The sequence below is a fragment of the Schistocerca gregaria genome, chromosome 3, assembly GCF_023897955.1.
Source record: "Schistocerca gregaria isolate iqSchGreg1 chromosome 3, iqSchGreg1.2, whole genome shotgun sequence".
Taxonomy (NCBI): domain Eukaryota; kingdom Metazoa; phylum Arthropoda; class Insecta; order Orthoptera; family Acrididae; genus Schistocerca; species Schistocerca gregaria.
In genome coordinates, this window is record NC_064922.1 from 838,943,381 (window position 1) to 839,087,559 (window position 144,179).

At 41.7% G+C, this 144,179-nt stretch overlaps 1 protein-coding gene across 1 annotated transcript; it reads left to right on the forward strand.

Annotated features, from left to right (window-relative positions):
- The first annotated feature begins 8,435 nt into the window (after positions 1–8,435).
- Positions 8,436–79,016, forward strand: LOC126354700 (putative sodium-coupled neutral amino acid transporter 7). Its single transcript, XM_050004517.1, has 8 exons — positions 8,436–8,622; positions 44,158–44,282; positions 45,151–45,349; positions 45,491–45,626; positions 51,504–51,654; positions 71,418–71,680; positions 71,785–71,984; positions 72,072–79,016. Exons 1-8 carry the CDS (start codon positions 8,514–8,516, stop codon positions 72,254–72,256), a joined length of 1,368 nt encoding a protein of 455 aa, XP_049860474.1. The 5' UTR covers positions 8,436–8,513; the 3' UTR covers positions 72,257–79,016.
- Positions 79,017–144,179: the final 65,163 nt, after the last annotated feature.

Below are 144,179 nucleotides of genomic sequence, written 5' to 3' on the forward strand. Positions count from 1 at the left end.
CAAGTGATATTTTGTTTTAAATTTAGATACAGTAAAAATGGCATTACTCAAGAGAGAGATCATGTAAAACTTTTTTATCCACGATATTTTTGTGTTTTCTTTTTTTAATTATAACACCCATTTGTATTTTACATTGTAAAATAAACTCACTATCATGTAAAGCTCTTACATTTTCCTTTTAAATGATGCAAGAACCACATTCCTATCATTTTCTTGTTCTTTGCAATCTAACTTCAAACATTCATTAAATATGCCAGTTCACAGCCAAGTGCCGGGTGTAAAGAGGGCAGTGTTGAAAGTGTTAAGAACTGGATCGGTTGAGGTGTGGAGGTGACACCAGTGATGTGACAGATTACTATCATCCAGCTTGAGCTTGTACAGGATTTCTTGAAATTGCTGTTCTAGCATGTGGGATTATGTCTGTAACAGCGCCATCTTGGCTGCCTCGTATCTGTTCTCCACCATAGGTCACTTGAGGATATCATAAATTAGTTGTGAGTGGCCAGACAGTTGGTTGATCAGATGTATATACTTCGACTGGTCATCAAAAATGTCAGTTGTCTGAAAAATGCATTCGATGATCATGAACCACAAGTTCGAATTCTTGGCATCGAAAAGTGATGGTTTGAGTTGAGCACCACCTGAACATGTCAAAATACTGCTGGTTGCACTATGTTAGCGAAGTGTGTGAGGCAAATGGCTGCTGACTGTTCATGTGTAACTGATTGTTGCATGGTGAACTGCGAATGTTGAAATACATTACGTGGTGTGGAAGACACAAACGTGATTACAATTGACAAGGCAGTTGAAATAGTCTGTGGAATTCACTGGATCTAAGTCAGTTAAGGGATTCATTCCATGCTACCACAGTTGACGAGGTACCAGTAACGAAAATGGATTATTTGCACACCCAGTTTTGACAGTCGATTTGACACGCTGGTCACACTGATCCTGCAGTGCATTCCTGTGAGATGTGTCTGTTGATGTGGGTATGGTGCCACATTGTCACTACATAGTAAGCACGATACGGTTTTTATGCGTGTTCATGGTTGGCATGGAGTGAACAATGTAGGAAGTGAAATGCAACTGCAGAAGTAAGAACCCAATGGAGATGACACACCCAGATATAGAGAATTCACTTTATTAAACAGAGCACTAGTACAGAGCATCTAGTCAGCCCCATTTTCCAGCCCACATTGAAGTCGTGTTGTGCTGTCGCAGAGAGCTTCCATAGTGCTTGTGCCAAGGATGTTATGGCGCTCTAGGATGAATGTGCACACAGATTAATTTACACCGTGCACATTTTCGTAATTATCTGTAGTTATAGTTTAAAATATATAACTACCTGATATTGACACAAACTTTGGAACATTACTATCCTTCCATAAAAGCATACCAGAGTTACTTCACAGAGTAATTTGACTTTATGCTTTACAGGTAAAGGATTCCTGTTATAGTTTGGGGTTATAATATAAAACAAGTAGCTACATATCTGTTCACAGGAAAACACCATATGTCTCAAATCCATACTGTCTATGGCGAAAGAATACTTCATTTAATGTTTCCAGAAAGCAACAATTACAATTATTGGAGCAATACCTATCGCAACTGTCAAAAACTGAATAATACAAATAGACATAATCCACACGACTTTCCATTAAGTAACTAAATTTTCAGTCGCAAAACAAAGCTTACAATATTCTGCTCCTGACGTTTCGGAAACGTTACAAAGTGTGTTGCAAGCCTTTGTTAAGCTTCTACACCTCTACAAAATTCTCGGAATATCATAGAGCTTAATGTATTTGGTGTGGAAAACTTGGATGGAAAAAAAAGTTTCAAATGATTCTGAGCACTATGGGACTTAACATCTGAGGTCATCAGTCCCCGTAGAACTTAGAACTACTTTAACCTAACTAACCTAAGGACATCACACACATCCATGCCCGAGGCAGGATTCAAACCTGCGACTGTAGCAGTCATGCGGTTCCGGACTGAAGCTCCACCATAGCCGGCAACTTGGATGAAGTGAGCTTTATTACACAGAGGTTAACAAGTATGCCACCTTACACAGAATAGACCACAGTTACAGAATATGTGTAAAAATACTTACACCAATGTTCAGTCTGTTTTCCAGATATATGAGTGCATTTATATTCTGAGCACACGGCATGTTCAATCCTGAAAAGACGCTCATTTACTGTGTTGCTTACGAAACTATACTCAGACTCTCTCATTTTCAAAATTACCACAGAAGAACCTTCTGAAACATGACACATCAATTCTGCTTGCCACAACAGAGCCTGAAGTTAGAAAGACAGCACAACAGTTAAAAAATAGGAAGTCAGCAGGTGTAGATGAGGTTCACATCTCTGTTCTGAATTTGTACATAAATAGCATACAAACCCCATCAGCAAACGTAATAAACGAATCCTTTAGTTTAAGAGTTTTTCTAGAGCACTTAAAGCATGCAGCAGTGGTGCCCTTACTAAAGACAGACAATGTGGAAAATATTGAAAACTACATACCAGTTTCGGCGCCGCATTCATTCTCAAAAAACTGAAGCAATCATGAAAGAGAGACTAATAGATTACATGAGTAATTACAACCTATCTAACGAAGCGCAGTTTGATTTCAGAAGTGGAAGAAAAGTAATAACAGCCATTGCAGAGTTCGCAAAATTGATACTTGAAGCTCTTGATGGGAATGATTGTGTTACAGGCATTTTTAGACTAGTACAAGGCTCTTGGCGCCGTTGACCATATAATACTATTGAGAAAGCTAGAAGTGCTAGGTATAATAGGAAGAGAAAGTGAGTGGTTTCAGTTCTAGTGCGAAAACAAAGTGCAAAATATAGAGATTGTTTGTACATCTGCTGATGATAAATTTATAGTGAAAACAAACATAAAATGTGAAATATTTAAACACAGGTGTCCTTCAGGGTAGTGTATTGGGTCCAGTTCTGTTCTTAATATCTATCAGTGAGTTTTCAGCCTATGTAAGACATGGAGAAAAACTTCTCTTTGCTTATGACAGCAACATCATATGTAGTCGTCAACATCATATGTAGTCACTGATAAAACTTTAGCACTCTTATTGGAGAAAGCAAGTACTCTCATGTGTGAGTATTAGTCTAATACATGTGGAAACACATAAATGATTAATTCTCAATAAATAACCACATGTTCATCTTCTTTATGTTCAACATTAATTCATTATATGCTGCCCAGTTGTGAGCACCCCTGCTTACGAGTCAGTGGCTCATAGTTCTTGTATATGGTGAAGTATCAGCTGTCTAACAAGTGTTGGAACTTCTTAACTGCAGCATACACTTCTCAGTCTTAAGCTGTCGAGGGTTGCTGTGACAGTGACAGCTTGCAACTGAAGAAAGCAAGTGGCTGCCAATAGCGGTAGCTGATTCATCTAATGTGAGCACAAGTGGGGCTTGTGATACTAGATGAGATAATTGTGTTGCCTTTGCTGTTGCTGTTTTTACAGCTTGCGAAGCTGTATCTGTTTTGTTTAGTCAATGGACTTTATTATTTGGCTTCGGTGCACCCTCAGAAGTTTCATTCACAGAGGCTGTTATTAGTGCATGATTGCATACAAATCGATGATAGAAATTACTGATGCCTAGCAAATGACGTATCTCTCTAATTGTACCATGATGGGAATACTTGACTGTGGCTTCCACCTTATCTTTAGGAAGTTGGATGCCATGGGCATTAATTGCATATCCAGAAAACTGGACCTCTGGTTCCCCAAAGATACACTTTTCAGGATTAATAACACGGCCTCGCATATGCAAAATATCAAATGTCTTGGCTAAATGTTGTAAATGTTTCGCCTTTGCGCAGACACAACTAAAATGCCGCCTGTGTAGACATAACAAAAATCCATATTCCTTGTGGTTTCTTCCATACAGCTATGAAAGACCCTCGCCACATTACACAGCCTGAAAGGCACTCTCACAAGCTCAGTTAAGACCGAGGATGTTGTTACGGCCATCTTGTTATATCTTCTGGTGCGACAGCAAACTGATAGTATCCTCTCACTAGGCCAGAAGTATAGAATATTTTCTTACTGTGTATGCTGAAAGCAAAGTCTTCTGTGTGTCACACTAGATACTGGTCACAAATGGTCCTTGCATTGAGTTGGTGGCAGTTGCCACATGGGTGCCATCCATTATTCTTTTTCAGCACCACGTGTAATGGGTCTGCCCTACTGCTACTGGAGGCTCACCTGATACTTTGTGTCAGCAGGCCACAGAATTCATGATTCAGGACTTTTAATTTTTCCATAATTAGAGATGTCTAGGAAATACAAAGACCGGTGGTCCTGGTGTGGTACAGATATTATGTAATGTCGTGAGCTACTCTGGTGCCAGGATGTGCGATTGTTTTGTGACCTTGGAGATCTTACATAACTGGTAGATATAAGCAGTATCCCCAAAATCGTGTGCACCGTCATTGGGGTGACACAACATACATTTTCTTGGCTATCCAGGTTAGTGGTAGAATCAGTCAGTCACTGATGTAGATTGGGGACTAGGTTGTACAAAGATACAGAATCTGCTACAAGAATAGGCTCCCTACAAGCTCAGCCTCTGAGGATGAAGTAGAGATTCTGGCGTCCGCTGAGGACCTCGATCTCGCCGGACCCTCGGACGCAATGGATATCACTCGCGCGGGTACACAATCAGTGGGAGCAGGTGACCCAGTGGCATAATCTGCCCCCCAGTCCCTTCACGCATTTCTCAGCCATGGACAATGTCATATTCCAGTGGAACTGCAGCGGTTTCTTCCACCATCTTGCTGAGCTCCGACAACTTCTCAGCCTTCACCCTTTCCTCTGCATTGCTCTTCAAGAAACGTGGTTTCCAGCAATTCAAACCTCCGCCTTCCGTGGCTATTGGGGTTATTATAGGAACCGGGCAGCTTATGGAAGTGTATCTGGTGGCATCTGCACCTGCGTCCTTCACTCCCTTCACAGCAAGTCTGTCCCTCTACAAACGCCTTTAGAGGCTGTTGCTGTTCGGGGTGGACACCTCAGGCTGTTACTGTCTGCAGTTTGTATCTTCCACCATATGGTGATGTCCCACAGCCTGTCCTGGCTGCGCTGATAGCCCAATTGCCACCCCCTTTTCTGTTACTGGGCGACTTCAGCGCCCATAACCCTCTGTGGGGTGGATCAGTGGCAACAGGCCGAGGTGCCACCATTGAACATGTATTGGCACAGATCGACCTTTCATTTTTGAATGATGGTGCCTTCACACATTTCAGTGTGGCCCATGGCACGTACTCAGCCATCAACCTTTCGATCTGCAGTCCTAGCCTCCTACCATCTGTCCAATGGCGTGTGCACGACGACTTGTGCAGTAGTTATTACTTTCTGATCTTTCTGTCAAAGCCACAGTGTCCCTCTTCTGGGCTCACTTGCAGATGGGCTATGAATAAGGCTGACTGGGACTTGTTCTCCTCCATTGCCACTATTGAGCCTCTTTCCAATGACTCCATTGATGCGGTGGTTCACTCCACCACCAGCATCATTACTGCCGCAGAATCTGCCACTCTCTGTTCTTCTCGTTCCCCTCGGTGTAGGACTGTGCCTTGGTGGTCGCCTGAGATCACTGAGGCGATTAAAGATTGCTGGCGGGCGCTCCAGCGTCACAAGCGACATCCCTCAATAGAACACCTCATTGCCTTCAAACGGCTGTGTGCGCAGGCCTGCCACATCATTCGCCAACACAAGCAGGAGTGCTGGTAACGGTATGTCTTCACCATTGGCCTCCATATCTCTCCGTCGCAGGTTTGGGCCAAGATTAGGGGCCTCTATGGCTATCAGACCCCTGTCAGTGTCCCTGCATTCTCAGTGAATAGAGCAGTTTGTACTGACTCTGACATAATTGCAAACCGCTTAGCAGAGCATTTTTCACTGAGTTCCGCTTCTGCAAATTAGCCAATGGCATTCTGCTCCCTGAAAACGCGGTTGGAATGTTGGAGCCTTTCATTTCACCCGCGCCATCCTGAATCCTACAATGTTCCATTCAGTGAGTGGGAATTCCGAAGTGCCCTACCCACTTTCCCTGATACAGCTCCCGGGCTCGATCACATCCACTGTCAGATGCTCAAACACCTCTCAGTGGACTGCCAGCGACGCCTCCTTGACCTTTACAACCATATCTGGGTCGAGGGTGAGTTTCCGTCGCAATGGCGGGAAAGCATCGTTATCCCCATTTTGAAACCTGGCAATAACCCTTTGGAGGTGGACAGCTACCTCCCCATTAGCCTCACCAACGTTCTTTGCAAGTTGCTCGAATGCATGGTGAGCCGGATGTTGAGTTGGGTCCTCGAGTCTCGTGGCCTTCTGGCTCCGTCTCAGGGTGGGTTCCGTAAAGGCCGCTCTGCCGCCGACAATCTGCTGAGCCTGGAAGCAGCCGTCCATAAGGCCTTTGCCCACCGACAGCACCTCGTCGCTGGTGACATCACATCCTCTCTACGTTTCATGATTGGGGTCTTCGGGGTCCACTGCCAATTTTCATACGAAATTTTCTGTCGCGTCGTACCTTCCACGTGCAAGTTGCGGCCTCCCATAGTTCCCCTCAAGTTCAGGAGAACGGGGTACCGCAGGGATCTGTCCTAAGTGTCTGCCTGTTTTTAATTGCAATTAATGGGCTCGCCGCGGCGGTGGGAACGTCTGTCTCAGCTTTTTTGTGTGCTGACGACTTCTGCCTCTACTATAGCTCCATTGGCATTGCAGCTGATGAACGTCAGCTGTAGGGCGCTATCCGCAAGGTGTAGTCTTGGGCTCAGGCGCATGGCTTCCAGTTTTCGGCTACCAAGACCTGCGTTATGCATTTCTGCCGGCGACGCACAGTTCAGCCTGAGCCAAGGCATTATCTTGCCAGCGAACTTCTTGCTGTGGTGGAGACACATCGGTTTTTGGGTGTGGTTTTTGATGCCCAATTGACTTGGCTCCCTCATATTCGGTAGCTTAAACAGATGTGTTGGCGGCATCTTAATGCTCTGTGATGCTTGAGCCACACCAGCTGGGGCGCCGACAGATCTACCCTCTTACGGCTCCACCAGGAGTTAATACAGTCCTGTCCGGATTATGGGAGCCTGGCTTATGGTTCAGCATCCCCTTCTGCGTTGCATGTGCTGGACCCCATCCTTCACAATGGGATCCAACTTGCCACTGGAGCTTTCCGAACCAGCCCTGTGAACGGCATACTTGTGGAAGCATGGAAGCAGGTGTTCCTCCACTGCAGTTACAGTGCCAACATTTACTGTCCGTTTATGCTACACACGTTTCTAGCTTGCCCAGGCATCCTAATTATCATCTCCTGTTCCCTCAGTCAGTTGACCATCTCCCAGAATGTTGGCCCCGGTCCGGTTGTACGATCGCGGTCTGCGTCAGAGAGCTTCTCTCCAGGCTTGGAGTTTTCCCTCTTCCACCTCCTTTCTAGGCCCCTCTGCGTACACCCCCGTGGTGTGTGCCCCGCCCTTGCCTTTGGCTCGAATTGGCACAGGGCCCGAAGGACTCAGTCCCTCCGGAGGCCTTCCGCTGCTGCTTTCTTTTCGTCATTGCCACTTCTCAGGGCTCTTGTGTTGTTTACACTGACAGTTCGATGGTTGATGGTCGTGTCGGTTATGCTCTCACTCTAGGGGACCATTAAGAACAACACTCATTGCCAGCTGGCTCCACCGTTTTCACTGCACAGGTTATCTGTAGTGACTCCCTGAGCGGTTTACGAGCTGTCGACCAGTCTTTCCCTTGCTCTCGTCTGGTAATGGCTATCTAGGAGTCCCTGCATACTCTTGCCCGTTGCGGCCGCTCTGTGGTCTTTTGTGGACCCAGGCCATGTTGAGATACCTGGCAATGAACATGTTGACCGCCTGGCCAAACAGGCCACCAGCATGCAGTCTCTGGACATTGGCCTCCTGGAGACTGATTTGCGAGCAGTCTTACGCCACAAAATTTTGAACTTTGGGACACTGAATGGTGCAACATGACCACACCAAACAAACTCTGTCCTATCAAGGAGATGACGAATGTATGGCAGTCATCCATGTGAGCCATTCGCAGGGACTCAGTTGTCGTTTGTCGGCTCCGCATTGACCACACCCACTTGACACACAGCCATTTACTGCTCCATGAGGAACTTCCTCTATGTCGCTGCGGGTCGGCCTTGACAGTGGTCCACATTTTCTTGGCCTGTTCCCTTTTAACTGCGCTCAGGCAGACGTTTGCGCTGCGTGATACGCTCCCTGCACTTTTAACGGATGACACTGCCATGGCAGGGTTAGTTTTGCGTTTTATTTGTGCAGGGGGCTTTTATCACTTGATCTAAGTGTTTGTCTTTATTTTGTGTTGAGTCTTTGACCAAACGTACTTCCATGATTCAATATACTTCAACCTGTACGCGGAGTTGCCTCTCTATGGTGTTCTATCTCTTTGGCTGAGTGTGTTGACATATTTTGACAGGTGAAACTCATGTTGGGAAAGTGTTTGTGATGTACAGCGGTGATGTTGATAATATGGACGATTCTGACGTTAACAGCGCAAATGAACTCGTTCTTTCTACGTTTTCAGCAAATGTTCCTGCTACAGATGTCAGTAACGGTAAGTTGTGCTTGATTAAAATTAGTGGTATTTCAGACAGGATGAAAAATCACTTATGCCTTTGAGTCCACCGTGTGGGAGGTAAGCATTGTCGTCTGATCGATAAAGCCATATAGACTGTATTAGTTTCTGGCATTTACACTGTGATCGAAAGTGGAAGGTAATTGAGAGGAAAAAAAAATCTTCCTCCGGATAGCCGAAGTTACGAACCAACATATCCATAAGGCACATTTTTTACCATCTTGTATTTCCTCTTATTTTTAAAGCCGTAGATGTTGTCCAGTGATATCACTTTTAAATTAATCTGATAGTTTCGTGAACATTTGCAAGTCATTCATATGTATGGTGATGCTTTCTCAGTTCTGCTCAGCTACAAATCGTATGCGTATAAATTTTGAAGAAGATAATCATTACGTACTTCGTCTGTAAATTTAATGATGAGTTTAATTAAAATGTTGTAAGTCTGCGTTGCAAGAATGCCTCTTAGATGGACGATATGTATACTCTTTACGCGTAGTTATGGTATAATGTCAACTACACGCATATGCTTCCAACCACTAATAAGTGGGTGAATGAGTAATATTTCTTGTGTATTGTTTGATATGATTAATCGGTACGTAGCTTTGTTATATTTCAGTCGTTTTACGTCATTGGCCCACGTTAAATTTACCGAAGAGATACAATTATTTTTTTAGATTTAGTACTGCAGTTACGGGCATTATTACTCCTTTTTTTGAACTGTAATGGATTATTCACTGCTCCATTTGTAGACATATCTGAACGCATGAATTTGAAGAGATCTATCAAGGTATATGAACAGTAGGACTATATGCAATGAGTAAGACTTCAGATAAAGGATGTATCCAAAATAGGGGAGGGGAGTGGAGTGCAATTGCCACCACCCCACACTAGGGGAAAAAAAAACAACTTCACAAACTAAAATCGCATCCAGCCCCACAAGGCTGACAGGTCTATTACTTCACAGTGAAGAAATCCAGAACGTGTAGTGTCTATTGGATATTAACTAGTAGCAAGTGGAGCCAGAGCCATTTGTTGTGAAATCCAAACTGTTGACTCATTGTCTATGAAACTAACATCAAAAGTGCCTTAATCCAATTGCAGGTCCTAGGTATATTCTTGCTCCAAATACAGCTTTGAATGTTGGAGTCAGTTCTCGCTGTAAAAGAGCAACAATTGACACAAATTGGTACAGTGCTGTATATTAAGATCTCCCTTATCCTCTTTGAAAAGATGTCTTCAAAATAGATTTTCACGGGAGATGAAACAGTGTTCACCAAGTTACAATAACATAGTGGTGAGAGTGACTGCCGGTATCATCTGCTGCCAACATGGCTTATATGTTATTTAGATCTGGCTCAAGGACACTTTCAATGCATTGCTTGACTGGAAATCCCTGTAGGTGTTCGGTTTCTTCACATATTGTAGGGTTTCCGTCAACTCTTTAACACCGTTCCAGTAAGTAATAACTTAGATAAACAACTCTGACTTTAGCACATCTGTAATTAGTTTTTGGAATGTAGTGTGTAGTGACAGTTTGGTAGTTAGGTACAAAACCAGTGAATGTGAATACAAAAACTTAGATGGGGTGACATACAGATCTGTAGCATAGCCCGAAGTTTAGGTTTGGTTGAAAGCAGCACAATGGCCACACATGGGTCTTACAGCTTTACACAAGGTCACGGTAATGGAACATGGAGAATACAATGGACTATGATCACATGAAATAGTTTCCCAGACTAAAACCTGCTGAGAAAATGCAAACGCCTGTGGGAATTTACATTACAGATAGTTCAATAAATAAGGGTAAGCAGCAGGCCTACTAACTTGTGCTGACTGAATCGGTCACCAGCATATAGTGAGCTGGTGTAGTCATGTGCAGTTCATGTACATTGATTGTATATGAATCACTACAAAGTGTGTGACTGTAATTCTTACTGTACCGTACAGCCTATAAGGTTTGTTGGTTACATTTTGGGATTGAGTGTGAGCAGATGATTGTTTATATGCCTGTGCGAGAATTATTTGTATGATTTTGCCTTCACTAACTCTGTAAAACTAATTTCCTGAACAGGTTCATGTTTTTACTATAAAACCTAAAACATTGAGGTAAATTCATAAAAATTGTCACAAGCAATAGATGAATTTCCATGGAGATTTTCTTGTGCATAATATGTACATCCATAAAACATGAAACATAAAAGTGGGAGGAAGGGCGGGGTAGGGAACACTACAAAATTTGTGTTCAACCTCGTACCAGTCAAAGAAGCCTGTGGTAATTCCCATCTCCGTTCTTTTTATACTCTTGGGATGTCAGACGGTAAATATTCCATTTATTTGTCCAGTATTCCTGGAGGAGTCTTATTGCAAGAAAAATTACACATTTTCACCATCCTACCAGTGAATTAAAACCTGCCATTTGCTTTTATTCCCCTTCACTTATTGTGAGTGAACTGAACAGAAAGCATGTGCAGTTGTACATATAATCTATAGAAATGTATTACTAATTGCTTTAAATTCATGTCTACAGAGTAGCTTACGATACAGATTTAAATATTTATTAAGTACAAAATGAAAGCTTTGATGTTGGATGTTATAAATGACTGCTTGGTTCATGCTTCATATCAGTCATATTTATTGGGCTACATAAACAGAATTTAAACAACATGAAAATCTGTAGAAACGTGACCTACATCAAAACAGAAAATACACATTCAGAGGAAATTAACATTAGTGTTACAAGTAGTGCTTAATGTGATAAACTGTAGCCTAGTGATACGGGCAAGTAATGAGTGTGTGCATCAGTACAGTAAAATTAGGAAGAAAAGTGTAATATATATATTGTGGAAGAAGAGTCCTGTATTACTGGAAAGTCTTGAGTGGAATGTTGTGCAAACATATTAAGTCTGATCAGCAGAATTTCATTTAAGAATGACTTATTTGCAGGATAAAGAGTATTTAGTAGGCTAGCAAAACATATTACAAAGAGTTTGTATAGAAGTCAAGAAATTTCAAAATACCGTGGGATAAACATTTTCACTTTATTACAATACTTCCTCCAAAAGGAAAAGTCAGTGATAAAAAAAATAAAAATATAAAATGAAGAATTAGGCCTACTGTTTGACTTCCTGCTTGTCAGTCTCTGCCTGTAACGAATTAAACTGAACTCATACAAGTGACTTTGTCAGATCAGCCAACTGGTTCTTTCCATCTGTATCTTCAAACATAATTTCCCCATTCAGAAATCTTTTATGGGCATGGAAGTGTTGGACCTCTGTGTGTTTTGATAGTTGATGATATTCAGATTTTTTTCTTCACTTACATACTCACTCCGTCTTCAGATTGCTTTATTTTTATTCCAAGGAAACTACCAAGGTTACCTGTTATATCAAATTCACTGTGTAATGTATTCAACGAAGCTTTAGTGTCTTCCTCATCACTGGCAACAATTAGGCCATTGACATAAATTGCTATAGGAAGTATATTTTCATTTTGTTCCTGATTAAACAAATAAGGATTTTCTGCATTGTTCCGAAAACACATGTTCTCCTTGACAACTATAAAACTGTTGTTCCTGCTGTGTGATGTTTGCTTGAGTCCACAAAATCTGTTGTTCAAGAGAGACACTCAGTCTGTGTTATCTTTGAAAGCTCTGGTTGTTCTATATATACTTGATGTTCAAGTATTCGGTTTAAAAAACCTGTCTTGACATCAAAATATTTTACAGCGTCTTCTGTGAAGCAGGCTTTGCTAGTAACATTCAGATGGTGTCATAATGTGAAACAGAAATAAATGCATTTTCACAATCAATTCTAGCATCCTGAGTATACCCTTTACCACCAGCCAGGATTTGGAGCAATTACTTCAATGAGCCGCAATTTTTCAATGTAAACCCCAGCAATTCTGCAACGCATTTGCAGAATGCTCAACTAACACCCCTTGTTTCTCGTAAGTGATCAGATCTCTTCATTAATAGCTTAAATCTCTTTTTCCATCCAATTCAACCGTAATACTTCAGAAAAACAGTGTTGATCTTTATCAGCATCAACTTTTGTTATGATAAACAATTCACCATTTTTCTTCCATGGTGGTTTTCTTCATTATCTTCTTTTATTCACTATATCATCTTTAGAAAATTGACAATCTTCTGCTTTAAAGAATTCAGTTGATTCCTTTTTACTGACTTAATACTTGACTTCCTTTGCTTCCGCCAAAACCAGACTGCCTTTGACTTTTGCCCTGTTCTACTTCAGGTACCACGTCTGTCCATTTTAGATCTGGGAATTGTTGCTGAGAAATTTAAAATTCAGTGTGATCACTGTGAAAACTGTGAACTAATTCTGACCTAAAGTTTATGTCGTAACTTATGAATACATCCTTTTTAGAAGGAATCCAGACTGTAAATCCATCTTTGTGATTAAAATACCCAGTAGGTTGTCAAAACATCTTGTCATCATAGTTGGAATGGGGATGTTAGATTATATGAATATAGCAACGTGTGCCAAATATTCAGAGGTGATAGTTTTCCTACTGCTGTTATTTGATATAGTCAAATTGGGAATAAAGTGATCTGTTTGTTAAAAGTTGTGGATTTTTTTTTTTAAAAAAAGCCGTTTATTATTCAAGATCACAAGTATAATTTTTTAAGTGATAACTAGTCTCAGCTGCATTAATTAGCCGTCTTCAGATCACACTTTTGTTTTGTTTAGTGTACACCACCTATTGGCAAGACATGTCATAATTTTGTTTAAGCTGCATTGCTTATTATATAACCAAAGTTTAGGAGATTATTGAGTGCCATGCATAACAAAGAAAAAAAATTCTCAACACATACATAGTGAGAACATAACTGACAGGCATGCTATTCTGAAGACACAGCATCAGAAGAAAAGTATAATGTGGAATCCATTATTAGAGACTTTTGTATTCACTGTGTAAGTTTGTTACTAAGTACATTTCTCAAGCGGATGTAAGCAGCATTGGTTGCTCGTGATACAGTTATTTGTAAACAAGAAAGTGCCAAGCAGGCAGAAGACTGTTAGTTTCCATGCTGTGGGAACTTCTTGTTCGCAAATAACTGTATCATGAGCAACCATTGTTGTGTATGTTTACATGTGTAGCGTACTTAACAGGCTTGCACAATAAATGTGAAAGTCTCAGATAATGGAGTCAATGTTATACATTTATCCTGGTGGTGCATCTTCAGAGTAAAATATCCATGTGATATGTTCTCATTATGCACATGTGGAGATTGTTTGACTTTTATTTTTGTTATACATGGCACTCAGTGATGTCATAAACTTGGGTTGCATAATAATCAGTGCAGCATAAACAAAAATAGGATGATGTGTCTTGCCAATTGGTGATGTACGAAGAAAAACTTGTGATCTGTAGATGGATAATTATTATATTCAAAAACAGTTGACAATAAAAAAAATTAGACTTGCAATCTTGACTGATAAAGCATTTTTCTGAGTACACCACATTTCTACTGGTTGATTGTATTGTAGTTGGCAAGGGGATTTGTCTGGAACTGAGGAACATGGAGTAAAATTTATGATATACATTGCCTGACAGAAGTAGTGAAGTACCCAGATAAAATGGTTGGATGTGTAAAAAGTTTTGTACACATGCCAATCACTGGCGGGTATGTGAATGCTTAAAGATGCAATTCTCTGTGACAGGTAGAATGGCCACCAGAGTGCGTTAGTGTGGTTAGGGTTTAGTATTGTTACCGGGCCTGGCAGGTTGTATAACAGGTGAGGGGTGTAAATGGTATCAGATACTGAGTGACATGGAGACATGCCAGAGTTAGAAATAGACCTTATTGTGTGTCTCCATTTGCCCTGCATGTCAAATCTTGCAATAGCCAGATTTGTGGGGCATTCGGATGTGACAGTGGCCCATTGTTGGACTGCATGAAAATAAGAGAGTGGTCATATTTGTTGTCAATGATCTGGTCGAACACCTCTGACTACCAGAACAGAGGTTCAGAGTATTAGGCACGAAGTGCACTGTATGATCCTCGAAATCTGCAGCTGTCCCCAAAAAAATAAGTAATGGATTCCCTGCAACATTGTGTCATCCTGCACCAATGATCAGACTAGCGGCAGCCCAACTGGGGATTTACGATCCCATGCTGCTGTTAACGTTGCAACACAAACAGCTATGTTTGCTGTGGTGCTGTGAACAAGCAGCATGGACTGCTTGTCAGTGGTGTTGCATTGTATTCAGTGATGAATCATGGTTCTCAAACACCTTGCATGACTTATTGGCTAGTATGGTGGTGATTTTGGTCGAAGTCCCAGTCTTCTAATGTTCCGGAGGGCACAGCAGTTTTACTTATGTTATGGATTGGGGAGCCATCAGGTTACGAATGGTAGTGTTTGTGAAAAATCTGATAACACATTGGTATGTCTTGAATATCCTGCATCCTTATGTGTTACCTTTCATGTGACAGTGTCATAGTGCCATTTTTCGACAGGACAGTGCTGGTCCACATGGCACAATTATCTATGAATTGTCTGCATGATGTTGAGGTGCTCTCATGGTTAGCAGGATCCCCAGACCTGTCCCCGATAGAGCATTTGTGGGATCAGATTGGATGTCAATTCTGTCTGTGGCAGTATCCAGGATATAAACATTTGTGTGCCAACTTGCTTCAGGAGAGGATACAATGGCTTTATATGACACCTTTACTGAGTGCATCAAAGGGGATGTAACATCATACTGGTACATAGGTTCAGGCTACCAAATGCTTTATAAATGTGACTCAGTGTTATCAATGCAATGAAATTACATTCTCTCTCAATTCATGAAGATTCTTTTGCTTTTTTCTCCCCTTCTGGGTGCTTCATTTTTTGGTCAGGAAGTGTAGACTGTCATGTTCTAAGTTTGTGTTCAGTCCTTTTGGTATTTTACTTGGGATTCACTATCGAACATGCAGCTTCCGTAATTTGGCAACACCATTTTGTTCAGATATTTAGTGTGGAATAATCAGTAATTCTGTTCCGTAATCTTTGAGGGAGGATCAGAAAGTAATGCACAATAACTTTTTTCTCTCCTGATATTTCAACTGGAATGTTGAAATTTCATGGCAGCATAGTTTGAAGTCTGTACTGTAGAGGTTATGTCATTTTCATGTGCAGGTGTAGTTAGAGAGGCCTGAGCTATGAAATGAACAAGGCTTAGGTATTACTGTTGTAAACTTGTGAAGAGCAGCAAAGTGTAATTTTATATTTGTTGACCAAACAGCATGAACTGAGTGAAACTTATAGGGTTGACAGTATGGACTGTAGCAATGTTCTTCAGGTGGTGTTCATTCTTTCAGGAGGTCCATGTGGACCTTAGTGATTCACCATGCTCCAGGCAACCGGTAACAGTGGCAACCATGCAGAATGCTGGAGCCATTGAGGAGATAGCAATTTTGAACAACTGGCATATGCGACTACAAACCTTACCACAGCAGTTCGTCATTTCCTATTGTGTGGTGTATGATGCGTTGAACTTTTGTAATGTTAGTGCTTGCTGAGTGCCTAAGAACCTGACAGACAAACACAACAGCCAGCGAATAATGACAAGCTTCGATCACTTAACGCGTTATGGCACAGAAGGGCATGAGTTGCTGAAAGAATTTATTTATTTATTTATTTAGATCCAACATCAACTGGTTACAAAAAAGGTTTTTTTTATTCCAATCTTCTGGATAAGTCAGAGCCTTACTTACCATGGTTACATATTGGCTGGCACCTTTATCTACACAACTTTTTCTAAATTTAGTTGAGAGAACAGAGTTACATACACGGACTCTACATAAAAAAAAATTATTGCCATACTTAGATTAACGAATCTACAGTTATTAACACAGTATTCATATCTGACATTCAAATAGTTACAGTTTATGACACAGTCTAAGATCTGCGATTACATATATTTTTAGATAGATGGTCTTCCATCATACGAGTGTACTAAATCTAGAAACTCATCTATTGAATATACAGGATTGTTTAGGAGCCATAATTTTAATTTAATTTTTAAGTTTTGTAAAGGTCAATTTGGAGATATTAGGATGGAAGCAATTCAGTAGTTTTATGCCTGCATAGTGAGGGCTTTTATCATAAAGTATTGTTCTGTGAGAGATGATGTGGGGTCTCTCTCTACCTCTAGTGTTGTGATTGTGTATTTCTTTATTAAGTGTTTGGTTACAGTTTACTGCCATAATGATTATCTTCAGCACATACAGGTTATGAACAGTTAGTATTTTAAATTCTGTAAACAAATTTCTGCAGGACTCCCTGGCACGTTTCTTTCCCATAATTCTAAGTGCCTTCTTTTGTAAAGTAAGTACACTTTTCATATTACCTTTACTGCTGGATCTCCATACCTCTATCCCATAACTTAGATGGGATTCAAATAGTGCAAAATATATTTGCCTCAGAGTGGTGATGTTACAAAAAGATGTCAGTTTTCGTAGGACATATATGGTAGTACATAGCTTTCTGCAAATATCATTCACATGATCAGACCAGTTTTATTCTGCATCCAGTGTCAGGCCAAGAAATTTGGTCGAGTATTGTTTTTTAATGTATGCGTCACCCATTAAGATTTGGTTTTCATGAGTTTTTTGCCTCCCAAGATCAAATTCAATACAGACAGATTTATTTGTGTTTAATTTTAGTTTGTTTTCTTTAAAATACTGCAGAATTAAGCCTGCTGCAGTATTGGATTCCACTTCAAGCTGTGAATAGCTTGGATTGCTGCATATTAACGTGGTATCATCTGCATTTAAGATAGCTGTTGCATGGTTTGTTATGGACTCAATATCATTTTCATAGATAATAAAAAGAAGTGGTCCTAATATTGACCCCTGTGGAATACCAAAATTTATGTCAGTGGTGTTTGATTTGTATGCTCCCTCTGTAGTGCTAATAGACACAAACTGCTTCCTATTTGTCAAGTAGGACCTCATCAGATTATGGGCTGTGCCTCGAATGCCATAGTTCCACAGTTTGCCCAGCAGTATGGTTGTATCAACACAGTCAAATGCTTTTTGTAAGTCTAGAAAGATGCCACATACATGTTCTTTATTATCTATTGCTTGAGTGACACCTTCGATTAAGTTGGATGCCGCTGTAATGGTGGATGACCCCTTGACAAACCCATACTGCCCCTTAGAAACTACTTTTTTGCATACCAGGAAGTTCCAGATTCTTATGTATATTACTTTCTCAAAGATTTTGGATATTATTGGAAGAACAGAAATAGGTCAAAAGTTTTCTACTAAATTCCTGTTTCCTTTCTTAAAAATAGGCACAACTTCGGCAATTTTCAACTCACCTGGAAATAGACCATCTTCCATATGAGAATTGATAACTGTTGATAAAGGTGATGCAATTTTATGTATACATTTCTTAAGTGTGTCCAGACTAAGACCATCATATCCTGCTGCATGGGAATTTTTTAAGCTACTCACTATTTTCATTATTTCTTCTTTACTTGTTGGCATCAAGAATATACTTCCTGACACTGGTGTTCCTCTGAATTTGTATTTATGATTTTTAAGCTGATTGTTTATGCTGGAACCAACAGAAGCAAAGTAATTGATAAATAGATCTGCTATCTTATTCTGACCAGTTTCTATTGTGCCGTTCATCAGCAAGTGATTTTCAGTTGTATGGTTCCCAGATTTACCTATTTCTCTATTTACTAGTGACCATGATGTTTTGGAGATATTATTTTAGTTCTGAATGACACTTTCAAAATGTTTCTCTTTTTCTGAAATTAGGTCTACATAATATTTCAGATACTTTTTGAACTCTTCTTTTAATTTTTTATTGCTCAAATCATTTAACATAGCATACTCATACCATCTTAGTTTTTCTCTAGCCTCAGTGACTGAACTTGATATCCAGTTCCGGGTTACAGCATGTGACTGAATTATTTTTTTTTTTATTAATGGGCAGGCTTGGTTAAGAATGTAGAATAGTTCACTTGAGAATTTGCCATAACTATGAAGTGTCGTTAGAACACTGTTACAATGCACATTCCTTAGCGTATTATTCAACTGAGTTACATTTCGGTCTGTATTTATCCTAATATATCTATAGCCCCCCCATGAACCATGGACCTTGTCGTTGGTGGGGAGGCTTGTGTGCCTCAGCGATACAGATGGCCGTACCGTAGGTGCAACCACAACGAAGAGGTATCTGTTGAGAGGCCAGACAAACATGAGGTTCCTGAAGACGGGCAGCAGCCTTTTCAGTAGTTGCAGGGGCAACAATCTGGATGATTGACTGATCTGACCTTGCAACATTAACCAAAACGGCCTTGCTGTGCTGGTACTGCGAACGGCTGAAAGCAAGGGGAAACTACAGCCGTAATCTTTCCCGAGGGCATGCAGGTTTACTGTATGATTAAATGATGATGGCGTCCTCTTGGGTATAATATTCTGGAGGTAAAACAGTCGCCCATTCAGATCTCCGGGCGGGGACTACTCAAGAGGATGTCGTTATCAGGAGAAAGAAAACTGGCATTCTACGGATCGGAGCGTGGAATGTCAGATCCCTTAATAGGGCAGGTAGGTTAGAAAATTTAAAAAGGGAAATGGATAGGTTAAAGTTAGATATAGTGGGAATTAGTGAAGTTCGGTGGCAGGAGGAACAAGACTTCTGGTCAGGTGAATACAGGGTTATAAATACAAAATCAAATAGGGGTAATGCAGGAGTAGGTTTAATAATGAATAAAAAACTAGGAGTGCGGGTAAGATACTACAAACAGCATTGTGAACGCATTATTGTGGCCAAGAAAGACACAAAGCCCACGCCTACTACAGTAGTACAAGTTTATATGCCAACTAGCTCTGCAGATGATGAAGAAATTGATGAAATGTATGATGAGATAAAAGAAATTATTCAGGTAGTGAAGAGAGACGAAAATTTAATAGTAATGGGTGACTGGAATTTGTCAGTAGGAAAAGGGAGAGAAGGAAATATAGTAGGTGATTATGGATTGGGGCTAAGAAATGAAAGAGGAAGGCGTCTGGTAGAATTTTGCACAGAGCATAACTTAATCATAGCCAACACTTGCTTCAAGAATCATAAAAGAAGGTTGTACACATGGAAGAATCCTGGAGATACTAAAAGGTATCAGATAGATTATATAATGGTAAGACAGAGATGTACGAACCAGGTTTTGAATTGTAAGACATTTCCAGGGGCAGATGTGGACTCTGACCACAATCTATTGGTTATGACCTGTAGGTTAAAACTGAAGAAACTGCAAAAAGGTGGGAATTTAAGGACATGGGATCTGGATAAGCTGAAAGAACCAGAGGTTGTACAGAGTTTCAAGGAGAGCATAAGGGAACAATTGATAGGAGTGGGGGAAAGAAACACAGTAGAAGAAGAATGGGTAGCTCTGAGGGATGAAGTAGTGAAGGCAGCAGAGGATAAAGTAGGTAAAAAGACGAGGGCTGCTATAAATCCTTGGGTAACAGAAGAAATATTGAATTTAATTGATGAAAGGAGAAAATATAAAAATGCAGTAAATGAAGCAGGCAAAAAGGAATACAAACGTCTCAAAAATGAGATCGACAGGAAGAGCAAAATGGCTAAACAGGGATGGCTAGAGGACAAATGTAAGGATGTAGAAGCTTATCTCACTAGGGGCAAGATAGATACTGCCTACAGGAAAATTAAAGAGACCTTTGGAGAGAAGAGAACCACGTGTATGAATATCAAGAGCTCAGATGGCAACCCAGTTCTAAGCAAAGAAGGGAAGGCAGAAAGGTGGAAGGAGTATATAGAAGGTTTATACAAGGGCGATGTACTTGAGGACAATATTATGGAAATGGAAGAGGATGTAGATGAAGACGAAATGGGAGATACGATACTGCGTGAAGAGTTTGACAGAGCACTGAAAGACCCGAGTAGAAACAAGGCCCCCGGAGTAGACAACATTCCATTGGAACTACTGACGGCCTTGGGAGAGCCAGTCATGACAAAACTCTACCAGCTGGTGAGCAAGATGTATGAGACAGGCGAAATACCCTCAGACTTCAAGAAGAATATAATAATTCCAATCCCAAAGAAAGCAGGTGCTGACAGATGTGAAAATTACCGAACTATCAGTTTAATAAGTCACAGCTGCAAAATACTAATGCGAATTCTTTACAGACGAATGGAAAAACTGGTAGATGCGGACCTCGGGGAGGATCAGTTTGGATTCCGTCAAAATGTTGGAACACGTGAGGCAATACTGACCTTACGACTTATCTTAGAAGAAAGATTAAGAAAAGGCAAACCTACGTTTCTAGCATTTGTAGACTTAGAGAAAGCTTTTGACAATGTTGACTGGAATACTCTCTTTCAAATTCTGAAGGTGGCAGCTGTAAAATACAGGGAGCGAAAGGCTATTTACAATTTGTACAGAAACCAGATGGCAGTTATAAGAGTCGAGGGGCATGAAAGGGAAGCAGTGGTTGGGAAAGGAGTGAGACAGGGTTGTAGCCTCTCCCCGATGTTATTCAATCTGTATATTGAGCAAGCAGTAAGGGAAACAAAAGAAAAATTTGGAGTAGGTATTAAAATTCATGGAGAAGAAGTAAAAAGTTTGAGGTTCGCCGATGACATTGTAATGCTGTCAGAGACGGCAAAGGACTTGGAAGAGCAGTTGAACGGAATGGACAGTGTCTTGAAAGGAGGATATAAGATGAACATCAACAAAAGCTAAACGAAGATAATGGAATGTAGTCGAATTAAGTCGGGCGATGCTGAGGGAATTAGATTAGGAAATGAGACACTTATAGTAGTAAAGGGGTTTTGCTATTTGGGGAGCAAAATAACTGATGATGGTCGAAGTAGAGAAGATATAAAATGTAGACTGGCAATGGCAAGGAAAGCGTTTCTGAAGAAGAGAAATTTGTTAACATCGAATATAGATTTATGTATCAGGAAGTCGTTTCTGAAAGTATTTGTTTGGAGTGTAGCCATGTATGGAAGTGAAACATGGACGATAACTAGTTTGGACAAGAAGAGATTAGAAGCTTTCAAAATGTGGTGCTATAGAAGAATGCTGAAGATAAGGTGGATAGATCACGTAACTAATGAGGAGGTATTGAATAGGATTGGGGAGAAGAGAAGTTTGTGGCACAACTTGACTAGAAGAAGGGATCGGTTGGTAGGACATGTTTTGAGGCATCAAGGGATCACAAATTTAGCATTGGAGGGCAGCATGGAGGGTAAAAATCGTAGAGGGAGACCAAGAGATGAATACACTAAGCAGATTCAGAAGGATGTAGGTTGCAGTAGGTACTGGGAGATGAAGAAGCTTGCACAGGATAGGGTAGCATGGAGAGCTGCATCAAACCAGTCTCAGGACTGAAGACAACAACAACAATATCTATAGCAAATGTGTGTAGGAACCTTTTTTATGTGCACACTTAGTTCTACTGCATGGTGGTCTGTCAAAGCACTTATAATAACAGAAGATGTAAGATCGTAAAGACGAATACCTGTGATTACGTTATCTATTGCAGACTGGCATGTTTCAGTCTCCCTAGTTGCAGTGTTTATCAGGTATCTTACATTATATTCAAGCAGAGTATTCTTGAATAGTCTAGTGTGTAACTTATCTGCTAGTATATTTATAGTTGAAATCTCCTATAATTACTAACTTGTGCAGGTGTGATATAAAAACATTCTCTATCATGTCACAAAACTTTGTTAAGAAAACTTCGATGTTTCCACCTGGCGGTCTATATAAACATATAACAAAATTCATCATTTGGTATCCTTATACGTGCTACATATAATTCAATTGTTCCTTCTAATGAATATTTACTTGCATTTACAGAATTAAAATCAAATGTGCTCTTTGCATACTTTGATACACCCCCACCTCGATAGTAGATCTGCAAAACTTATTAGCTAGTACCATGTTTAGGGGTTTAAAAAGTTCTAATTTGGCATCAGATAGCCAGTGTTCACTAATACCAAGCACATCAGGCATAGTTTAATTTACAAACAAGTCTAATTGTTCATATTTCTTGCTCAAACCCTGTACATTCTGGTGGATTATTTTAAAGTTGTAAATACCTTGTTGTAGATTTCTCTGCTTTACCGACTTAAATAAGATCAAATCTCTGTTTCTCTTGTGGGCTTCCTCCTCTTTCTGGTTTCCATTAAAAACTCATTTAGATGGGATGGAAGCACTGGCTTCCGTCTGCTGTCTGAAGTTTTTTTAGTTGACAGTACTGGCTCTGCTAATGTTGGAGTTGATTCTGCTGCTATTGTGGATGGTTCTGCTGTTGCTAATGATGGTTCTGTTGCTTTTGCTGTTGATTTTCCTGCTGGTATAAGGGCTGGCTCTGCAGTTGATGGAGTTGTTACTGCATTTGCTGTTGTTAGTGTAACCGTTCTTGATGCTTTTACTACTTTTGGCGGAGTTGGTCCAGCTACCATTGATTCTGTTGCCGTTGCTGGTAGCAGAGGTGGCTCTGCTGTTGGTGTAGCTGCTGTTGTTGTTATTGTCGCTGTGATTGTTTCTGATGCTTTTAGCATTTTTTGTGGACGTACTTGTGCTGGTGCTTGCTTTAAAACTGTTGGAGCTAATGGTAATGACATGCTGTCACTATGTTTGTTCAGTCTCTCTAACATTTCACTGATTTTCCCACACAAAAGTTTCTTGCCCTTTTTGTTCAGATGCATCCCATGTTTCATAAAGCAGTCTCTCTTAAGAAAATCTGTACAAAGAAAGTTTGTATTTGGATACATTTTGCATATTTCCTGAAATAGTGAGTTGGCTTCCCTAATTTCAGCCTGTACACACGAAGTGGGGATAAGGTCATGTCTACAAGGAATGCTAGTGGCAATCACGTCACTGGGGATGATTCACGGGTGTACACATCCAAAACCAAGCAGGCCTCTATAGAGTGGAAACATGCTGGTTTGCTAGTACAAAAAAAAGTGACTTAGTCTGCTAGGAAAGTGCTTGTGACAGTGTTCTGGGATATGCATGGTGTGTTGTTGGTAGACTTTGCTGAACATGTGACCACTGTGAATGCTGCAGCCTACATTAAAACTTTGGTTAAGTTGTGTCATGCCCTTTGTGACAAATATCACAGCATAATTGCTGATGGTGCCAAACCTCAGGACAATGCTCACTCCCATGTTGCTACTCCTGTTCATGAAAAAATGCCAAATTTGTGTCAAAGGTTTTCCAGCGTCCACCGTACTGACCGAACTTTGCACTGACGGTCTTTCGTCTGTTTGCCCCTGTCAAGGAAGTCCTGGCTGACCAATATTTTGTGACAGATGTTGTTGTTGTTGTTGTTGTTGTTGTTGTGGCCTTCAGTCCTGAGACTGGTTTGATGCAGCTCTCCGTGCTACCCTATCCTGTGCAGGTTCCTTCATCTCCCAGTACCTACTGCAACCTACATCCTTCTGAATCTGCTTAGTGTATTCATCTCTTGGTCTCCCTCTACAATTTTTACCCTCCACGCTGCCCTCCAATACTAAATTGGTGATGCCTTGATGCCTCAGAACATGTCCTACCTACCGATCCCTTCTTCTGGTCAAGCTGTGCCACAAACTTCTCTTCTCCCCAATCCTATTCAATACGTCCTCATTAGTTATGTGATCTACCCATCTAATCTTCAGCATTCTTCTATAGCACCACATTTCGAAAGCTTCCATTCTCATCTTGTCTAAACTGTTTATCGTCCATATTTCACTTCCATACATGGCTACACTCCATACAAATACTTTCAGAAACGACTTCCTGACACTTAAATCTATACTCGATGTTAACAAATTTCTCTTCTTCAGAACCGCTTTCCTTCCCATTTCCAGTCTACATTTTATATCCTCTCTACTTCGACCATCATCAGTTATTTTGCTCCCCAAATAGCAAAACTCTTTTAGTACTTTAAGTGTCTCATTTCCTAATCTAATTACCTCAGCATCACTCGACTTAATTCGACTACATTCCATGATCCTCATTTTGCTTTTGTTGATGTTCGTCTTATATCCTCTTTTCAAGACACTGTCCATTCCGTTCAACTGCTCCTCCAAGCCCTTTGCTGTCTCTGACAGAATTACAATGTCGTCAGCGAACCTCAAAGTTTTTATTTCTTCTCCATGGATTTTAATACCTACTACGAATTTTTCTTTTGTTTCCTTTACTGCTTGCTCAATATACAGATTGAATAACATTGGGGGAAGGCTACAACCCTGTCTCACTCCCTTCCCAACCACTGCTTCCCTTTCATGTCTCTCAACTCTTATAACTGCCATCTGGTTTTGGGTACTTGCATTGTTTAATTCTTATATTTCGGGCGTATTATAGTATTTGAGAGTTGTAGCATCGCGTTTTAGTGTTTACTTGGTATATTCTTACTTTAATTGCGTGAGAGTTTCGTATAGGAGGTGTAATTTCGAGTTTTAGTTACTGTAATCGTAAATTCAGGCAGATTGTAGCGCAGTTGTTAGGCATTTGTACAGGTTAGTTGATACATTCTTCGCGTGTTTCACTTGCGTTATCTAGGCATGGACTCGTGTTTCAGTAACTGTTATTCAACATCGATTAGAATGGACAGGGACTGCGATTGCTGTGTTCGGATAAGGGCTGAGTTCGCATCACAGCTGCAAGCGGCGCTGAATTCGGTTGCGCAGCTTGAGGCTGTTGCCAATGGGCACCACTGTGGGGGGCTGGACTTGGGTATCACAGGGATGTCAACCTTGTCCCGTCTGTCCCCAGATCGGTCTGCCGCTGTGGTTGCCCCGGTTGCTGCCCGCAGTGAAGCTGAGCCCTCGCCTGTAGTTGATTGGGAGGTAGTTCCAAGGCGTGGCAGGCAGCGAAAGACATCCACGGAGGCTGATCAGAAAGCCTCCCCAGTGCATCTGACAAACAGGTTTCAGGCACTGTCTCTAGCTGAGCCAGATGCAGCTGCCTGCCCTGTCTTAGAGGATCATGCTCAGCCTTCAAGGTCTGGGCAATCGCAGAGGGTGGGCTTATTGATAGTTGGGAGCTCCAATGTTAGGTGCGTAATGGGGCCCCTTAGGGATATGGTGGCTAAGGAGGGGAAGAAATCCAGTGTGCACTCCGTGTGTATTCCGGGAGGAGTCATTCCTGATGTGGAAAGGGTCCTTCCGGATGCCATGAAGAGCGCAGGGTGCAGCCTGCTGCAGGTGGTGGCACATGTCGGCACTAATGACGTGTGTCGCTTTGGATCTGAGGAAATTCTCTCCGGATTCCAGCGGCTATCTGATTTGGTGAAGGCTGCCGGTCTCGCTTACGAGATGAAGGCAGAGCTCACCATCTGCAGCATCATCGACAGAACAGACTGCGGACCTTTGGTGCAGAGCTGGGTGGAGGGTCTGAATCAGAGGCTCATATGGTTTTGCGACCATGTTGGCTGCAGATTTCTTGACTTGCGCCATAGGGTGGTGGTGTTTCGGGTTCCGCTGAATAGGTCAGTAGTTCACTACACTCAGCTGGCGGCTACACAGGTAGCGGAGGCTGTGTGGCGTGGACTGGGCGGTTTTTTAGGTTAGAAGGACTCGGGAAAGTACGGGGTGGTCTTCAATGTCAAAGGGTGCATGCCAAATACAGGACCGTGCTTGGATCAAGGAACAGTCGGAATTATAGTTGTAAATTGTTGTAGTTGTGCTGGAAAAGTCCCTGAGCTTCAAGCGCTAATAGCAAGCACAGAAGCTGATATTGTTATAGGTACGAAAGCTGGCTAAAGCCTGAAATAAGTGCTGCAGAAATTTTTACGAAGTCTCAGACGGTGTTCAGGAAAGACAGATTAGGCAGAATTGGTGGTGGAGTGTTTGTGTCTGTCAGTAGTGGTTTATCTTGTAGTGAAGGCGAAGTAGATACTCCGTGCGAATTGGTATGGGTGGAGGTTATACTTAACAGCCGAATTAAGTTAATAATTGGCTCCTTCTACCGACCCCCAGACTCCGATGATACAGTTGCGGAACAGTTCAGAGAAAGTTTGAGTCTCGTAGCAAATAAATACCCCACTCATACGGTTATAGTTGTTGGGTACTTCAATCTTCTCTCGATATGTTGGCAATAATACTTGTTAAAAACCGGTGGTACGCAGAAAACATCTTCAGAGATTGTCCTAAATGCTTTCTCCGAAAATTATTTCGAGCAGTTAGTCCACGAACCCACGCGAATTGTAAATGGTTTCGAAAACACACTTGACGTCTTAGCCACAAACAATCCAGAGCTGATAGAGAGCATTATGACTGATACAGGGATTAGTGATCACAAGGTCGTTGTAGCTAGGTTCAATACCGTTTCTTCCAAATCCATCAGAAACAAACGCAAAATAATTGTATTTAAAAAAGCGGATAAAGTGTCACTAGGAGCCTTCCTAAAAGACAATCTCCATTCCTTCCGAACTGACTATGCAAATGTAGACGAGATGTGGCTCAAATTCAAAGATCTAGTAGCAACAGCAATTGAGAGATTCATACCTCATAAATTGGCAAGAGATGGAACGGATCCCCCATGGTACACAAAACAGGTCCGAACGCTGTTGCAGAGGCAACGAAAAAAGCATGCGAAGTTCAGAAGAACGTGAAATCCCGAAGATTGGCTAAAATTTTCAGACACGCGAAATTTGGCACGGACTTCGATGCGAGATACCTTTAATAGGTTCCACAATGAAACATTGTCTCGAGATTTGGTAGAAAATCCGAAGAAATTCTGGTCGTATGTAAAGTACACAAGTGGCAAGACGCAGTCAATACCTTCGCTGCACAGTGCCGATGTACTGTGACCGACAACTGTGCCGCTAAAATGGAGTTATTGAACACAGTTTTCTGATATTCCTTCACCAGGGAAGATGAATGGAATATTCCAGAATTTGAAACACGAACATCTGCTAGCATGAGTTTCTTAGTAGATACCTTAGGGGTTGCGAAGCAACTTAAATCGCTTGATACGGGCAAGTCTTCAGGTCCAGACTGTATACCGATTAGGTTCCTTTCAGATTACGCTGATACAATAGCTCCCTACTTAGCACTCATATACAACCGCTCGCTCACCGATAGATCTGTACCTACAGATTGGAAAATTGTGCAGGTCGCACCAGTGTTTATGAAGGGTAGTAGGAGTAATCCATCTAACTACAGACCTATATCATTGACGTCGGTTTGCAGTAGGGTTTTGGAGCATATACTGTATTCAAACATTATGAATCACCTCGAAGGGAACGATCTACTGATACGTAATCAGCGTGGATTCAGAAAACATTGCTCTTGTGCAACGCAGCTAGCTCTTTATTCGCACGAAGTAATCGCCGCTATCGACAGGGGATCTCAAGTTGATTCCGTATTTCTAGATTTCCGGAAAGCTTTTGACACCGTTCCTCACAAGCAACTCCTAATCAAGCTGCGGGCCTATGGGTTATCGTCTCAGTTGTGCAACTGGATTTATGATTTCCTGTCAGGAATGTCGCAGTTCGTAGTAATAGATGGCAAATCATCGAGTAAAACTGAAGTGATATCAGGTGTTCCCCAGGGAAGCGTCCTGGGACCTCTACTGTTCCTGATCTATATAAATGACCTGGGTGACAATCTGAGTAGTTCTCTTAGGTTGTTCGCAGATGATGCTGTAATTTACCGTCTAGTAAGGTCATCCGAAGACCAGTATCAGTTGCAAAGCAATTTAGAAAAGATTGCTGTATGGTGTAGCAGGTGGCAGTTGACGCTAAATAACGAAAAGTGTGAGGTGATCCACATGAGTTCCAAAAGAAATCCGTTGGAATTCGATTACTCGATAAATAGTACAATTATCAAGACTGTCAATTCAACTAAGTGCCTGAGTGCTAAATTACGAACAACTTCAGTTGGAAAGACCACATAGATAATATTGTGGGGAAGGCGAGCCAAAGGTTGCGTTTCATTGGCAGGACACTTAGAAGATGCAACAAGTCCACTAAAGAGACAGCTTACACTACACTCGTTCGTCATCTGTTAGAATTGCTGCGTGGTGTGGGATCCTTACCAGGTGGGAGTGACGGAGGACATCGAAAGGGTGCAAAAAAGGGCAGCTCGTTTTGTATTATCACATAATAGGGGAGAGAGTGTGGCAGATATGATACGCGAATTGGGATGGAAGTCATTACAGCAAAGACGTTTTACGTCGCGGCGAGATCTTTTTACGAAAATTCAGTCTCCAACTTTCTCTTCCGAATGCGAAAATATTTTGTTGAGCCCAACCTACATAGGTAGGAATGATCATCAAAATTAAATAAGAGAAATCAGAGCTTGAACAGAAAGGTTTAGGTGTTTGTTTTTCCCGCGCGCTGTTAGGGAGTGGAATAGTAGAGAGATAGTATGATTGTGGTTCGATGAATTCTCTGCCAAGCACTTAAATGCGAATTGCAGAGTAGTCATGTAGATGTAGATGGTTTCTGTACAAATTCTAAATAGCCTTTCACTCCCTATATTTTACCCTTGCCACCTTTAGAATTTGAAAGAGAGTATTCCAGTCAACATTGTCAAAAGCTTTCTCTAAGTCTACAAATGCTAGAAATGTAGGTTTGCCTTTTCTTAATCTTTCTTCTAAGATAAGTCGTAAGGTCAGTATTGCCTCACGTGTTCCAACATTTTGACGGAATCCAAACTGATCCTCCCCGAGGTCCGCATCTACCAGTTTTTCCATTTGTCTGTAAAGAATTCGCGTTAGTATTTTGCAGCTGTGACTTATTAAACTGATAGTTTGGTAATTTTCACATCTGTCAACACCTGCTTTCTTTGGGATAGGAATTATTACATTCTTCTTGAAGTCTGAGGGTATTTCGCCTGTCTCATACATCTTGCTCACCAAATGGTAGAGTGTTAGGACTGGCTCTCCCAAGGCTGTCTGTAGTTCTAATGGAATGTTGTCTACTCACGGGGCCTTGTTTCAACTTTGGTCTTTTAGTGCTCTGTCAAACTCTTCACGCAGTATCGTATCTCCCATTTCATTTTCATCTACATTCTCTTCCATTTCCATAGTATTGTCCTCAAGTACATCGCCCTTGTATAGACCCTCTATATACTCCTTCCACCTTTCTGACAGATGCGGAAGTGAGATCAGCAGTCCACAGGTGGCTATAATCCAACCAAACAGACTTCTATGAACAGGGCATATTTAAACTGGCAGTGTGATGGGAGGAATGCATTGAGAAGACAAATGACTGTGTAGAGAAGTAGATAAAAGATATAAGTCCATTTCTGATATTTTGTTCTTTGTTTTGTTATCTATTAAATTTTCTGTTAGTAAAATTATTGTGCGTTACTTTACGATCTTTCCGCTCATTAGCAATTTCTTAACTTTCTAATTAAATTCTTTGCCTCCATCTCATTTAAATTGTTTAACAGTATGATAATTGATTTGAGTTTTTTTTTATATTTGTGTTTCAGAAAGGAAATTTGACAAAATTTACTGTGACAGTCTTTCAAAATTGCAAAATAATGAGCACTTGCAAATGGATGTCCATTGACATCTGCATGAGTTAATTGACCAGTAATTGTGGAACAGTTTGCTTGTTGTTTGAGTCACATGCTGTACATCTTTCCTAACACACAACCACAACAAAATTCATCCTTGCAACATTTAGCTTTGATCTAAACCTTCTTTCAAGGTATTGTTGATGTGTTGTTTATTTTTATGGTGGAACCTTTTGTTGTACACTTGCAGAGTCTCTGAGGAGGTCACTAAATTCACTTGATTGCTCTTTTGTGGTCTGACAGCACACATATTCAACATATAAAGCCCATTTCCACATAGTTTGTCATGATACTGTAGCTGTTGTTTTCTCCCAAATCTGGACATTTTTATAGTTAACTATTACATGCTGCTGCTCTGCCTGAGAAAAAAGGAGTACTTGCATCAGACACACACAAAACATTGTGCATTCTAGCACTGTACCATTCATTGCATTGTCTGATTTTGATACCAGGTGTTCCTTGACCAAACCAACACACATTATTACCTTGTTTTCCCAATGAAACCACAAAAGGAAGAACAAAGTCACTTATGAAACAAACTACTGTGATGTCAAATTCATGTTCTAAATTATTCAGAAAAGCTGTAGTTTCTTTCTTGTCACTGCCTACAATAAGGCCATCAACAACATACGAGGGTGATTTGAAAAGTTCTCAGAATCATCAGGAGAGGTCAGTGCTAGCGCAACAGGTTGTTCACCTGATATTAATTTGACTGTTGCCCGAAAACATATGCCACGTCAGTGCCCTTGGAAGAGAGCTATGTGTTGATGTGGCTCTGTTGTTGTTCCTGCGTAGTGATTTGTGAAGATGGAAAAAGTATAGATTCGAGCAGTGATTGAGTACTTCATAAAGAAAGGTGTGAAAGCAAAGGACATTCATGCCGATTTCCAGAATACACTGGGGGACTCTGCTCCTTCATATTCAACTGTTGCCAGTTGAACAAATGAATTTAAATTTGGTCAGGAGAGCTTAGATGATTATCCTTTAAGTGGTAAGCCAAGATGTGTCACTACTCCAGAAATCATTGCCAAAGTTCACAAAATGGTCATGGAGGATAACCAATTGAAAGGGCATAAAATTGCCCATGCTTGTCAGATGTCATCTGAAAGGGTATATGACATTTTAACTGAAGAATTAGAAATGAAAAAATTATCTGCAAGAAGGGTGCTGTGACTCTTGATGCATGCCTGCATGCGTCCTGTCGCCATGGCAAAATAACACAAACTAAGGTATGAATTGTTGCCAACCTGCCTTATTCACCTAGTACAGCTCTGTCAGATATCCATCTCTTCCAAAAATTGAAAAAATGGATAATTGATAGCTGGAATTGACAACTATATTGCAGGCCTGGAGGAAACGTATTTTCAAGATTGGTTCAAGGCACTGGAACATCGTTGGACCAAGTGCTTTAATCTACAAGGAGACTACATTGAAAAATAAAAAAAAGTTTCAGCGATGTAAGTACTTTTTTTTTCTATTCTGTTCTGAGAACTTTTCAAACCATCCTCATAAATTGCTACAACCACAAATAATGGAAGGACTAAAAGCAACCACTCTCAGTAGAGTTGAAACTTTGAACAGCTGTCAAGTACAAGATTCAAATACTGCTAAGTTTAGGAGTGTGTCCTCCTTTGGAACAAACAGACCAACAAAACGCACATACATGCATATGTTCCAATATTCATAATCGAAATTGGAAGAGTTCTGTCCTCTGTACTCAAATAGGAATTACTTTAAAAATGGAAAATTGTTGCTGCTGCTGCATCAGTTCATATTATTGTACTGGGAAACTACATTATTTCTTTTTGTTGGTGAATATTTTTTTGTTCATTAATTCAAATTTTCTAATTTGTGTGTTTGTGACGGATCCACCTGTAGCCATTAAGCTGCATCTAAAGGTTTGGCATATGATATCAAGCAGATAGAAGAGAGAAGATAGAGACAAGATGGTTTCAATAAAAAGATATATTGCTATTTACTGTAAAGATAACACATTGGGTTGCAAACTGGTACATGGAAAGGCTGTTACACATTGAGCTTTTGATCGAAGCATTTTTCAGAAAAACACACACCCAACCACCCACACACCTCATGTTGCGTTGGATGAAAGCAACAATCTAAAGTGGGGGAGGAGGGGAGGGGCAGGCGTATGGGTGGGAGTGAGAAGAGGACTGTCTGGCAGAGCATGCAGGACAAGGCTGCCACATAGAGTGTAAGAGGTAGCGCGGAAGGGAGGTGGGCAGGGAGGGGCAGAGAAGGGGAAAAGACCAGAGAATGCGTTGGCTGAGAGCACTGCACGATAAGGGTGAGCGGTGTGTGAATTGAGAATAGGTGATAATAAACAGAGGGTGGAAACTGTTGGGTGGAGTGTGTGGGGCAGTGCATTACTTTATGATGGTGACAGGATAATTTTGGGAAGTGGAGAATGTGTTACAAGGATAATGCCAATCTGCACAATTCAGAAAAGCTTGTGGTGGAGGGGAGGATCCAGATACCTTGGGTTGAGAAGCAGCTGTTGATATCAATCATGTTATGTTCATCTGCACGTTGTGTATATGGTCCACTTAGCTGTTGGCCAAAGTTTTGCAGTCGCCATTCATCCTGGGGCCTGGTGGTTGGTAATCAGAAACAATATAAAAAGCTGTGCGAGGAGTGCAGCAGAGCTAGTATATGACATGGCTGCTTTCACAGGTGACTGGGCCTCTGACGGAGTAAGATAAGTCTGTGACAAGACTGGAAGTACTTAGTGCATGGATTGGTCAAGTTTTGCACCTGGGTCTTCCACAGTGATTGTATCATTGTGGCGAGGGGTTGCGAGTGTCATGGTGATGGACTATTGTGTTGTGGTGGTTGGACGGCCAATGGAGGACAACTTCAGGACAGGTGGGGAAGATCTTAGGTAGAATGTCTCCCATAATCAGGGCATGATCATAGATAGTCAAAGCCCTGATGAAGGATGTGATTCAGTTGTTCCAGTCCAGGGTTGTACTGCACGACAGAGGGTACATTCTTTGTAGCTGGTTCTTGGGATTAGTTGGAGAATTGGTGGTTAGTGAGGAAATGATACAGAAAGTCTGTATATGGTCTAGGTCTGGTAGGATAGTGCCTGTCTGTGAAGGCCTTTGTGATACTCTCGGTACACTGGACAAGTGACTTGTCGTCACTGCAGATAAGCCGTCAGCAAGTGGCCAGGCTGTATCGGAGGGATTTTTTTTGGTATGGAAGGGATGGCAACTGTCAAAATGCAGGTACTGTTGGTGCATTTAATGTGGACTGAGGTGCGGTTGGAGTCATCAAAGAGGAGGTGGTCAGTGTCCAGGAAGTCATAGAGCTTGTGAAGGAATGAGGATAGGGTGTCTTGGCCCTGAGTCCATATCATGAAGATTCCATAAATGAGTCTGGACCAGACCAGGGGTTTTTTGTTTACCTACCATAGCCTACTTTCCCTGTGCCCTCCACCTAACTGTTTCCAACCCACCCCCCCCCACCCCCCAACCCACCCCCCCTTCCCGTCCGGTCACCTACTCCTAGTTCACGTCCCGTTACCCTAATTGTACGCTGCTCTCCACCAATAAAGGCACTAATCTTCCCCCCCCCCCCCCCCTCACTTCTCCGCCTCTTTCCATTCTGATTCTGCATGCTGCTGCCCCCCCCCCCCCCCCCTGCACCTTCCCTCATCTGACAGCCCTGTCCTGTTGCTGTCTAGTTCCTGCATGCTCTGTGGGACAGTGGTCTTCTCTCCCCCCCCCCCCCCCCCCACACAATACCCTGCTATTCTTCCCCCTGTCCCTTCTCCCTGCTCCACCCCAGATTACTGCTTTCATTCAACGTGCCCCTGCATTTTGGCCTCAGCACCTAGACATGGTGGTCATGTGTGCATATGTGCAGGTTCGCTCTACCACTGATAATCTTGTGTCACTCGAGTCTGCCATCCGAACAGCCTTTTCTAGATGCCAACACCTGGTTGCCGCCTTTTTTGATTTACGAAAGCCCTATGACACGATCTGGCGACATCATATCCTTGTCACATTATACGAGTGGGGTCTCAGAGGGCCGCTCTGGATTGTTATCCAGAATTTCCTGTCGCTTCGTACTTTCCGTGTCCAAGTTGGTGCCTCCCATAGTTCCCCCCATATCCAGGAGAATGGGGTCCTGCAGGGCTCCATATTGAGTATATCTCTATTTTTAGTAGCCATTAATGTTCTAGCAGCAGCTGTAGGGCCATCCATCTCACCTTCTCTGTATGCAGACGACTTGTGCATTTCGTACTGCTCCACCAGTACTGATGTTGCTTAGCGGCGCCTAGAGGGAGCCATCCACAAGGCGCGGTCATGGGCTGTAGCCCACGGCCGCAAAGTCATGTGTAATCAGCTGATGACCCACCTCAGTGTCGGTGGAGTGCTTGGCTGCTGACAGTGGCCCATATTTTGGTGAGCTGTCCTTCTTGCGTGCCCTGCAACAGACTCTTCAGTTACTGGACTCATTGCCATTAATTTTACCTGACAATACCTCATCGGCTAGTTTACTTTTACATTTTATATGTGGTGGTGGGTTGTATCATTCTATATAAGTTTTAGTGCATGTCCTTTGTGTTCTTCACTCTAATGCTTTTAGGGTGGATGTTTTAGTGTGCTGCAGAGTGGCTGGCTTTTTATTCTCATGATCAGCCAGCCACAGTCATCGGCTCTCTTGTTTTTACCTCTTATACCTGTTTCTTGCTTTTCTCTGTGGTTTTCTTTTCCTGTTTTGTCGGTAGTTGTGTTGGCTGTCCTTCTGTCATTCATCTGGTTCTTCCTTTCTCCTGTTATTGCGCTGTGCATATCCTTTATTTTAGTCTTTCCGTTGTGTAATTATTTTACCGGGAACAAGGGACCAATGACCTCGCAGTTTGGTCCTTCCCACCCCCCACCCCCTCTCCCGTTTTCCTCTTTTAAACCAACCAATCAACCAATAAGGATTATAATAAGACAATTGTGCAAAGCAGCCACCACTAGGTTAACGTTAGGAAAGCAGTCCTCCCAAACTGTGTGGGCGACATGCTCGTTGATTAACGTGGAACTGGAGAGATACATAGTACATAGATCTTTAGTGAAGGACGTGGTAGATTTCTAGTCTGCAGTGAGGTAATGTAGCAGCGGTGAGAAGTGTAGTGGTACACAGCAGTCTGTGCCACTGGGCACAACACAGCAACTGACCTGGCTCATTTGAACAGCCCAGTAGAGGATCTGCTTAGCAGAACAGTGTTGTTTAGAGGTGAGCATATAGCATGTTTACATTCTTCAAACACCTCACCACTGGTTAAAAAGAGAAACACAAAGGAGATGAGAGTGTAAGGTGTTGTGTTATGTCACGTCTGTGATTAAACGTAGGAAGCTAGCGTTTCTCCTATAGAGGAATAAAGAAGTACCTTAGTGGTAAATGAACTGTTTAGCTAAATGCTTGAAAATAAGTTGACCAAACAATTCATGAAGCAGTAATGTGGCTGATAATGGTCATTCTGAGGCTTGTAATATCTGTGTTTAATGTCACATGCTTCTTTCAGTCAATGGTGACTTTTGTCTGCAGTCTGCAGTCCACCATACGCTGCATGTCAGAGGATAACCCATACCAGTACCAGACATTTCCTTTCCTGTTCCACTCACAAATAGGACAATGGGAAAACTACTATCTCTATGCCTCCATACAAGCCCTTATCTTTGTGGTTCTTACTTGCAGTGTTTGTTGGACATAATTGTTCTGCAGTCAGCTTCAAATGAAGGTTCTCTAAATTTTTTCAATCGTGTTCTTCGAAAAAGAATGTCCCCTTCCCTCCAAGGATTCCCATTTGCGTTTGCGAAGCATCTTTGTAACACTTATGTGTTGTTCAAACCTACTGGTAACAAATCTAGCAGCTTGCTCCAAATTGCTTCAGTGTCTTCCTTTGATCCGACCTGGTACTGTTCCCAAACACTCAAACAGTATTCAAGAATAGGTTGCACCAGCATCCTATACGCAGTCTCCTTACAGGTGAACCACTCTTTCCTAAAATTCTCCCAGTAAACTGAAGTTGACTATTCACCTTTCCTACCCCTACCCTCACATGTTCATTCCATTTCATATCGCTTTGCAACATTACTGCCAGACATTTAAACTACATGACAGTGTCAAGCTAATGCTGTATCTGAACAGTACAGGTTTGTTTTTCGTGCCCATCTGCATTAACGTGCATTTTTCTACATTTAGAGCAAACTGTCATCACACCAACTCGAAATTTTGTCTAAGTCACCTTGTATCCTCCTACAGTCACTCAGCTTCGACAACTCTCCATACACCACAGCATCATCAGCAATCAATTACAGATTGCTGCCCACCTATCCACCAAATAATTTATGTACATCACACTTCCCTCAGGCACGCCTGACGATACCCCTTGTCTCTGATAAACACTCGCCTTGGAGGACAACATACAGAGTTCTATTGCACAAGAAGTCTTCGAGCCACTAACATATCTGGGAACCTGTTCTATGTGCTTCTTCAACAGCCTGAAATGGGGCACCATGTCAAATGCTTTCTGGAAATCTAGAAATAAGGAATTTGCCTGTTGCCCTTTATCCGTAGTTCGCAATATATCATGTGAGAAAAAGGCAAGCCGAGTTTTGCACAAGTGATGCTTCCTAAAATTGTGCTGGTTCATGGACATAAGCTTCTCAGTGTCAAGAAAACTTGTTATATTTGAACTGAGAATATCTTCAAGGATTTTGCAGCAAGTTGATGTTAGTGATGTTGGTGTGTAATTTTGTGTGTTCGTTCTTTAGGCCTTCTTATACACAGGAGTCACCTTCACTTTTTTGCAATTATTGGGACTTTGTGCTGTGTAAGAGTTTCATAATAAATGTAAGATAGGTAAAGGACCAATGCTGTGGACTACTTTGTAAAACCGAATTGGGATTCAATCTGGGCCTGGTGACTTATTTGTTCTCAACTACTACAGTTGTTTATCTGTTAGTGATACTTATTACTATGTCTTCGATACGGGAGTCTAATTGTCAAACAATGGTATGTTTGTTCAATTCTCCTGTGTGAACAATTTCTTGAATTATGAAATGTAAAATTTTGGCTTTCATTTTGCTATCTTCAGCTGCCTCACCAGACTGGCCAACAAGTGACTGGATGGAAGTATTAGACCCATGTAGCAACTTTACGTAGGACAAGAGTTATTTTGGGATCTCTGCCAGAACTTTTGCTAAGGTATGATGGTGGTAGTTGTTGTATGCTTTGTGTCCATGGACACACAAATCTTTGCTAACCTTTGCTTGTCATCCTTTGTGTGTTCTCTTTTGAACTGAGAGTACAACAGCTGCTGCTGCTTCCTTAGCAGTTTCCAGATCTCATCATTAAACCATGGTGGGTCTTTTTCCATCCTTAATCAAGTTACTAGGCATGTAATACCCCAGAGCAGTATTTGCAGTCTGCTTAAACTTTGCCCTTAACTCCTCTACATCCATCTTACTGGAACCAAATGATGTCAATTCACTGTCTAAGTGAGATGCTAACAACTGCTTATGTGCTCTTTCTAGCAGAAACTCACCCCTAGCCTTCTTAACTGATTTAAAACTTCTGTAGCCATAGTTTGCTATAATGACATTATGATTGCTAATCCCCATTTCTATACTGACCTTACTGGTAAGGTTCAGCCCATTTGCAGCTACAACATAAAAGATATTTCCATTGATGTGAACTGCTGAACTAGTTGCTTAAGACAGTTTCCAGAAAATGTGTTCAAAATTATTTTGCATGACTGCCTGTCTGTTCCCCTTGCAATGAGTCCATAGACATCCCAGACTACACTCAGTAGGTTAAAGTTGCCTCCAACTAGTAATGCATTTTTTGCGCTACTGACCATAGACATTTTTTTGAATGAATCTATAACTGTTGGAGCAGAATTGGGTGGCCGGTAAAAACATCCAACAATTAGTGTGGTTTCACTTGGACCTGACATACCCGACCAGATAACTTCACTGTCACACTTAGCTTCGACCTCAGTAGAGAGAAAATCTTTGTCAACTGCAGGGAACACTTTCCCTCATGTGGCCTCTAATCTGAGTTTCCGATATGCATTCCATGGCTTGCTAAATATCTCAGAGGCTTCCACTTCACATTTCAGCCAGCCCACAGTATTCTTTATTGATGTGTCCGTATTGAGTGTGAGGGTGATTGATTTGATTGTTGTGGGAATATAGACTAGATGCATAGCCTTGCAGCCCATATGACCTTCAGACTTAACTGTAATGGTAACATTCTGAAACAGGCAGCCAGATGTAACATTCATTGGTTATCCCACTCATGAATAAGAAATAGAAAACTAATAACTACACAGAAGCAGAAATGAATAAAGTGACACTGAGCAGCTGGCTATAACTGGCCATCAGGATAGGCCACTTGTAAGAGTGAAGTTTTTTAGAGGAGGAGGAGGAAAAAGGAAGGAAGAAAGAAAAAAACAACCTCTTGCCCAAAGATCAGCAGGACTACTATATGCTTTTTCTGCCTACTTGCTTCATCTGGTGTAATTTCATCTAAAACCTAACTCATCAGATCCTATTTGTACATGCTGGCTGTGTTATATGTAAATGTACATGTGTAATGGTAACCCAAAGTGAAGTTTTTGTGGAAGAAGCAAAAGCTGAGGGTAGTGATAGATGAGCTGTGTGTCAGTTCAAGACAACTTGCAAATTTTTCTATGATTAAGGCAAAATCGCAGTATGAAGTGATCAGTGGATCTACTCCATGGCAGTATATGTTATTATGATGTGGCATTTCGTGGCAAGACTAGTTCAGGAGGAGGTTGAGCAGATGCTACAAGACACATACAACTTATTATCTAGTAATTTATTAAAACTTGAACATCGTAAATACTCCAGTTTGGAAACTGTGTCCACACAGATGACATGAGACTGATAGTGGCGCTAACACTTACAATATTTAGCACTTCATCACGGAATGAATGTTCACATCAGAATACAGAAGTCTTTAACTGACAATAAGTTCAGAATAACTCTTCTGTTCACATGCAGCCTGATATTTCCTGTGATGATTACAAATGATTGCTGATTATGTATAGAATGGGCTCTACGGCACTGCTCTTGAACACAAAAATTACTGGCTGCGGCAAAATAAGAAAACACTGGGTGGGTGGGGGGGTCTACAGCAACATCTTGGATTCATTGATGCATCTTACAATGACTATCTTTACTTGTGGTGTCATCTTGAGGTAGCAAATTTTGCACGAGACCTGATTCTATGGATGACGCCATGTGCGCCCCCCCCCCCCCCCCCCCCAAACTCCATGCTCCACTCTGCCATCATGTAGTGTTGCCAAATGGCTACTCTAGGTGAAAAGAGGGCGGGGGGAGGGGGGGCATAGGACATACATAAGGAGACAGGGAGTGCAACGATGACCGATGACCATTCCCTGATGCAGACACTGCAGTTGGATTGCAAGTGGGACTCCAGGGGTGTTGTGCTGCTGTTTGGGAGTGGCAGATCCAGGGACATTGTCTCTGGCAGGTGGACCGGAGGTCGCGCGACATTGATATCCATCAGCACCATGCTGCCTAGTGCCATCCATGCCTAGCAGAGAGACAGAGATGAGTGCTGCTGTGGATGCCAGTGGTGTACTGGGCGTGTGTGCAAAAATTCTGCAGCAGAATCAGACAGAAGAGTGCTACAGCTGGTCGTTGTGATGCCGATGCAGCCTAGAAGAACCTTGCACGGTGTAAGGTAAATGACGTAACACACATGATGGCATCATGCTCCCAATGCTTGGTCCCATGTGTGGGAGGAACAGTTTCTGTACATAACTATTGGACATTTGAATGAAACGTTCAGCTTCACTGTTAACGTGAAGATAAGGTGCAGTAGTTACACGGTATATGCCATTGTTGGTACAAGACTGTTGAAATTTGGCTGATGTAACTTGTGGCCCACAGTCAGAAAAAGGACCTCAGGAAGACCTTGGAGACAAAAAATAGAAGATTAAGCTTATACCTTACTAGCAGTAGTGGCTGATGTTGTAGGGACTTCAAAAGGAAATTTTCTGTGGTCGTCTCCCACTAGTCACACTCGCATATTCCAGAATATACCCACAAAATCAATGTGTATGTGTTGCCATGGTTCAGATGGATGTGACCGCTCGAAGCATTGTGGCAGAGTGGATTAATGCTATCCACACACATTAGACTGGTGGTTTGCTCAATCTGGGTGTCCATGCCCTGCCAAGTACAATGATTTGAGTTTCTGTGTGCTACCTATGTGCCAGTAACATTGGTGCAATAAAGGCACATCTTCCTGGTGAGGAATCACAACCCATGCATCATCATTGTACACAACAGCAAAACACATGATAATACGAATAGCATGTGGCAATGCGAAAAGTAGTTACGCGCCACTGAGTGGGGAATTTTTTCAAATACATGGCCACCTGTAGTGCATGTATTGCAAAACGACCTGAAAAGGTATGTCTGAAGTAGTTGCTCCAGCAATACACCGAAAACCAAGAGGAAAATTTTGAAGCATTTTAAAATCCCGAGTATCTATTTGATAATATTATTCCTCAAATGAATAAAAACTCTGTCAACATTAATAGTAATTGAGAGGAGTCAACACTTGAATGTTGTGGAGTGGGCTTGTACAAAAATTCCTGGTGATAATTTTACGACAACAGAGCCCATAGTTGCAATTTTTGCACTGACTGCGGGAAGGATTGAACAAAGCTGTTAAAGGCTGGTGATCTGTAATCACAAGATTTGGTCTGTAGAATATCCATAGCTGAGGGGCATGATTAATTAATTTAAAGACATCCATTTTAGTTGACCTAATGATCTATTCAAACCACAGTCAGTTTCAGGATGTTAAAATCCCATCTTCAGGAGTATAAAAGTATTGTATTTGGTAATGCAAAATGTGTGGTTTGGCCTGTAAGTGCAAAGGCCCCAAATCATTCCTTCTCAGGTGGAAACTGCCCACTATCAGGCGGCTGCACAGTATGAATGCCAACCACGTGGCTGGCATTGATACCGTGTGGCAGCCTTACAGCAAACAGTTTCTGTGCAAGATGCAATGATTTGGGGCCCTTGCATTAACTCACTTGGCCGCCTATTATGAATGGGATTTTAACATTCCAAAACTGGTCGTGGTTTGAATAAATTGTAAGTACAACTGAAGTGGCTCTCTTAAAAATTAATCAACCTGTAATCAAATGGAATTTATAACCATAGAAAAATTGGTGGAACTTGGTAACAGCATATATAAGTTGACTGTGTTTGTACTGTGCCTTGTTAAGTTTTCAAGACTAAAGCAATAGGGCTGTCATAAGGACCAATTTTATGGGAGAGCACAGTTCCAGCTCCTAAGAAGATGCATTCACAGCCAAGACAACAGGCTTAGCTGGATCAAAATGAATGAGATGGTGGCACCTTACCAATGTCTCCTTTAACTGCTGGAATGCATCCTGGCATTCAAGGGACCACACAAAGGAAATACCTTTCCAGCTGAAACATGCCTGGTTAATATGACGTTAATTGTTATTTATTAAAAAGGCAGCCTAACTTTAAATTTGATATGGCTATGACCTAGTAGATAAATGGTAAATCAGATTTAGCTGCTTTGAAAGTTGTTTCTAATCAGGGTTTGGCTGCTTGACAATGTTCACACTGTGATGAAGTGTTTGCAGATTCCAGTGCAAAGATGTTTCACACTGTTTGACTTCTATATTCTGTTTAGACACAGTATGAGGCAGACACTACTTTCATCTCACACTTTAATTATGGTTAATCTCATGACAGGTCAAAATTCTGATTATGATGTCACATGTTGTAACAATGGTCACACACACAGTCCTCACTGCAATCCAAGATATTGCTGACACAGTTGACCTGAACATGAAAATGCATCACGCCGCAAACCTTTGTAAAACTCTTGTCGGGAATATCATATTTCTTGAATTGCTAATGTTTTGCTGAGGGTCAACCCACAGCAGTGGGGACTCACTCATATGGTACAACACATCACGTAGCTCATGGCTCTGTATGGACACAATGGGCTCCCAAACTTGAGCTCAACTGACACTTTACTCACTTTGTGCCAGTGACACCTGACACCACTGTACACATGGAAGCCCACTTCACAGCTTAAAACATTAAAGGTATGGCGCGCTGTCCATTGTCAGAGGCAGTGTGTGTAGACTGTCTTAAGTTGTATCCAGAATTACACTTCCCTTTTCATAATATTGTTAAATTCCATTCTGGACTTTCATTGTTCGGTTTACACCTTATGTTGTAAGTTATGAAGTGGGCATCCAGATGCACAAGATGTTTGGGCTAATTTTCCTCTGTACAGTGAAACTTGGAGCAGTCACTGGTTGCTGTTTGTTGAGACAATGATGGGGTCATCTGTTGCACACTAAGCTGCAGTAGTTCAGTCTCATGGGGATAAAGACATGGTTAAATACTCTGTTATACAGAAAGAGACAAAGGTGCAAAGGAATGGTGTCTTGGTTCACATTGAACCACAAGGAAGAATGGGAAGACTATTCACTAAAACTTGCATCTTTCAGTGTCGCCATTAGCTGGCTGACAAAGAACTCAAAAGGATCATCTTCGTTTACAATGTGGCATATTGTAGCAAGTTCAGGAGGAGATCTAGCAGATGCTGCAATACACACAAATTATTACCTAGTAATTTATTAAAACTTGGCTGTGGTAAATACATAATTTTGGAAACGACTAGTGCTTGCATAGATGACATGAATTTGATGTTGCTGCTGCTACTTATCATTCAGTTCTTTATTACAGAATGAAAGTTCGCATCAGAGTACAATAGTCTTCAACTGATAATAAGTTCATGATAACTGTTCTACTTGTACACAGCCAGATCAGTACTGCGATGATATTGTCGTTGCAATTATCAAAATTGATTACTGATTACACAGAGAATGGGCTGAATTGTGCTGTTTCCAGACATAAATAACTTTCTTGCTGAGGTGGTATAAGAAAACACTGGCGGCATGTCTATGCAGATATCTCAGCTTTGTTGCTGTGTCTTGCAGTGATTATCTTTACTTTTGGTGCTGTCTTGAGGTAGCAATTTTTGCATGATACCTCATTCTGTGGATGACGCCAAGGAATGATACTCTTGGGTGTGGTTCTGTTGAATATCCCTCTTGGCAGAGGCATTTGTTGTGCATGTTTGAAATTGTCATAGCACCATCTTGCTATGGGCACGTTCTAATGCTGCACTGTCTCTAGCATATTGATCTTGAGGGCTGCCAAGTCATGTCTCTGAAAGAGACACCACCACTTATCCAATAGATGAAACATTGATTCACCCAAAAAGATGAGTCGTTTAGAAAAGTTTCCTCTGCTACAACCTGGAGTACTGAGATGCAAAGTTCATACCTTCTGTTATGGTTGCTGGGATGCAGTTGCTGCATAATTGCAGCTTTTAGGGCTTCATATGCAGACATTGTTCCAGGACATTCCCTACCATTTTTTGATGAAGTTGAAGTTCCTGACCTGCCTGTCTTGTAGTCTTCAGAGTGCTCAGTGTGAGTTTGTCTTGTATAAGCTTGACATTTTAATGAGACGTGTGGTCGACCAGTGCTCTCCCTTTCCATATGCAGCCAATTTCCATGAATTTAGATGCTAATCATAAATCTGCATGCATAGAAGTGGATTCTTGCTGAATTGAGGGCAGAATGCACATTGCACTTGAACAATAGATTGACTCCATGCAAATTCCAACACGCAAAATGATTTCTCTTGTAGTGTAGTCGCCATGTTGCTACAAATAGGCCGCAGTTTGGCAGTATCAAAACTCTGAACCTTCCTTTATCCAGTGACTTGTGCAGTGTTTTTCTGTCTTTTATAGTTTTTTGTAGTGAACAATTGAAGTTGTTTTTTCCTTTCTGAATTACCTTGTATAAAGAAATTTGTAAGTTTGAGAAGTGCACTGTAATGATGATAAATTTCAGGTGGCTCCAATCGAGTATCAGCTATATTCCTGATAGTGAATGCTGCTCTGGGAGCTGGTCTTTTGAATTTCCCTCAAGCTTTTGACCAGGCTGGTGGAATAGCAACTGCTGTGGTTGTGCAGGTGGTAAGTCATTTGGAACATAAATAGAATAACATTAAACAAAGCTGTAGTATGTTAAAATTGCCAAGTAATTAAGAGGTGGTTATATCCTGTTTCATAAGAGGCAGCCATCTTGTGCCTATGAAGGAGAGGGGTTGGGAGTGGAGGTGGAGGTGGAGGTGGAGGTGGTCGTGGTCGTGGTGGTGGTAATTTCTCACATTACCACTTGTGCTTACCATGTACAAAAGGAAAGAGTTGTCATCACATGAGTGGTAGTTATTGAGATAAGCACTGCATAATGAAAATCAACTAATATCATTCAGCGAAGGGAAACGGGCAGGACCTGGTGAAATACCTGTATAATTCTATACTGAGTATGTGGAAGAGCTAGCTCACCATTCTGGCTTCAGCTTACCATAGGTTGCTGGATCAATGAAGTTTTCAACCAGTTAAAAAAGATGGTCATATAAGGAGGATCATCAGACAGATGAACATAATTATAGTCTTATATTACTCATGTCTGTCTTTTGGATCAGCATGTAGTTGTTGCAGGTGACAAGTTCATATACAGTGTCACTCTCGTAAGGGTTGTCAGGCTGAAAGCCTCTGATGTTTTGGTAGATACTTGCAATTTTTTTTGTCGTGTGGTTGTAGTCAGGTCAAACAAGCACTGCTTATCACATCTTTCAGTATCAATGGAAAGAGTTGGTTTTTTCATATTAGAAACAGAATGATTTTTATAGTGGAATTTTATGTGCCCCTTCAGTAGAGCACGTCCATTTATAATTTACCATAATTTTAATATGCTACTGTTTTCCATGCTAAAGTGTCAGGTATTTGCTTGCGTATGATGATGCAGCACTGCAATGATGTGTGCTGTATGTCTGTATAGGTACTGTTAGTATGGATACTGGGAGCACTGGTGACGCTGGCACACTGTTCAGACGAGACAGGGGCGCGCACACTGCAGGATATACTGGAGGGTCTGTGTGGAACTCCGGGTCTTATCGCGTGTTGCCTCTGTGTCGCTTTGTACTGCTTTGGCACCTGCCTCACCTTCCTCGTCATCATAGGTGATCAGTTTGACAGAGGTACCCAACAAACTCTCTCTTGCTCATTAGCTAGTTGCATGATTCTTTAGGCAAGGATCTGTTATGTTTAGTAGTATTTTGTTTTATATTTCTGTTTTGTTTTGTTTCATTGAAATTAATATTTTTCTTATTTATTTGAAGTATTTTCGTCACTTCACGGATCTGACTTCTGCCATTACTGGTATATGAATCGCATCTTTACAATAGTGGCAAGCTCCACAGTGTGTATTCTTCCATTTTGTTATTCCAGGAGGATTGATTTTCTCAAATATGTCAGGTAAGGTGAACATAACGCCTCTCTGATCTGTAATATAACTACAAATGTTACAGTCATGTGCTTGTGATTTAATTTTTGTAGCTTTTTATGGAGTTGGATATCTCTGAAATCGGGTAGATTTTGTAACTGTGACTTTTAACATTTTTACCAGTCTTATTGCTGCATGAATGAAGTTCTTCACTACTGAAAATACTTACCTACTAGCATTTCTTTCATCAAGTCAAAGCAAAACAAAAGAGGGACAAGTTTAATAAGAGATGTTGTTGTAGTAAGAGATTAATTAGTTAGTGCTAGTCATGAACTGAATTTTTATCAGAGAACTTGTGCACTGGCAGTTCCAAATAATAAATTTATCCCCTGACAAAGAAAGAGAGAGCTCTTCCTGGAGGTGAGCTATATCATTTGAATTACCCATTGTGGTGTGGCACCTACTATATTAAAATGCATGCTTATACCAAAGTCAGCACCAGAGAATTGACTTTAGTAATATTTTTTAATTATTTATGCTACTGTGTTACTTGGTATGTGGGGTCATGCTTGCATCACATGGGTTTCTGAATGAAATGTGGACACATAATTTCAGTCGGAATGCTCTACCTCACTGAATATGAGTTCCACTTTGTATATCATAATTGAAAGTGTGTGAAACTGGTGTTATGCCTTAATGCTGAATACAGATAAATAGATATTGTATGTCAACATGGTTGTGTTATACTTTTGGGAGTTACGTGATCATATCTTTGAAGACACTTCATGTCAGCCACTATCTTAGTAGTAGTAGTATACATCTTTAACATCTTTATTTTCAAATTCCATCAGTCTGTTGTCTATCAGGTGCCACTTTAGTGTGATGAAATAGTAGCTAATCAGGATGAATATTTAACAACAGTGAAACATTTATGCAAGTGTGATGCATACAGTAGTGCCATAAAATGCTGACAATACAATGGTAATTTGTTTCTTGATAAGTGTTCTTTTGTTATTGAATGAAAAAGTTCACATGTCCTGTCATAATTCTCACAATATACTTGGTATTCTGATTATATCTCTGTGTTCTTCATCTTCCCATTGCTTTACATAATCACATAATCTTCCCCCCCCCCCCCCCCCCCCCCTGCCCCACCCCACCTACCCTTTCCATCTCACTATGATGTAGTTTTTCTTTTTGTGTTTAAGGGAAGTTTCAGGTTGTTTTTGCTTTTCAGCACTATATTGTCTTGTGAATTATAATTTCAATTGACAATTTCTTATATGTTACTACATGAAACACTTCTCTTTGAGCTAAAAACCCCACACCTTTTTGAAGGAAATTTGTTTTCACATGCTTATGAAACAAGGCATAAACAAGATCATGTTACCTTGCCACAGACTAGCATTATTTGAAATATTCCATATTGCATGACAAAAAGTAAATGTTACTACAGTGTGGATAATTTTATAAACAAGGAGGATCAGTAGGAGATATTAAATTTGGTTTGTTTGTGTGCTTTTTCTACATTGTGTGTATGCATAGGTTCTCTTTTTATGAAGGTATATGTTCTTTTTATGTGTGTCCATATTTATGAATTATGTATGTATATAAACTATGTATCTAAGTATCTAGGTATATCAACATGTTCCTTATTTATGGAGGTATGTATTATTTTTATGTATGTCCATATCTATAAACAACAAAAGCTAGCATGTAAAATCCTTAAAAAGAAAAAAGTTAAACCATTGTGGAAATTTTTAAAAAACAAGGAGAAATGTAATGGGTATTTATCTTTTCATGTTGTAATGTGCTTCTGGGTGCATGCATGTACTTTCTTTTAATGTATCATTTTTTTTTTTGCATGACGAGTCTCCAATGTTTCAATCAAATGATTGGATATAATGTGTCATGTGACAATAAAGATCCTATTGTATTTTATTCTAGTCTAATGTTTTCTTCTTTCAACTAGCTGCTTCTCTAATGGTTACAGTACTCAAGTTGATTTTCCAACTGTTTGCAGTATCTTTCATTCATTTTATCTGCCAAAAATGAAACACTGATCGTAACTGATTGTCTTTGCCATATCTGTGTGTCTGTGCTTTTCTTTCCTCTTTAGCAATGTGTAGCACCTGTTCTTATCAATGTAAATGTGGTTTGTCTTATCATTACACTTATTGCTTCCCAACAACATGCTCCAGCATTATTTTCATTAGACTAGTTTATGTCAAATGTAAATTCAATTATTTGTGGGTAGCATGCAATAATTTTGAATGTTATGGCTGCTATCTCACAATTAATTCTTAAGTTGATACACAAGATGTTATGGAATGACATTTTAAAAATTTGGGATTTTTGAAGGACGACATGTGGAACACTTTGCAGTAAGGAACCTATAGCCAGAAATGTAGTAAAATTATAGCCAGAAATGTAGTAAAATTTCTACAGCATTAAGATTTGTTTGATGTATTTTTTGGGTATGTCAATGCAAATAATCATTTTTTGAAAATATAATGTAAGTGGATAGCTAAAAGATCTACTCACTAAGTGGCAGCAGGAGAACACACACATAAAGGTACTGAAGTTTGCAAGCTTTTGGAATCAGTGGCTGTTTCTCCTGGCATAATGGTTGAAGGGGAAGGAACAGGGGAAAAGGACTGACAAGGTTTAGGAGAGTTCAAAAAATTGTCTAGAACCCCTTGTCAGGGGAGGCTTTCCAGCCAGGGTGCAAAGAGAAGACTGATTGTTGGGGACTGCAACATACGAATTTGAAAACCTAAAAGCTTAAAGCTTAAAGATGGGAGATAGGGTAATATGCAATGTGGAGCAGAGATTGCTGACCAAATACAGTGCATGAGTTAGAGCAGAAAAGTGACAAAATACGTACTTTCGAAGGCAGAGCTATCTGTGAAATGACACACTACATATACCATCTGTTATGTAAACATTGTTCTGCTGTGTACATTGGCATGATGACCACCAAGTTATCAGTTATGATGAATGGGCATAGGCAGAGGGTGTGTACTGGCAACACACAATTACTGGCAACACACAATATCTTGTTGCAGAGCATGCTCTGCAACGTGATAGTCATGATCTCAGTGCCAGTTTCACCATCTGTGCTATCTGGATTCTTCCCCCCAGACACCAGTTCCTCATAATTCCACAGTTGGGGGGGACTAGTGTTACAACATGCTCTCAGTTCTCACCACCCAGCACGCCTTAATTTATGCTAAATCTTCCGGTCTCAGCATTTGTTCTCAGTAACTATTCTTATGTACATTACCTTTCCGTTTTCTATAATCTTTCATTTCCCGACCTGTCTTATTTTTCACGACATCATGCATCCACCACATACAATTCACAATTCACGCGGCTTTCTGCTCTTATTAATTTGTGTGTGGTGTTTTGTCAATATCCTCTCTTGTGCATATTACTCTATCTTTCACCTTTAAGCTACAGTCTTTTGTACCTTCTCATCACGTCTAGTAAGTCTCCCCTGACCTAGAGTTCTAGGTGCATTTCCTGAACACTCTACTAAACCTCACCAGTCCTTTTCCTTCACACCTCTTCCTTCCCCTTCAACCCTTCTGCCTGAAAGAGCTAGTGGCTCTGAAAACTTCCAGATAGCAATACCTTTACATGTGTGTTCTCCTGCCATTGCTTGGTGAGTAAATTTTGTTTTATCTATCTAATTACATTACACTGTTATTTGGGTAGCTACGCTTCCATCCATTCATGTTTTCTAACTCCAGGAGACAGAAGACTAAACACACAATTATGGTGTGTACAGGAAGTTGGTTATTTAATGCTTGTCATCCACCAGTTCTCCCCCTTCCATCCACCAGCAATATGCTGTAATCACACAGCTAGTTAACATGAGTCAGTGTACATATTATAGCTATGTTCTATTGTGTTATTTTACACATTTGCAGAGCTTGCTGATACGCATTTGTGTTATGGTGAAGCCCATGAGAATGTCTGTGCTGCTCGTTGGTTGTGAACAGGACCATATTCAAACAGCTGACTTTCAAGCATCAATTTATTCACCAAAGTTGATCATAGTATGGTGGAGAGAAATCATGTCATCTGATACACATCAGACAGGTGCAAGGAGGAGGACACAAACCCTTGAATTTGAAGGCAATGTTGTTAGATCACTGTCTGTCTGGGCAGCTTTGCATAGTGTTTACGTGCAGCCATTCCGTGATAAACCAATTCAGACTCTAGGACAGCCTGATTTTGAACCATGGTACAGTTTATGCAGTAGTTCCTTAATCAGTGTGCTGCTGTCCCCAATTTCCCAGACCAGACCATATGCTGTTTACTGATAAGTCAACTTGCGTGAGGGAGTGTGTTTGTAACTCCTGAAATATCCACCAATGGACTGTTAAAAATCCACACACCACCTGAACAAGAAGTTACCATGTGAGATTCACAGCTTAAATATTTGGGCTGAAATTCTTAGAGATTACCTTATTGAACCACACATCGTACCAGATCATTTGAATGGTGCATGGTTTTGAACCTTGAGGTGCATTGTCTGAACTTCTGGTGGACATTTCATTGCAGTGTGCACTAGTTTGTGGTTTCAGCATGATGGTGCTCCAGCACACCTTGATTGTTGAGTGAGGGTTATATCTCACGAACAACTTCAGAGTAATCGAAAGGGAGCACCTGTCCCTTGGCATGTGTGCTCCTCTGACCTCACTCCTCTTGACTCTTTCCTCTGTGGTTATGTAAAGTCACTTGTGTACCCAACACCAGTAGAAACAGTTCTGAGTACAGTGTATTGTGTGCATCTTTGCAGCATTTGATACCTTCAGAAGGGAGTGTGAAATTTTACCATCAGACAAAACATGGTTTGTCATTGCACATTATATAATGAAGTTGGTGGTCATTACATCGAACATTTATGCCAGTTTACAATATTTGATTGTGCTCTACTGTTTTAGCAATAAAAGTTTTCCAAACTACAGTATTGTGGTGTTTCATTTCACTTACCAAATGCATCGAAAGTGCATAGTGCTGTAGAAACTGTTTCACATTTCTGTCAACAGGTTCCTTTTCCAAAATTTTGTGAATGTCATCATTCTGTAACACTCTGTATATACGCTGTCTTCACAGTGCATGTCTGTTTTTAATAATTGTCATAACAAGAAGGTATAAGCTCCTTTCAACAATTGCAACAATATTATCCTCTATAATGAATGTAGTTTTGTAGATCAAGTAAATCAGTAAACATATCTCAAAACTGTTACCTGTATGGGCGTGTATTGCACTCTTTCACTGAGCTGAGCTGCAGCCAAACACGCTTCATGCTTTTATAAATGAGTCTGACTAATGTTTGTCATTTAAAATTATTTTATACAGCAAGTTTTGTTTACCATGTAAATAGTGTGTGCTTCCATCACACAATTTCCTTCTGAATTGTGTAGTTACCCCTGTTCACGGTATGATAAGATAGCATCTTACATGGCTGATTCTTTTTGTTTAGAACTACAGAGGTAGTATAGAGATATAAATATTAATGGAAGATGTAAAGCATATTTAATCATAATTCTGCCAAAGACTCAATGAAATTTGTAAATTAAATGGATGCTGTCATCCAAAATTAAAATTCTAATTCTTTGGGGATAAATATAAATGTTCAGGGGGAGGTGAGGGGAGGGGGGGGGGGGGGGGAGTAGACACACGACATTATTATCCAGTTGTGGACGTTCTAAGTATCAGTCATGGATGAGGTTACATATGTTCCAGAGCTTTTATTTATGACAGAGAAACTGATGAATCATGTATAACTTATTTTCAGACCTATTGTAGGTTTTAATGTATGCTTTTGATGCATTATTTCAAATGTGCAATTTTAGAAATGAGACCATCCTTCATGCTTGCTTGATTTTTTGCAGCTATTTGGGTGTGGGTGCTGTCTTTTATGTTGTGGTGCTCATAGTGTACCAAAAATTCGCAGGAGAATTTACTCCTGGTCCAGTTAAAACTAGTCCAACAGAATGGACTGATGTGTTTCTGGTGGTCCCCGTTATTTGTTTTGGATACCAGGTTTGTATTTACAATATAACTTGCTTTATACTAAACACAATCCTACCTCTTGACCCATCATCATCAGTGGTGGTGGTTGTGGTGGTGGTGGTGGTGGTGGTGGTGGTGGTGGTGGTGGTGGTGGTTTCAGTTTACTGTTACTTTCATGAGACAAATATATACAGCACTCACTCACTTCAGACCTTCTAGGTATGCTGAAATTGATCACTCTGGATGTGTGAGGCTGTTTAGGTATAAAATATGAAAGTAGAGAATTGTGTCTGGCCACATTGCTATATTTCTTACTGCTTAATATCCATACAAATTGAGGTTAATAACCATTGGCTATAAAGTATGAGGTCAATAATGTCCCTGCAATGTCTTGAAATTTTCCATGCCATGCTGTCTGACTAACCTGTTTGCTACGCTAGACCTTGTTAGCTGGTCTTCTAGTTTTTGGTGTCTCGGCGAAATGAGGATCAATGACAAATTTGAAATGATGAATGCAGTGCTACAGCAATTATCTTGATACTTTCACATATTTGTTAACACAATCATTATTATATTGATCAGCCGGTATATGATAATTTATACAGTACATTCAAAGAGATAGAGGGGCTGGCCAGTACTTACCTCAGCTCAGTACAGCCGATAGAAACACAAAAAACAACCGAAAATTTAAGTTCCTAGCTTTCGGAATAAATCTTCCTTCATGAGGAAAGAGAGAGGGGAAAGAAAGGGAAGAAGGGAAAGTGGATTTAGTTACTCACAACCCAGGTTATGAAGCAACAGGGAAAGGAAAACAGGGAGGGTAGCAAGGATGGAGGCATGGTTGTCAGAGGGAAGCCAAAGATATTCTACTGTAGGTACTGTGCCAGCTTCAAACCAAAGAGGATGCATACAGAAGTAAAGAGGTGTATAGTATAAAGATGTAGGATGAAAAGATGCATGAATGGCTAAAGAGGAAAGGAAAAGAGGAGAAGACTGAAAAGTAAATGGTAGTGAGGTTGTTTAACGTAGGTTCAGTCCAGGGGGATGGCGGGATGAAAGGATGTGCTGGAGTGCGAGTTCCCATCTCCGCAGTTCAGAGGGAATGTACTCTTGCAGGATTCAATACTCCTGCCAAAATCGGTTAAAATATGAAATTTTCTAGATTGAATACTTAATATACTAACATGTTTTCTTAATGGAAGTGCACAGTTTTCCAGTCAGAAAAATTAGAGCTTCAAAACTAGGTAACTGAATTTTGGAAATGGAAATAATGGCTATTTAAAAATGAAACACTCTGGAAGAAGAAAACTTCAATTACGAATAACTTTTGAAATGTGACATTTTTGTAAAAAGCAAAATGTTTGCTAAGAAGAGAGACATGAGGGCTTTAATCAGAGCTATAACACTTCAGTTGTAAATACTTATTAGGTCATTCCAAATTCTGTAGCCTCATGCTTGTGGAACATCTTAAATTATGGATATATTTTTATTGAAATCATTTTAAAGCAAATTAATTGGCCTGTTGTCATCAGCAGTCTGGAAATTCTGTTTTGAATAATAAATCTTAAAGATTCTCAGTCAGTGGAATAGCTGTATGCAGATCATTCATAAAACAAGACCAAAGAAAGAAAAAAATATTGTAATTAATGTCAGACCGAGTGGATGGTCGCAACTTGCACTGCTACAGTGTGTGTGGAAATGTCTTACCCACATCTTTGAACAATGATTGACTTCTTGCCTGTTGAGCTACTAAGTCACTAATGATTGAAATAGTATTATTCTGAGGAATAATAGCAGATAATCTGAGGTGTTACGAAATAGTTTTGTGATGGTCAAAGATGTTGCAGGAAAGATATTTTTATGAGCCGTGGTAGTGTGTAAAGGAAAAGCTGTCTTGGACAGTAAATATGGAATATCCACTTCAATCTTTCCATGCATCTTCTCATATTACTTTTATTGTTCCATAGTTGTGGAAGAGATGGGGAAGTCAGTTGCTATATTTTTTTATATGGAGAATGAAAACTACTCATTCCCATTTATTAATATTTTTGATGCCAACTAGATGTATTTGTTTTTTCCGCTGAGGGAATTAGATTAGGAAATGAGACACTTAAAGTAGTAAAGGAGTTTTGCCATTTGGGGAAAAAAATAACTGATGATCGTTGAAGTAGAGTGGATATAAAATGTAGACTGGCAATGGTAAGGAAAGCGTTTCTGAAGAAGAAAAATTTGTTAACATCGAGTATAGATTTAGATGTCAGGAAGTCGTTTCTGAAAGTATTTGTATGGAATGTAGCCATGTATGGAAGTGAAACGTGGACGATAAATAGTTTAGACAAGAAGAGAATAGAAGCTTTCGAAATGTGGTGCTACAGAAGAATGCTGAAGATTAGATAGGTAGATCACATAACTAATGAGGAGGTATTGAATAGAATTGGGGAGAAGAGGAGCTTGTGGCACAACTAGAAGAAGGGATCGGTTGGTAGGACATGTTCTGAGGCATCGAGGGATCACCAATTTAGTATTGGAGGGCAGCGTGGAGGGTAAAAATCGTAGAGGGAGACAAAGAGATGAATACACTAAGCAGATTCAGAAGGATGTAGGTTGCAGTAGGTACTGGGAGATGAAGGAGCTTGCACAGGATAGAGTAGCATGGAGAGCTGCATCAAACCAGTCTCGGGACTGAAGACCACAACAACAACAACAACAACAATTGTAGTTGGATGAACATAAAACACTGCAATACAAGGGAATATAAATCCTCCCACCATTCCATTAACAAGGATTATCACTTGGTCCTACCACAGCTCCTTGAACTAGTGTGTGTGTGTGTGTGTGTGTGTGTAAATCCAAGATGGAGGCATGGGTGTCTGAGGGAAGCCAAAGATATTCTACTGTAAGACTGTGCCAGCTTCAAACCAAAGAGGATGCATACAGAAGTAAAGAGATACATAGTATAAAGATAAACACAACTATGTAGGCTGAAAAGATGTGTGAATGGCTAAAGAGGAAAGGGAAAGAGCAGAAGACTGAAGAGTAAATGGGGGTGAAGTTGGTTAACATAGGTTCAGTCCAGGGGGATGGCAGGATGAAAGGATGTGTTGGAGTGCAAGTTCCTATCTGCGCAGTTCCGAGGGCTGGTGTTGGGTGGGAGAAGCCAAATGGCACATACGGTGTAGCAGGTTCCTAGGTCCCTAGAATTATGCTGGAGGGTATGCTCTGCTACTGGGTATTGGACATCTCCTAGGCGGACAGTTCGTCTGTGCCTGTTCATGTACTCAGCCAGTTTAGTTGTTGTCATACCAACGAACCATGGACCTTGCCGTTGGTGGGGAGGCTTGCTTGCCTCAGCGATACAGATGGCCGTACCGTAGGTGCAACCACAACAGAGGGGTATCTGTTGAGAGGCCAGACAAACATGTGGTTCCTGAAGAGGGGCAGCAGCATTTTCAGTAGTTGCAGGGGCAACAGTCTGGATGATTGACTGATCTGGCCTTGTAACATTAACCAAAACGGCCTTGCTGTGCTGGTACTGCGAACGGCTGAAAGCAAGGGGAAACTACAGCCGTAATCTTTCCCGAGGGCATGCAGGTTTACTGTATGATTAAATGATGTCGTCCTCTTGGGTAAAATATTCCGGAGGTAAAATAGTCCCCCATTCTGATCTCCGGGCGGGGACTACCCAAGAGGACGTCGTTATCAGGAAAAAGAAAACTGGCGTTCTACAGATCGGAGCGTGGAATGTCAGATCCCTTAATCGGGCAGGTAGGTTAGAAAATTTAAAAAGGGAAATGGATAGGTTAAAGTTAGATATAGTGGGAATTAGTAAGTTCGGTGGCAGGAGGAATAAGACTTTTGGTCAGGAGAATACAGTGTTATAAAAACAAAATCAAATAGGGGTAATGCAGGAGTAGGTTTAATAATAAATAAAAAAATAGGAGTGCGGGTAAGCTACTACAAACAGCATAGTGAATGCATTATTGTGGCCAAGATAGACACAAAGCCCATGCCTACTACAGTAGTACAAGTTTATATGCCAACTAGATCTGCAGATGATGAAGAAATTGAGGAAATCTATGATGAGATAAAAGAAATTATTCAGGTAGTGAAGGGAGACGAAAATTTAATAGTCGTGGGTGACTGGAATTCGAGAGTAGGAAAAGGGAGAGAAGGAAACATAGTAGGTGAATATGGATTGGGGGGAAGAAATGAAAGAGGAAGCCGTCTGGTAGAATTTTGCACAGAGCATAACTTAATCATAGCTAATACTTGGTTCAAGAATCATAAAAGAAGGTTGTGTAGATTAAAACTGAAGAAACTACAAAAAGGTGCTAATTTAAGGAGATGGGACCTGGATAAACTGAAAGAACCAGAGGTTGTAGAGTTTCAGGGAGAGCATAAGGGAACAATTGACAGGAATGGAGGAAAGAAATACAGTAGAAGAAGAATGGGTAGCTCTGAGGGATGAAGTAGTGAAGGCAGCAGAGGATAAAGTAGGTAAAATGACGAGGGCTGCTAGAAATCCTTGGGTAACAGAAGAAATATTGAATTTAATTGATGAAAGGGGAAAATAGAAAAATGCAGTAAATGAAGCAGGCAAAAAGGAATACAAACGTCTCAAAAATGAGATTGACAGGAAGTGCAAAATGGCTAAGCAGGGATGGTTAGAGGACAAATGTAAGGATATAGAGGCTTATCTCACTAGGGGTAAGATAGATACTGCCTACAGGAAAATTAAAGAGACCTTTGGAGAAAAGAGAGCTACTTGCATGAATATCAACAGCTCAGATGGAAACCCAGTTCTAAGCAAAGAAGGGAAGGCGGAACGGTGGAAGGAGTATATAGAAGGTTTATACAAGGGCGATGTACTGGAAATGGAAGAGGATGCAGATGAAGATGAAATGGGAGATACAATACTGCGGGAAGAGTTTGACAGAGCACTGAAAGATGTGAGTCGAAACAAGGCCCCGGGAGTAGACAACATTCCATTAGAACTACTGACGGCCTTGGGAGAGCCAGTCATGACAAAACTCAACCATCTGGTGAGCAAGATTTATGAGACAGGCAAAATACCCTCAGACTTCAAGAAGAATATAATAATTCCAATCCCAAAGAAAGCAGGTGTTGACAGATGTGAAAATTACCGAACTATCAGTTTAATAAGTCACAGCTGCAAAATACTAACACGAATTCTTTACAGACGAATGGAAAAACTGGTAGAAGCGGACCTTGTGGAAGATCAGTTTGGATTCCGCAGAAATGTTGGAACACGTGAGGCAATACTAACCTTACGACTTATCTTAGAAGAAAGATTAAGAAAAGGCAAACCTACGTTTCTAGCATTTGTAGACTTAGAGAAAGCTTTTAACAATGTTGACTGGAATACTCTCTTTCAAATTTTAAAGGTGGCAGGGGTAAAATACAGGGAGCGAAAGGCTATTTACAATTTGTACAGAAACCAGATGGCAGTTATTAGAGTCGAGGGACATGAAAGGGAAGCTGTGGTTGGGAAGAGAGTGAGACAGGGTTGTAGCCTCTCCTCGATGTAATTCAATCTGTATGTTGTGCAAGCAGTGAAGGATTCAAAAGATAAATTTGGAGTAGGTATTAAAATTCATGGAGAAGAAATAAAAACTTTTTGGTTTGCCGATGACATTGTAATTCTGTCAGAGACAGCAAAGGACTTGGAAGAGCAGTTGAACGGAATGGACAGTGTCTTGAAATGACAATGTAAGATCAGCATCAACAAAAGCAAAACGAGGATAATGGAATGTAGTCAAATTAAGTCAGGTGATGCTGAGGGAATTAGATTAGGAAATAAGACACTTAATGTAGTAAAGGAGTTTTGCTATTTAGGGAGTAAAATAACTGATGATGGTCGAAGTAGAGAGGATATAAAATGTAGACTGGCAATGGCAAGGAAAGCGTTTCTGAAGAAGAAAAATTTGTTAACATCGAGTATAGATTTAACGGTCAGGAATTCGTTTCTGAAAGTATTTGTATGGAGTGTAGCCATGTATGGAAGTGAAACATGGACAATAACTAGTTTGGGCAAGAAGAGAATAGAAGCTTTGGAAATGTGGTGCTACAGAAGAATGCTGAAGATTAGATGGGTAGATCACATAACTAATGAGGGGGTATTGAATAGAATTGGGGAGAAGAGGAGTTTGTGGCACAACTTGACTAGAAGAAGGGATCGGTTGGTAGGACATGTTCTGAGGCATCAAGGGATCACAAATTTAGCATTGGAGGGCAGCGTGGAGGGTAAAAATCGTAGAGGGAGACCAAGAGATGAATACACTAAGCAGATTCAGAAGGATGTAGTTTGCAGCAAGTACTGGGAGATGAAGAAGCTTGCACAGGATAGAGTAGCATGGAGAGCTGCATCAAACCAGTCTCATGACGGAAGACCACAACAACAACAACAATACCAATGTAAAAGGTTGTGCAATGCAGGAATGTCAGCTGATAAATGACATGTGTTGTTTCACATGTGGCCCTGCCTTGAATTGTGTATGTTTTACCAGTAGTGGGGCTGGAGTAGGTGCTTGTGGGGGGATGCATGGGGCAGGTTTTGCAGTGGGATCAGTTACAGGGGTAGGAACTACTGGGTAGAGAAGGTGGGCTGGGAATATTGTAGGGTTTGGCAAGGATGTTACAGAGGTTAGGGAGGCGATGAAAGGCAACTCTGGGTGGTGTGGGGAGAATATTGTCAAGGGATGATCTCATTTCAGGGCTTGACATGAGAAAGTCATATCTCTGGCGGAGTAATTTGTTGATGTATTCGAGGCCAGGCTAATCTTGGGTGACAAGGGGGATGCTTCTGTGTGGTCTGGGGGTAGGAACATTGTTGTTGGATGGGGAGGAATGTGTTGGTCAGGAGATGTGTTTGTGGATAAGGCCTGCAGGATAGTTTCGGCAGAGGAAAGCACTGGTCAGATTATTGGTGTAATTGTTGAGGGATTGGCCACTGGAGCAGATACGTTTGCCATGAATACCTAGGCTGTAGGGAAGGGAGTGTTTGATGTGGAATGGATTTCAGCTATCAAAGTGAAGGTACTGTTGTTTGTTTGTGGGTTTGATGTGGACAGAGGTGTGGATGTGAGCTTCAACAAGATGAAGGTCAACATCCAGGAAGGTGGCTTTGGTTTTGGGGAAGGACCAGGTGAAACTCAGATTCGAAATGGAGTTGAGGTTAAGAAGGAAATTAAGGGGTGTTTCTTCACCATGAGTCCAGACTGCAAAGATGCCATCTATAAACCTATACCAGGTCAGGGGAAGCAACTGTTGAGTCTTCATGCTGCCCCTGAAGAGGTTGGCATAGGACGTAGCCATCCTGGTTCCCATGGTAGTTCCCCTGATTTGTTTGTAGGTCTGGCCTTCAAAAGTGAAGTAATTATGGGTGAGGATGAAGTTGGTAAGTGTGATAAGGAACGAGGTTTTTGGAAGATCTTCGGGTGGGCATTGTGAGAGGTAGTGTTCATGGGCAGAAAGGCCATGGGTATGTGGGATGTTTGTGTAAAGGTGACAAGAAAGGTTTCAGGTGGGAGGGGAGTGGAAATGGATTTGACGCGTTCTAGGAAGTGGTTTGCGTCTTTGATGTAGGATGGGAGTCTGGGTGATAGGTTGGAGGTGTTGGTTTACCAGAGCTGAGATACATTCTTTTGGGGCTTAAATCCTGCCACAATGGGATGGCCAGGATGGTTCTCTATGTGGACTTTGGGTAATAGGTAGAAGGTAGGGGTAAGTGGCTCAGGTGGAGTGAGTAGGTCTATGGAAGCCGTTGTGAGGCCTTATGAGGGACCTTGGATTTTTAGGATTTTCTGCAGCTGAGTCTGGATGGAGGGAACGGGTTCCTGGGTAACAGCTTTGTAGGCTGAGGTGTTGGAGAGTTGACTCAGTCCTTCGGCCACATACTCCACACAGTCAAGTTCCACAGTTGTAGAGCCTTTATCCGCTGGGAGGATGGCAGTAGAACGGTCTGTTTTCAGCTCCTTAATGGCACAGGATTCAGCTGGGGTGATGTTGGGGGTTGTCGGGATGTTCTTCCAGAAGGACTGGGAGGCAACACTGGATGTGAGGAATTCCTGAAATGTCTGCAAGGGATGGTTCTGGAGGAAAGGAAGAGGATCCCACTGAGAAGGCAATCGGAACTGTTCTAGACAGGGCTCAACACTGGGTCTAGTAGTTGGGGGCTGTGTTTGGGTGGTGAAGTGATATTTCCAATTGAGGTTCTGGGTGAATGAGAGGAGCTCTTTAACCAGGGCAGTGTGGTTGAATTTAGGCGAGGGGCTAAAGGTGATAGAACATATGTCTCTGGAGAAGAGAGGAATCTGGATGAGAGGTTTAGAACTGAATTGGACTGGTTAAATGTGGCATTTGACTGTGGTTATAGTTGAGATTTGGTCTGTGTGGGGTATGTGCTGGGAGTGGGAGTTTGAGTAGGGTGGCTAGGCTAGGTTTGTTGGCTATGAGGGGGGTTTGTTAAAGGTGCTGTTGTGGTTGGTGTTTGTGAGGGATAGGGAGAGGGGCCCCACTTCTTAGATATTGCACTAGCACTATGGATAGTTTTTTCAGATGGTGTGTGGCATGGAACTCAAGTTTACAGCTGGCTTCTAGGATTATGTTCCTGAGTGTGTTCTCCAAGCAGGGGTTTGAGAGTTGGAGGTCTTTGAAGAGAGATGGGAGCTGTTGGGAGTGGTGGTTACACAAAGTAGTGTAGAGATTCAGGACAAGTTTGGTGAGGGCTAAGGATTGAAGGTTCAAGAAGTCCAAGAGAGACTGATGGAAGGAGGGATTGCACCCAGAGATGGGAACTTTTAAGGTAAGTCCTTTGGGGGTAATTCCAAAGGTTAAGCAGGACCGGAGGAAAAGTATGTGGGAGTGCAGTTTGGCTATGGTGAATGCATGTTTGTAGAATGAATGTAAATAATGTGGTATAGGATGAGGGTACATAGTGGGTAGGGAAATTAAATAAATAAAGTTGTTGTTGTTGTTGTCTTCAGTCCTGAGACTGGTTTGATGCAGCTCTCCATGCTACTCTATCCTGTGCAAGCTGCTTCATCTCCCAGTACCTACTGCAACCTACATCCTTCTGAATCTGCTTAGTGTACTCATCTCTCGGTCTCCCTCTACGATTTTTACCCTCCACGCTGCCCTCCAATGCTAAATTTGTGATCCCTTGATGCCTCAAAACATGTCCTACCAACCGATCCCTTCTTCTAGTCAAGTTGTGCCACAAACTTCTCTTCTCCCCAATCCTATTCAATACCTCCTGATTAGTTACGTGATCTATCCACCTTATCTTCAGTATTCTTCTGTAGCACCACATTTCGAAAGCTTCTATTCTCTTCTTGTCCAAACTAGTTATCGTCCATGTTTCACTTCCATACATGGCTACACTCCAAACAAATACTTTCAGAAACGACTTCCTGATACATAAATCTATATTCGATGTTAACAAATTTCTCTTCTTCAGAAACGCCTTCCTTGCCATTGCCAGTCTACATTTTATATCCTCTCTACTTCGACCATCATCAGTTATTTTACTTCCTAAATAGCAAAACTCCTTTACTACTTTAAGTGTCTCATTTCCTAATCTAATTCCCTCAGCATCACCCGATTTAATTTGACTACATTCCATTATCCTCGTTTTGCTTTTGTTAATGTTCATCTTATATCCTCCTTTCAAGACACTGTCCATTCCGTTCAACTGCTCTTCCAAGTCCTTTGCCGTCTCTGACAGAATTACAATGTCATCGGCGAACCTCAAAGTTTTTACTTCGTCTCCATGAATTTTAATACCTACTCCAAATTTTTCTTTTGTTTCCTTTACTGCTTGCTCAATATACAGATTGAATAACATCGGGGAGAGGCTACAACCCTGTCTCACTCCTTTCCCAATCACTGCTTCCCTTTCATGCCCCTCGACTCTTATTACTGCCATCTGGTTTCTGTACAAATTATAAATAGCCTTTCGCTCCCTGTATTTTACCCCTGCCACCTTTAGAATTTGAAAAAGAGTATTCCAGTCAACATTGTCAAAAGCTTTCTCTAAGTCTACAAATGCTAGAAACGTAGGTTTGCCTTTTCTTAATCTTTCTTCTAAGATAAGTCGTAAGGTCAGTATTGCCTCACGTGTTCCAACATTTCGACGGAATCCAAACTGATCTTCCCCGAGGTCTGCATCTACCAGTTTTTCCATTCGTCTGTAAAGAATTCGCGTTAGTATTTTGCAGCCGTGGCTTATTAAACTGATAGTTCGGTAATTTTCACATCTGTCAACACCTGCTTTCTTTGGGATTGGAATTATTATATTCTTCTTGAAGTCTGAGGGTATTTCACCTGTCTCATACATCTTGCTCACCAGCTGGTAGAGTTTTGTCATGACTGGCTCTCCCAAGGCCGTCAGTAGTTCTAATGGAATGTTGTCTACTCCGGGGGCCTTGTTTCGACTCAGGTCTTTCAGTGCTCTGTCAAACTCTTCACGCAGTATCGTATCTCCCATTTCGTCTTCATCTACATCCTCTTCTATTTCCATAATATTGTCCTCAAGTACATCGCCCTTGTATAAACCTTCTATATACTCCTTCCACCTTTCTGCCTTCCCTTCTTTGCTTAGAACTGGGCTGCCATCTGAGCTCTTGATATTCATACACGTGGTTCTCTTCTCTCCGAAGGTCTCTTTAATTTTCCTGTAGGCAGTATCTACTTTACCCCTAGTGAGATAAGCTTCTACATCCTTACATTTGTCCTCGAGCCATCCCTGTTTATCCATTTTGCACTTCCTGTCGATCTCATTTTTGAGACGTTTGTATTCCTTTTTGCCTGCTTCATTTACTGCATTTTTATATTTTCTCCGTTCATCAATTAAATTCAATATTTCTTCTGTTACCCAAGGATTTCTAGCAGCCCTCGTCTTTGTACCTACTTTATCCTCTGCTGCCTTCACTACTACATCCCTCAGAGCTACCCATTCTTCTTCTACTGTATTTCTTTCCCCTATTCCTGTCAATTGTTCCCTTATGCTCTCCCTGAAACTCTGTACAACCCCTGGTTCTTTCAGTTTATCCAGGTCCCATCTCCTTAATTTCCCACATTTTTGCAGTTTCTTCAGTTTTAATCTACAGGTCATAACCAATAGATTGTGGTCAGAGTCCACATCTGCTCCTGGAAATGTCTTACAACTTAAAACCTGGTTCCTAAATCTCTGTCTTACCATTATATAATCTATTTGATACCTTTTAGTATCTCCAGGGTTCTTCCACGTATACAACCTTCTTTCATGATTCTTAAACCAAGTGTTAGCTATGATTAAGTTGTGCTCTGTGCAAAATTCTACTAGGCGGCTTCCTCTTTCATTTCTTAGCCCCAATCCATATTCACCTACTATGTTTCCTTCTCTCCCTTTTCCTACACTCGAATTCCAGTCACCCATTACTATTAAATTTTCGTCTCCCTTCACTGTCTGTATAATTTCTTTTATTTCATCGTACATTTTTTCAATTTCTTCATCATCTGCAGAGCTAGTTGGCATATAAACTTGTACTACTGTAGTAGGTGTGGGCTTCGTATCTATCTTGGCCACAATAATGCGTTCACTATGCTGTTTGTAGTAGCTTACCCGCATTCCTATTTTCCTATTCATTATTAAACCTACTCCTGCATTACCCCTATTTGATTTTGTGTTTATAACTCTGTAGTCACCTGACCAGAAGTCTTGTTCCTCCTGCCACCGAACTTCACTAATTCCCACTATATCTAACTTTAACCTATCCATTTCCCTTTTTAAATTTTCTAACCTACCTGCCCGATTAAGGGATCTGACATTCCACGCTCCGATCCGTAGAACGCCAGTTTTCTTTCTCCTGATAACGACATCCTCCTGAGTAGTCCCCGCCCGGAGATCCGAATGGGGGACTATTTTACCTCCGGAATATTTTACCCAAGAGGATGCCATCATCATTTAATCATACAGTAAAGCTGCATGTCCTCGGGAAAAATTACGGCTGTAGTTTCCCCTTGCTTTCAGCCGTTCGCAGTACCAGCACAGCAAGGCCGTTTTGGTTAATGTTGCAAGGCCAGATCAGTCAATCATCCAGACTGTTGCCCCTGCAACTACTGAAAAGGCTGCTGCCCCTCTTCAGGAACCACACGTTTGTCTGGCCTCTCAACAGATACCCCTCCGTTGTATCGCTGAGGCACGCAAGCCTCCCCACCAACGGCAAGGTCCATGGTTCATGGGGGGAGGAAATAAAGTTAAAATAGTAATAATAAGAAGAAATATCTCCTCTCATTCACCCGGAACCTGAACTGGAAATGTCACTTCACCACCCGAACACGGCTCACAAATACTAGACACAGTATTGAACCCTGTCTAGAACAGATCCGACTGCCTTCTCAAAGCGATCCTCCTCCCCTCCCCCAGAACCATCCCTTGCAGGCATTTCAGGAATTCCTCACATCCCAGTCCTTCTTGAAGAACATCCTGACAACCCCCAACATCACCCCAGCTGATACCTGTGCCATTAAGGAGCTGAAAACAGACCGTTCTACTGCCATCCTCCCGGCGGATAAAGGCTCTACAACTGTGGCACTTGACTGTGTGGAGTATGTGGCAGAATGACTGTGTCAACTCTCCGACACCTCAACCTACAAAGCTGTTACCCAGGATTCCATACCCTCCATCCAGACTGAGCTGCAGAAAATTCTAAAAATCCAAGGTCCCTCACAAGGTAGACCTGTTCACTCCACCTGAGCCACGTACCCCTACCTATTACCCAGAATCCACAAAGAGAACCATCCTGGCCATCCCATCGTGGCAGGCTTTAGAACCCCAACAGAACGTATCTCAGCTCTGGTAGACCAACACCTCCAACCTATCACCCGCAGACCCCCATCCTACATCAAAGACACAAACCACTTCCTAGAACGCCTCAAATTTATTTCCGCTCCCCTCCCACCTGAAACCTTTCTTGTCACCATAGGTGCTACATCCCTTTACACAAACATCGCACAAATCTACGGTCTCTCTGCCCATGAACACTACCTCTCCCAACGCCCACCCGAAGATCTTCCAAAAACCTCGTTCCTTATCAGACCTCCCAACTTCAACCTCACTCATAATTAATTCACTTTCGAAAGCCAGACCTACAAACAAATCAGGGGAACGGTCATGGGAACCAGGATGGCTCCATCATATCAACCTCTTCATGTGCCGCATGGAAGAGGCTTTCCTGAAGATTCAACAGCTGCTTCCCCTGGCCTGGTATAGGTTTATAGATGGCATCTTTGCGGTCTGGACTCATGGTGAAGAAACACCCCTTAATTTCCTCCATAACCTCAACTCCTTTTCGAATCTGAATTTCACCTGGTCCTTCTCCAAAACCCAAGCCACCTAATTGGGTGTTGACCTTCATCTTGTTAAAGCTCACATCCACACCTCTTTCCATATTAAACCCAAGAACAAACAACAGTACCTTCACTTTGATAGCTGAAAACCAATAACCTGACCAGTGCTTTCCTCTGCCAAAACTATCCTGCAGACCTTGTCCACAAACACATCTCCCAAGCCACACATTCCTCCCCATCCAACAACAATTTTCCTACCCCCAGACCACACAGAAGCATCCCCCTTGTCACCCAAGATTATCCTGGCCTCGAATACATCAACAAATTAATCCGCCAGGGATATGACTTTCTCAGGTCAAGCCCTGAAATGAGATCATCCCTTGACAATATTCTCCCCACACCACCCAGAGTTGCCTTTCGTTGCCTCTCTAAACTCTGTAACATCCTTGCCAAACCCTACAATATTCCCAGACCACCTTCTCTAACCAGCAGTTCCTACCCCTGTAACCGACCCAACTGCAAAACATGCTCCATGCATCCCCCCCACAACCACCTACTCTAGCCCCACTACTGGTAAAACATACACAATTCAAGGCTGGGTTACATGTGAAACAACACATGTCATTTATCAGCTGACATGCCTGCACTGCACAGACTTTTACATTGGTATGACAACAACTAAACTGGCTGATCGCATGAACAGGCACACACAAACTGTCCACCTAGGAGATGTCCAATGCCCAGTAGCAGAGCATGCCCTCCAGCATAATTCTAGGGACCTAGGAACCTGCTACACTGTATGTGCCATTTGGCTTTTCCCACCCAACACCAGTCCCTCGGAACTGTGGAGATGGTAACTTGCACTCCAACACATCCTCTCATCCCGCCATTCCCCTGGACTGAACCTATGTTAACCAACTTCACTCCCATTTACTCTTCAGTCTTCTCCTCTTTCCATTTCCTCTTTAGCCATTCACACATCTTTTGAGCCTACACAGTTGTGTTTATCTTTATACTACTATATACCTCTTTACTTCTGTATGCATCCTCTTTAGTTTGAATCTGGCACAGTAATTACACTAGAATATCTTTGGCTTCCCTCTGATACCCATGCCTGGATCTTTGCTACCTTCCCTGTTTACCTTTCCCTTGTTGCTTCAGAACCTGGGTTGGTAGTAAGTTAATCCACTTTCCCTTCTTCCCCTCTTTCCACCCAGACGAAGGAACAAAGTTCTGAAAGCTAGGATATGTAAATTTTCTGTTCTGTTTTGTATATCTATTGGCTGTACTGAGATGAGGTAAATACTGGCCAGCCCCTCTATTTCTTTGTTAGTATTTGTTTCATATCTTTTATGAGATTTTCCATTAATCATTTATATATAATTTTTGACAGGTTTTTGGGCATTGCATTAGACACATACTGTGTCAACTGTGTTGTTCTAGAGAGAGAGAGAGAGAGAGAGAGAGAGAGAGAGAGAGAGAGAAAGAGAGAACGAACAAACCTGGCCTATAAGCCTCCCCTTTCCATCTTTGCTGCTTCATCACAGATGTTGTCCCACCATCTACTCCTAGTTCTTCTTCCACATGTCTATTACAGTTTTCTAGAGAATGCTATATTAGGTAGTCTATCTTTGGACATTCTTGCTATTTGATCATTATCTGACTATTGTCTGTTTTAGCTTGTGAAGACTTTAAAGTGCTCACACAACTCCAGTAAATGTTCATTTTCCAGTGTCCATTTCCTTGTATCTTACTCACAAATCCAATTCTTTTTAACAATTTTTTCCTTTGGAATATTATTTGTCATTGTCATTCTTACTAATTGTGAAGACTTCACATTCATACAATAATACCTGTATTATAGTACAGTGCTGTGAGCTAATTGTGAAATTGCTGTTGAATATGCTTTCCTTTAGGACTCGGGTATATACTTTTTTATTCACAATCTCTTGATCATATTGTTTGGACTTAAACCGGTTCATCAGTTTTGACTCTTCACCAGAACTGAAAATACAGAAAGACATAATTCAGTGTTACTATTAAATATAAAAAGTACAAGATAAAGAGAGAAATAAAAATATTCCCAGTATCTTGTTATCAAAGTAACATATGAAGTCTCGCTTCAGTCATTTGATGGATCCGCTCATTTCAGCTGTGTCAGGCCAGTGCTGATGGCTAAAGATCTCATCCAAATGTGACATTTCCACTTCTCCATGCAATGGATTGAGAGGAAGTTCTCCGCTTTGCCGGTGGACTGTGTCATTTTATTTTGTTCGTTCCAGTGGCAAGCTAGAGTACTGTGCCATGAAGATTTCAATGTATACCTGAGCTGCAGGCATATATACACAAATGAACATAAAATTAACTACATGAGTTTTTTTAAAGGTGGTGAGTGAAGCTTTGTCTACCACTCATAGTACTTCAGCTGTGGGAATCATGGAGCTTCACACTAGGATAACTGGCATAGGAGTACTACCGGTGCTGTTTTCCTTTTCTTTTTTCAGTTATATTAATTCAGTACAATGTCTTTAAATGTCAATAGTGTATTCTGCTTACCCTACCAATGTGCTGTGTTTAGACTTTTCTATGGAAACTATATTTGACTAAATATTCATTGAAACTAACTTACAAATGGAAATTAACATGTAATTATAAAATATTTTTTAAATTGTCAGTCAGAGCCCACATTGGCCACGAGCATTTATTTATTAGGAAATAGAAAGAAAAATGGACATAAATTGTATGACAAATTTTCAATTAAAGCCACAATCTTTGTCAAAATGCTTTGCACACACATACTGAACACTACCAGCATATGGACCTCATACAGATTGCTTATACTGCACACACAGAGTTTTAGTTTTTTTGAACTTTTGCACCCTGATATCTGGCAGGTCTCTTGTACTGGTACCTTGTGTATTTCAGTGGTCTCAATGAATGTATGACCAGACCTTTTCCTTGACTGTACATATGCATAAGAGTCTTGCAGGGTAACTTTCTCTCCTATTGTATCTCTGTAAAGGGTAAGGGCATTGATTCCACCCACCAAGGTATAGCATGGTGGGGGGGGGGGGAGGAATGTGCATAGGCCCATAGGCCATCTGCAGCAGCCAGACTTGACAGTGTACAGATGAGATATCAGGTCCAGAATATCAGTTTCAAGTTTAGTGATATTGTAGCAGCTCACAGCTCCAGGGAATGTCTTCTGTGTTTCTTGGTCCACTGCAACTGAGAGGCGCATTGTGCTTAGTAGGACAACAATTTTTGTGGTCTTACACTGATAGGATGTAGTTGTTGTCACCAGATTTATAAGAGTGTATGATACATAGATCTAGCATTAGGCATTGCTGCTGGAGGAACTTCTTTTAGGGTTGTATTCAGTGTACCCACTATGGTTGTGTTCCCTTGGTTCATTTACTCAGCAAGATAGAACTGCTCATCTAATATTATAAATGCACCTCATTTACGGTTCTGGATACAGCTGTCCTCTAATGGACTCCTGGGTGGGATAGCTGTTGCAAAGCCATTGGTCTTGAGACTTTCAGCAAAAGTATGATCATCGTCAGATCTTAAAAACTGCACGATTTCCATGAGTTCTTTCGTTCCATAATGTGAGGAAAAATGCAATTCTCACACTTGAGACTATAGAAGTTTGAGAAGGAATTTCTTTCCTCCAAATGCTCCACGTACATATGCAGTGGCTGCGGCAGCTTCTAAGTGGACAACATCAAGTAGCATGTGTCATTCTGGCGAACTACTCAGGCTCTAATTTCTGTAAATGTTTTTATGTTTTGTAGAATATTATACTCTCTCATCACTTGCCAGCATACATGTAACACCCTGTGACAAGATGTTTCAATGCAATGAATTTTTTGAAAAATTTCTTGATGCCTTCAGCTGCCATTTTCTTTATTTCATGTACAATTGTACAATTTCGGCCATTTTCAAGTATCTAAAATTGAAGTATCATACAGTGGATACATTAGTGACACTTGTGATTTTGATGCGTGAATAAGTCATATCTGTAGATGTACTAAGCATATTATAACTTACTTTATGGATGATTTTTTAGTAGTAGATTATGTCACGTACATTGTTGCTCTTAGGACATTATGTTATGCTCATAAAATAAATCAGAGCTGTTCACGCTATTTTAGGAGCACATTACTTTCGAGCAGTTGTGCAAAGCTCTTACATATAAGGCTTGGAAGATTATAATTATTTAACAGAAATTGGCTTCTTAGCATTACACATTGGCCCTGGAGTTTCCGCCAACTTGCCCTAATCTTCCAGGGGCATGGTCCATTGCAATTAGTCCACACTTTTATTGGCTACAGGCTCTTCACTTTCAACTTCCAGATGCTGAGTTGGATGCAGTTCTTTCCCTTTTTTCGTCAGCTGGGAGTAAGAATTTCTGGCACAACTGGAATTGAACCTGTAAGCACTGAATTATTTGTATGTTGGGCACTGATGACCTTGCTGTGTAGCACTGTCACTCATAAGTCATCATCATTATTTTTTGTATGTTGTTCTATAGGTTCTGAATATTCATCTTCCAACTCTCATGATTTGCTTTGTTCTGTTTTGTGAGTCTAATATTGCATGTCATCTTTGTTTCTTTGATCCACTTCATCACATTCAAAAAATCTTCTCCTTCGGAATCTTCTTCTGGTAAACTGTTCAGGTAATTCAGTAATTCTTCGTCAAATAGTAAGACTGATGCGCCATAATAATGAGCATTAAACTTCTATAGAGAGGCTACTATGTTTCCTCTGAATGGAGGGAAATGGAAGGAAAAAGATGGAATGAGATCACCACAATGAAATAAGCTAAGTGGATTTAAAAATCCTTTAGATACATGAAACGTAAAAAAATACTTCACCGATCAAAATAACTGACTGTGCTCCTTTAAGGTAAAAATGTTTAGAATTTATTCCGTTTTTTGTAATAGATGTTTGGTGGTTTAAAGTTTTTGTGAATGACAAAATACATTAAGTCATGTAATATAAACCCTGTAAATTAGAACATATACTATTTATTAAGTGTTAAAAATGCTCACCAGTCAGATTGACAGGTGAAGTCCTTCTATCTTTAAAAGGTAAACTGGTAGGATTTTGTGACACAAAGAAATCAAATTCCTTCAGTTATCACATGCGAGGGGACACTTCTTATTATAAAGGTGAGGGAAAGAGTCACAGTTTTATGAGAGGTGTTGGAAAGAAGAGGTACAAAACAGCACTGTGGATACAGTTGAAATCTTTATTCAAAAGTAATCACCAGCAGCCTGAGAACAATTATTCCACTGTTTCACGAGGGAAGGACTCCCTGTTTTTAGAATTCCTGTAGTTGTGATGTAAGCTAGTTCTCAACTATGTCCTTCACTTCATCCTCCAAGTCAAGCAATTCCCTTTGAGATATTACTTTAATGGACCAAACATATGGAAGTCACAAGGTGACATATCCAGGCTGCGGCCGCTTGAACTTTCACCATTACACTTTCTGTGGCCTCAGAGGTGTGTGGATGCATGTTATCGTGGAACAGAATCACTCCCTCCATGAGCGGCCCAGGCCATTAGCTCCTGATGGACATGGTGTAGGCTGCAGATGGTCTCACAGTCCATGTCACCGTTGAGGAATTGGATGAGACTCAGACCTCGGACATCGAAAAAGATGGTGAGACTCACCTTGCCTCATGAGGGCACAGCTTTGAATTTTTTAGGGGGGGAGACACGTGCGCACAACCAAGCTCGTCACTACATTTGCATCCCTAGATGGCTCCCTATGTTATCTCCAAGCGGCATATGCAAATTTCATCTGGTTTGGCTGTTAAAATGTTTTTGTACCTTTTCATTTGAACACTCCTTATAGACTGGTGTCTGTATCTTGCAGTGTTCTTTTTGAAGTCTGTAGCTCTCATAATAGTTGAGGGTCCTCCATGTTTTAATAGCTAAGCACAAGTCTGATTTTCATCATATTTTTTATGTTCTTTATCATTGCTATTTGTGTGTGTGTGTGTGTGTGTGTGTGTGTGTGTGTGTGTGTGTGTGTGTGTGTGTGTGAGGTGGGGGGACGCTTCAGTATCAGCTGTATCTGGTGTTTTAAATTTAAAAGGAAACTGCAGATGATGACTTTTTGTGAATCCATGTTTTCCTCTGTTCCTTATTAAATATTTTCTAGTGAATTTGCAGGAAGAATTTTTTAATTTTTTAGTATTTCTGTCTCATTCTGTGATGCTCAAAATAATTCTGTTTCACTTATTGTACTGTAGAAGTGGTTTTTTCCCCCACCTAATTCTAAAGCTTATTGTATTTATTGCAGGGTATCTTCTTATCTTTGTAATTACTATTAAATACCAAAATTTACATTTGTAGGTTGGGTGGCAGAACTAAGTTAATATGCAACTGCTGGTGATGTAATTTATTTTTTTTACATATCTTTTTCAGTGTCATGTCAGTGTAATACCAATTTATTCCTGCCTCCATGAACGCACCATATTTAATTTTTCAATATGCTGTGGAGCAGCTGTCTTTATTTGTATGCTGTCATACACTCTTGCTGGAACATTTGGATACCTGACATTTGGTGCCGATGTCACAAGTGATATTCTGGAGTCTTATTCGGGATACCATCCATCTGTCCTGATTGGTATTACAGCTATTGCTATAAAGACATACACAACCTATCCAATACTACTATTCTGTGGAAGGTACTGTTACTGTTTTAGCTGTGGAAAGTACTCCTGGTTAATACGTAATATGAGCATAAAACTGGTAAATGAAAAGGAGTTACGTTTTTCTTTCTTTTTTGCAGGGAGGCAGTAAACAAAATATGGTGTACATTTTTCTACAACAGTCAGGCCGATATTGCAGTTAAAGAACCAATGAGACGAGCTGTAATAGCAACAACGTGGTTTATATTAACATTGCTCTTAGCAGTGCTCATCCCTGATATGGGAATTGTGATAGATTGTCTGGGAAGTCTTGCAGCTATTTTCATATTTGTTTTCCCAGGTAATAACAAATACTGATAGTACAACTGTCTTTGACTTATAAGACCTAATGCCATACTTATTTCTCTCACTTTTTCTTTTTTGGCAGGTATATGCTGGATGCAGTCAACATTACACAAAGATCCACTTATTCTTCTAAATAAAGACAGATTTTATATATTTTTGTCTGTGTTGTATATACTGACTGGGACATTTGTATTTGGAGTAGTTCTAGTGCAGGCAATTGAAAGATTCTCCGAAAAAGACCAATCACCTATCAGACTGTGTGTGTAGCCAGTGCATGTGTGTGCCCTCGAGCACTGGTGCAGGGAACATCTGTTATTTATTTATACATTCCTATTTATCTGGTTAAGACAACATTGTGCTTATTAAAAGTTTCATTAATGATCTCTGAAAACTTTTGACTGCTTGATCATAAAATGTGATTCATATATATTGCTTCCAGATTTTGTTGTTATTTTAAAATACTAAGTTAATTAATTTGACAAATTTACAGAATGTGCACATATAGCTTCAGTAAATTTAGACTGGTCGTGATGCTCAGGGAAACTTTAGAGTGGAGTAGCCACCTAGGGGATTACAATGCATGCATTTGATGATATCAGAAGCGCATGGAGGATAAATGATGAATCATGATTTCAGTCATGCTATTTTAAATTGTATTTTGAGTTTGCTATGTAGATTTCCACTTTTTAAATTTCACGCTGTTCTACAAATTATCTTTTTCACATAGAAAGCTTGATAAGGACAATTTTATTTATTACTTAAAATGTAAATATTATATTTAAATTAATGAGACTGGTAGTAATATTCAGAGAGAAATAGTTATGCTGTATGGCTGACAGAACTGTTTTAGTAGTCTTCAAAGATGATATATGAAAGGGTTGGGGAGATACCACAAGGCATAAGAGAAGATTGAGGAGGAAAGCTTAAAATGGTGTGATCATGGGCATTTGAAGAGAATGGAGGTAGCAAAGATGCCTGAGAAGATGAGTGCGAGAAAGACAAAGGGCAGGAGACCAGTAGGGAGCCTAAACGACAAATGGCTAAAAGGAATGGCAGAAGTCATCCTGAAGAGAGAGGAGTGGGCTGGACTAGTGACAGAGAGGTGACGGGAAGACCGGAGGTGGTGGCAAGGATTGGTCCAGGCAGGCTGTGCCTGTGGCAGATAACTGTGCATGACGACGACGACGACGACGACGACGACGACGATGATGATGATGATGATGATGATGATGATGACAACGATAACTACTCTTTAATTAGTAACTTTGCAGATTAGTTTCTAAACCAGTTTGTTATAAATGAGAACTATGGGGATTACTTCACACTACTCTCTTTCCATCATATGAAATTTAAAGTAAACTGAAAGAAGAGTCCTTGATAAACTTTCATAATTTGTGCTTTTGGGGGACACTGTTAATGTGAACACTAATTTTTATTTTTATCAAGTACACAACCTGAGGGAGCATATTTCAGCTGCAAAAATGTTGCATAAGTGGAAGTCTAAAAACTTTATGAAAAGTTTGTACAATAATAGGCTGATTTTTCTGGGTTTTAAGACTGACACATACACCTTTTACACCTTTGATGGCATGGTGTTTTACTAGCCAGGGATTTTTTTCTTTTTTTATGGATGGTGACCCACTACAGTAATTAGTTTCTGTTAATAGACTGATACTATTGGTGTGGAGAGTAGTTTTTTATTGACTCTCAGGTGCATTGTTAACCTTTCTTGTATGTCTGTTTTGTGTATGTGCCATGGCAGTAGTTTCCCAGAATGATGCCAACTTTTCTTTCTTGCTTCCTTTTTTTCTTTTCTTCCTATTAAAGTTAAAAGGGATGATTCTAGATTTTAGTAACCCCTTTTTGACTAGAAACTTGTCTCACTACATTAGGATGATGTGAACAAGAATGAGATAATTGTGCTATCACACTATGGTCTTCTTGGTGGAGGACATGATGGTGAACATGGAAGTTACCATTTAAAATTTGTATCCCTACTTACCACAGACTTTCTGTGGCTTACAGCATGGTGCAAGTCCATCTTGTTAAAGTCATATTGATGGCTTATGTTTTAGATGTATGAGGTATAACTGTTACTGCAGGCAGCCATGAGATTATTTGTAGAGATTAGCTTTATGTTTTGTGTTTTTGATGCTGATGATAGATGTGGAAGAGTGCGAAACCAGTTATCTGCTCATAATGCACTATTCATGAAGAGTGCTTGTAAGGCTGAAGAGCTTGAAAGTCCCTATTTCTTCAACAGATAACCATCAATGCCATTCCTCTGAGATACTGTCGTGAATATTAGAATACAGAACATGACATGGGAGCAAAATCTGATGTGGAAATTAATTTCGTGTTACTTCTCATCCATCACTAACCAGATATCGGTGTTGGAAATTTATTCAACAAAGATAATTTGATTCTGCTTTCATAATAGAGTGCCAGTGTAAAATTAAGCTCTAGTGACTTTATCTTCAGTGATATTTGGTCTACAACTAAGCAGAGGAAGTATGGCCAAGACAGCTGGCAAATTTAAACTGTCATTCCTGGTTTCAATGATTTTGTATTTTTTTCATTCGTCCTCTTATCTACACAGGCTGCTTGGCCATGTGATACGGGAAAAGTCTGTTTATGTACTTGGTGGATGCACATAGACTTAAGATGAGATAGTCTACAGAACCCATCACTCACACACACATGTACATTTCTGTGTGTTCATACTTACATTAAAATACCAAATTGAGAAAATTCTCACTCACTCACTCACTCACTCTCTCTCTCACTCACTCACTCACTCTCACTCTGCATTAAGGAATCGTATGGCTGCAGCTCTGTTTGTCGTAGGGTTGAATGGTCAGAAAACAAGATTAGCTGAATTTGTGTTCTTCATTTCGTAACTTTTATGTATAAATTCTGTAAGTTTGGTGTAGATAATTTCCTTTACATGTTTGGGAAAGGAACAGGAAATTATAATGGGCTGCAGTTATTTATGTTGTCGGTCATGTTTTATGAAAATTTGAAGTACCCATTTAAGTTTCCACTGCACCAAGAAAAAATGTCATCAAGTGAACAGTCATATAAGCTCTGTCAGTAATTCTATCAGTTTTAATCAATCTTCTGTAATATTACTGTAGTAATATCACCAATACTTACAGATTTTTTGAAATTTCTCTATTGCTTGTACTTCCTCATTATTTGAAACATTGATCTATAACAGGTGCTTATTTTGTGTTCATCATATTGAGTGTTCTTCTTTGTGTTTGATTTCATCATCTTGTAGCATTTTTGTGGTATCGTTTAATGTCTGGATTCTCTTGGACAAAATTTTACTGTCATCACGATGTATACTGTAACTATTCATGCTTTACTTGGCATTAAAATGCTAAATAACAAAGAAACCTCTGCTTAAGAAGTTCTCCTCTTCTGAGGTTAGGCTCACTATGGGAAAAGTTCTGAAAACACTGACTGTGCAGTGGTGCGCCTGTCGCAATGGCTGCCCCATGCAACTTCACTACAGATCATTCACCGTATCTTTGATGGAATGCACAGTGTTTTCACTATCACCCTACCAGCACTGTTAAGTATTAAAAAGATACACTGTAATGTACCACTTGCAGTTCAGTACAGCTTGTAATCATCAGAACAGAAACAACAATTGAACCCAATTAAAATTAATAAAAATATAAGAAAACATTTTCTGTTATGTGACAAGCATTACTATTACTCACTTGTGTGGCAGCTGTAAGTTCACGTTTGGCACGAATGTATTTTGTGATCACAAAATGCAGTCTAAAGCAACAAAATATTTTGGGTCTTGCACACTTTGCTGGTTACGGCTCAGTGATGACATCAAAAGTTTTTCTTTCTGATCTATTCCCAGTGCTGTGCTCAGTGAGTTGATTCCAGGAGATACCCTACCAGCTAACTGCTTATCAGCTAATTACTTTTGAATGATAGTTGGGAAGACAGTAGGATCATTTATATTGGCTTTTGCAGTTTCACATTTTGATGTGCAGAGTTAACTGTAGTAATGAAAAATCTGTTGACAAAAATGTAGCTGTGAATCATAGTTACACAGCTAGAGCTGCTAAATCACCTGCTAATAGTCTGGGGCATTTTTCATTGTGGTCGTGAGGTCCTCCACCTCTGCTGGTAGGAAAAACAACAGCCATCACTCCCCTCAAGGCTGTCAACTTACTGATAATAATTCCCTCATGAGACAAGTGTTAAACAGTCATAATTTTAGCTAGAGCCTTGCTAGTGATGGTAGCTCCATCTGCTAGTGCAGCATTGCTGGTGTCCTGTGGTGTTGACACTCTAACACCAGCTCTGTACCTCACTGTAAAATCACTAGTGACAGACAGTGAATTGTTTTGTAGCATTAGTTCCATAACCATGCACTACTGAGAAGCAGCCCAGTTACTTGTCTCTATACATTGCTCTTCTTCTGCCAGAAATGAATTCCTTTTGTGGTCCATGTTGATACAAAATTTTAATGCTTTACAGAAATATGTTATTACAGTCACATTTAATTTTATTAAGCAGTTGTAGGGGGTCTTGAAAAACAATTATAACATTTTAATTTTGCTTTCCAATAGTTTTTCTAATGACATATTTCTTCTTAGGTCAAGTGAGGATTTTGCATTTTTTGCTGTATGTTGTAGGCAAAAGTTTTAAAACATCAGTCTTGATACATACTAAGCTTTTGAACAAATTTGCATCGATCTAAGACGGAAATGTTAGTCTCATCTGAAGCATCTCCCTGAAGTTGTTAGAAGTGTTTACTATTTCTGAGAGGGTGGGAGTGGAGGGGGGGGGGGGGAGGGTTGTCACATTGTTTTCTTGTATTGGTGTTATATTTTTATGTTCTGTTTTTGCCTTTTCTTCTTCTTCTTCTGTTTTATTTTAATAATGTTGAACATGGCTTTTGTTGGGCTATGTAAGTATTCATCATTATGCATTCGTTTTGCATATCTCATTACATTTTTAATATTTTGGAATATTTTTTACAGGATGTGGAGAATTCAGATGTGGATTTTTTTGTTGCTCACATTTTGTGTATCCCCTGGCACAAAACTCTTACTCTACCTGTGATCCAGCTGTTAAGTATAGAACTGATAGTTATTGTTGTTCAGTCCAAAGGCTAGTTTTGATGCAGCTCTCCATTATACTCTGTCCTGTTCAAACATAAACTCCAAGTAGCTACTGCAACCTTCATCCTTCTGAATCTGCTTGCTTTATTCATCTCTTGGTCACCCTCTACAATTTGTACCCCTCACACTTCCCTACTGTTGAGTGCCCATATCCACCATATCCATCCATCCATCCATCACACTTCCCTCAAAGACTAAATTGTTGATCCATTGATGTCTCAGAATGTGTCCTGTCAACCAATCTCTTTTTGTCATGTTGTGTCAAATTTCTTTTCTCTCCAGTTGTATTCAGTAACTCCTCAGTACTTAAGGTGATCAGCACATCTAATCTTGAGCATTCTTCTGTGGCACCACATTTCAGTTTCATTTCCACACAAATACTTCAGTGGAAAAGCAGTTTGGAATTGGTGGTCACCTTGAGGTGTTCTGCTGTGTTGTTTCCAGGATTTGTACTTATGACACCAGTTTGAGAACCCTAACAAGGATGAAATAAATGAAATCTTTGCTGAATAATAGATGATGTATTTAAGACACTGTAGTACTCCTGTGGGAATAATGTGGCATGTGGCCCTGCTGTAGGCGTTCTTTTTTTTTTTTTTAAAAAAAAAAAAGACATTAGGTGACTTCTGAAGGAGTCCTTCAGCTGGCTGAGGCTGTTTCTTTCTACCAGCATCCTGCAGTTGTTTTATTATTTTGTATCATTTGTTAATCTTTCCATGTGTTATATAATTTTTGGATTGTGTTACTTCAGCTTACCTGTTTTGATAGCTTTCTTTCGTTTTGAGAATTTTTTCCATCCTTTTTGTGGCTACCTGTTGCCAGCTAGCTTCATAATATTTTCCTAAAAGCCATCTTATCACCCTTTATCATTGCAGCTCTGTGACATATCGGTTACCTTTTTTCTGACAGTATTTTATAATCATCGTAGCATTTCAATATTTGTTGTTCACCACCCATTGCTCTTTGTTCCTGTTCATCCTGTAAAATGGGTGGCTTTCACCTAAGATGTAAAATGACTTGTGGTCTAGTTTTTCTGTAATTTTTCCTTTGTAGCTTTTTATTGTGCTTACCAAAATAATTCATTGAATTTTCTTAGTTTTCGTTTTAGCAGTGAATACCAATATTTTGTTATCTTTTGTGTAATTAAGTACTTTATTCTGTACTGCATTGTGTTTTATTTGATGGCCCACTAGATTGTCAAATTAGTAAATGAAATGTCTGTATATGATTTAAGGTAGTTTACGACAATAAGAGGTCACCAACATAACACTACTGTTTCAGAAAGTTAAGTACGTACCTCAATACAGAGACTCAGAAATGCAGTTACACGTAACTGCAAAGTTATCAATTCAAATTTTATGTGATTAGTTGTAAGATGTAGAAAGGTGCAAAGTATCCAGTTATGGATACCTTTTTTACCAGTTATATTTACCTGTACTGTTAAAGAAACTGATACTATTGTTTTATCATATTAGTGTAAAAATATTTTGTTATGTATTAATGGAAACTGAATCTTTATTGCATGTTCAATTGTTTATAGCCACACTACATCTCTCCAGACAGTATGTGCACATTCTGTGATGAATTACTTGTAATGAGAGAAATGTTATAAAAGTTATGAAGTTGATAGTAGGATGTTAAGTTTGTGTTGAAAAAATCCCCACGAGATTCCATTCTGTAAGACTTGTGCTACATTATGCATACACATGAGTCATACTTCATTGTGGTGCTATTCTGTATGCTCAGTACATGTGATATCCAGAGGACAGAAAACTAGATATTTTTGTAAAGTTCCTATTTTTGTACACTAATCTGAAAATTGAAAAATTTGTTAATGTACTTACAATAATAAAATATTTGTCTAATCCTAACCCTTTTTATTTCCTTCATATAATTGAGAAGAAGACAATGAATAAAAAAAAAGTTGAGTTGCACTTTCTCACAAAATTAGGAAGCAGTCTTCAAATTTCCATGTTTGATGGCAACACCTTGAAGTTACAGGATTTATTAAAAAGTGGTTTCTGGAGCTGATTTATGTAGCTAGTATGGTATTCATTGCGATTGCTGTGTGTAGGTTGACAATTTCTTTCGCATCCAATATCTTTGTCAGGGCGACTGGCCTTTTCCAGTTTTGTAGCAGTTGTCCACAACTACTGAAAATCCCTGCCTTGTCATTTATTACTTTCTGCAGTGTTCTTTGGTAATGTTGGTTTTTCACCTTGGTAGTTTTTCTTTCATATCTTTGTGAAAAATTTGGTTGTCAGTATATTCTCCATTCTTATTAAACAACCATGCCAGTGCTGACCACCCACTGCATCTACAACAGGTACTTTAATACCAGGTTCTTGCTTTTGTGTTACTTGGATTTTATAAATACTTTTTATCCAAGAGTAAGAACTGGCAGAGAGTAGTAGTTTTCAGCCCGTGGCAGTTTTGTCATCTTATGATGCAGTTTGGTACTACATTATTAGGCGACAGTATAACCCTTTACTACAATGCACCAACTTAAAATTTGAGATTGATTCCAGCACAGTTCATTTTGGGAGGAATTTTAGTTTTCCTTCTTTACTGAGGGTCATTACTTACTGTTATGAAGTTTGGATATTTCATGATATTTGAAACAATGCTGTAATTGAAATTTCAAGATTTCATTGTTTCTTGTCATACACCATCTAAGCTAAAAACAGAAAAAAAAGCTATTCCTGGTCGGGCCTAGAGACCACATGATGATGACTGACTGCCATGTCATCCTCTGCCATATGGCGACATTTAGATGCATTATGGGGTCAGCACATGGTTCTCCTGGTTGTTATCAGCATCCCTGACCTTTGAACAGTTGCTTATTTGTGAAGTAGCTTCTCAGTTGGCATCGTGAGGCCGAGTGGACTCTGTTCCAGTCCCCTCTCATTAAGGAAAAATACCTGGCAGTACCAGGAGTGTAACCTGGGTCCAGTAGTGTTGCATACGGGACATTCCATTTTGGAAATCATTGGGGAATTTGATGTTCAGAGATCTACAGTGTAAATAGTGTGCTGAGAATACAAAAATTTGGGCGTTACCTCTCACCACGGATAATGCTACGACCTTCAATTACTGACCAAGACTGTGGCATTTGCGTAGAATTGTCAGTGCTAACAGACAAGGAATACTGCATGAAATAACTGCAGAAATAAGTGTAGAATGTATGGTGAACTTATCCGCTAGGACATTGTGGCAATATTTGGTGTTAATGGGGTATATCTGCAGATGGGTGACACAGGTGCCTTAGCTAACTGTGTGACACTGCCTGGAGTACCTCTCTTGGGCTCATGACCATATCAGTTGGACCTTAAATGACTGAAAAACTAGCCTGGTCAGATTAGTCCTGATTTCAGTTGGTAAATGTTCATGGTAGGGTTAGTGTGTGGCACAGACTCTCTGAAGCCATGGACCCAAGTTATCAACAAGGCATGTGCAAGCTGGTGGTGGCTCCATAATGGCGTGGGCTGTGTTTACACGGAATGGACTGTTCCTTTGGTGCAACTGAACTATAACTGACTGGAAATGGTTATGTTTGGCTACTTGGAGCCCATTTGCAGCAATTCAATGACTTCATGTTTAAAAACAATTATGGAATGTATATGGATGACAATGTGCCATGTCACCAGGCCACAATTGTTCATGATTGGTTTTAAGAACTTTCTGGACAATTTGAGTGAATGATTTGACCATCCAGATTGCCCAACGTGAATCCCATTGAACATTTATGGGACAAAATTGAGACCGGTTTATGTACAAAATACTGCACAGGCAAAACTTTCACAATTATGGACAGCTATAGCAGTAGTGTGGCTCAATATTTTTGCAGGTGACTTACACAGACTTGTTGTGCCTGTGCCACATAGAGTTGCTGCACTATGCTGGGAAAAAAGGTCTGACACAATATTAGGAGGTACCCATGACTTGTCACCTCATTGTATTCAAATCAATAATTTTCTGTAGGGACTATTCTATAGGATCTTTAGTTCGTCATCTTTATTTTACCGAGAGAGAATTTTGGCACATGTTCTCCATGTGTTCAGATCTTGTCCAGCTTTGCTACATTATGTTAAGGCATGGTTCTTGCTGAAGTGATATGATATGCAGTACAAAACATTGCAATAAAGGTCGTGCAATATGACCGTTACCTGTATGACACACCTATGTTCCCTCAGGAGCAATGCAGCAGGTGATGATAACCTTGTGTGTGATGCATTGCTGCCAGCTTCCTTGCAGACTACTTCCAAATATGTCACATATTTGCCTGAGGCTGGAATGAGGTATGGTTGTCCTTCCATTGTTAAAGACAATTTCGATATGTTAGCTACATTTGAAATGCAGCATTGTACGACCTAAAATGCACCGAAAATAAACTGACCAGCAACAACATTTTTTTTTTCCTCTGAAAACTTTCAAAGCATGCAATGTGTTTTACTTAATTTAGAAGTATCACAGTAGCTGTGGGCAAGATTGAAAAGAATACCAGTTAATTATCAAGCTGTCACATCAGAATTTATAAGCAAAAAGCTTTTTACAGGAAAGTTCCTTCAAAATTAAATGAGATTGCGTAGTGGAGGGCAAACATGAGTCCCAAAACAGTGAGTATTAGTTTATGTGAAAATTAAGAATTTTACTGAGAAACGAACTACAGAGATGGATGTAGCATTGCTTCATCTACACAAAACAATTTTTTGAGGCACATCAGATGATTTGAAATTTCCGTCATGTATCATGTGATACAGATGCATGGAGCAGTCACACTCCATGTTGCTCCAGGTGAGATGGCAGAAAATCATATTGAAGTTGTATCACTGTCGTCCCTTGTGAACCAGTTATGTTGCTTCCACAAAGTTTCCATGGCCTCAATTAATGCAAACTGCTTTGATTTCAACAAAAATTTGGTTAATATAGTGCTTGCTATATGAGAATCAGCACTGTGAGAATTAGTCTACTAGTTCCTACAGGAGCAGAGATGTGAGCAAAAACAATTTTCGGGCTGTCCTGCATGACAGATGTGTTGTGCAGGTGGTACCAGGATGCCTCTTAGGGCTACACTTGCGGATGAGAATGGCTGAGCAGAAAAGGGGGGGGGGGGGGGATAAGGTGGATAGATAGAGGACGTGTAGGAGTAGATGGACAGGAACAGGTAAGACGAAGAGCTGACTTTAGAGACTGGAGGGAGGAGATGTACAGAGATGGAGGAGGAGGAGGAGGAGAGAGAGAGACATGGTATACGTATTAACCCTGTTGTTTTGTCAATCTCTACTGTACAAATGTACTGTTTAGGTCAGTATTATCTAATATTAAAATACTGAAAAAAATGAACTTCTACCAACACATTTTTAATGCAGCTGCTAATGTTGTATACCAAGATGTTATTGAAAATGTTGATAATATACAAAACTTTATTTAAGAAAATGTCTTATTTTAATATTCACATAGGGTAAATTTGAAACACACAATTCACAATAAGGCAGCCTTCCTAGAAAGCGTTCTGTTGTTTCTTTCTCATATTTCCATTCTTCTTTTGTTACTTTACTGATTGCAGTTTGGACACAAGTAATCACAAAAATATAAAAAAAAGTATAAATACGAAATGAGTTTTCACTGTGGGCAATTATTTGTGAAAGCATTAACATTTATTTTCTAATTTTTATTCTTATTTATTGCAATTTGATTACAAGTACCTGACATGTAATTTTGCAAGCATGATCGTTTTGTTGTCGTCATTTTCTGGACACAGCTTACAGGGTGTATGTTTAGTAGGTTTTCTTGCTGTCACTTATTCTAATATCTGTCACACCTTGAGGTGAGGGACTTGGGTAATTAATTTTTTTATTTTGTGCATCTCGGTTGCATTGACATAAACTTAACTTGTATTGGGTAAATTTTGGCTGACACATCCATTTTCAAACCACACACTTTGCTGTTAGCCATAATTATTGATACAATATGGTGCCAAAAAGCACAGCAGAGTATACAGTGGACAAAAAGTATGGACAAAAAGTACCCTTCAATGATGTTAGCCTATGTGTGTGTTTGCTACAGTATGAGACAGTAGCAACACATAGGCTATGATCAGTGACAGTACTTGTTGCCCACTGTATACGTTGCTGTGCTTTTTGGCACCGTATTGTATCAATAATTATGGCTAATAGCAAGATGTGTGGTCTGAAAATGGGCGTGTCAGCCCAAAATCGGTAACCACTACAGCTGATCAGTGCAACTGAGATGGTCAAAATAAAAAATAAATTATCCAATCATCACTGCTGAACAGTTGCGAACATACCATCCCATCACAACATGCCTCGAAAGAACACCTTCAGGTTTTTGGATGCACCTAATCATTCTCAGAGAATTTCTGTTCTTGGGAAGCATTTCCTTGATGCAATGTGTTCTTCTACCAGTGACTTTCCAACTCTCTCCAAAAATATTTTGTCTCTCAGTATTAGACATCTGTTGTTTAGTTTTGAAGCCCTATACAAAATACTACTTAAAATGAACTTTTTACATCTCTTATTCTGCTGGCTGCATACCTGGTAACTCCTGGTGTACCTTGGATGACACTCGAGGCTAATATGCAGGCATGTCGTGCTGTTGGCTGTAAGTGCCATTGTGTATTCTCATTTTCAGAAAGAAAAGATTGTATGCAACTTTGTACAGGCTGGGGACTATTGTCACTGTCACCAAAACACTTGCTTTCAGCTGCACTACTTCCATGATCTTCAAACTTTGTAAGAATTGCTTCATCTGTTGAGAGATGTACCAATTCTTTCAGGTCAACATCAGTCAACGATCCAATTGCCATTGTTGTAATTTAAACTGAACAGAAAAAAAAGATTCAGATAACTGAGAAGTGCTAAAAAATTTCCTGGCAAAGCAGGGAAATTGTTGTAAATGGAGAGCCTTTGTTAATTCTTCAAAATAAGTTGAGATGATGAACATTATTACCACTACTGAGTGTAACAGAAAACTGAAAAAAAAAAAATTGACATAGTAATAATAATTCTGCCAGGTCGACACGATATGAGCATTAGACATGCAACTACAGATGTTCGTGAGCAAACTACTTAAAATATTTTATACTTGTATTGCTTATTCAGTTTTTCAGTCACCAATTTCATAAAGTTACCTTGGTATTTAAATAATGAGAAATGAAATTTAGAACCATTTTGAGTCATGTAGGTTTAACAAAGTAGCAGGGTTAAATGGACCACGGAGACACATACTGTGGCAACAAGACACTATGTGACATTCGGCTGCTTCATTTCTTCATTGATAGTGGGGGGTAGAAGTTAAATACTGTCTACTGTAAATTCACAACCCCCCCCAGTATTACAAAATTATGTGGCCAGTTCGCTATTGGTAAATGTTGATAAGCCTCATTAATAGGTTGGAGGCAACATCAGCATACTGTTACAATAGATTGCTGTTGAACATCTATGAGCAGTAAATACGTAACCACACAGTTCACAGTTCTTTCAGAATAATATGGTACGCGTGACACTATTTTTCAAATAAATTAAACAGACATTGTCATTAACTGTTCTAGCACACGGCCTATATGTGTTACACTTATTAACTTGCTGCATTGTTAATCAAACAAATATATGTTTTGCATCTGAAAAATTGTCCTTTATATATCCTCATGAGAATAGGCACTGAAACTATACATCGTTCGATGTTTAAGTTACAGAAATTACAATTAAAGCATAACTCATTCAACAAACTGAATAAACTGAAAAATTCTTTCTTTTTAACAATTCCGCCTACCACAAAGGTTAGGCTGAATTTATTTAAGTAATGAAATTAACAGAGATAGTTATACAAACAATGCTTTTGACAAACCGGGCAATTATTTTGGCATTAATTAAGGGCTGGCTTTGCTAATATGCTTTCAAATAGAGCCAAATAAATACTTTAAGAATCCTAATAGTTCCTCTTCCAAATGTCTGTAATTAGTACAGAATTTATATTTGTTTGTCAGTCAACAGTAGTATCTAAGTCATGAAACAATTACTGATTTCACCCTATAATACACTCCTGGAAATGGAAAAAAGAACACATTGACACCAGTGTGTCAGACCCACCATACATGCTCCGGACACTGCGAGAGGGCTGTACAAGCAATGATCACACGCACGGCACAGCGGACACACCACGAACCGCGGTGTTGGCCGTCGAATGGCGCTAGCTGCGCAGCATTTGTGCACCGCCGCCGTCAGTGTCAGCCAGTTTGCCGTGGCATACGGAGCTCCATCGCAGTCTTTAACACTGGTAGCATGCCGCGACAGCGTGGACGTGAACCGTATGTGCAGTTGACGGACTTTGAGCGAGGGCGTATAGTGGGCATGAGGGAAGCCAGGTGGACTTACCGCTGAATTGCTCAACACGTGGGGCCTGAGGTGTCCACAGTACATCGATGTTGTCGCCAGTGGTCAGCGGAAGGTGCACGTGCCCGTCGACCTGGGACCGGACCGTAGCGACGCACGGATGCACGCCAAGACCGTAGGATCCTACGCAGTGCCGTAGGGGACCGCACCGCCACTTCCCAGCAAATTAGGGACACTGTTGCTCCTGGGGTATCGGCGAGGACCATTCGCAACCGTCACCATGAAACTGGGCTACGGTCCCGCACACCGTTAGGCCGTCTTCCGCTCACGCCCCAGCATCGTGCAGCCCGCCTCCAGTGATGTCGCGACAGACGTGAATGGAGGGACAAATGGAGACGTGTTGTCTTCAGCGATGAGAGTCGCTTCTGCCTTGGTGCCAATGATGGTCGTATGCGTGTTTGGCACCGTGCAGGTGAGTGCCACAATCAGGACTGCATACGACCGAGGCACACAGGGCCAACACCCGGCATCACGGTGTGGGGAGCCATCTCCTACACTGGCCGTACACCTCTGGTGATCGTCGAGGGGACACTGAATAGTGCACGGTACATCCAAACCGTCATCGAACCCATCGTTCTACCATTCCTAGACCGGCAAGGGAACTTGCTGTTCCAACAGGACAATGCACGTCCGCATGTATCCCGTGCCACCCAACGTGCTCTAGAAGGTGTAAGTCAACTACCCTGGCCAGCAAGATCTCCGGATCTGTCCCCCATTGAGCATGTTTGGGACTGGATGAAGCGTCGTCTCACGCGGTCTGCACGTCCAGCACGAACGCTGGTCCAACTGAGGCGCCAGGTGGAAATGGCATGGCAAGCCGTTCCACAGGACTACATCCAGCATCTCTACAATCGTCTCCATGGGAGAATAGCAGCCTGCATTGCTGCGAAAGGTGGATATACACTGTACTAGTGCCGACATTGTGCATGCTCTGTTGCCTGTGTCTATGTGCCTGTGGTTCTGTCAGTGTGATCATGTGATGTATCTGACCCCAGGAATGTGCCAATAAAGTTTCCCCTTCCTGGGACAATGAATTCACGGTGTTCTTATTTCAATTTCCAGGAGTGTATATAACAAAAGATATTAACTAGGAAGGGTCAAAATAAATTAGGAAACTAATTATATACACAAAACTAAGCACAAAATTAGACCTGGTGCTTTTTTCCTTAAGACTGGGGGCCAACCTTTCTCTTTATGGAAATGCAGATTATACTGACACATGTTAATGGTAATTAGGAAAAAATGAAAATAAAATGAATTTGAGGAGGCAGATAGCAAAACAAGAAAGGAAGTAAAGATATCCCAGCTTGCTTCATCATAACTCCAATAGGCAATACAGCATAAGAAAAGTCCTCACAGCTGGAAAATACTTTGAACCGTCAACTACAAAGCACTATTGACTACAAAATCAAAACGATGCAATGTGAGAAAATTCCTCATACTTGAGATTATTTCTACAGCTTTCAACTGTGAAGTGCTGTTGGCTACAAAAGCAAAACAATAGCTGTTGTTATAGCACTATTTCCTCAGTGTGGCACTGCATAGACATTTCATTTAAAATTACAGACTGGAAGAAATAAACACTCCACATCTCCTACATGGTGATTTCATGTCAGATCATACAGGTTGAGTGCATGTCACATCACTATTTCAAAGTTTGGTAAAGAAATATATGTTGAAGTTCCACATGGTACCTCTTCAAAATTACAATGTTTTGATTTTCTGATGTGATGCTAATACAGTTACTTCAGGACCAAGATATTTCTGCAATACCTCTGAGAGATTTCCAACAACTATGAAATGTTTTTCCATTTTCTTAAGCACCACGTTATTGAGTCTCTTTTTCATAGTCCACACACCTCACTCTTTAACTACTGCATTTCCTCACTGACACTGTATCTAAAAGAGTGATCAAAATAAACACAAAACTCGTTGCAGAATGGCATATGTGCAAGTTCTCACTCATTTGTTATAAACAAAAGAGCACTGGAAACAGTGATGCCAACATTCATGTTTTACACTAGAAATTCAGGGATGCGAAATATGCAGAAAGTTGAAAAATTTTTAACACCTTACAAAGAAAAATATTGCCCCTGTGTTTGCACTGACTACTAACATATTACCCAAACAACATTTTGTGCAGTTCTTAAAAGTTTTCAAATGGGGGTTATTGAGTAAATATTTCAGAAAAACTCATAAAAATGCATTTTTTTTTACGTATTTAGTAATAAATATGTACATAATACAGATAGCTGGAGCTGAGAAGATACTGTTTATAATTACATCAGTAGTATCTGCTAATACGACAGAAAAGATAGTGTTCTGTGACTTTCCAAATTTGGAAAACAAATAAAATAAATTAATTGGAAAAATTAAATTTTGTATTTTTGTCTTAAACTTGTAAGTTAAAGGAAGTCCTTAAGTGTGCGAAGTCAATTAAATTTCAATACACTAAGAGTGAGCTGTAATGTGAAACACCGGTCAGGTCTCTAGTACTTTTGATATATTTGTTATATATTTTTTGTTTCTACTGTTTTGAGAGTTATTTAAAAAATACACATTTTTCAAAGGGCTGTATCATTTACAAAAATTAAGATAAAACAAAAATACTTTATTTCTAAACACTTATCGTATAGAGGTCTAATATATATTTTTTCCAGAGAAACTCATGACCATGGCAATACAGACACATAAGAAATAAACAGACAAATCACTAATATAACAAACGTTAATAATTGCAAACAAACATCACTAATATAACAAAGTTTGAGGATTACAAACAAACATCAAGTCTATTAATATAATCTATCGTCTCTGGAGTTGCGAGCAGGAAGTCGTTGGGGTATCCATTATAGGCTCTTCTGGAACACTCTTCAATAATCTGGCTGATAGTCTGATTTTCTCTGTAGTCACACTGAGGGGTGGTATTTTGCTCCATTTATACAGGGAGTAAGCACATCTGCCATGACGAGTTCGAATCCTATTTAGAGTCGATTACTTTTTGGGTGGTAGGTTGAAACCATGTGGCTTTTGTGTGATGCAAGGCATGTTATGATTTTGCCATGCATTCCCCTTTTCAGACAACACGTTTGTGATACTGAAACCTTCTTGTACACAGGCCCTTGCTGTTGGCGGGTCCCTAGATCCAAGCCTATTAGTGTTTGCAGCCACAATGTCTTGGTGGGTTGGCACTCTTCGATTTCCCATGATGTTTTTGTATTCATATACAAGAGCGTCAGTACGTCGCAGGTGTGGTGGTGGGATGTGGCTTAATATTGGGAGCCATCGCATTGGAGTGGATTTAATTACTCCAGAAATCATCCTTAGAGTGTTATGCAACTGGACATCCATCTGTTCTGTATGTGGGCTGTTTAGCCAAATCAGATCATGATATTCGGCAGCCGAGAATACAATTGCTAAAGCAGAGGTGTGGAGAGTGGAGGCCATTGCTCCCCAGGTGGTACCACAGAGCTTCTGAATAATGTTGTTTCTTGTCTTTAATTTTTTGGCAGTCTTTGTTAGGTGCTCTTTAAAAGACAGTGTTCTGTCCAGCGTCATACCCAAGTAGTTCGGAGTTTTATTGTGCCTGAGGATGGTGTTTTCAAATCAAATGTTGAGTTCATTTCCACCGAGTTTGTTGTTGAGATGGAAGCAACTAACCTCTGTTTTAGAAGCATTTGGTTGAAGTCTCCACTTACGGAAATATTCGTCCGTTATCTTCAGGTCTTTTGTTAGGATGTACTCAGATGCTTCAATTATGCTACATCTTTAGTATAGATAATACATACTGCTTGCTACATGAAAATTAGCAATTAGGGGGTTAGAACTTCCTGTCTCCCACAGAAGTGGATATATAGGCAATTTTTTGTTTGTTTCTTTTCCAACCCCCTGAGAAGTAGGCTGCCCTTCATGAGAGGTGTGTTCTGCAGGCACTATCCCCATGCCTCCAGGGGCTGCACATGGAGCTTGGCTGATCAGAGAGGGGGATAAGATGGATAATGAGGGAGGGGGAGGATGAGATAGACAGAGTGAGAGGAGGGGGTGGGAGGGGAAAGACAGATGAGTTAGGACGAGATGGTCATAGGGAGGGGGAGGATGAGATGGACAGGGATAGGAGAGGTGGACACAGAAAAGTGGGCAGGAGAACATAGACAGAAATCGTAGAGGAGGAGATGAACAGACATGTGATCCATGTATTAAGTGACAGTCAGTAGACATAAAGTGGTGACAAGCCAGCACAATAGTCAATACATAATAAGGAAAGCCTTCACAGTTGGAATGCTTTGAACAGCTTTCAACTGTGAAGTGCTATCAACTAAAAAATCAAAACAATAGCCTTTAACATAACACAAACGACAGTGAAGTGTTTCCATAGCCACATTCACAAATTTGTTTCATCTGATGTTGTGAGCTTGTCTGCAAGGCAGCAGCACCTTGCATACTGCACCTATATGTATTCACCTTACACCACTGCTACAATAGGATTATATTGTGCTAATAAGTAATAGCAAATGGATAACTTTTGCATATTTGTTCCAACACAAATGTCATTCGTTCCTCATATCTGTGCTCATTGTACACATCACTATTCTGCCAGGCACAAATAACAACATACACAAACTACTGGCCATCGACATATAGTCTCATCACATTTCCCTGGGGCACTCCTGATGTTACCCCCCCCTCCCCCCCCCCCCCCTCCCCATCTCCGATGAACACTTGCCACTTGTCATTGAGGACAACATACTGGGTTCTATTACTTAAGATGTCTTTAAGCCAGTTACATATCTGGGAGTCTATTCTGATGCATGTACCTTTGGTAGCTGTAAGCAATGGGGTCCCAAGCCTAACGCTTTTCAGAAATCTAGAAATATGGAATCTGCCCCCTTCATCTATAGTTAGCAGTATATCATGTAAGAAAAGGGCAGTATGGATTTTGCACGAGCAATGCTTTCTAAAGCTCTGTTGATTTGCGGGCATGATCTGTTCAGTTTCTAGGAAATTTATTATATTTGAACTTAGAATATGCTCAAGAATTCTGCAGTAAATAGATTTTAAGAATATTGGTCTGTAATTTTGCGGATCCATTCTTTTACCCTCCTTATATACAGGAGTCACCTATGCTGTTTTGCAGCACACTTTGCACTGGTTGAGAGATTTACAATTAATACAAACTAACTAAGGGGCCAGTTATATATAGTACTCTTTGTAAAACCGAATGGGATTCTATCTGGATGTGCCAACTTATTTGTTGTTAACTCTTTCAGTTGTTTCTCTATGTCAGAGACACTTATTATTATGTCACCCATACATGACTGTGCAATGGTCAGATGACAGTATGTTTATATGATTCTCGTGTGTGAATGATTTCATAAATTTGGATTTTTAAATTTCAGGCTTTCTTTTGCTATCTTCTACTCCCAAACCAGACTGGTCAATTCAGAGATTTTACATAGGATGATGGTTGCATCCAGATATAACATCATCAAATTGAAAAAGTGCTTGAAACGTGCACTGTGTCATGGATGCTGGTCAGCAGTGTCAGTATTATGCCATGAGGGAAAGTCATTGAAGATACCATGACAGGTGTGGATGTGAACTTTATTGCCGACTATTTTTATCCTTCAAGCTTGAGATCTTTCAGTAGGATAACTGTCCTTGGTACAAGGCCAGAATTGTTCTACCGTGGTTTCAGGAGCGTGATAGTGCAGTTGATATCTTGGCTACCAAATTGGCTTGATCTGAACCTGATGGAACATATCTGGTACACACCGGGTGCCAGCTCAATGCTTCTGATAACATAATTTAATGTTGGCATAGAAATAATCATTTATATACTGTTTATCCATAAATCCTAATACAAAGGGTTGTTCAATAAGTAAATCAACCATTTTTTTCATGAAACCAGGTTAGTTCCATTCAGAATTTCAATGCACCTTATTATTCCTCACTATATGTGTGAAGAAAACCCTATTTTTCAATATAATTTCCATTCAATGGAGGTAAAATAGTCCCCCATTCGGATCTCCGGGCGGGGACTACTCAAGAGGATGTTGTTATCAGGAGGAAGAAAACTGGCGTTCTACAGATCGGAGCGTGGAATGTCAGATCCCTTAATCGGGCAGGAAGGTTAGAAAATTTAAAAAGGGAAATGGATAGATTTAAGTTAGATATAGTGGGAATTAGTGAAGTTCGGTGGCAGGAGGAACAAGACTTCTGGTCAGGTGACTACAAGGTTATAAACACAAAATCAAATAGAGGTAATGCAGGAGAAGGTTTAATAATGAATAGGAAAATAGAAATGCGGGTAAGCTACTACAAACAGCATAGTGAATGCCTTATTGTGGCCAAGATAGATACGAAGCCCACGCCTACTACAGTAGTACAAGTTTATATGCCAAATAGCTCTGCAGATAATGAAGAAATCGAAGAAATGTATGATGAAATAAAAGAAATTATTCAGATAGTGAAGGGGGATGAAAATTTAATAGTCATGGGTGACTGGAATTCGGTAGTAGGAAAAGGGAGAGAAGGAAACGTAGCAGGTGAATATGGACTGGGGCAAAGGAATGAAAGAGGAAGCCGCCTGGTAGAATTTTGCACAGAGCACAACTTAATCATAGCTAACACTTGGTTCAAGAATCATAAAAGAAGGCTGTATACATGGAAGAAGCCTGGAGATACTAAAAGGTATCAGATAGATTATATAATGGTAAGACAGAGATTTAGGAACCAGGTTTTAAATTGTAAGACATTTCCAGGGGCAGATGTGGACTCGAACCACAATCTATTGGTAGATTAAAACTGAAGAAACTGCAAAAAGGTGGGAATTTAAGGAGATGGGACATGGATAAACTAAAAGAACCAGAGGTTGTACAGAGTTTCAGGGAGAGCATAAGGGAGCAATTAACAGAAATGAGGGAAAGAAATACAGTAGAAGAAGAATGGGTAGCTTTGAGGGATGAAGTAGTGAAGGCAGCAGAGGATCAAGTAGGTAAAAAGACAAGGAAGAAGTGTATAGAGGGTCTATACAAGGGCGATGTACTTGAGGACAATATTATGGAAATGGAAGAGGATGTAGATGAAGACAAAATGGGAGATAAGATACTGCGTGAAGAGTTTGACAGAGCACTGAAAGACCCGAGTAGAAACAAGGCCCCCGGAGTAGACAACATTCCATTGGAACTACTGACGGCCTTGGGAGAGCCAGTCCTGACAAAACTCTACCATCTGGTGAGCAAGATGTATGAGACAGGCGAAATGCCCTCAGACTTCAAGAAGAATATAATAATTCCAATCCTAAAGAAAGCAGGTGTTGACAGATGTGAAAATAACTGAACTATCAGTTTAATAAGTCACAGCTGCAAAATACTAATGCGAATTCTTTACAGATGAATGGAAAAACTAGTAGAAGCTGACCTCGGGGAAGATCAGTTTGGATTCCGTAGAAATGTTGAAACACGTGAGGCAATACTGACCTTACCACTTATCTTAGAAGCTAGATAAAGGAAGGGCAAACCTACATTTCTAGCAGTTGTAGACTTAGAGAAAGCTTTTGACAATGTTGACTGGAATACTCTCTTTCAAATTCTGAAGGTGGCAGGGGTAAAATATAGGGAGTGAAAGGCTATTTACAGTTTGTACAGAAACCAGATGGCAGTTACAAGAGTCGAGGGACATGAAAGGGAAGCAGTGGTTGGGAAGGGAGTGACACAGGATTGTAGTCTCTCCCCGATGTTATTCAATCTGTATATTGAGCAAGCAGTAAAGGAAACAAAAGAAAAATTCGGAGTAGGTATTAAAATTCATGGAGAAGAAATAAAAACTTTGAGGTTCGCCGATGACATTGTAATTCTGTCAGAGACAGCAAAGGACTTGGAAGAGCAGTTGAATGGAATGGATAGCGTCTTGAAAGGAGGATATAAGATGAACATCAACAAAATCAAAACGAGGATAATGGACTGTAGTCGAATTAAGTCGGGTGATGCTGAGGGAATTAGATTAGGAAATGAGACACTTAATATAGTAAAGGAATTTTGCTCTTTGGGGAGCAAAATAACTGATGATGGTCGAAGTAGAGAGGATATAAAATGTAGACTTTCAATGGCCAGGAAAGCATTTCTGACGAAGAGAAATCATCGAGTATAGATTTGAGTGTCAGGAAGTCTTTTCTGAAAGTATTTGTATGGAGTGTAGCCATGTATGGAAGTGAAACATGGACCTAAAATAGTTTGGACAAGAAGAGAATAGAAGCTTTCGAAATATGGTGTTACAGAAGAATGCTGAAGATTAGATGGGTAGATTACATAACTAATGAGGAAGTATTGAATAGGATTGGGGAGAAGAGAAGTTTGTGGCACAATTTGACCAGAAGAAGGGATCGGTTGGTAGGACATGTTCTGAGGCATCAAGGGATCACCAATTTAGTATTGGGGGGGGGGGGGGGGGGAGGCGTGGAGGGTAAAAAATCATAGAGGGAAACCAAGAGATGAATACACTAAACAGATTCTGAAGGATGTGGGTTGCAGTGAGTTCTGGGAGAAGAAGAAGGTTTCACAGGATAGAGTAGCATGGAGAGCTGCATCAAACCAGTCTCAGGACTGAAGACCACAACAACAACAACAGCAATGGCTTTACACAACCTTAATGGGAGGGCCTGTATGCCCACAAGATAGCACCCTACTGGTTGACATTGGAGCAAATCTCTTGCTGCATCAATAACCTCTTTGTCTCCACATACTGCTGCCTGTGGAGTATGTCCTTCATTGGGCCAAACAGATGGATATCTGAAGGTGCCAGATCTGAACTGTAGGGCGGAAGAGAAAGAACAGTTCAATGAAATTTTGTGAGCTCCCTTTAGGTGTGCAGACTTGTGCGAGGCTTTGTGTTATAGTGGAGAAGGAGAAGTTCATTTGCATTTTTGTTGCAGCAAACATGCTGATGTCCAGCACTGCATGTGTCTCAGTTGTGTGCAGCCAGTCAGCACATGAGAGGTTGGACACGTTTGCACTACGTTGTTGTGATGGTGAGATGCCTCACTCAGTGACTCTCTGTGCTTTTTTCCACTGTTAGTTTTCTGTAGACATTATGCAAGGCAACTATGAATATCTGTGATGCTCCAGTTTTCCACAAAAAAAGTGACAGCTCTCTTCTTGAAACACACCTACATTATGGACATCATTTTGAAGGCCATGTATACCACCGCCACATACCAGAACTTCTTGAAACTATAGAGGTTGGTTGGTTGATTTATTTATTTATTTGGGGAGGGGATCAAACTGTGAAGTCATCAATCCCATTGGATTAGAGAAGGATGGGGAAGGAAATTGGCCTTTCCCTTTCAAAGGAACCGCCCCGGCATTTACCTGAAGCGATTTAGGGAAGTCAAGGAAAATGTAAATCACAATGGCTGGATGTGGGTCTGAAATGTCTTCCTACTGAATGCGAGTCCAGTATGCTAACCACTGCACCACTTTGCTATGTGAACTATAGAGGTTGAAGTGGAAATATTCCATGACGTCCCACAAAAAGTTCTGCTTTTGTTAAACCAAAACTGGTCAAGAAAAAAACTGTGTTGCATTACTTATTGAATGCCGTTTGTGTGTATATATAAAAAATTGTATGCTCTATGGAGATATTTATGGCAGTGGCTGATCTACCCTACAAGCCACCTTATAGTGTGTGGCAGACGGTACTTGTGGTACCACTATCTGATCTCCTCATCTACATCTACATCTACATCTGTACTCTGAAAACCATTGTGAAACACACAGCAGAGGGTAGTCCCACTGGACCAATTATTACCTTTTTTCCCCATTCCATTAACTTAATGGAGCATAGGAAGAATGATTGCTTAAATGCCTCCATGCAGTTCATTTAATCTCATCCTCACACTTCCTCTGTGGTTGATATGTAGGGGATTGTATATTCCTTGAGTTGTCATTTAAAGCTGGTTCTTGAAACTTTGTAAGCAAGCTTTCTTGGACCATTTATACCTACCTTCAAGAGTTGCCAGTTCAGTTCTTTCAGCATCTCTGTGACACTGTGTGTCAAGAAATGTATGGAGCGTCAGACTTGTTGGAATATGTTTAAAATTTGTAATTGTGTTTTGTTGAAAAGTTGTAAAGAATAGAATAATTAAAAGTTCTGCTTGGGTTGCAAGTGGAGTGTGGAAAGAATTATTGCCCATTAACCTAATTTTTTTTCTTATTGTAGTCACTATGTGAGAAGTGTATGGAGATGGGGGCAAGTAATATGTTGATCAACTCTTCCCAGAACATTCTCTCTTGACATTTTAATCTTTCTGTGATGTGCAATGTGTTTCTTGCAGCACCTTCGACTAGAGTTTGTTGAGGATTTCCTTCATTCTCTCATGCTGACTAAACAATCCTGGAACTGTGCATGCCGGTGCCCCTCTTTGGATCTTGTGTATATATGAGTCAATAAAATTTGAAGATACTCAGCTCACACTTATTGCTTTCCTTTGCTGTCAACGTAAACTGACTGTTTGGCAAACAGTACTCATTTAACATGTTGTATGATTTTGCATGTCAAAACAGACATTTTCAGAGTTCACAACGCACAAAACAAAATTTAGGACTGCAAAGACAGCATAAAATGCCAGCAACAATACCAGTGTACACAGCACTGTATGACTATGGTAGTGACTAGAAACCAGTTAATATTTGGCAAGAGTCATGCACTATCTTGTGACTTATTGACATTATTTCCTTCAGTCCTTGTGCTATGTGTCTTTCTAGTGATCACGATAGAAAATAAAAATTATAAAAAATTACACAGTACATGGAGTACAGCCCAGTGTTTCTTTATGTTTTTGGTAAGTGGAACCCATCTTCATGTTCTTTTGTGCTTCAATGTCCCCTTGCCCCCCCTTCCCTCCCACCGTTTGTCTCTATAGCAAAGTACATTTGAAGACTGGTCGGTTGATTTGGGGCAGGGGACTAAACTGCAAAGTCATTGGTCCCTTCGGGTGAGGGAAGGATGGGGAAGGAAGTTGCTCATGCCCTTTCAAAAGAACCATCCTAGAGTTTCCCTGAAGCGATTTAGGGAAATTGTGGGAAACCTAATTCAGGATGGCTGGACACAAGTTTGAACTGTCATTCTCCTGAGTGTGAGTCCAGTGTGCTAACCACTGCGCAACCTCGCTCAATGTACATTTGTAATGCAGTATACTGTTAATGGATTATTTGCAACAAAAATGACAGCTATTTCAAATAGTATGTATTTACTTCAAAATGTAATTTCACAATTAACCCAAAAGTTCTCAAAGTAACATAAATCGAAGATAACATATTCATCAGGTCTACCAGCTTTTAAGTTTTAGTGATATAAGAAGTACTGCTTCTGATTTTTACAAATATACTTTATGGATGAAAGCTGAATTCTCATGACAGATTTTTGATCAAGTCCACTGTACTATTTTTTTAAATTTTTCTTGATACACACAATCTCAGAACTGTATTTTGCAAATATATGTAGCTGTGATTGGTAAAATAGCCAACATGTCCATTTGCAACAATTGAGGATATTCATCTTTTAAAGTGCACCTGGATTCCACTCAATTTAATTTTTTCCCTTCATAATGAGTCACATATTAGTCCAATAAAACCTGTGTATTCTTCTGCGAAATTGTGCGTTGACAATAAATGGGTTTTTAATCCATAATTAATTTTGATATTTAATCTGTTGTTCATTTGGAAAACACTGATTATAAGCTTCATTCAAACCTTTCAGGTGCTGAATAATATTCAGTAAATTTGTATCCTATTTCAGCTCTTTCCTATTCTAAAAAGCCTCTTATTGCCAGAAAGCAATCAAACTGACTGAAGCACATACAAATTGTCTAAAATGCTATCTTTTACTAAAAAAACAAGGATCTTTCCTTGCACCATAAATACATTTGTTTGTTTTGAATGGTTAAGTTGAAGACCTCAGCTATAACAATGGTATGCAACAAGATGCTTGTTTTGAGAAATTGCACTGTGAAGTTTACAGACAATATATTTCATGTACATGGTCAGATAGTCCTTTTTTCCAGAATATATCTGCAACAACAATTTTTTATAATAGTAAACCCCACCCAAAACTTTATTCTTAAAAATTCATCAGAGGATAGTTAACATTGTTCAGATGCAAGCTGAGTGCACTTTATGTGGATTAACATAAGAATTGTATTAAAATTTTTTTGCAATAGCAAAGTATAACAACGTCAATAATTAATCTATGATTCAGCACAATATAAAATTATTAATTTCAGCAAGAATTTTCCTACAGCACGTAAACAAGTTTAAGGATGGCCATAATCATTTCTATGACCCTTCACGTAAGCCATGGTAAGAGAGACAACATTGTTTACTTGCTTAAATAGATATTCATGGTGACTTGATTAGCAACAGCTTTTCAAGCCTGTTTTTGTTCAGGATCTTTACTTGAATGGTGGTTATTCACAACATCCTCAAATTCATATAAATCCTCCCTGAAAACCGTTTTCCCAAACACTGCACTCGTCACTACAGTACAACTAACAGCCATGTTTTTGGCACTTACCACAGCTTACATATACATACCTGGCAAAGTTGCCATTAGCGAAAAATATGAAATTAGAGACAGAGCTTAAATTTCTGGGTTTATGGTGGAACTATTAGGTAATGTAAAGAAAGCACATAACATACCATGATTTACATGTGATAACTTGGCTTCTCATTGATGGTCCCTTACCACTGTTTACAGCTGAGTTCAGTCATCTAAGTAAAAATGTTGCTTAAATGGACAATTTCATGCAGCTAATTTGTATCAGATGACTGACATTTCAATTCAAAATTGTGTTCTAAAATGAATACAGCAGGAGAAAAATCTTTTGTGCAGTGCACTTCAGTTTTTGACACTCTACACTCAGGTTTTGACACTCTACAATGGAGAAGGCGATATTTTTCTTTCTCAGATAGTCACGGGATATGAAAGTTTGGTATCGTACAACACCCAAAAGTCAATGGAATGGAGGCACACTTCATCCCCAACAAAGGTTAATCCTAAGCAAATCTTGACATCTCATTAAGTTATGTGCACCGTTTTTTGGGACAGAAAAGAAATTTTGCTGATTGATTTCTTAACACGAGGCCAAACAATCAATGCAAATGGTTACAGCGAGACCGTTAAGAAATTGCACCTTGCAATACAGAACAAGTGCCAAGGATTACTGTCAAAAGGCGTTGTTTTTTTCCATGATAATGCCTGGCCTCACACAGCGAATGTGACCGAACAACTCTTATGGAATTTCACTGGGACACATTTGATTATCTCCGTAGAACCCAGACCTCGCTCCTAGCGACTTTCATCTCTTCTTACACCAAAAAGTGGTCAGCACTTCAATGATGATGACGGGCTGAAAGAACGTGTTACAACATGGGTGAATTCACAGGCGGCAACCTTCTATAAAGAAGTCATACAAAAACTTGTGCCATGCTATGACAAGTGCCTACAAAATTTCAGAAGCTATCTAGAAAAGTAGTTTAACAGTTGTAGATTTTTGTACAATAAATAATTTTCTGTATCTGTACAAGTTTGTTTTATATAACCAAATGGAACTTACTTTGTGGACATACCTTGTAGTTTATTTATTTAAAGAATTTTTCAGGAAATTGATCACCACCCGATCCCCACCCCCTCTCCTACCTGGAAACTGGCGGCTCTGTGGTGGAGAGGAAGGATCTCATGAAGGGAAATTCAAGGGCATATTATTTATTTATATTAAAAAATCAGTTTGCAGAGGTTGGATTTCTCTTGTTCATCATTCTATGCTGTTTGGAAAGATTCAGGTCTTATAAGAAGTAATTAAATCAATCACCCTTCTTTTCATTCCGATTGCACAAGGAATACCATCATGCACTGCGCATCACATATAGTTACACAGTTAAAAATTGATCACAAAGAACGCACTGCCCACCGTTCCCTGTCCACTGGACCACACACGCTGCCAGGAGTCAGGGTGCACCGGCGGCCTTGTGAAGTGATGACGAGGCTGGCAGCTGCCAAAGCACGCACGGTTGTCAGTTCAGGTCCCACATGGATGAGGCGGTGGCATCCCTTTCATTCATGACACCTGAGAAATACCTTTCGAAATACGCTCCTGGATATGGAAAAAAGAACACATTGACACCGGTGTGCCAGACCCACCATACTTGCTCCGGACACTGCAAGAGGGCTGTACAAGCAATGATCACACGCACGGCACAGCGGACACACCAGGAACTGCGGTGTTGGCTGTTGAATGGCGCTAGCATTTGTGCACCGCCGCCGTCAGTGTCAGCCAGTTTGGCATACGGAGCTCCATCTCAGTCTTTAACACTGGTAGCATGCCGCGACAGCGTGGACGTGAACCGTATGTGCAGTTGACGGACTTTGAGCGAGGGCGTATTGTGGGCATGCGGGAGGCCGGGTGGACGTACCGCCGAATTGCTCAACACGTGGGGCGTGAGGTCTCCACAGTACATCGATGTTGTCGCCAGTGGTTGGCGGAAGGTGCACGTGCCCGTCGACCTGGGACCGGAGCTCAGCGACGCACGGATGCACGCCAAGACCGTAGGATCCTACGCAGTGCCGTAGGGGACCGCACTGCCACTTCCCAGCAAATTAGGGACACTGTTGTTCCTGGGGTATCGGCGAGGACCATTCGCAACCGTCTCCATGAAGCTGGGCTACGGTCCCGCACACCGTTAGGCCGTCTACCGCTCACGCCCCAACATCGTGCAGCCCGCCTCCAGTGGTGTCGCGACAGGCGTGAATGGAGGGACGAATGGAGACGTGTCGTCTTCAGCGATGAGAGTCGATTATGCCTTGGTGCCAATGATGGTCGTATGCGTGTTTGGCGCCGTGCAGGTGAGCGCCACAATCAGGACTGCATACGACCGAGGCACACAGGGCCAACACCCGGCATCATGGTGTGGGGAGCGATCTTCTACACTGGCCGTACACCTCTGGTGATCGTCGAGGGGACACTGAATAGTGCACGGTACATCCAAACCGTCATCGAACCCATCGTTCTACCATTCCTAGACCGGCAAGGGAACTTCCTGTCCCAACAGGACAATGCACGTCCGCATGTATCCCGTGCCACCCAACGTGCTCTAGAAGGTGTAAGTCAACTACCCTGGCCAGCAAGATTTCCGGATCTGTCCCCCATTGAGCATGTTTGGGACTGGATGAAGCGTCGTCTCACGCGGTCTGCACGTCCAGCACGAACGCTGGTCCAACTGAGGCACCAGGTGGAAATGGCATGGCAAGCCGTTCCACAGGACTACGTCCAGCATCTCTACGATCATCTCCATGGGAGAAAGCAGCCTGCATTGCTGCGAAAGGTGGATATACATTGTACTAGTACCGACATTGTGCATGCTCTGTTGCCTGTGTCTATGTGCCTGTGGTTCTGTCAGTGTGATCTTGTGATATATCTGACCCCAGGAATGTGTCAATAAAGTTTCCCCTTCCTGGGACAATTAATTCACGGTGTTCTTATTTCAATTTCCAGGAGTGTATGTGTCCACCTAGGCACCGTTGCTGGTGCAATGATGCAAAGCTGCGGGTCCAGCAATGAGAGAGATGTAACCGGGACAGCCTGTCCATTACTTATCAGTCCCTTCCTGGAATTTGTAAAGTGCTGCAGAATTAGTTAACCATCTCTTTTGTAGGAGCTTTCGTGATGTCTCAGATTGCCTGCATGGAAATTCTTGTCCTAACAGGATCTGTTGACGAAAATAGCCCGAATAGCACTGAATGTATTTTTTCTGATGATCCTAATGGGACAGCCCGTCTCTTACTGAATTTACCCATCAAACTGCTGCTGCTGCTGCCAGTGTGGGAGCACCTTTTTTTCTGCAGATGAGACTTACAGTGGCAAAAATGTTTTGTACAGATCGCCATATTGCACTGACAGCTAAACCCTGAAAAAGTGACCTACAGATCGTTGAATATGAGAAGACACCTGCTCAATTATGCTGCTCTGCCACTGTGAATGGAAGATTGAGTATTAGAGTGTGAAACCGATCTCCACCCTGGCAATATATCACTGTGTACCGTGTCGATGTAGCAAACATGCAGTTCGTATCATGCGCCGTACAAAATCGCCCTTTTGCATCAAGTATATAGCTATCGACTGTCAGACACCCATACATATACCATGAAGATAGATGGCATAAGCAGATGCACCAGAGGTATACTCCTCACTGCTCTAGATATTTCCCATGAAGTCAGGCAGTCATCCACCCCTGGACGATCCATTACCCCAGGAGGATCTGGGTAGTAGGAGTTCAAATTCTGTCAATATTCCCAGCGCAAACACTCGTCGTATTGAATCTTCTCAAATTTCCTCAGAGTATACATGCGACACATGCGGTCCCGAAGGAAACTCAGCACAAACTGGGTATTAGTTCACTATTTACCCATCCAGGGGGAGCTGTGAGCCAAATCGTCATAAGTCGAAAGCTTCCTCGGACTCTCTGAATCGGTGTACAAAGGAGGGCATGCTTACTTGCTGCTACGCTTTCTATGGCCATCTCCAAACGCACAAGAATATTGGGAACCAGATACATATTTATCAGTTTAACTAGAATTAAATACTAGGATTGGTGCCAGTCTGACACTGAGGAATGTACTGGATATATCTTCTCTTTATGACCATGGTTCTGGAACGAATCTCAGGTTCTATAGCGTGCACAATTTTTCACGAAAAAAATTGTTTTCATTCCCCTTACATCTACCGATGTGCTGAATCTATACCTCCATCACGATAGGTCATGTAGTAACGACCACCAGACACTTGCACATATATCACGAAGATTGCTGTACAAAGGCTGGGTTTTTCCCCTCGGCACAAAGGTGTCACTGTTTCTGGCCCCGATCTATTTGCTTGCTTGCTTTCTACACAAATCTCCAGACTCTGGGAGTATAAGCACATATGTATTTTCATGTGTTTTGCCAGAATATTATACCATCAAGCATACCGATATCAAGCACACAGTAGCATGCTACCAATCACTCGTGCAACATAATTCCGAAGATATAGACTGGAAATTATTTTTCTAGAAACCCAAAAATTAGCAAGGTGGAGCAGGCTGTAAACCACTGAGTCACTAGAAACTTATCCTGTCTGTGAAGACCTTTACCTGAAAACTCGAAAAAAGGAGGAAAAAATAGAGGAAATCCATTCGCGAATACTGATGCCTCCGATGTAACAGATTCGAAATCATTCTTATAATTTATAAAGTCAATTAAGGTGTTTCTCATGTCTAGAGAACCTGCAATAGTGTCTTCCGCCTGCTAGATGTACACACCACAATCAATGTTCTCTCAACTAAACAAAGGTACAAAATGTGTAGAAGCAGTCAACCAGACAATTTACGTGAGAGGGAATAATGGTCCAGCGCAAACACATGCCCATATTGAATCTTCTCAAACTTCAAAGAAAGCTATCCAATGTATACTAAGTATTAGTTCGCTATTCGGTCGTCTAGAAGTCGACACAGTTAAGTCAGCTACATTCCTGCACCCCAACAGGCATCTCCATTTGTACAGCTCCTAACGTTAGCTGGAAACGTGAATCATTCCCGCCACAGGTCACCAGCACTGTACGCCAAGCAGGCATAGGCAGAATCATCCTATAAAACTGGCTACATATATACTTTACCACTGTACTTACAATTAAATATTGTGACAGCGGTCTCAGTTGCACGACATTCAACAACGAGTGAAGTATCGGAAATGCACCCTGCTGATGGCTGTGGAAATAGAAATATCTGTAACATTCTTATGACTTGACATATTCTTACCTTTGCTGTCACAGTATTCCAAGTCAAATCCCGACCTTCCTTATGATTGGACATCTACATCTACATCTACATCTACATCTACATCCGTACTCCGCAAGCCACCTGACGGTGTGTGGCGGAGGGTACCCTGAGTACCTCTATCGGTTCTCCCTTCTATTCCAGTCTCGTATTGTACGTGGAAAGAAGGATTGTCGGTATGCTTCTGTGTGGGCTCTAATCTCTCTGATTTTATCCTCATGGTCTCTTCGCGAGATATACGCAGGAGGGAGCAATATACTGCTTGACTCTTCGGTGAAGGTATGTTCTCGAAACTTTAACAAAAGCCCGTACCGAGCTACTGAGCGTCTCTCCTGCAGAGTCTTCCACTGGAGTTTATCTATCATCTCCGTAACGCTGTTGCAATTACTAAATGATCCTGTAACGAAGCGCGCTGCTCTCCGTTGGATCTTCTCTATCTGTTCTATCAACCCTACCTGGTGCGGATCCCACACTGCTGAGCAGTATTCAAGCATTGGGCGAACAAGCGTACTGTAACCTACTTCCTTTGTTGTCGGATTGCATTTCCTTAGGATTCTTCCAATGAATCTCAGTCTGGCATCTGCTTTACCGACGATCAACTTTATATGATCATTCCATTTTAAATCACTCCTAATGCGTACTCCCAGATAATTTATGGAATTAACTGCTTCCAGTTGCTGACCTGCTATTTTGTAGCTAAATGATAAGGGACCTATCTTTCTATGTATTCGCATCACATTACACTTGTCTACATTGAGATTCAATTGCCATTCCGTGCACCATGCGTCAATTCGCTGCAGATCCTCCTGCATTTCAGTACAATTTTTCATTGTTGCAACCTCTCGATACACCACAGCATCATCTGCAAAAAGCCTCAGTGAACTTCCGATGTCATCCACCAGGTCATTTATGTATATTGTGAATAGCAACGGTCCTATGACACTCCCCTGCGGCACACCTGAAATCACTCTTACTTCGGAAGACTTCTCTCCATTGAGAATGACATGCTGCGTTCTGTTATCTAGGAACTCCTCAATCCAATCACACAATTGATCTGATAGTCCGTATGCTCTTACTTTGTTCATTAAACACCTGGGGGGGGGACTGTGTCAAACGCCTTGCGGAAGTCAAGAAACACGGCATCTACCTGTGAACCCGTGTCTAAGGCCCTCTGAGTCTCGTGGACGAATAGAGCGAGCTGGGTTTCACACGATCGTCTTTTTCGAAACCCATGCTGATTCCTACAGAGTAGATTTCTAGTCTCCAGAAAAGACATTATATTCGAACATAATACGTGTTCCAAAATTCTAAAACTGATCGACGTTAGAGATATAGGTCTATAGTTCTACACATCTGTTCGACGTCCCTTCTTGAGAACGGGGATGACCTGTGCCCTTTTCCAATCCTTTGGAACGCTTCGCTCTTCTAGAGACCTACGGTACACCGCTGCAAGAAGGGGGGCAAGTTCCTTCGCGTACTCTGTGTAAAATCGAACTGGTATCCCATCAGGACCAGCGGCCTTTCCTCTTTTGAGCGATTTTAATTGTTTCTCTATCCCTCTGTCGTCTACTTCGATATCTACCATTTTGTCAACTGTGCGACAATCTAGAGAAGGAAGCACAGTGCAGTCTTCCTCTGTGAAACAGCTTTGGAAGAAGACATTTAGTATTTCGGCCTTTAGTCTGTCATCCTCTGTTTCAGTACCATTTTGGTCACAGAGTGTCTGGACATTTTGTTTTGATCCACCTACCGCTTTGACATAGGACCAAAATTTCTTAGGATTTTCTGCCAAGTCAGTACATAGAACTTTACTTTCGAATTCATTGAAAGCCTCTCGCATAGCCCTCCTCACACTACATTTCGCTTCGCGTAATTTTTGTTTGTCTGCAAGGCTTTGGCTATGTTTATGTTTGCTGTGAAGTTCCCTTTGCTTCCGCAGCAGTTTTCTAACTCGGTTGTTGTACCACGTTGGCTCTTTTCCATCTCTTACGATCTTGCTTGGCACATACTCATCTACCGCATATTGTACGATGATTTTGAACTTTGTCCACTGATCCTCAACACTATCTGCACTTGAGACAAAACTTTTGTGTTGAGCCGTCAGGTACTCTGTAATCTGCTTTTTGTCACTTTTGCTAAACAGAAAAATCTTCCTACCTTTTTTAATATTTCTATTTACGGCTGAAATCATCGATGCAGTAACCGCTTTATGATCACTGATTCCCTGTTCTGCATTAACTGATTCAAGTAGTTCGGGTCTGTTTGTCACCAGAAGGTCTAATATATTATCGCCACGAGTCGGTTTTCTGTTTAACTGCTCAAGGTAGTTTTCAGATAAAGCACTTAAAAATATTTCACTGGATTCTTTGTCCCTGCCACCCGTTATGAACGTTTGAGTCTCCCAGTCTATATCCGGCAAATTAAAATCTCCACCCAGAACTATAACATGGTGGGGAAATCTACTCGAAATATTTTCGAAATTATTCTTCAGGTGTTGAGCCACAACAGCTGCTGAGCCCGGGGGCCTATAGAGACATCCAATTACCATGTCTGAGCCTGCTTTAACCGTGACCTTCACCCAAATCATTTCACAATTCGAATCTCCGTCAATTTCCTTCGATACTATTGCACTTCTTATCGCTATAAACACGCCTCCCCCTTCGCTGTCCAGCCTATCTTTGCGGTATACATTCCAATCAGAGTTTAGGATTTCATTACTGTTTACGTCTGGTTTCAGCCAACTTTCTGTTCCTAGTACTATATGGGCGTTGTGACCGTTTATTAATGATAGCAGTTCTGGGACCTTTCTATAGACGCTCCTGCAGTTTACTATTAGCACATTAATACTGTTATTCCTTGTTGCATTTTGCCTACTCCTACCTTGCTGTGTCTCAGGAGGCGTCTTGTCGAGCCTAGGGAGGGAATTCTCTAACCTAAAAAAACCCCATGTGCACTCCACACATTCTCCGCTACCCTCGTAGCCGCTTCCGGCATGTAGTGCACGCCTGACCTATTCAGGGGGACCCTACATTTCTCCACCCGATAGCGGAGGTCGAGAAATTTGCACCCCAGCTCTCCGCAGAATCGTCTGAGCCTCTGGTTTAAGCCTTCCACTCGGCTCCAAACCAGAGGACCGCGATCGGTTCTCGGAACGATACTACAAATAGTTAGATCTGATTCCACCCCGCGAGCGAGGCTTTCCACCTTCACCAACTCCGCCAACCGCCTGTACGAACTGAGGATGACCTCTGAACCCAGACGGCAAGAGTCATTGGTGCCGACATGAGCAACAATTTGCAGTCGGGTGCACCCAGTGCTCTCTATCGCCGCCGGTAGGGCCTCCTCCACACTCGGATGAGACCCCCGGCAAGCAGACAGAGTGAACATTGGCCTTCTTCCCCGACCTTTCCGCTATTTCCCTAAGGGGCTCCATCACCCGCCTAACGTTGGAGCTCCCAATAACTAATAAACCCCTCCCCCCGTGTGCCTGCTCGGACCTTGCTGAAGGAGCGGCCACATGTCCACTCACAGGCAGAGCGGGCGACGCCACACAGCCAGCCTCCACATTGACCCTCCGCCTCGTGCGCCGCGAACGCCGCTGAACCCGCCACTCCCCTTGGGGAGAGGGTGGCCCAACCGCGCCCGATACCCGCGAAGATGTCTCGACAGCAGGGACAGTGGGTGAAGCATCTAACACCTGGGGTGCACCATGCGACGCACCAGACTCCCCACTGCCGCTACACTCCGAGGCAGCAGCCTGAAGACGGCTGACCGCGGCCATCAACACGCTCAGCTGTTCGCGAAGAGTGGCCAGCTCCTCCTGCGTCCGTACACAGCAGCCACACATCCTATCCATCCTAAGAAATCAATTTACTATAGAGTGTTAATCAACTTTTAACTAGACTGCTAATTCACTAAAGGCGGTTGATTATTGACTAAACTGTGATTGCTAACCACTTCTTGTAGAAACAAGGAAAATAGCACTACCTGTCTCTGGACGGTATTGAAAACAAACACTAGCACTACTAGCACTATAGCTGACTAAAGGGACTCTCTGACTGTATTCAAAACAAACACGAGATCTATGGAACACTTAATAGCACTCTACTATTAAAGCTTCCTAAAAGCAAAAACACGCAGAAGAAGAAGTTACAAGTAAGAAAAATACAGATAATACAGATAGTCATTTCCTTTGCACATGTTGGAACGCAAACACGTAGTTTATGGACCTGATGCTCAAGGTGAACCTATCACTCATCCCCTACTACTAAGTATAATACTCCACCAATAACTGATTGCCGGCGATGCGAAATAATACTGACCGAAAATCAGCGATAGGTGAACAGGTCTTACAGGTTTTTCTTGCGAGTGGTACCACTTTGGCTTAGATAAAGAGAAGTAATCACGTTACAAACCGCCAGATGTTAAAAAAACACAACCATATTACCGTCAAAAGCAGTCTTGGTTCTACATGTGCAGAGAAGTATCCAAGTTAAAAGCTATGCCGGCTTTATAAGTCAATGTATGGCATTACCTACAAACAAAGTGGTTTTTCCAGACAATACTGCAACACTGAATATAGACAGTGATCGGCAGAGTGTATATTATTAGACCAAAAATGCAGTTACACGTCACCGACGGTGCAACCTCATAATAAAATTACCGAATTTAGAAAGTGATTTAGCTAAGGAACATGGTATGAAACTGGTATTTGCAACTCCCTCATGCTGCCGCTAGATATTTCTCCAGTATCTGTAATGCATTCTGTCTCGATGCTACGTCAGAGGTTCGGTGGTATATCGACTGGGTATTAGGCGATGGTTGATTGAGAAGGATCACACACAGTAGATGGTGTGCTGATTGAGGTCATAAGAAATGTACACTACCTTTCCAGATCTCTAGTGCTACGGTTTCCGCTGGGAATGAAATATGGGATTTGGAATCAAGTCTTTCCATTCAACCACATACCAGTGTTGTATCCGATGGAGAAGTCCTTTAATGATTACAGCCATTAGTGAATCATATTTCTGGCACTCTGATATCTCAAAGCGAGTCACCTTTCTCGAACCTATCTGCTACAGTAAAATTTTAGATAGTTCATATGCCTCTTGCAACTGCTGTCATTTCTGCAGCTTTGCTCAAGTGATCATTCCAATTTAAATCAGAACTGAGCAGAAGTTGGAGAGAGCTATACCCACCACCTTCTGAAACCCGTGTAGAAACAGAATGACCCGAGTTAGTGCGACAGGACCATGTTTTGACCATTCAGTGGAAATGGGAACAAGCTGTCATAGCTCCGCCAATAGTGTACAATGTGTAAGGTCAGCACCAAATGAAGCTTGCTCCTGGAACGCGAGGTAGTTTAAAAGACAGTACAGGAACTGGGAGAAGGACAAGGATTTTGCTAGTGCATTGTGGTACGTCCTCAAACTTCATACAGATACTGCAGTCTGAAGCAGATCCACGTACCTCAGGTCCCACTCAAGTGAATCACCCCCAACATGCTATCATCATTATTCTGTACCATCCTACAGAGAAAAATTATGAACTATAAAAGCGACACTGAACTCCATTCGACAAAGAATTCCACAAGATTTTTACTGCAACTCTCTCCTCCCCTATATCGAAAACAAATACCATCTGCATGCCACCATCAAGGACATGTGACAGTCCTATTAAATACACAGGTATTGATCCATTGCACAGACCAGTGTAAAGTTGTATCGTCTGTACTGTAGGGGGATGACTGTATCTCACAAACTATACAATAAATCACAAGAGATGTTCCCAATGACCCTGTGTCGTTGTTTGAAACATTGCTTTTTCTGCTATAACATGCTTTGTACATTTCCATACATTTTGTTATTCCACTACGACTTTGAGTGCTGTATCAGGTTCTAAACTGACATTAACACATTCTGATTCATTGCTTCCCACAGAAACTAGATGTCACATGGTGTCAGTCATGTTACTGCTGCTACCACAATACACCACACACACCGGATGATTTTAAATAAAGACAGTAATGACATTAGGAAACTGGAGAGCCCTCCCAGTTAGCCGTGTGGTCTAATGCATGGCTTTCTGGATGGGGAAGAACCGCCTGTTCCCTAGCACGAATCCGCCCGGTGGATTTGTGTTGAGGTCCGGTGAGTCTGGGCAGTCTGTGGATGGTTTTGAGGCGGCTTTCTATCTGTCTCAATGAATGCGGGCTGGTTTGTTTTATTCCATCTCAGCTACACTATGTCGGCGATTGCTGCGCAAACAAGTTCTCCACGTACGTGTACACCGCCATTACGCTACCATGCAAACATAGGGGCTACACTCGTCTGGTGTGAGACATTCCCTGGAGAAGGGAGGGCGGTTCCACCAGGACCCAAACTGCAGAATAACCCTGAAAGAGTTTTTCAGTGTAGAACGGTGGAGGGATGAAGTGGACTGTGGTAGTCGTCGTGGGGTTGTGGACCACTGCGGCTGCGGATTCGGCTGCAGCGGGACGAAGCTTCTCCATCCTTTCTAGGCCCCCAGTTACCATTCAATACAATAAGGAAACTGGAAAAGTTTGACTGCGTTGTGGAGCGTTTCCAAACTGCTGTCCAAAGGTGATTGATGACCTCTACATTTAAACTCATCTGCCACAGTGACGGAACAACTGATATCTCTGCATTCCATTTCGACTGATTCCTCATATTGTAGTCATGTACTCGATGACTGTTTCGGTGATAGCCATCCCCAGAAGGCGTTGCCCCTCCACCCTCCATCATCAAAGTATACCAATGGTGCTCTACATATTTCTAGCACCTCGATCTGTCTTTGTGCAGATGGGTGTCACAGAGCATTCTCGCAGTCTTAGGATAAAAGTAGAGACTGAAGGACCCTTCACACTGTCTTTGACCAACCCGCTCTGCAGCACCGTTACCAATTTAATCTTCAGCTGACCAGAAGTAGACTGCTACATTCCGCGTCTCGTGAATGAATGGAGCTTGCCGAGTCCTCGCCCATCCAAGTGCACAAAACTTCTCCAGGCATGCCCATTTTGAGGAGGTTAGCACTCCTTATCGGTGTGTAGCAGTGGATTTGAAAGTGCTCAGATTTAATAGCAGACGGTTAAAAATAACAAGAAACGGGTGATTTTTTATGCATGTTGGATCTCCAGACTGATGAAGTTAGAAGCATTTTATGTAAATAAACAACGTTATCAATTTTAAAATGTTGTTCTAGTGTCTGGAATCAGTACCAGGGGGATATTGGTAAGAGGGAACATAAACACACGTACTCTTAAGGTTACACGGATCTGCACCTAAAACAGGCTATAATGTTTGTTCGCTTCAGTTTCCGACCTCTCAGTCATGTAGAATGAAGCGCTGTTAACATTCCAATGCAAGAAATATATTTCCAGCGCATGACGTACATCCTTCCTGCAGGTTTCTCTACGATAAACTATGGTAACAAACTGCAAAATTAAAAAAAACTACCAGTACTTCCTTAAAATATCGATTCTGTGTAATATGTGCACAGTGTAGCTTTCCAGAGATGTATAGCATCCACTGTTCACATCCGATCACATTTCAGAAATTATACTGTGCCCGCATCAGTACTATAATAAATGATCGTTAGTAACGGAGAATGCCTCTAGCAATCTACATCTACATCCATACTCCGCAAGCCACCTGACGGTGTGTGGCGGAGGGTACCCTGAGTACCTCTATCGGTTCTACCTTCTATTCCAGTCTCGTATTGTACGTGGAAAGAAGGATTGTCGGTATGCTTCTGTGTGGGCTCTAATCTCACTGATTTTATCCTCATGGTCTCTTCGCGAGATATACGTAGGAGGGAGCAATATACTGCTTGACTCTTCGGTGAAGGTATGTTCTCGAAACTTTAAGAAAAGCCCGTACCGAGCTACAGAGCGTCTCTCCTGCAGAGTCTTCCACTGGACTTTATCTATCATCTCCGTAACGCTTTCGCGATTACTAAATGATCCTGTAACGAAGCGCGCTGCTCTCCGTTGGATCTTCTCTATCTCTTCTATCAACCCTATCTGGTGCGGATCCCACACTGCTGAGCAGTATTCAAGCAGTGGGCGAACAAGCGTACTGTAACCTACTTCCTTTGTTGTCGGATTGCATTTCCTTAGGATTCTTCCAATGAATCTCAGTCTGGCATCTGCTTTACCGACGATCAACTTTATATGATCATTCCATTTTAAATCACTCCTAATGCGTACTCCCAGATAATTTATGGAATTAACTGCTTCCAGTTGCAGACCTGCTATTTTGTAGCTAAATGATAAGGGACCTATCTTTCTATGTACTCGCATCACATTACACTTGTCTACATTGAGATTCAATTGCCATTCCGTGCACCATGCGTCAATTCGCTGCAGATCCTCCTGCATTTCAGTACAATTTTTCATTGTTGCAACCTCTCGATACACCACAGCATCATCTGCAAAAAGCCTCAGTGAACTTCCGATGTCATCCACCAGGTCATTTATGTATATTGTGAATAGCAACGGTCCTATGACACTCCCCTGCGGCACACCTGAAATCGCTCTTACTTCGGAAGACTGTAGGATGGTATACAGCCGACGGTGCTGTAGTCTACGGGAAAGTAGTATCAAACGAAAGTTGTGAACAAATTATTGAGGATTTGCAGAAAATAAATGTGTCGCGCAATGACTGGCAGTTATCTCTCAATATTAGTAAGTGTAACCTACTGCGTATAACAAAGTGAAAGTCCCTATTTATGTTTGAGTACAAAATAAATGCCCCGTCATTGGAAGCAGTAACATCCGTCAAGTATCTGGGTGTGACTATTCGAAATGATCTCAAATGGAACGATCAGATTACACAAGTAACGGGTAAGGTGAACTCTAGATTGCAGTTTATTGGTAGAATACTTCAACAAAGGAAATTGCTTACAATACAGTAGTTCGTCCAGTCTTAGAGTATTGTTCGTGTGTTTGGCCCCTTACCAGTTTGATCTGATTCAAGAGATTGAGAAGGTCCAAAGAAGAGCGGTAAGATTCGTGACTGGTACATATAGTCAGCGCGAGAGTGCTACAAATCTCATAGAAAGTTTGAAGATGGACACACTTGCAGATAAGACAATGCACTAAATGGGAGGGGCCGCTCACTAAATTCCAAAATCATCTACATCTACATCCATACTCCGCAAGCCACCTTACGGTTTCTCTGTCCACTTCCTCTCCACATCCCCCTTTGTCAATCTCATCATCTCTCTCTGACTCTGATCTTGAGTGGCAATTGGACTCAGTTAAAATGAATAGGTATATAGTGGGGGTCATTGATGTATGGGGTATGACAGAGAACACTTCAGTTGCTGGACCAGTAAGGATAAGGAAAATTAGAGCTTGTACTGAGGCATTCAGACAGTCGTTTTTGCCTCAGGCGATCCGCAGGTGGAACAGGGGAGGGTATGACTTTGGTGTGACTACTGCCCTCCACCACACATCGCTTGGTGGCCAGCGTAGTATATATGTAGATATAGATGTAGGTCCGAGGTACGGTGGATTCAGACACAACAGTGATATCACAGGGTCGTGACCGGCCGTCACACCACAGTGATGCCTGGCCAAAGTGGTCAGTGTTTCTTCTGGCATGGCTGGGATGGCGAAGTTCTCGGATCATGGGTCTCCTGCTGATTGCTGCGTTTTTGGATGAAGAAGAGGAAAAATTACTGAATATACTAGTGAAAAAATGGAAGTGGGCCCACGAGACTGTATAGTGAACTGATGGCCAGTGGAACCTAGTTTTATGAATATTTCAGAATGTCAGAAAATTTTTTCAGCTTACTACTGAAGAAGTTGCAAGTTCATCTGAAAAAAAAAAAAACCACACTCTGCCCAAACGCCAGCACATCAAGAGAAGGTCTCGCCATTTGCTTGACATTAGTAAACAATATAATTATACACAAACGACTCCCAGTAAACTCTGATAGTTATCTGTAATATTTGCAATCAACATTCATCCACCACTGCTAACCAAGACGTGTATAACAAATCAAATTCACGATATCCTAGTGTGCTGGCGCTTGGACAGAATGTGTTTCGCTTTTTCAGATGAACTTGCAACTTCTTCAGTAGTAAGCTGAAAAAATTTTCTGACATTCTGAAATATTCATAAAACTAGGTTCCACTGGCCATCAGTTCACTATACAGTCTCTTGGGCCCACTTCCATTTTTTCACTAGTATATTCAGTAATTTTTCCTCTTCTTCATCCAAAAACGCAGCAATCAGCAGGAGACCCATGATCCGAGAACTTCGCCATCCCAGCCATGCCAGAAGAAACACTGACCACTTTGACCAGGAATCACTGTGGTGTGACGGCCGGTCACGACCCTGTGATATCACTGTTGTGTCTGAATCCACCGTACCTCGGACCTACATCTATATCTAAATATATACTCCGCTGGCCACCAAGCGATGTGTGGTGGAGGGCACTAGTCACACCAAAGTCATACCCCCCCTCCCTGTTCCACCTGCGGATCGCCTGAGGCAAACGTTCTAGGTGACTGATGACCTCAGAAGCTAAGTCCCATAGTGCTCAGAGCCATTTGAACCATTTTTTTGTCGAAAACAGCCTAAATAAGTTAGTTCACAATAATTCTCGCCAAACAACGTGGGGGTTGGCACAAATTGTGGAATGCGTTCATACAACGATTTTGAGCCAATCATTTGAATTTATCGGGTAAGGTGCAAAAATTGCACCTTCGCTGGCCTGTTAGCGTTTGGCATGTCGTAGTCACAAACCACTCCTTGTGAATACTGTTACAGATAACGAGGATTGGTGCCTAACTGTGAAATAAAAAAAGAGGAAAGAATAGGTCACCCCGTCGAAAGAGCAACACACAGTACGAAGGATGATGCCCACTTCCCCCCCCCCCCCCCCCCCCCCCCGCCCCCCCGTCCCCCAAAAAAAGTACATGTTGTGCGTTTGTTGGAACCAAACTGGCACTGTTCATTTTATGAACTGTTACAAATCAATGAAACAATAAAAGCTGCCGCGTAAACTGAACATGTAAGACGGCTCGTTGCAACGATTCGTTGGTTTAAAATAGGGGGGAAGGGACCAAACTGCTAGGTTATCGGTCTATCGTTGAAACGAAACACCTGGGAGCTCTGTCTTGTTAACACTGTAAAAACGGCACGAACTTAAACACACAGACCCATAGACTCACAGACATGAGACGATACGGTTAAAACTGCGACAGAAAAATGCCCGATTGATACAACTGCCTCAACAAAACAGTGAAGGGGAAGTTTCACACTACAGTTGTCTGATTAAAAGGAATGTATCATTTCTGATTTCGCTCGCGTTCACCGGCAGGACGTACACATTCATCGACGTAGGGATTCGATGTTGTTCCACGCCACGGTGTTCATCATTCGTCCTTGCCAAAACAAAGAAAGAAGATCGCGAAGCAGCCTGTCGGCTCACGGGCAATATTCGTACATCACCAGGCAAAGATGGCCCCCCTCCTCTCACTCTCTGCCATGTTTACGACACCGTCAATAAAAAGCGGGCTCGCAATTACATGCAGAAATTACGATGCGCTAGCGACGTGCGGTGAGCGATTGCCGCCGCAATACTTTTGTCAGATGCTGGCGCAGTGCAGGAGACAGAGAGCGAAGCACATGTCGAGAACGGACTAATAAATCAGAGGGAGTGTGATCGCTTCGCAAGGCCACCAGTCTGTCTTGCAGCAATACCCGTGGTAGCCGCTCCAGAAACGGTAAACGAACATCAAACTTATTTCAGACTGTCAGAATGCCAACAGAAATCAATAACGTCTGCTAACTATCGGAGGGAAAAACGGAAGTATTAGGTTGCTGCTTAAGTTCAAAAAATGGTTCAATTGGCTCTGAGCACTATGGGACTTAATTTCTCAGGTCATCAGTCCCCTAGAACTTAGAACTACTTAAACCTAACTAACCTAAGGACATCACACACATCCATGCCCGAGGCAGGTTTCGAACCTGCGAACGTAGCGGTCGCGCGGTTCCGACTGTAGCGCCTAGAACCGCGAGGCCACTACGGCCGGCGGTGCATAAGTTCGTAGCGTTTTTGCATAAGTGTAATAAACACAACAACCGACACACATAATACACTACTGGCCATTAAAATTACTACACCAAGAAAAAATGCAGATGACAAACGGGTATTCATTGGACAAATACACTCCTGGAAATTGAAATAAAAACACCGTGAATTCATTGTCCCAGGAAGGGGAAACTTTATTGACACATTCCTGGGGTCAGATACATCACATGATCACACTGACAGAACCACAGGCACATAGACACAGGCAACAGAGCATGCACAATGTCGGCACTAGTACAGTGTATATCCACCTTTCGCAGCAATGCAGGCTGCTATTCTCCCATGGAGACGATCGTAGACATGCTGGATGTAGTCCTGTGGAACGGCTTGCCATGCCATTTCCACCTGGCGCCTCAGTTGGACCGGCGTTCGTGCTGGACGTGCAGACCGCGTGAGACGACGCTTCATCCAGTCCCAAACATGCTCAATGGGGGACAGATCCGGAGATCTTGCCGGCCAGGGTAGTTGACTTACACCTTCTAGAGCACGTTGGGTGGCACGTGATACATGCGGACGAGCATTGTCCTGTTGGAACAGCAAGTTCCCTTGCCGGTCTAGGAATGGTAGAACGATGGGTTCGATGACGGTTTGGATGTACCGTTCACTGTTCAGTGTCCCCTCGACGATCACCAGAGGTGTACGGCTAGTGTAGGAGATCGCTCCCCACACCATGATGCCGGGTGTTGGCCCTGTGTGCCTTGGTCGTATGCAGTCCTGATTGTGGCGCTCACCTGCACGGCGCCAAACACGCATATGACCATCATTGGCACCAAGGCAGAAGCGACTCTCATCGCTGAAGACGACACGTCTCCATTCGTCCCTCCATTCACGCCTGTCGCGACACCACTGGAGGCGGGCTGCACGATGTTGGGGCGTGAGCGGAAGACGGACTAACGGTATGCGGGACCGTAGCCCAGCTTCATGGAGACGGTTGCGAATGGTCCTCGCCGATACCCCAGGAGCAACGGTGTCCCTAATTTGCTGGGAAGTGGAGGTGCGGTCCCCTACGGCACTGCGTAGGATCCTATGGTCTTGGCGTGCATCCGTGCGTCGCTGCGGTCCGGTCCCAGGACGACGGGCACGTGCACCTTCCGCCGACCACTGGCGACAACATCGATGTACTGTGGAGACCTCACGCCCCACGTGTTGAGCAATTCGGCGGTACGTCCACCCGGCCTCCCGCATGCCCGCTATACGCCCTCGCTCAAAGTCCGTCAACTACACATACGGTTGACGTCCGCGCTGTCGAGGCATGCTACCAGTGTTAATGACTGCGATGGAGCTCCGTATGCCACGGCAAACTGGCTGACACTGACGGCGGCGGTGCACAAATGCTGCGCAGCTAGCGCCATTCGACAGCCAACACCGCGGTTCCTGGTGTGTCCGCTGTGCCGTGCGTGTGATCATTGCTTGTACAGCCCTCTCGCAGTGTCCGGAGCAAGTATGGTGGGTCTGACACCGGTGTCAATGTGTTCTTTTTTCCATTTCCAGGAGTGTATATTATACTAGAACGGACATGTGATTACATTTTCACGCAATATGGGTGCATAGATCCCGAGAAGTCAGTACCCAGAACAACCACCTCTGGCCATAATAACGCCCCTGATACGCCTGGGCATTGAGTCAAACAGAGCCTGGATGGCGTGTGCATGTACAGCTGCCCATGCAGCTTCAACACGATACCACAGTTCATCAAGAGTAGTGACTGGCATATTGTGACGAGGCAGTTGTTCGGCCACCATTGAGCGGACGTTTTCAGTTGGTGAGAGATCTGGAGAATGTGCTGGCCAGGGCAACAGTGAACATTTTCTGTATCCAGAAAGGCCTGTGCAGGACCTGCAACATGCGGTCGTGCATCATCCTGCTGAAATGTAGGGTTTCGCAGGGATCGAATGAAGGGTAGAGCCACAGGTCGTAACACATCTGAAATGTAACGTCCACCGTTCAAAGTGCCGTCAATGCGAACAAGAGTTGACCGAGACGTGTAACCAATGGCACCCCATAACATCATGCCAGGTGATACGCCAATATGGCGATGACGAATACACGCTTCCAATGTGCGTTCACCGCCATGTCACCAAACACGGATGCGACCATCATGATGCTGTAAACAGAACCTGGATTCATCCGAAAAAAGGCCTTTTTGCCATTCGTGCATCCAGGTTAGTCGTTGAGTACACCATTGCAGGCTCTCCTGTGTGTGATGGAGCGTCAAGGGTAGCTGCAGCCATGGTCTCCGAGCTGATAGTCCTTGCTGCTGCAAACGTCGTCGAACTATTCGTGCAGATGGTTGTTGTCTTGCAAACGTCCCCATCTGTTGACTCAGGGATCGAGACGTGGTTGCACGATCCGTTACAGCCATGCTGATAAGATGTCTGTCATCTCGACTGCTAGTGATACGAGGCCGTTGGAATCCAGCACGACGTTCCGTTTTACCCTCCTGAACCCACCGATTCCATATTCTGCTAACAGTCATTGGATCTCGACCAACGCGAGCAGCAATGTCGCGATACGATAAACCGCAATCGCGATAGGCTACAATCCGACCTTTATCAAAGTCGGAAACGTGATGGTACGCATTTCTCCTCCTTACACGAGGCATCACAACAACGTTTCACCAGGCAACGCCGGTCAACTGCTGTTTGTGTATGAGAAATCGGTTGGAAACTTTCCTCATGTCAGCACGTTGTAGGTGTCGCCACCAGCGCCAACCTTGTGTGAAAGCTCTGAAAAGCTAATCATTTGCATATCACAGCGTCTTCTTCCTGTCGGTTAAATTTCGCATCTGTAGCACGTCATCTTCGTGTTAATGGCCAGAAGTGTAGGATTTTAGTCATAAGGAATGTGTTTTCCGTAACTGTTTACAACAGTCTGTCAATGCGACAGTTGAAATCACGTAGTTTTGTGGTGAAGAACTGGTCGAGCCATGTTCGGCGCGCATTTTCATCCGGAAGGAAAATTCCTTGAATCTTGTTCGAAGACGTCATGGTTGTTGACAATAAACGTCAGCAATGACTGTTATTTCTAGAGGAAGCAATTCGTAGTAAACCACCTATCGCTGTTCCAGCAGATGTATAACGGATTTGTGGTTGCGTGCAGATTGTTGTACGGGGAGTTGCTGCTTTGTTCGGGCGCAACCACCCCTTTTGTTTCCTTACGCTAGCACAAAGACGCCATTTCTCGTCGCCACTGACGATATAGGAGAGGAATGCTCGGTGTTGTACATGAGCCAGTTTATGACTAGCAAGAAGAGATGCAGATATGGCCAGTGATTTTTTTGATCTTGGCTTGGAGCGCGCGGTACCCGTGCACTCGATTTCTGAACCTTCCTCACTGCACTGAAACGTGGCACGATGGTAGAATCGCTACAGTTAATCACATTTACCAGTTCTCGAGTACACGGATGTGGATCATTGTGCATTATCAACGCCGAAGGTCTGCCTGAACATGGAGAGTCCTGAAAGAGAGAAAACCATGTTCTGCTCTGTCCAATGACATGTCCTCAAACACGACGGAATTATTTCTGGCTGCCTCCGCTGCTGTCATCCCTCTGTTGAACTTAAACAGAAGAACATGCCGGAAATGTTCCGATTTCTCCACTTGGAACACATTTTCTACCGTCCACAGCTCCACTCTCTATCTCCACCTGACAAAATGACAATACGTGTCTTTGTTTGATATACAGTAAACTCGATTAAAAAAAAGAGATAGGAAGGAAGGAAGGTCAGGGTTCAACATCTTGTCGACGACGAGATTAGTGACGGAACACAAGCTCTGATTAGGGGAGGTCGGGCAAAGGCCGTGGCTGTGCCCTCTCTAAGTTAACATTCCGCTGTAAGCTGCCTCTCCTATTTCGGAATGCCACACTCCATTGAATTTAAAAGGCAATCGGATCTTTCAAAGGTAGACGACTTACAAACGGGAAAAACCTATACTAGGACGAGTAGCGTTCTTACGTGTTTCGGGCAGGAGTGTTGTCAGCGCTCTCGCCATGCGGTATGATGGGAAGGAACAACTCCCCACAATCCCGTAAGTGGTCTCCTCTGAACAGCGGACAATTTGAAAAATGTCTCGGTGGCAACTGTGGTGGGAAACTTACGCAGTTTTGGTTATATTTTCATTTCAGTTATATAACAAACATAATGCCTCATTTCAGTTCGTAACTACAAGATAGCAAATTAATTTATGAACAAACATAACCATTCACTGTTTACAGACTTTTTTTTTTACTTACTGCAACAAAATTTACGGTGCTGTTTGTTCACAACCAAATGCAGATTATGACTGGTATGAGAGCAAATACAGGGTGCGTCAAAAAAAGGTATACACACTTTGAAGCGTCATAGAAAATTTATTTCGCGTTCTACAGTGTTAAATTTCTGGAAATGGAAAGCTTAAAGTCCAATTGGAAAAGTAAATATACTTTGCAAATGTGATTAATGTTCAAACTGGTGGCCTTCACCATCAATACATTTCTGAGTACGAGTCACCACTGATTCCGTACATCGTACCAAAGTGTCCAATGAGATTTCTGTGCACACTGCCTGAATCTCACTCTAAACTGTGCCCAGGTTACGTGGTTTACGTTAGTACACCTAATCTTTTACTGTGCCCCATAAGAAGAAATCTAGCGGCGTGCGGTCTGGAGAGCGTGCAGGAAACTCGATTGGTCCCCTGTGTCCTATCCACTGGCCTGGCACACTGTGATCCAGGTATGCTCTTACGTCCCTATGATAGTGCGGCGGGGCGCCATCTTGTTGGAAATAAAACTCATCATTACCGTATAATGCACGAATGGCACGGAATATGGAGTCAGCAAGCATAGTTAGGTACGTTTCTCCAGTAACAGTACCTTCAAAGCGGAAAGGCCCAATGAGTCCCCTTGCAGACAAACCACGCCACACATTTACACCAGGCAAATTCACAGCCTTTTCAACTGTAATGTGAGGATTATCTTCAGCCCAGTACGCACAACTGTGCCATTGAGTTTGAATTGGCTTCATCTGGCCAAATTATGCTACCCATAAAACCCGGTTCGCGTCTCACCATCTCCTGAACCCATTCACAAAATTCTAACCTTCGATCTGGATCGTCGTCACTTAGCTGCTGCACCAGCCTTGTAATGTACACACGAAACTTGCCTTTCTCCAGAATGCGTAGCACACTACTAGCACTTACATTACCCTCACGTGCCCTTGCCTTCAAGATTTTTGAGGCAAGCGCTGAAACAGTTCAAAGACCGCAGTTGTGGAATCATCACTTGTAGCTGTACGAGGTCGCCCTGATCGACCTTTATGCACATCACACACTGTTCCATGAATTTCGAATTTGTCCTGTAGATGTGTAATTGTTAACCTTGAAGGTGGTTCTGTATGTACCATACTCACTTCTCCACTGTCTTCGAACCGCTGCTACATTCTCAAACTTCCAGTACCACTTAATTATCTGCTTCCGCGCTTCAAAGCTCAAACGCACATCCGACATGTTGCAGTTACTTCCTTGCCACTGCTGCCTCCTGTTGAAGAAACATAACATTACTTTCTCACAGATATTTAACCTTGTAGAACGGGAAATAAATTGTCTATGACAGTTCAAAGTGTGTATACATTTTTTTGACGCACCCCGTAGTAACATTTCGTTTTGAAATCATCCAATTTTGAGTTGCGAAATGTATTTAGCGTCACATGATTTTTTTCCGGTATCTGGTACACTACATTATTACCATTTCGTGCCCTATGTTGTAAGCGGGTACATCCTGATACCTGAGTATGTTGTGTTCCACGAAAACATAAGGAATTTTGCTGCACCACGAAATAAAAAGTATTGAGTCTCATATCCACCAGTAATGTCAAAACTAATAGCTACTGTTAAAAGTAACAGCGAATGTAAAATATAAAAAAAATACAATTAAATTAAAAAGCAATGTAAAGTCACTGACACATCTCTTCTGAAAATGTAAGTGCTTGTGACTGGAAGTCGCTAATATAAGATTTCTGGACACATCAGCGCACTTATGAAACGTAGTAATAGATCCTTCCTGGAATTTATTCGTGCAACTGGACAGCGCACAACTCTTCCCTTCTCTTCTCTTACATTTGAATGTGTAGACAGAACAATTACGGCTAAAAAATACTGTAAGTATGCACCAACAAATATATAACGTCAGATCTGCGTCCTTAGAAACCATAATATATGTCAGCTTACAAGGCTCTTACCACCACAAAGTCGTCAATCCGAAGGTTCATATTATCCCGGGCCTGCAGCGCACTCGCGAAGTCAGTATAGTAAAGATACCAATACTACTGGGTGGCCATACACAAATGTCCCACTTTAGTAGCTGCTTGCTATGGCGGTTTGCTGCAGAATTCTTGAGGATATTCTGAGTTGGAATATAATATAATAATATATATAATATAACGACTTCCTTGATGTGTGGTGTTCAGTGATGTGGCAACTTTTCATCTAGGTGAGGTGATTAATACCCACAATGTTCGTATCTGAGGTCAGAACAAGTTCATGAACCTGTACAATATCAGAGAGATTTCCGACAATTAAACGTTTTCTTCACTGTAAGCACACGTCAAGCGTATGGGTCATTGTTTTTCGCTGAAGCTTCCGTAACGGGGGTGGCTTATCTCGATATGTTGCAAGAATGACTGACCCCGGTTGGAAGGTGAAACGGAGAATTTTATTTGGCAGCAAGATGGAGTCTTTCCCCATTGGCATCACTTTATACGAAAATGGTTGAACGTCGACTTGTCTGACTGTTGGATTGGTCGAAAGGGTCGACACGGCAGAGCATTTTTCCGGTGGCGATCACTTTCACTTGGCCTCACGCCATGCGATATTCTTCCTTTGAGACTTTATAAAAGCTCTTGTCAAAGTTCCACCACTGAATAATGATTTTCCAGAGCTGAGACACAGAATTGAAGAGGCTATTGGTTCCATTATCCGCACTTGTTAATCAAAGTGTAGGAATAGTTGGATTTGGGATTACATGTGTGCCATACAACTAAAGTCGCACATACTGTACATTTGTAATAAAACTGGCCAGATGCGAGTGGAGTTCGTACGCTGTGGATTCCATTCAAATTTGATTACGTGTTGTTGTTGTGGTCTTCAGACCTGACACTGGTTTGATGCAGCTCTCCATGCTACTCTATCCTCCTCATTAGTTATGTGATCTACCCATATAATCTTCAGCATTTTTCTGTAACACCACATTTCGAAAGCTTCTATTCTTTTCTTGTCTAAACTATTTAACGTCCACGATTCACTTCCATACATGGCTACACTCCATACAAATACTTTCAGAAACGACTTCCTGACACTTAAATCTATACTCGATGTTAACAAATTTCTCTTCTTCAGAAACGCTTTCCTTGCCATTGCCAGTCTACATTTTATATCCTCTCTACTTCGACCATCATCACTTATTTTGCTCCCCAGATAGCAAAACTCATTTACTACTTTAAGCCTCTCATTTCCTAATCTAATTCCCTCAGTATCACCCGACTAAATTCGACAACATTCCATTATCCTCATTTTGCTTTTCTTGATGTCCATCTTATATCCTCCTTTCATGACACTGTCCATCCCGTTCAACTGCTCTTCCAGGTCCTTTGCTGTCTCTGATAGAATTAAAATGTCATCGGCGAACCTCAAAGTTTGTATTTTTTCTCCATGGATTTTAATTCCTACTCAGAACTTTTCTTTTGTTTCCTTTACTGCTTGCTCATTATACAGATTGAATAACATCGGGGATAAGCTACAACCCTGTCTCACTCCCTTCCCAACCACTGCTTCCCTTTCATACCCCTTGACTCTTATAACTGCCATCTGCTTTCTGTACAAATTGTAAATAGCCTTTCGCTCCCTGTATTTTACCCCTGCCACCTTCAGAATTTGAAAGAGAGTATTCCAGTCAACATTGTCAAAAAGTTTTCTCTAAGTCTACAAATGCTAGAAACTTAGTTTTGCCTTTCCTTAATCTATTTTCTAAGATAAGTCGTAGGGTCACTATAGCATCACGTATTGCAACATTTCTACGGAATCCAACTGATCTTCCCCGAGGTCGGCTTCTACCAGTTTTTCCATTGGTCTGTAAAGAATTCGTGTTAGTATTTTGCAGCTGTGGCTTATTAAACTGATAGTTTGGTAATTTTTACATCTGCCAACACCTGCTTTCTTTGGGATTGGAATTATTATATTCTTCTTGAAGTGTGAGGGGTATTTCACCTGTGTCATACATCTTGCTCACTAGATGGTAGAGTTTTGTTTCGACTTAGGTCTTTCAGTGCTTTGTCGAACTCTTCACGCAGTATCATATCTCCTATTTCATCTTCATTACATTCTCTTCCATTTCTATAATCTTGTCCTCAATTACATCGCCCTTGTATAGACCCTCTATATACTCCTTCCACCTTTCTGCTTTCCCTTCTTTGCTTAGAACTGGGTTTCCATCTGAGCTCTTGATATTCATACAAGTGGTTCTCTTATCTCCAAAGGTCTCTTTAATTTTCCTGTAGGCCTTATCTATCTTACCCCTAGTGAGATAAGCCTCTACATCTTTACATTTGTCCTCTAGCTATCCCTGCTTAGCCATTTTGCACTTCCTGTCGATCTCATTTTTGAGACGATTGTATTCCTTTTTGCCTGCTTCATTTACTGCATTTTTATATTTTCTCCTTTCATCAATTAAATTCAATATTTCTTCTGTTACCCAAGGATTTCTAGCAGCCCTCGTCTTTTTACCTACTTGATCCTCTGCTGCCTTCTCTACTTCATCCCTCAAAGCTACCCATTTTTCTTCTACTGTATTTCTTTCCCCCATTTCTGTCAATTGTTCCCTTATGCTCTCCCTGAAACTCTGTACAACCTCTGGTTCTAGTTTATCCAGGTCCCATCTCCTTAAATTCCCACCTTTTTGCAGTTTCTTCAGTATTAATCTACAGGTCATAACCAATACATTGTGGTCAGAGTCCACATCTGCCCCTGGAAATGTCTTACAATTTAAAACCTGGTTCGTACATCTCTGTCTTACCATTATATAATCTATCTGATACCTTTTAATATCTCCATGGTTCTTGCATGTATACAACCTCCTTTCATGATTCTGAAACCAAGTGTTAGCTATGATTAAGTTGTGCTCTGTGCAAAATTCTACTAGGCGGCTTCCTCTTTCATTTCTTAGCCCCAATCCATATTCACCTACTACGTTTCCTTCTCTCCCGTTTTCTACACTCGAATTCCAGTCACCCAAGACTATTAATTTTCACTATCTGAATAATTTCTTTTATTTCATCATACATTTCTTCAATTTCTTCGTTATCTGCAGAGCTAGTTGGCATATAAACTTGTACTACTGTAGTAGGTGTGGGCTTCGTATCTATCTTGGCCACAACAATGCGTTCACTATGCTGTTTGTAGTAGCCTACCCGCATTCCTATTTTCCTATTCATTATTAAACCTACTCCTGCATTACCCCTATTTGATTTTGTGTTTATAGCCCTGTAGTCACCTGACCAGAAGTCTTGTTCCTCCTGCCACCGAACTTCACTAATTCCCACTATATCTAACTTTAACCTATCCATTTCCCTTTTTAAATTTTCTAACCTATCTGCCCGATTAAGGGATCTGACATTCCACGCTCCGATCCGTAGAACGCCAGTTTTCTTTCTCCTGATAACGGTATCCTCTTGAGTAGTCCCCGCCCGGAGATCCGAATACCTCCGGAATATTTTACCCAAGAGGACGCCATCATCATTAATCATACAGTAAAGCTGCATGCCCTCGGGAAGAATTACGGCCGTAGTTTCCCCTTGCTTTCAGCCGTTCGCAGTACCAGCACAGCAAGGCCGTTTTGGTTATTGTTACAAGGCCAGATCAGGCAATCATCCAGACTGTTGCCCTTGCAACTACTGAAAAGGCTGCTGCCCCTCTTCAGGAACCACACGTTTGTCTGGCCTCGCAACAGATACCCCTCCGTTGTGGTTGTACCTTCGGTACGGCTATCTGTATCGCTGAGGCACGCAAGCCTCCCCTCCCAACGGCAAAGTCCATGGTTCATGGGGGATCAGCGTGATATAATTACAAATTAACGATTTTCGGTTTTTTTCCTTTGGTTGTACAGAGAAACGTCGCTTATTGCTAAATTTCATGAGTCTACGTCAGCCAGATGTACTCTATAACTTTTGATGAATGAGTTTGGTGGTATCAAAATATGTGACATAAATGGTCGTATCTTTTGATTGCATTGGCTTAAAAGCTTCAATTTTCGTACATCGCCAAGGGACCGTAGATATTAATATATGTTATAAATTTGAGCATTATACATCTACTCGTTCCTTAGAAAGAGGGCTTTTCACAGGCGGATAGACAGACGCACATAACAGAAAACCTTGTCTCTATGTTGCCACATATGACCCTCTTACTAAATTTAGTTTAGTTTCCAAATAAAGTACACTATCATAGGATAGTCCTGTTAATAGGCAAAGCTAATCTATAGTGTTACCCTTTTTACAAGATTTGACCGTGTGTTGTGTCTAATGGATAAGTAAATCAGACTATTCACTTCTTTTCCTAAGATCTTACCCAGTGGTTAAAAACAAACCCAGTATGAACAGTGTTATATTGAAGCTAGGACAACTCAGTTCCAAGTTCATTTAATGGTTTAAAGTATGTACTAACGATCGCCAGCCTATCCAGGCAATGAACCGGTGATGTACTGGAAAAGTAGAAGTATGAATTTTTCCTACATTCAGGTTATTGTTTAAGTTGCTTCTTCAAAAAAATATTACTCCACTTAAACAATGTTGGACTACACCCTTGTACATTACGTTTTTAAAAGAGAAAAAGCCCAGTAGATAACCTCAAGGCAGCTAAAAATATTTGGACGGGGGGGGGGGGGGGTGTGGACACCTTCAGAAAGGGACTTTCCATAATCAACAAACAAAAATACGTACATACTAAAGCTCACACTTTTTATACTGAACATTTCACTTCAAGGAAACCTCATTCTTACTGGAATTTACATTCAAAAGCTATTACCCTTTGAACTAACTCTGTATATTCATTTAATAGATTTTAGTAACTTATTTTATGCAAGCAAAATTTTACTATAACACTTTCCATTTATTACACAAAAACAATTTAAATGGCGCCTCTTCATACGTCTGTAAAACCGGATACTCGGATTAACCAAACACCGGGAAGGAACCCTATATAAGTGTATGGTTAGGATGATATAACAGGGTGAACCAGTTTCTTTAAAGTTCAAGAATGATTATTAAAACATAGTTTAAATAAATGGTTCACTCTGTACAAAAGCTATCTGGTGGCGGTAGGCTTGGGTGTGGTGCTCAATTATAACGGCTACACAACCCACAGTACGGCCTGCAAGTAACTTGCTGTATGCACTCAATTTCTCTTCCTGGGGTCGTTCAATTTTACATATAATAGCCCAACAACTCGCGGCTGTGCCGTAAGCCGTTTGTAGTCTGCAACTTTGTGAAAATTTACAGGCAAAGCTTCTCCTGCTCCACAAGGGTGTTGCATCAATCACCGCTGCGTACAGATTGTGTGACTTACTTCTCGCGCTTGCTCTGGGTAGCACGCCAATTCGTCCTTGCCACCTTTCCCCACTTTCCAGGGCCACTTCCGTGTCAAACAAAAGCACACTGACTTTTACATAACACCTATTTCTTACACTGTTCCTAAGCGTGACCATTTCTTACAACTGTAAAATGTACATCAATATGAACACTTTACACAGACAAATATTTTAAATACAAAAGTCATCACAAATTATTTAACGTAATAAACAATTTTCGTAGTATTTTACATACATTGCTCACATACAATGCAAAGAACTTCGAACTCCAGTATAGCACCCTTTACTTTACATACACAGAGAATATAGTATCAATATGGGAAAATTTTAAAGCAAAATATTACAAAAATTTAGATGAACCATAAACACATAGTGTTATACAGGAAGTTTATTTTATGAACAAACTATAATCTCGTTTCTTAAGTCACTGTACTCGACGCGTCATATTTCCTCTTTATTTATATTTCGTAATACAAGCAAAGCAGTTGCTAAAGGCAGCATACCGTAATCTTGAGCTCGGTGTTCTCTGCTAAACAAACAGATGCTGCGACGGGGAGCGGTTTATTAAAAAGTTTTATTCGTTCGTCGTACTGTTCCCTGCAAAAGTTCCACCTACCTCAGCACGGCGTCAGTTCACCATTCCGTTCCTCTGCAAACGTATGTACTAGGCTTGGCCACTGTTTCTATGTTTCGATACAGTGTATCGATACGTGGAACTGTTTCAGTGTTTCGGAACGTCTGTGGTTCACTGTTTCGAAACAGTGGTGTTTCATTCCGCCCCTGTCTCGGATAACCGGACCAGATTCGACCTCGAGCCAGACACAGAAACTGTATCGTTGTTTCAAAATAAGGCTGTTTCAGTCCACCTGTGCGTGGAACGGACTAATTGTATCGAAACAGTGATGTTTCATTCCGCTCTGTGTCAGACGAGATTCGGGCTCGGCACAGGTACTGAAACACAACATAACACTTCATGAAACACTTTCCAGAGTGTCTAAATCTTTTTGACAAGCGATAGCATGAAGCTTAAGATATCCGAAAATAAAGCTTCGTTTCTAGCTGACTGTCCTATTCCGAAATGGCGTAACATCTGCTTTATAAACACTAACCAAACAATAAAACAACGTATACTACTCAAATTCAAAATAATAAATATGTGAAAATCATTCAGTTAAATTACACTTTTTTGTAACATACGCTTCTCTGTTGATTTACAGTAATCCTATTAAGAAACTCAAGTAAGCCTACAACATTTTGAATAAAAAAAAAGGCGTACAGTTTCAGTTATTAGACATATACATAAATTTGATGTAGGTATAATTGCAAGCAATCTGTTTGACATATCACTTATAGTGTAATGGTGAACGGGAAGGGCTGGAAAGCGTGGTGAATTTATAGTAACGGTTCGAAACACCTTGAAAGACAAAAATTTTTTCTGTTACATTTTGTTATTCATTCGAATTATTTGGCGTTATTTGTGAGTCTATAGTCAATGTGCTTATTATCCACAATGATTCCCTTTGTGTGCATAGAAATTAGCAGGATGGGTATATTACACATACTAACGGAATGTGGGAATCCTAGTAGCATATCCGTTGTTTCTGCAGTTTGCTACCACCTCCAGATCCGTTCGTGGTGGTTCTTCTGTCTTCAGGTATGGCTGTCCTCAGCCAACTGAAAAGTATGAAAGTCACACGACACGAAAGCAGCGCATTTGCTGCAGGTAAAAAGTGATAGTTTCATACTTTCAGCGATATGATTAGCGCTCTCGCACCTCATTTGTGTTTATATGGACATACTTATACAGTAGACATTCAAGATGATAAAATGTGTATGTTTATCAGCTTACAAAACACAAACTGTTTCACTGTTTCGAAACATCGTATCGAAACATTAAATTTTACTGTTTCGTTTGTTTCGAAACAGTTACGTGTTTCAGTTTGCCCATCTCTAGTATGTATTGTTCAGACGGCGTAAAACCAGCGTTGATGAAAACGTCGCCGATACTTACGTAGCAAAGTCCGCGTAAACTCTAGTAGCCCGCAATAGTGTGAATTCCTTATAATAATTTTCGGGCGGAAGGTGGTTGCTTCTTTCCTTCAGTAAAATGTAAAAATTCTAATTCAAGTCTTTTCATTTCCTTTGGCTCAAATGAAAAATCCTGCCATCAAGCCCGCATGTAATTAACTAACAAAACTACTGCTCTCAGTTCACAGTTCATGCAATCCAGATCGCACGCAAAGCAGCCTGAAATGTACATAAGTCCGGCCCGAATAATTACGCGATCTCACAGTCAATACTCCGCTACTGTATATGAATTTCACACTCGATTCTTTTCAGTGGATGTCTAGTAAAGAAACTGCTCGCCAAAAATATTTCGTATATATCAGGTGATCAAAAAATCAGTATAAATTTGAAAACTGAATAAATCACGGAATAATGTAGATAGAGAGGTACAAATTGATACACATGCTTGGAAAAACATGGTGTTTTATTAGAACCAAAGAAATACAAAAGTTCAAAAAATGTCCGACAGATCAGAATAGCAAAACAAAGTAAGACAAAGCAAAGATGATGTTCTTTACAGGAAATGCTCAATATGTCCACCATCATTCCTCAACAATAGCTGTAGTCGAGGAATAATGTTGTGAAGAGCACTGTAAAGCATGTCCGGAGTTATGGTGAGACATTGGCGTCGGATGTTGTCTTTCAGTATCCCTAGAGATGTCGGTCGATCACGATACACTTACGACTTCAGGTAACCCCCAAAGCCAATAATCGCACGGACTGAGGTCTGGGGACCTGCGAGGCCAAGCATGACGAAGTGGCGGCTGAGCACACGATCATCACCAAACGACGAGCGCAAGAGATCTTTCACGCATCTAGCAATACTTTGTAGTTTTTTTTGTTCTAATAAAACCCCATGTCATTCCAAGCATGGGTGTCAATTTTTGCCTCTCTATCTACATTATTACGTGGTTTATTAAGTTTTCAAATTTATAACTGACTTTTTGATCAGGAAAATTGTTCTAGATCATTCTTGCGCCAAAACTGGCCTGCACCAATCATTATTCACAGACTCATTTACGTCATTCCAACATGCAAATACTAATATAAGATTTAATAAAACCAAACGAAAAGAAAATTAATCTTGGAATAAATTTAGAATATGATTTTACTTTCAACTGTTATTTGGCTACCTCCTTACAAAAGCAAGTACACTTAGACATACGTCGTCAGCAAAGTGGGCACAGACATCTTTCCCACTCTATGATTACGTAATGTATTACATAAATTTAATCTTGAAATTTAACGTATGGCCCAAAATACACACTCTCCCTCACTCTCATTTACTCCCACAACAATATTAGACACAAATAATAATTTTGTTTTTATATTAGGAAAATGTAAAGTAGTTGAAGTTTATTAAATTAAAGTCTCAGTTAAATAATTCTGCCCATTGAGAGTTCTGGTTATGTTTTCAAATGATACCAAAAGATAAACTGTCATAGTTACTAACTGAATTTAATTCACTTTTTAAGTGTCGGTTTTTGACTTTTTAAGTAATTTTCTGTATCTCTGAAACTATGATGGTTACAACGTTGAAATTTTTATACAATCTTATTCTGAATAATAAAAACTAGTGTACCGATTTTGAAAATGATTGAATAATATTTTATAGTTTATTTAGATTCATAGGTGGCATGAATATAAGCTCCTGTTAAGTGACCCGCTGGCGCGTTCACACGCTGCAGTAGCAGTAGCAACAGGTGCACATGACTTCTTGCTGGGACTCAACTTGCTATCTCCTTCACAGCGTCCGGATCAGTTACTGCGGGCTGTAGTGCAATGTAGCTTACTGCAATAACTGTTATAGCGTGTTAACGCGCCACGTCACACACCCCCTAAGAACCTAAAATTTCTCCTGAGAATATTTTATGGTTCTTATTGCAGTCGAGTTTTTTTAGTAATGATTTCGTTAACTACACCAACACTGACAATTCTAAATTGTTCCTACTAAAATCTATTTTTTAACTGAATTGTTTCTCAAATAAACAAAATATCTAAAATTACATTACAACATTATACATAATTACATAAAATGTCAAGGGCTAGGACTTGATGGCATACATTCAAATTAATTTACAAAAAACTTCCATCTTTTTGCAAAATCACAGTTTTCTCACAAAATTATGTTCTTGAATATTTTTCTCAGAACTGAACTAGCAAAGTATTTACATTGAACTTTTCATGAAATTCCAGTTTTCTTGGAACGAAAAGCTCTATCTTTCACATTGACTTTAAGCAAAAATAGTAATTTTATTACGTCGCTTTGTCCTTCCCTGAACCTTAACAGAATATAATCACTTCAATATGGGATTGTCTCTGAATTTTTACAAAATCTTTAGTTCACTATGGGCGTCGTATCTGAATCTAACACTTTTCTGACGTTACATTGGGGCTCTGACCACTTTCTCTGATTAAGCAAATGGGTGCGGATCACATCTACTCAACACTTACGTGTGGTTCACATCATGGACTTGTCACTGGGATACAGCACTGTCTCCAGTCGGGTTACTCACAGTCTTCCTTTGGGTTCTGTCGTATTTTCGTACTTGCAATATACAGTACGTCTAAGAGTCCATTCTTAATGTCTACATCCTAACCTAACACACATAGACATATCATAGTTACAAATTTCTGAAATCTTGACTCTCAAATACAAAATCAAAACTCTTCCAAAGAATTTTTTTTTCAAACTTTACTGTAGTTACATTTTCATATTAATTCTCTCAGTAAAAGGTGAATTAACTATTTCTCAAAAAAATCAGCAGTGCCCAAAATCGGCACTACAACTAAATTCTTTTTTCAGATTCATTTTAATTATTAAGCAAGTTACTGTTACAAATATTTCTGCCATAAAAACCCACAAAAATTTTTCTCTACGAATTTTCCCTTAGCAAAAATTATTTTCCTTTATAATCATCATTTAAGCTCCATGACTTTACCTAAAATGAGCTATTATGCATAAAGAAAAAATACATCACTAAATATACTGAAAAATCATTTCCGTCAACTTCTGTGGCTCCGCAAAACATCCTTGATCTTCATGGCATTACATACAATAAGTTATAATATACACAAGAAAACACATCAATAAATATATTGAAAATTATTTCTGCCAGCTTCTACAGTTCTGCTAAGTATACCATACCACATTACATAAAGAGAATATGTACTTTACAAAAAATATGGAAATCTCGATACTTTAGGAAGAAACAGTCAGATATTAGTGACAACCAGACTAGAAATTTAATTTTTCCTATTTTCAGCTTCAAGTATTTGAGCCGTGCTATTGGGTCCCGGCCTAACTGAGACCTCAAAATTCGTGACATATTCAGAAAAAAGCAGTCAAAGGTTTGTGAAAACAGGGAAGAAAAGAATGCCTTGAATTTCCATTGGCACTTTCCTCGTCTCTCATTGGTTACGTGTCACGCCATTGGCAACGGGAAAGTGACGCGTTGCCAACCTATGAGCAGTAGAGGAACACCATCGTGACTAGCAATGGGTCTGAACTATACGTTAGCCCTAACAAAATATATATATATATATATATATATATATATATATATATATATATATATATATATATATATATACACTCCTGGAAATTGAAATAAGAACACCGTGAATTCATTGTCCCAGGAAGGGGAAACTTTATTGACACATTCCTGGGGTCAGATACATCACATGATCACACTGACAGAACCACAGGCACATAGACACAGGCAACAGAGCATGAACAATGTCGGCACTAGTACAGTGTATATCCACCTTTCGCAGCAATGCAGGCTGCTATTCTCCCATGGAGACGATCGTAGAGATGCTGGATGTAGTCCTGTGGAACCGCTTGCCATGCCATTTCCACCTGGCGCCTCAGTTGGACCAGCGTTCGTGCTGGACGTGCAGACCACGTGAGACGACGCTTCATCCAGTCCCAAACATGCTCAATGGGGGACAGATCCGGAGATCTTGCTGGCCAGGGTAGTTGACTTACACCTTCTAGAGCACGTTGGGTGGCACGGGATACATGCGGACGTGCATTGTCCTGTTGGAACAGCAAGTTCCCTTGCCGGTCTAGGAATGGTAGAACGATGGGTTCGATGACGGTTTGGATGTACCGTGCACTATTCAGTGTCCCCTCGACGATCACCAGAGGTGTACGGCCAGTGTAGGAGATTGCTCCCCACACCATGATGCCAGGTGTTGGCACTGTGTGCCTCAGTCGTATGCAGTCCTGATTGTGGCGCCCACCTGCACGGCGCCAAACACGCATACGACCATCATTGGCACCAAGGCAGAAGCGACTCTCATCGCTGAAGACGACACGTCTCCATTCGTCTCTCCATTCACGCCTGTCGCGACACCACTGGAGGCGGGCTGCACGATGTTGGGGCATGAGCGGAAGACGGCCTAACGGTGTGCGGGACCGTAGCCCAGCTTCATGGATACGGTTCCGAATGGTCCTCGCCGATACCCCAGGAGCAACAGTGTCCCTAATTTGCTGGGAAGTGGCGATGCGGTCCCCTACGGCACTGCGTAGGATCCTACGGTCTTGGCGTGCATCCGTGCGTCGCTGCGGTCCGGTCCTAGGTCGACGGGCACGTGCACGTTCCGCCGACCACTGGCGACAACATCGATGTACTGTGGAGACCTCACGCCCCACTTGTTGAGCAATTCGGCGGTACGTCCACCCGGCCTCCCGCATGCCCACTATACGCCCTCGCTCAAAGTCCGTCAACTGCACATACGGCTCACGTCCACGCTGTCGCGGCATGCTACCAGTGTTAAAGACTGCGATGGAGCTCCGTATGCCACGGCAAACTGGCTGACACTGACGGCGGCGGTGCACAAATGCTGCGCAGCTAGCGCCATTCTACGGCCACCACCGCGGTTCCTGGTGTGTCCGCTGTGCCGTGCGTGTGATCATTGCTTGTACAGCCCTCTCGCAGTGTCCGGAGCAAGTATGGTGGGTCTGACACACCGGTGTCAATGTGTTCTTTTTTCCATTTCCAGGAGTGTATATATCACGCCCATCACAGGATGAACCCTTATGTGTATTGCCAGCGATGTAAATGTAATCAACTACCACACAAAACCTGTGATAACGATCCTCTGCAATAAAATCTCCACTGACTTAGTTTATTAATCTTAAAACAATAGAACACACTAAACTATGCCATTCTTATTCAGACTGATGGAACTGACAAATCAAAAAAGCCTTTATTCCAGAGGAGCGACAGTTTGGCCATGCTATTCCAGTAAGAATCTGGTTACAAATATAGAAAGGTCGCCTATAAAGTATTCCAAGTGTGTGTGTCCATACTTACCATGCGTATTAACATGAGTCGCATTAGGAGACATCTGGTCCAGTAAGTATACTTTTGTTCGGCATGAGAGATTACCCAGTTAACATCTTCTAATTTAGCATTTTGTATCAAATATGATGGCCCTCCATAGAACTCGTTTAACACAGTCATCATCATCATTTTCTTTGGGTCTTTGTCCCACTTCAACACGACGTCGGCATTGTTAGTATACACTCCTGGAAATGAAAAAAAGAACACATTGACACCGGTGTGTCAGACCCACCATACTTGCTCCGGACACTGCGAGAGGGCTGTACAAGCAATGATCACACGCCCTGCACAGCGGACACACCAGGAACCGCGGTGTTGGACGTCGATGGCGCTAGCTGCGCAGCATTTGTGCACCGCCGCCGTCAGTGTCAGACTGTTTGCCGTGGCATACGGAGCTCCATCGCAGTCTTTAACACTGGTAGCATGCCGCGACAGCGTGGACGTGAACCGTATGTGCAGTTGACGGACTTTGAGCGAGGGCGTATAGTGGGCATGCGGGAGGCCGGGTGGACGTACCGCCGAATTGCTCAACACGTGGGGCGTGAGGTCTCCACAGTACATCGATGTTGTCGCCAGTGGTCGGCGGAAGGTGCACGTGCCCGTCGACCTGGGACCGGACCGCAACGACGCACAGATGTACGCCAAGACCGTAGGATCCTACGCAGTGCCGTAGGGGACCGCACCGCCACTTCCCAGCAAATTAGGGACACTGTTGCTCCTGGGGTATCGGCGAGGACCATTCGCAACCGTCTCCATGAAGCTGGGCTACGGTCCCACACACCGTTAGGCCGTCTTCCGCTCACGCCCCAACATCGTGCAGCCCGCCTCCATTGGTGTCGCGACAGGCGTGAATGGAGGGACGAATGGAGACGTGTCGTCTTCAGCGATGAGAGTCGCTTCTGCCTTGGTGCCAATGATGGTCGTATGCGTGTTTGGCGCCGTGCAGGTGAGCGCCACAATCAGGACTGCATACGACCGAGGCACACAGGGCCAGCACCAGGCATCATGGTGTGGGGAGCGATCTCCTACACTGGCCGTACACGTCTGGTGATCGTTGAGGGGACACTGAATAGTGCATGGTACATCCAAACGGCATCGAACCCATCGTTCTACCATTCCTAGACCGGCAAGGGAACTTGCTGTTCCAACAGGACAATGCACGTCCGCATGTATCCCGTGCCACCCAACGTGCTCTAGAAGGTGTAAGTCAACTACCCTGGCCAGCAAGATCTCCGGATCTGTCCCCCATTGAGCATGTTTGGGACTGGATGAAGCGTCGTCTCACGCGGTCTGCACGTCCAGCACGAACGCTGGTCCAACTGAGGCGCCATGTGGAAATGGCATGGCAAGCCGTTCCACAGGACTACATCCAGCATCTCTACGATCGTCTCCATGGGAGAATAGCAGCCTGCATTGCTGCGAAAGGTGGATATACACTGCACTAGTGCCGACATTGTGCATGCTTTGTTGCCTGTGTCTATGTGCCTGTGGTTCTGTCAGTGTGATCATGTGATGTATCTGACCCCAGGAATGTGTCAATAAAGTTTCCCCTTCCTGGGACAATGAATTCACGGTGTTCTTATTTCAATTTCCAGGAGTGTAGATTTGGTGGTGTTAGTGTCAGAGAGTGGTCGGATGCCCTTCCTGTCGTCACCCCGAATCCCCCGGGACAGAATTAGTGTACCCTAGCTGTCTGCGTCTAGTGTAAGCCATGGAACAGTGTGAACGTTTCCAAATGCCAGCGAGTCGTGTAACTGAGGCAGAACGTGGGGACCAGCCCGGTATTCACCCAGCGGGAAGAGGAAAACCGCCTAAGAAACACACTCAGGATGGCCGACATACCGGACCTCGTCGTTAATCCGACGGGCGGATTTGATCCGGAGCCGGCGCGGCTACCTGAGTACAGGAAGCAGCGCATTAGCGCTCTCGGCTACCTTGGCGGGTAACTGGTGAAACACAGTATTGTATGTGAAAACTGAACACTTGGAAGGAATGGTATAAATCATGCCAAAGTTGGAGGGCGTATAGAACAGTGGAACCATATAGGGGATGAAGATTTGCAAAGACATGGCGTACGCGTTGGATCAGCGGCGTCCGCTTGTGTGCCTGGACGGCGTCAATGTCGCGCCACGCTCAGTCGCTGCGCAACCGTCAAACGAAGTGGGAACGTGCAAGCAAGTTGGGGCGGCGCAGTGCGTTGCAAAGTTCCACTCACCTGATAGTGAATTTCCTCTTACACGGACGCCGCCTTGAAGTTTCTGACGTGTAGTTCCCAGCCAGAAAAAGCTATAGCAAAAGAGCTGTATGAAACCTGGTAGTCAAGGGAAGGCAGGATTCGGTTACGATTGTGGACGAGGCCGTAATCAGTTACTATTGGTTACCTTTTACAGTTACACACAATTTATTTTAGACCAGTAGTTCCAGACTCAACAATAAAAAAATACCACACGTTATTAATGAAGGAATAAACAACTGTGTAAATAATAGTGTTTTCAGTGAGTTACAATTTAGCAAGTCCTCATTAAATACAGATACAGCAGTTAATGTTTTAAAAGCAAGCCACTGTGATCTGGGCGGAAGGCCTTACACTCCAGGAATGGCAATAAATTAAGAATTGTTTAAAACTTGCTGCAACTTGCAAATTACAGGTATTGAAATATTAAAGGCAAGTCGCCACAAACACAGCAGAAGGCACCAGACGCCAGGAATGGCACTAAAAAGGATTTAAGGTTTACTGCTAAAATACAAATAGATAGCAAATTAGAATTTTAAGGCAAATGACCACAATCACGGCTGAAGGCCTTACAAACCAGGAACGGCAATAATATGAAAAATTTAGAAACCTGCTGTAAAACAGCAAATACAGCAGCAAAGGTTAATTAAAAAACAAGCAACTGATCACTAAACGGGTGAAACAGGATGATGGTAAACTTTGTAACATAATCCTTAACATCCACTGAACACTGCACTGTTAGATTTATTCCATAAGGTGACCAGAACTATTAACTAGACAAATGTAACCTTTAATGTAGGCATTACAAGGTAATGTAATAAATAATGCAATAATAAAACACAAGGACCAGTACACAACTTCCTTAAAGGGTACTGAGGCAGATTATCCCTGCAGAAGGCGTGGGCTGAAGGAGCGTTACACTGAACTACTGGCCATCGGACCTCCTTTTAGAACACACATGTCTTACAAGAACCAAGGGCCCAGAGACGGTGCTCCAGGAATCGACCTCTGAGAAGGTCCGGCAACAAACACTTTCGTGAGCGATGAGATAGGCAGCCAAGATTTGCATTTACGCCACAAGATGGTAACTCAGACTACCGGCCGTCTAGCGAATGACTAATGATAATCTTGCTGAAGCTACCTGATGTCCGATAAACCAAATGTAACGATGGAACAATACGCCAAAGCAGGAACCGGCAGTCTGCACTACGTCCCCAGAATACTGTTTTTAAAGCGTCTGGAACGAGAAGGGAACCACTACCACCATAGTAGGAGATCACCCACCGGCCTAAAATCAAGAAAGTTGCCAAAACTACACGCCTTACTGGACAGCAGCGGCAAGGCGAGGAATCGTACACTGCCGTTACATACACTAACCCCGAGGGCAGGTAACTGGGGCGTTAGCGGCCACCAGGCAAGAAAAATCACCGCTGGTTGAACTTAACAAATAGTAACAAGTTGAACGCATTAAATAGTATTAAGAAGCCCAGGAAAGCTAATCAGATCCGCCTTCCCCAAGCACTCCACTCGTTGCTCTTCGCCTCGGCGACACTACGAGCAGCAACACGAACCCAAGTCACTGGAGAATCGCGAGATGTCACAATGGTGGAGGTTTCTCTACTTGGATTGAAATGCACTCATCTTAAAGCCTGCTGGATCCTGTTTACGCCGAGGTCGTGTACCCTCGTGATCACAGCTCTTCCATCACGCAGTCCATGCGGCCCGCCAGCGGTTCCGGCGTGTTCTGGCACTGCGCGGACCTGGCTGCTCCTGAGTCCCCAACCGAACTGGCCCACTCACACGACCCGGAAATAACGACGACGTCGCCCCAAAGATAGGGCAGCAGTTACTACATATCGATAATCGCAACTGCTGCCACTAGCGGACAGGGAACCCTTACAGAACCGAGTGGCGCCATTCAACACGAGAAGAAGACAAACAACCGCAACCATGCCAACTAAATGATACCGTCTGGCCTCCAACAGAAGGCGGAAACCTACAAACAGAACCAACGCGAGCCGCAGCACGGCTCACTGTATACATCATAACCTCAATTCGCACTAAAATTGTTTTGTCGGTGCAAGGAATAGTTACATGAAAGTTTTTATGTGCGTAATATTTCACTATTACGATAAGCTTGCATACACCAGTCCCTACTAAGCCTTAGAGCCGCGAGGTAGTGGGCACCATGACACGGTTCGCGCGGCTTCCCCCGTCGGAGGTTCGAGTCCTCCCGTGGGCATGGGGGCGTGTGTTGTCCTTAGCGTAAGTTAGTTTAAGTTAGATTACGTAGTGTTGGGCCTAGGGACCGATGACCTCACCAGTTTGGTCCCATAGGAACTAACCATCAAGCCTTACTCTAAGCTATACAAAATCTGAAGAGTCCACACGCACATCAGAGTCCACACGCCAGTTTATGGTAATTATGAATAGTTCTTCACCGAAGGTTTACAAATGGATTGTTTCTTTTAGAATAGTTCGCTTTAATGTTGGTATGACCAGTCTCGCGTAACACAAGGTTCAAGTTCGTGAGTAAGCAACATGCCACGCGGAATTTAGTTATTAAAATGTCACCAAATATTGCGAGTTTCTCAGTGTGCTTTCTCCCTTTCACACTTTACGGCACTTCTCAAACATTTTGGTACCGAAATATCACAATATTAATAATTTTCAACTACTACTGTCTCTAGCCAAACGGAAACGCGTGAATATACTAATTTCTGATTGGCAAAGAAACATTACAGCCAGTCGGAAAGCAGCATCCAATCTTCTCAATTCCGCGCAAATATAAAGAACAAATCAAAATTTGTCACTGAATCTGAAGAGTAAACTGCCCTAAATAAGTTTAGAAAACCCACAAATATAAAATTAATTCCCTCTTAAAAAACTGCTTTACCCAAATCATAATCTCATAAATGTTTTTTATTCCAGTCTTTGATCACAATATAAAGTCCTTCGACAACGACCGGTTTCAGTCACTAATGACCATCTTCAGATCTACAGTATAAAAAAATAATGCACACCTAGTGGACAGTCTATCTTTCAAAACAATGCAGCATTTCATATCACGATACACTCTCATACAAACTGGGAAATGTACACATAAAATAAGGTAAAGTGTACCTGTTCTACACCATGTCCTAAAATGATAAAGCCGTAATGGCATCGTCAAAAGATATAAATACACTCAGCAAAGATCGTCACGTATAACTAAAACTATGTCGCAGCAGGTGAAGCATAATCTCAAATCCCCAGTACCATAAACTGATTAAATAGTTTATAACTAATTTCCCAATACAGATAATTAACATACATGTCATTCTCGAACATTCGTCACGTGACCAGTTACTTCACTGCATAGTAAAAACTTCACATAAAACAGCATTTCACATTCACACCTTCTTCTACTCTCATACCTAAACACAGTAATAGTAGTAATTAATAAACAGTTAGAAAATTAAAGAAACAAAACTGGAAATAAATTGACAGTATTTTGACTGCACCATAAACAGTGTTCGTTTGCTAGTGGCTATCATATCGTGTAGAACCTACATATACTCGAGGTATCTGACGCTACCTCTCTTTCGCGTTACTCATGTTGCACGCCTGTTCACAGACCTCCCCCTCAATAGGGGTGATGTAGAGGCGCTACGCCTCAAAGTGTCGGTCTGCCTCGTTTGTGTACCAGGGAGCAATATCAGCATCTGCCTGAATTCGAATAGGGCAGAATGACTGGTCCCCAGGAAACGGATTTGTCTTATCATGACATTGCAGCTCTTGCAGGACATGCTGCTACGACACCAATGAGTGTATGGAAACTGAAGTGTCCCGGCTTGGGGCACTTTCACAGTAAGTTTATTACACTCAAAAATTAATATATTGACACAATCGGTTTATGTTCAGAAACATAAATTCTGCGGCCTGTTAGCAGTTCAAAACAAATAAGTAAAGTCCTTCTCGAAAATAAAGTAACGACTTCTTGTCAACTTAAAGTTCTTGGAAAACAACACAAGTAAATCTGTGCCTCAGACTATCTTTAGAAAAGTTCTCTTGGAAAGGAAACAGATTACATTCTTAGACATCAATAGTAGACAGAACATTAAAATCCGGTCTCACGAGCAGTACAAAGAGGTGCAGTATGAGAGTCCACGGCCAGAGCAGTGGGTCAGCCTGTGAGGTGGTCTTGGGTGGCAAGGACGATGTCTGGGCAGTGGCGTGGTGCTGGCGATCTTCTAATCCTGCTGGCGGAGACGAAACTGCCTGTTGCTCGCTTTTTTCTCTTTTTCTTTATTGTAATTTCATTCCCCTGCTCCACACTGGCAGTGACATAGTCTCCCACACTTCAGGAAAGGGCTTAAAAATGCAGAAAGGCGAACTCTTACATAAAAGGGTGATAAAAAGGGGGAGATAAAACACTGTAAATCGAGACGATGGGAGTTAAAATACACACTAATACGGTGACATGCACTGGGGGACAGTTCAAAAGTCCACATAAAGTTAAAAGAACACAGCTGGCAGTTTGAAGCGCACTTAAAAAACACTGGAGGCAAAAACAAGTCGGCCACAGTATATAAGGCACACGAACAATAATGGACTTTGTACAGGTTGAGCACACAATTAAATCCACATCTCTAGGTAACACTGTATAACGGCATGGAAAGGGGGATGAGGTAGAGGGCGCACTGGAGGAGGGCTGGGGAGGGAAGGGGTGGGAGAGGAAAACAGCTGAGGAGGGGGTGCAAGGACTCAGGAGGAAATAGGGAAAGCTGCTCTGGGAGAAGGAGGGGAGAGGAAAAGGTGGACCTGGGGAGGAGGGGGACAAGGCCAGGCTACAGTTGGTAGGAAGGGTAAATGTCACGGTGAAGTTCAACATCTGGGAAGGGGAGGTACTGGAAATTTCCCTGCTGAAGGTGATGGACAGTGTGGAGAGAGGGAGATACAGGCGCGGCAATGGGTGAGGGGTAGAGAGAAAGAAGGAAACCGGGGGTTGGTGAGGACCAAGCCTGAGGACAGTGTAAAGGATGCAGAGATGTTGGAGTAAAAGGAGGAGGTGGGGGAAGGGGTTGAGGTCATACAGGAGTCATGTGGGGGAAGGAATGCGGATACGGAAAGCAAGGCAGAGCGCGTGGCGTTCTAGGATTTGGAGGGCCTTATAAAACGGTGGGGGGGGGGGGGGGATGGAGATTCAGGCAACACTGGCATAACAGAGGATAGGGCATATGAGAGATTTGTAGGTATGCAGGACGGTGGAAGGATGCAATCCCCATGTCCGGCCAGACAGGAGTTTCAGGAGATGGAGGTGGGAATGAGCTTTCTGCTGGATGGTCAGGAGATGAGGGGTCCAGGTGAGGTGACGGTTGAGGGTCGAGGATGAGGCCAAGATATCTCAGGGTGGGGGTGAGCTGTATGGGACAACCATAAATGGTGAGGTAGAAATCATGGAGACAGAAGGAGCGGGTGTTGCGACCTATGATGATTGCCTGGCTTTTGAAGGGGTTGATACAAAATGAACCACTGGTTACACCAAGTGGTGAACTGGTCGAGGTGGGTTTGGAGGGTGTGTTGGGACCATTGAAGGATAGGATAGAGAGCCAGGAAGGCGGTGTCATTAGCTTACTGGAGCAGCTGAACAGGGGGGGGGGGCTAGGACGGAGCCCTGGGGGACGCCAGCAGTGGTATAAAAGGTACGGGAATTGGTTTTGCTAGCTGGGAGAGGGCGGTTATACCCGCGTGGTGGATGACTTCCAGCTAGCTATTGGTCTAGCGATGTGGGCTAGGATTGGCTGAGGAAAATGGTGCGGCGGATGCAGCAAAACGCCCGTAGATGAGACGGCTTCTACTGCTCTCACGCGCGTCCTCTGAACTGGTCTGCTTCCTGCAGCTGAGGCGAAGTTCGGCTCACTTCGGCCCCGTGCGCCTGCAGAACTGGAGCGATGACCCGCATAGCAGTGCTGCGTTGCGGGTCGTCTGCATTGCAGGAGACGCATCAAACTCTTTAGAAACAGTGGATAGAAAAGGATCGTACACGGGGATGAGTGGATACTGGATCACAAGACGTCAGCACAGTGCGTTAGGGCCGCCATTTTGTCCATGTGGCTGTAACCGACAGAACAACCTTGTCCACAGTGTTGACTCGATATTTGAGCTCTGCAACGGGTGTGGAAATGTCTGCGTGGGCGGGCCGGTGCCTTCTGTTGAGGACTGGATGGGTGGCACCCATGCCATTGCATGACCATTTGCTTTCCAGAAACCACCAAACGCCTCATAGTGCTGTGGACACACAATCGCCATTACTCGCGTGCTGAATAGAAGAAAAATAGTGTTTTCGGACGAGACCCGCTTCAACTTGTCCTGAAGTGCTGTCAGAGTACTTGTTAAATTCTACAGTAGTGACAGCTATCGGGCAGTCGCAGTCTGCATTGTTAAGCGGTACGGCTGACAAAGGACAAGTATGATAGTTTGGGGCGCCACTGGCTCTAACATGCGATCTAGCCTCCTATGATTTGGGGCAATCTGAACAGAAACCGGTAAAATGACAAGGCTCATTCTGCAGGCAGCACCAGTACACTCCTAGGCCACACCTGGAGTCTTCTTCAAAGACTGACCAGTATCACTGTCTGCAAGTCCACTTGACATGGAACTCGTAGAACATGTCCTGGATATGGTCGGCTGGCCACTTGTTTGTTCTGGTCGTCCTGTACCAATATTGATGCTTGGTGGATGCACATACAATTCGCGTGGCTGTGTGTTCTCTAGCGACGTACCCAGACCATCTCTGCTTTCAGGCCACGACCTTTAAACGGTATGATGTAGTACGTGGCGGCTTCGCACTGCACAGAAAACTCTGTTCCGTAATTCTCATCATTTGTTAATTGTCAAATCAAAATCTGTAGTACAAATTTCGTTGTAAACGCATGTCTCCTCCGTAGTGTTGCAGTTTTCACGAATATTTGTGTACCTCCCACTTTAACTTTCATGTACACAGATCCTGCGACTGAACCCCCGCCGGCCGGGGTGGCCGAGCGGTTCTAGGCGCTACAGTGTGGAACAGCGCGATCGCTACGGTCGCAGGTTCGAATCCTGCCTCGGGCATGGATGTGTGTGATGTCCTTAGGTTAGTTAGGTTTAAGTAGTTCTAAGTTCTAGGAGACTGATGACCTCAGAAGTTAAGTCCCATAGTGCTCAGAGCTATTAGAACTGAACCCCCATAGAAGTTCGATTGACGAACGATGACGGTTAGCGCAGGTGGGAGCGTGGTCTAGGATTGCACCGTTGCCGGTACCAAGCGCATACACATGTTAAATGCTTGAAGAAAGCGTTTATGCTGCAAATTATATCTCTAGTTTAGCCGGCCGCGGTGGTCTCGCGGTTAAG

Coding starts and splice junctions, on each gene's coding strand:
- LOC126354700 (XM_050004517.1), top strand. CDS start 8,514: ATGTACAGCGGTGATGTTGATAATATGGACGATTCTGACGTTAACAGC. Junction 8,623..44,157: donor TGCTACAGATGTCAGTAACG/GTAAGTTGTGCT, acceptor GATAAATTTCAG/GTGGCTCCAATCGAGTATCA. Junction 71,985..72,071: donor TTTCATATTTGTTTTCCCAG/GTAATAACAAAT, acceptor CTTTTTTGGCAG/GTATATGCTGGATGCAGTCA.